Source organism: Camelina sativa, chromosome 5, assembly GCF_030686135.1.
Source record: "Camelina sativa cultivar CO46 ecotype springtype chromosome 5, ASM3068613v1".
Lineage (NCBI taxonomy): Eukaryota > Viridiplantae > Streptophyta > Magnoliopsida > Brassicales > Brassicaceae > Camelina > Camelina sativa.
This window is the reverse complement of record NC_141884.1, coordinates 21,731,380-21,875,165: the sequence shown is the minus strand read 5'-3', so window position 1 is coordinate 21,875,165 and position 143,786 is coordinate 21,731,380. Positions and strand designations below refer to the sequence as shown.

Genomic DNA, 143,786 nt, shown 5'->3' with positions numbered 1-143,786 from the left:
ATCAAATATATGGATAAAAGTATCTTATAAATTAGATAGTTACCTATTAAATTAGCATGATAAATAAAATTTATATCATTAAATTTATAAATATATCTTGTTAAATCATATCATATTGTGATAAATTTATTATTTATATGTGGATGTGGTGTTTATTTTTTTTATAATCAGATGCTAATTAATAATTTTTAAAATAAATATCTATTCATACAAATTTATTCATTATATCATATAGAACATAATGACCAGTTACGTTACGTATATAACAAATAATTTCCGGCGAAGTCTATCTCCATTACATACTGAAGTTGAAGCTTTCCTTTGGGCGATGCGCTGCATGATCGGGCATGACTTCAGAGAGGTGGCTTTTTATACTGACTGCTCAGACTTGGTGAAGATGGTGTCTTCTACTTCCGATTGGCCAGCGTTCTCGGCGTACCTTGACGACATCAAGACTGATAGGGAGGAATTCTCTTCCTTTTCTTTATCTTTAATTCCTAGAAATGCTAATGTAAGGGCGGATTCTTTGGCACGCCAAGCGCGTACATTTCCGCACCAAGTTTTGTTTGTAAACGATTTTCCTTCCAATTGGCTCGTTTGAGCTGATCTGTTGTTGACAAAAAAAAAAAAAAAAAAAACATTTAGTTTCATGTTTTTATTTTCAAAGAACATATCACGTATGAGCATTTACACCGTGTGGAAAAAAATGGAGCAAGTGCGCGTCGCAGTTTAGGCTTTATAAACATACACGACGTCGTTTGAACTCTTCATCTTCCATTTTTCCTGTAGCTTTTCCCGTATTTGTTTTTTGGTTTCTTCCCAAAAATAAAATCAAAAATGAGATTTCTTATATTAGTAACGATCTTAATAAGCTTCTTCTTCTTCACAGTGACTCCAATCTCAGCCAAATTCTATACCAACGTATCTTCAATCCCACCGTTACAATTCCTAAACGCAACGCAAAACGCGTGGGAAACGTTCTCAAAACTCGCCGGTTGTCATATCGGAGAAAAAATCGACGGTCTCTCCAAACTCAAACGATACTTCCACCGTTTCGGTTACATCTCCGCCGCCGCCGTCGAAAACTGCACTGACGATTTCGACGACGTGCTCCAATCAGCGATCGACACGTACCAGAAAAATTTCAATCTCAAAGTCACCGGAAAACTTGATTCCTCCACTCTCCGGCAGATCGTGAAACCACGATGCGGGAATCCGGATATGATCGACGGGTTTTCGGAAATGAACGGCGGAAGAAAGCTCCGTGCGACGGAGCGGTACTCGTTTTTTCCCGGGAAGCCGCGGTGGCCGAAACGGAAACGATATCTGACCTACGCGTTCGTTACGCAGAACAATCTGACGGAAGAGATCAAACGCGTGTTTGCACGCGCTTTCACTCGCTGGTCGGAGGTGACGCCGTTGAATTTCACGCGCTCCGAATCACTCCTCGGAGCTGATATAGTGATCGGGTTCTTCTCTGGTGAACATGGAGATGGTGAGCCGTTTGATGGAGCGATGGGGACGTTGGCTCACGCTTCGTCTCCTCCTACGGGGATGTTGCATTTAGACAGCGACGAGGATTGGTTAATCTCTGACGGTGGAATCAGCCGTCGGATTTCGTCGGTGACGTCGGTGGTGGATCTTGAATCGGTGGTGGTTCATGAGATCGGTCATTTGCTAGGGTTAGGTCACTCGTCGGTGGAAGACGCGATTATGTTCCCGGCGATTTCTGGTGGTCATCGAAAAGTGGAGTTAGCTAAGGATGATATTGAAGGGATACAGCATTTGTACGGTGGGAATCCGAACGGAGACGGTGGTGGTGGTGAGAAGAAGAGTAGCCGTGAGCGTCAAACTAGCGGTGGTGATAGCTTGCGTCGGTGGAGAGGGTGTGTGTTTAGCTTATCATTGGTTGCCACGTGTATTTTCTTTATTTGTTTTTAGACACTATGACATTATATGCTCCTTTTATTTTGGGGTCAATATTCTATTTTATTTTTCGTTGTTTTTCTAAAAGTAAATATTCTATATGATTGGTTTGTGTCCAACATTGGTTGTGTACTTTACCAAACTGGTTATCAACATTGGTTGTTGTACTTTACCAAACTGGTTATCTAAATATTCTAAATCGACAAAACTCGCTATATTTTGGAGTTTATCAACTATCAAATTTAGGACAAAACTGTAAATGCAGATTCTGGAATAACTCGCTGTGAGGAACAAGTCGTTGTGCCGAACAGAGCGTTGTGCCAATTAGGAAGCTGCATTAGATCACAGACGTTTGAGTTGCTGACATGGATGTGTAAGCTGACGTGGCAAGACGTGAGTGGATGTGATGATGTGTCAAGGAAGGCTGCTGACTTGGCATTGAAGATAGAGACAAGATTGTACTTGGAGATATGGAAAATATTCTCTGCGATAAATAAGGAAAGGATAAGCTTGAGCAACAAACAGTTTCCGTTTGCTTGGAGATATGAAGAATATTCTCCGCAAGAGTTAAGGAATGGATAAGGCTGAGAAACAAACAGTTTCCTTATCCCGTGATACTTGGAGATTTGCCTTCTAGGGTTTTTCAAGTCGTGTATATATATTCTAGGAGTAGTCCACGAGCCAATTTGAGCACTCTAGAATATTGATACAGTTGTAAACTTCGAAGCCACAAAGATAAGGCTTAGAAGGTGTGTTCCCAGTTCTCTGTGACGTTAATCAGGGAGGTGATTAAGTGCACAGAGAATTATTTTTATTTCTCTTAGATCTACACTAGTGAGAGTTTAGATAGAAAAGAGAGAGGGTGAGTTTTATTCTCTTAGCTAAAAAGAGAGAGGGTTAGATTCATTCTTAGTCGGGATCAATCCTATTGGGTAGAATAGGTTGAGTAAGGGCCGAGACAAAATTGTATCATTGTGAAGATAAATTTTGTTAATAAGATTGAATAGAAAAGCGTTGGCTTGGCGCGTTCCAAGTGTAAATCAGTGTGTTGTGTGTCTCTATACCCTTACAATTGGTATCCGAGCGGACGCCTGGTAAAAGAGCTGGATATCTTTTCAACAGGTGAGATCTTGAGACGAGGTATGGAGAATCCACAACAGTTCGTTGATGAGAACAATCCGTTGATGCTTGACGTTGAACATTATCATGATTGGAAAGCACAAATCAGACAGATGATTCAGAGTTGTGATATGGAAGCCTGGTTCGTTGTTGAAAATGGATGGTCACTTTCAACACTTACGAACATGAGAGGAGAAACTGTAGTAAAGCTATGTAAGCTGTGGACAGCTGAGGAGAAGTTAAAGGGAAAACAGAACGCTGAAGCGTTATCTACTATTTTCAGCTTCTTGCCAATGGATCTGTTCGCGATGGTACAAGAGTGTATGTCAGCGAACAAAGCTTGGGATATTTTGGAAATCTTCTCTGAGGAAACCAGAAGGGTGAAGAAGAAAAAATCTGATGTATCACCATCCTGTCATTTCAACAGTCAACTAAGCTCCCCGTGTCAGGAAGTTGTAGTGCTGAAGAAGGTATATATAAGAGTTTTGTCAAAGAATTTCTCAGAAGCTTATCACATGGATATCTTTCTCACAAATCTGATGGTAATGGTGCTTTAAGTTCTGATGAACAGATGGTTGATCAGTGTGTGAAATTAGTTCAGACAGATGAACTGCAGATGAGAAAGAACGATCAGAAGGCTGAGGAATCATTCACTCTGAAGATTGTAGAAACTCAGACGTCTGTTCAAGGTAATGAGGGAGTACTGATTAAGAAGCAGTTCAGAAGTCTGAAGGGTGTACAACGTCAGCATCAATCTTCATCATCCAGATCTGATGCAGAGAAAAAATCTCAGAGTTCTGAATATCAAGGTTATGGACACTTCCAATCAGAATGTTCTAGACTTAAAAGAAGAAGCATGTTGAAGTGTTACAACTATCAAGGCTGTGTTTATATGAAATCTTGTTTGACATGGAGTGATATTGATTCAGCCAAAGAAGATGATAAGAATCAGAAGTCTGTTTTGAAGCCTAAAAATGATGTGGCTGGCTTATCTGTTGAGAAATAAGTCATCGCTCTGTCTAAGGATCTGATTCTGCAGAAGAAGGAGAATTATAATCTGGTGACTAAGAAGAAAGAGCTGCTCTATCGAGTCTTCAATATTGAGAAATTGTTGTCTGAGGAGAAAGTTATTACGTCGCTGTTGAGACAACGTCTTGAGGTTCAACTAAAGATTAACAAGAGGCTGAGTAAAGGAGCAAAATATCTGGATAAGCGGCTGGTCACTCACAAGGCTACAATGATTGCAAACTGTGGTATGAAGAACAATGGAAGAAACTCAAGTGGTGACACAAGTGCAGTGAATGGGTCAATAGTGCTGCAAAACAGAGGTGGTGCTGTCAAACGAGCGTCTGACTTCAACCTGCAGAAGACTAAACAGATGATTGTTGTGAACAACCTGAGAGGGAAACTGCGTCGTTGTTGGTATTGTGGTGTGATTGGTCATATTAATGTTGATTGCTACAGATTTAAGAATCGTGTAAGTCAACTATTAAGCGAGAAGAAGTTCCACAATGTTGGAAGAAGAGGCAATCAAGTCTTCATTATTAAGAATGATATGTATTGTTATAGTGGATCTTCAAGTACCACAATAAACAATGGTTTACACCTCAAATCGATGAAAGAAAAGACAAGATCAAAAGTTGAGACAAGGATGTGGAGTGTCGGAGTTCTGAACAAGAGAACATGTCGATGTTATTATGCAAGTCAGAGCTTCCACAAAGCGAACTGTTTCAAGTGTCTGGATTGTACTATACCACTCACGCATCTGAAGGAAAGTCACAAAATGTTCGAAGATACAGGCGAGTAAACATCAAGAAGCGTGACATGAACTATTATGTTTTCCACACTGTTGATGGTCAACAGACTGTTGTATTGAAGAACTATGGTTGTTCAAGGTACATGACTGTGAATCATGGAAGGCTATACAACTTTGAAGAAGGCTCAGCTGACAAGGTCACTTTTGGGGATGAAGTTGTAGGTACAATCAGAGGCGAAGGTGCATCTCAAGGTAAAGACCAGCCCACTATGGAATCTGTCTACCTTGTCAATGATCTAAAAGTCAATCTGATTAGCATCAGTCAGTTGTGTGACAAGGGTTTAGATGTTACCTTCACCAAGGAAAGATGTCAGGTGGTTGATGAGCGCGACAATATTTGAGTCCAAGGACAGCGCTCTGATAATAGCTGTTATATATCGAAGTCTTCCAATCCACAAACAAAAGAGTTCAATCAGCAGTGTTCTATGATGTCTAGAGACATGATCTGAAAAGGTGTGTATTAACTAGCTGTTGTCAAGTGTAAGCTGTTGCACTCAAAAAATTATGAGAATCACTTCCATCAAGAAGCTGCTGGAAGGATTCAGGAGGGTAGAGTTGTTGTTACACAGAGTTGTTTGGATGCAGTTAGTGGCATTGCATGTCAGAGCTTTGCAAATGGAGTTAAGTTGAAACATGGGCAAAGCTACAGAGGTGGCTACTAGGTCTATAGATGTTATTGCAGATCAGTGCTTGACAGATGAATTCAGTGTGCTGAAGGAACATTGTTGTCTGTGGGTGACGATTGTGGAAAACAAAAGTTGGACAAGTTGGAAAAGTTGTGGAGCACAAGGCACGATTGGTCGTACAAAGCTCTAAGGAGAGTTCGCTAGACACAACACATTCACTTCAACACGAGATGATGAAGTATTTATATACTGATGCAAGTATGCCAAAAGTTTGATCAGTGCATATGAGTTACTGAGAAGTGGAGATGAAGCCACACAAGGGCGGATCCACATTATAGAGTGTGGGGTCAATTGACTCCCCATTAATTTTTTTTTTAAAAAATTTAGTTATACATGTATTAGTGTCAACCCTTACGGTTGCATTCTTATTCACCCACAAAAAAATAAAATAATAAATAAATAAATATTTGGTGGACTTTATCTTTAGTGGCCCATTAATATGCAAAACAATTAATCAATTCTAACTAAATAACACACAAACCCTAACCTAATAATACCTAGATTACGTGAGCAGTTTTATTTCTTGTTTTGCCTTGCTTCAACTTCTCTTCCTCATCGTCGACAACATCGTATCTTAATTCAACCAAGTAAGTCAAATTTTCAGATCAAACTATTGTTTTTTTGATATTGTTCTAAAAATATATTTCAGAAAAAATATATGTGGTTTTCACAAAAAAACATAAACTGTTAATTATTTATGTAGATTTCAATGTTTTTTTTTTGGGCTCTAAGACAAGTAAGCGAACATAGGTTCTAGTTACTTTTATGAAGGCCATTGCGTTTGATAGCTTATTAGCTTAATTAGTTTTGATTTACAGTTTTAAATTATTAAAAATTTATTCTTTGCAAAATTGTTTTGATTTCAGGAAAATGCATGAAACTATGAGAAAGTTTTTGAAAAGGAAAGATCCATCTCCATCTTGCAGTAATTTAGATGATCTGCCATGGGATCCTGCTGACCGAAAAAAATAAAAGATTATCATCCAAATCAAAGAGATGAGGTAATTCGTAAATATTTGGTTAGAGGTCCTTGCCAACCCCGAGGTTATAATTTTGAACAAAAAGACATAGGAGGTGTAATGTTGCTTGGTTTGATATGTTTCAAAACTGGTTAGAGTATAGTGTGGAGAAAGAAGCAGCTTTTTGTCTATGTTGTTATGTGTTCAGAGATAATGCTGGTAAGGGTGGAAAAGATGAAGCATGGAGCACTGTTGGTTTTACTTATTGGAATAAGTTTTATAGAGTTTCAGAGCATGCTGTATGTGGTGTTCATAAAAAAACAGTAATGAAGTGTGAAAACTTGATGAACCAAGGTCAATCTATCAAACATGCTTTTCAAAAGCAAGCTGATATTACGAAGAATGAGTATCGAGTTCGGTTGAATGCTTCAATTGATGTTTCTAGATACTTGTTGCGACAAGGGCTACCTTTTCGTGGTCATGATGAGTCAGAAAAGTCTATGAATAGAGGAAATTTTGTGGAGCTCTTGAAATTCACTGCTGAACAAAATAAAGATGTGAGTAAGGTTGTTTTAGAAAATGCTCTTGGAAATAATCAAATGATGTGTCCAACGATTCAGAAAGATATAGTGAACTGTTTTGCAGAAGAGCTAGTTAAATCTGTTATTGAAGAAATGGGTCATGATATTTTTGGCTTATTGGTGGATGAATCAGTGGATGTTTTAAATAAAGAACAAATGGCAGTGGTGTTTCGTTTTGTTGATAAAAGAGGGATGGTCAAAGAAAGATTCATGAGTAGTACGCATGTGAGTGATACAGCTTCATTATCTTTGAAAGCTGCTATTGATTCTTTGTTTGCAAAATATGGATTGAGCATAAAAAAGGTGAGAGGACAAGGTTACGATGGGGCTAGCAATATGAGAGGTGAGTTTAACGGGCTAAGGGCATTAATTTCTAAAGAAACCCCATCAGCTTATTATGTTCATTGTTTCGCTCACCAACTTCAGTTGGTTGTTGTGGGAGTAGCAAAGAAACATTTTGATGTTGGAGATTTTTTTGATATGATTTCTTTGTTGGTAAATGTTGTGGGAGCTTCATGCAAAAGAAAAGATATGATCCGAGAGAGTTATAGGAAAAAATTGAAGACGGAATCAATAATGGTGAAATTAGTACTGGAATAGGGTTGAATCAAGAGGTGTCTCTTAATAGACCAGGGAATACCCGTTGGAATTCGCATTATAATACTCTATTGCGTTTGATTGAGTTATTCTCATGTATTGTCGAAGTGCTTGAATACATTGAGATTGAAGGTGCAGAAGACTTGAAAAGACGTCAAGCATGTGGTCTCCTCAAGTACTTTCATAGCTTTGATTTTGCATTTTATTTGCAAATGATGATATATCTTTTAGGACTCACGGAGAACTTGTCCATGGCACTGCAAAGAAGAGATCAAGATATATTTAATGCTATGGATTTGGTAAACTCAACTAAAAGACAGCTTCAGAAGTTTAGAGATGATGGTTGGAATTCTCTCATGAATAGAGTTTCTTCTTTTTGTGAGGAACATGATATTGAAAAGGTTGACATAGAGAAAGAGTTTGTTGACTCAGGAAGACCAAGAAAAAAAACAGGAGTTTCAAATATGCATCACTACAAGGTCAATTGCCTATTTGCTGTTTTGGATTTGCAGCTTCAGGAGTTCAACGATCATTTTAATGAGGTGAACACTGAATTGCTTATTTGTGCTTCTTCTTTATCTCCCATTGATTCGTTCTCTCAGTTTGACCACTCAAAGTTGATGAGGTTATCTAAGTTCTATCCAGACGATTTTACTCATGGGGAGTACATATCTCTTGAACAAGAATTAGATATCTACATTAATAATGTTCGAAATGATGAAAGATTTACTCATTTGAAGTCTCTTGGAGAACTTGCTCGTATGTTGGTGGAAACTCGAAAAACATGTCACATCCTTTGGTGTATAGGCTGTTGAAGTTGGTTTTGATTTTGCATGTTGCTACTGCAATTGTTGAGAGATGTTTTTCAGCGATGAAGATTGTGAAGACTCATCGACGCAATCGGATTGGAGATCAATTTTTGAATGATTGTTTAGTTTGTTTCATCGAAAAAGATGTATTTTTATCTATTACAAATGAAACTGTGATGAAGAGATTTCAGGATATGAAAACTCGTAGAGTGGTTTTGTAAGATGTTTTTATATTTATCTTAAAAAAAAAAATTAGTTATGTTTTGACTCCAGTAAAAATAATCCTAGATCCGCCACTGAAGCCACATCCATGATTGTAAAGTATCACACATGCGAGCTGCTAAAAGGATTGTCAAGTATTTTAAAGGCACATCCAACATAGGGTTGGTGTTGACGAAAGGAGCTAGCAGAAACTTGAAGAGATCTCGCTCTCTAAATCATCGTGAAGGATCTGGTGGCTGTTGCCTTCTGAGAACAAATCTGATCTTCTGCTACGCTCAGAAGCTTGTCAAGGTACCTCGTTCAATTTTTAAATATGAGGTTAATGCCTTGGGAACCTGTTTTCATCACCTGATGAGAATCAAACAATTGAGAACAGCGTACGGTACATTCTTAGACCTTGCATCAATGTTGTGTGATAATCGTTTGTTTGTTAATATTGTTGTAGATCATGTGTCACATACTAAAATTACAATTATAGGATCCTGAATATTAGTTTATTCATAGATTAGTTGTGGAGAAACTGATAAGTAATAGTACATCAGAGTATTGATTTGCGAATTGCTGATTTGTTTACAAAACCATTGGACTTGGATCAACACATGATTCTGAGAAAAGTCATTGGTGTTTATGGGATCTAATATGTTCTGTGAGTTGTGTTGATCAGATACAGGGACATACATCAGAACAGGCCATGGAATTCCTAGAATGTATAAAAGAGCAAGACTCTGTCTAAACGAAGAGTCAGTGGAAAACAGCTGCCTGTCATGCCAATTCATATGGGGGATCTTGTAAAACGTTGTCGTGAAGGAGGAGGTCAAAGAGCTGAGGAGTGACATTATTATGCATTCCATTCTGAAAGAAGTACCAGTTGTTTGTAATTTAAAAAAAAAACAACAGAGTAATGTGGCTGGTACGTCTGCAACAGAGCCCTGAAGAATAATAACAAGGGAATGCACAAATATCTGCGGTTGAGAAGTCAAGTGATATCGCTGGTAGAAATCAGGAGATTCAGCTCATGATCATTCATATCATCAAACTGTGAAGATCATTCATGTCTGTTGGATCTAAGCTCTAAGGTAGTGTATCATGAAAAGTCAAAAAAAAAAATGACTTGATACAGTCCTGTCAATGCACTCTCCAAAGGAAATTCCAGCTGCCTACTTCACGTTGATGGTGAACCATGAGAATCAAAGGCATGCCAGAGCGAAAGACTAGCCACTGATCATAGAGCTGTTCTTTGAAGATTCACAAAAGGTTGTGGTAGTTTCTGGTGAAGTCCTGAACAGGTGGTTGGCACACATCACAGAACAGATCTCAAGGTATGAAAGCCTCTTACTTTAAGAAATAAAAAAATTAATATTAAAGTACTCTTGATGGTCTATTGCTTTTCTGGTTCCCTCATTTCCTGTGATTAACAATGTTTGGATGTCTGAGGTTGTGTATAGAAGGCTGAAAAGAAAACAATGTGTTATAGAATCAATGTTTTGTAGTTAAATTTATAAGATTGATTGTTGAAACACGAGGTTGATTGTAAATATTGGTGATGAGAAATGTTTGTATGTTTTCAACAAGTGTGCACATATGTGTGTGTGTTAAGTGTTTCAGGTTTAAGCTTACTTGTTTCAGCTCAAAGGAATAATCATGACTCTCTAAGAGGTAAACTCCAGAGAGCAGCAATGGATCAAGGGTCTAACATCTTGAGTGATGGATTGATCATGGAAGTAAGATCAAAGAGCTGTGTGTTCATCTAATTATTTGGGTGAAAATAAGTGTCCCATGAGTACTGAAGGGTTGGAAGTAGCAGTTACTGCAACCTGGTTCAAGTTGTGAAAGAGCCTCAGAAGATTGTTGTTGAGTCATCATGCGTCTGAGATGATTCGAAAGACTGATACTCAGTTTGTATCGATACAATGAGTATAGTGTCAGTTCCATGATACGAAGGAATGGAGCTACCTCTTCCAGAGGATGATGAGTGTTCCTAGACAGAAGATTGTGCTCGCAAGTTGTTATCATGTCAGTACAACATGTGGTCGTTCATTTGAGTTCCATCTTTGATCAAAGTATTTGATGCAAGGGACTATTACCAGAAGATGGTTTGTGCTATGAGGCAAGTGTCTATGTCCCACCAGCTGTTTGACGTGTGCATTATTGTCTGTATCACCAATATATATTCTCCAAATTCTGTTTCACCACGGGTCACTACGTCCAAAGCAAGGGTCTGTTTTATCTTCTACAAGTGAATCTAGAGAAGATGTCATCTTGCGGTTAAGGAAGATTATGTAGAAGTGTGTGGATGCTTCAGGTTCTTGAAGCCTACAGATGGATGACAAGAGATCAACTCATTCCTAATAATCTGCAGGGGCAGCAGATTGTAATGAGATTTTTGGTTTAGGTGTCTACAGGAACAACATAGATGTGATGCTCTGGTCATCATCGTACATGCATGTTTGGACAATGTTGTGTTAAAGAACAGACGACTGTGTTTGCTCTCAATGATGCTGAATGCAACTGTTGAGTTTCTCAGGAATGTGTTTGCGTTGAAGACTTGCTTAAGAGAAGGTGTATGAGATTCTTGCACTAATCTGTCAACTGCCAAGGGGTTTGATCAAGACAGTGAATGTTCCCTTCAAAGAACATGGATTTTATGAAGTCTCACTTATGACAGATTCAGAAAGTAGAACATGCCTTGCTCATCTGTTTATAAGGGCAACACAGTTCTATGTAGAATCGATCGAAGAAGCTGATTTGAATGCAAGGATGAAGGAGATCTACAGTGAAGGAGAGGTTTGAAATAATACACAAGAGACCGTTTTTTTCTGGTAAAGCTTGTGTATGGTCACCTCTTTACTGTGATTGAATCAAAGTGCTACTTGTTGTTCGAATTCTTGACTAACAGTGTCCTATTGCTCAACATCCAGTTGTGGTTGCAAGGAGGGTCAAAATGCCTACAAACATGAAGCTGTTCCAATAGGTGTCGAGACTAATCATCAGAGTGCTTAAGGATGCGAAGCACTATTAGCATGTAAGTGATTCCCATAACTTAGTATACTGTTGTGATATATATGTTTGTTTTTGAATTAGTTGATCACTCAAGCTGGGGGAGAATGATTCTGGTTCTGGTTTTTGTTTAACGCCTAATGATAAGGAGTTCTGTACTTATGGGGGAGAATTCGTCTAGCTACTTGGTTTAGGGGGAGAATCATTGTTTATGGGGAGACTTAATTGACTAAGTGGTTGATCTTAGGTTGTTAATGATTAAGAATATGCCAATTGAATAAGTCTGATTAGAGAGCTATTAAGACCTTGGTTTCCGCTGCAGCCCGTTGGGGTTTCTGCTTGTTAGGTTCTTAGTTCTGTGTGAACAAGCTGTTGATTGGTTTTGCCAGATAATGATTGTTGGTTTATCTAGTTGTTGCTTGTTCTGTTTTTGGCTTGTGTTTGTTGGAGTGTCTTTTCAGGTTGAACCAGAGAGATGCTTGAGTATCAAACTCAGTAAAAAAGGGGGAGATTGTAAATGCAGATTCTGGAACAACTCGCTGTGAGGAACAAGTCGTTGTGCCAATCAGGAAGCTGCATCAGATCACAGACGCTTGAGTTGCTGACATGGATGTGTGAGCTGACGTGGCAAGACGTGAGTGGATGTGATGATGTGTCAAGGAAGGCTGCTGACTTGGCATTGAAGATAGAGACAAGACTGTACTTGGAGATATGGAAAATATTCTCTGCGATAAATAAGGAAATGATAAGCTTGAGCAGCAAGCAGTTTCCGTTTGCTTGGAGATATGAAGAATATTCTCCGCAAGAGTTAGGGAAAGGATAAGGCTGAGAAACAAACAGTTTCCTTATCCCGTGATACTTGGAGATTTGCCTTCCAGGGTTTCTCAAGTCGTGTATATATATTCTAGGAGTAGGCCACGAGCTAATTTGAGCACTCTAGAATATTGATACAGTTGTAAACTTCGAAGCCACAAAGATAAGTCTTAGAAGGTGTGTTCCCAGTTCTCTGTGACGTTAATCAGGGAGGTGATTAAGTGCACAGAGAATTGTTTTTATTTCTCTTAGATCTACACTGGTGAGAGTTTAGATAGAAAAGAGAGAGGGTGAGTTTTATTCTCTTAGCTAAAAAGAGAGAGGGTTAGATTTATTCTTAGTCGGGAACAATCCTATTGGGTAGAATAGGTTGAGTAAGGGGCTAGACAAAATTGTATCATTGTGAAGATAAATTTTGTTAATAAGATTGAATAGAAAAACGTTGACTTGGCGTTCCAAGTGTAAATCAGTGTGTTGTGTGTCTCTATACCCTTACAAAAACTATCGAATTTGTTTTAAAGTCTTTCAAGTTCGCCGAAAATGAAAAAAAATAATGTTTTACAAGTACCACAAAGGCACAAATTGTTTATGATGTAACATTTTACATACGTAAGTTGGTTAGTCCAATTTTGTTTGAAAATGAAAAGTCCAGTTTTATTCCACGTACATCTTTCTAGTGTTTAATGGTGAATTCGAAAGTGGACTACAATCATCAACGATCGTGATTTTGAACATTAGTATATTATTGTGAATCAAATAAATGGCAAATTAGAAAATAGAACTTTATAATTGTTGCGGTCAATTCACTTAAGGATGTTCAAATTCAAATTTGAGTAATGGAATCAAATTCAAATTTGAGGATGTTCTAAAATTGTTTGTATAAAAAACTAATGCTGATCGTCGCCCAATGGCCAAGCTATACGGGTTTCTTGGAAAAAACTAGGTTCAAATCGGGATTTGGTGAAAATGGTTATAGAGGAAATATATTTGTTTTTCTTGTTCTCAACATTTTGTTTTTTTTTTGCAAAAAAACTTTTTATAGGTAAATCTGATTGGCATATTTTCAAAATTAAAGATTGTGTTTTAAGAGGAAACAAAAAACGAAATCATAAAAAAAACACGAAATCGTATATACATATAAAAAACTTCATAACAAGATACTAACCAATCACCATCGTTAGAAAAGAAACTAACCAACTTCTAAAACTAATCAATAACAAAAATCAAGTTCTTTCTTACCGTTTGTCGAGCAATGCCAAACCTATATAAGCAAATAAAGGCCAACGTACTTCTCATTGTCTCCTATATATACAACAAGTATTGATAAGCAAGAAAATTTTAATATCTCCTTATACCCTAAACAAAAAAGGTAAAATGACTTCTATTGTTTATGCGTTTAAGACTTTGTGTCTGCTGCCTCTCTTGTTCATCGCTGTTGCAAGTCGTCCGACCGTTAAACCAAAGGTTTTCAACGTCAAACGCCATGGTTCGATACCGGACGGAAAAACTGATAACACCGATGTATGTACACAACAATTTTTTTAATTTAAATTTTAATCACCAATTAGTTTTGAGATAATAATATATGAATATTAACACAATTACAAACATATATGACCAATATAATAACAAAAAGATAACTATCTATTTTTGTTATTTATATAGTTTAATAATTAATCTATGTTATTTTTAATGGATACAAAATTAGGCATTTATAAGAGTATGGAGCCGTGCATGTGGAAGGAGAAGTGGAAGTAGTAAGATCTACGTACCGAAAGGAAATTTCTACCTTGGTGGTGTAGAGTTTGTGGGTCCATGCAAAAATCCTATTGAATTTGTTATTGATGGAACTTTGTTGGCTCCTGAAAACCCTAGTGATATTAAGCAAGATACATGGATCAACTTTAGGTACATCAATGATCTATCTATCTCCGGTTTTGGTACACTTGACGGTCAAGGAAAAAAGTCTTGGCCACTCAATGACTGCCACAAAAACCCCAATTGTCCTAAATTAGCTATGGTAACATTGCTAAAACTTTTTCACTTATGGCCTCATATTCAAATATATGATTATTATTTACTTTTAAAGCATATTACATAGTGTGTGATATGATACTTATACAATGAAAAAGTGATTTAATGATTATTTATTATACACAATTTTATTAATGTTTGTACTCATTATATATATATATATATATATATATATATATATATATTAGAAAGTAACAAATCTTTTAATAAATTCAATTTTTTTTTTCATAGACAATGGGATTTGCATTTGTGAACAACTCAAATATCAAAGACATAACATCACTCAACAGCAAAATGGGACATCTCAACTTCTTCTCGGTCCATTACTTTAACATTACCGGTGTCACTATAACAGCTCCCGGTGATAGTCCAAACACTGACGGTATCAAGATGGGTTCATGTAGCAACATTCAAATCTTTAACACAAATATCGGTACTGGAGATGATTGTATCGCCATTCTCTCTGGAACCACTAATCTCAATATCTCAAATGTCAAATGTGGTCCCGGACATGGGATTAGTGTCGGAAGCTTAGGGAAGAACAAAGACGAGAAAGACGTGAAAGACTTAACGGTGAAAGATATCATTTTCAATGGTACAAGCGATGGTATTCGGATCAAGACTTGGGAATCTTCAGCTTCTAAGATCCTTGTTTCAAACTTTGTGTACGAAAATATTCAGATGATTGATGTTGAAAAACCGATCAACATCGATCAGAAGTATTGCCCTCACCCACCTTGTGAACATGAAAATAAGGTTAACTTTTTATGCAAAAAAAAAGGCTTCATTTTCTTTTCTTTCATTACAAGCAAAAACAAACAATACAACTTGTGCTTCTTTCTTTCAGGGTGAGTCTCATGTTCAAATCCAAGACGTTAAGTTAAAGAACATATATGGAACATCAAAAAATAAAGTGGCAGTGAATCTGCAATGTAGCAAGAGATTTCCCTGCAAAAATGTTGAGCTAATTGACATTAACCTCAAGAATAACGGACTTGAGGGTGGTCCTTCCACTGCAAAGTGTGAAAATATTAACGGTTCCGCAAGTGGTAAGATGGCTCTTCAACATTGTCTTAATTGATTCGACGGTCGATTAAAACAATGACGATGTGTTGTCTATGATATTTTCATTTATGTATAATTTCCTAATTAATTGGTGAATATGATTATGTTTTCTCTTATAACCTAAATTCCAAATCTAATCATAAATATGTACATGTTTTCTGATAACTTAATGCCAGGAAAAAGTTTATCCGGTGTTAGAAGACAAAAGATTCATACAAAAATATTTAGAAAACTTAAGAGAGTTTTGAGATCTAAAACAAAGCATAATTGTTTTCTAAGTAGGTTTAGTGTAGTTATAGGAAAAAAATTGAACCAGGTCAACCTGAGAACTAAAATTGAGCAATTGAATAAACATATGAAAATAAACTTACTTTTTATTCTAACTTTAACAAACACGGTCTATCTTTTGTTTCATAGTTTAGAGCATCTCCAGTTCATCTCTATTTTTTTCTCTATAAATAGAGACAAATATAGCAATCTATTTTAGAGGCAAATTTGCTCCAACCCACCTCTATTTTCACCTCTAAAATAGAGATTGCTATTTTTTCCTCTATTTAAAGCATCTCCAATGATTTTCTATTTTTACCTCTAAACTCTATTATAGAGTAATTTTTACTCTAATTCATCTCTATTTTCACCTCTATAATAGAGATTGTTATTTTTTTCTCTATATATAGGAGAACTCTATTTGTTCTATAAACAGAGTTGAGTTAATTTATTTGTAAAGTAGTCCTTTTAATCTTTAATTTCTTTTATTTATGACCAAAATAAATAAAATAAGTATTTTTAAGAACTAATAATAGAAATTTAAGTATAAATAATTATTCTAAAATATTGAGACTACCATTTGCAAAAGATACTTCTATGAAAGTGTTACAAAATTTAAAGTAAAATGTGTTAGTTTGCAATTTTTATAAATAAAATGTATTAATTGTAAAATAAAAATAATATATATTTGGAATATTCTTTTATAGATAAACCATTGGAGCACAACTTATCTCTATTATAGAGATCCTCTATTATAGAAGAAAAAATAGGGAAAACCATTGGAGATGGTCTTATAGAGGAAAAATAATAGAGTTGAGAATAGAGATGAGTTGGAGTAAAACTCACCTCTATTATAGAGTTTCTCTATTATAGAGCAAAAAATAAGGTAAACCATTGGAAATGGTCTTAAAGATAACATATGTTATTATTTCAAATAAAAGATAAGCTAGGTGCATGAGAAGGAAACAAAACATATTCAAAACAGAACTACAGAAGCTAGTATATGTTTTGATCAGTTTAGCAATTTAAAAAATCCCAAATTGGCCATATCTGCGGATCTGTCTTCTCCTATATTATAAGAAAATCACAAACATGTGTGTATTGATAGATGAAAGGAGTCGTAAAATTCAGGAGATGAAGAGACGGGCATTTGGGCTTTCGAGTTTTTTGGATTTTCAGGTTTAAATATATAGAACCGCTTCGGTTATTTATACTATCGGGTTGGGTTTGGATAATTCGGATATACCAGAACTCAAACAAAACATGAAAAAAACTAATTTTTTTTTATATAAAATTTAGAACACAGGTATATATATAAACTAGATAAGGACCTGCCCGATGTGCGGGTTTAAAGTTTTGTAAATAAAATAAAGTTAATAAAAATATATTAAATTTATTGTACATTATTTTTATAAATTTTTTTTTACTATAATACACTGATTTATATTCAAACACAAATCTTTTATGTATGCTACCATTAAAAGTGTATTTTTACACCTACATATATTGTATGTTACAAATTTTGTTTACCATCACCTAGAAAATGTCTATATGAACAAATTAAGTCAACTATTATATCTCTCTTTACTTTTACTTTTGCATAGTTTCTTTAATCACTAAAATTGTTGGCTCAAAAACCATTTTGAGTAAAAAATAAATTACATCACAATAGTGTATGACTAACCATAGAGAGAACTTCGGTTCTACACTCCTCCTTTATAGAGAGAAGCTTGCGTCCAACCTCCTCCACCATGGAGAGAACCTTCGCTCCGTCATCCTCCCTGGGGGAGATAACCTTTCGTCCAACCTCTCCAACATTCCTCCTTTGGGGAGATAACCTTGCGTCTGACCTCCTCCACCATAGAGAGAATCTCGGCTCTGCCCTCCTCCTGTGTGGAGAAAGCATGTTCATGTCTTTTAGCTATCTCAAAGTGGCTTGCTACAGCAACCAATGAAACTAAAGATCCTTTTCCAATGTCACAATATCTTTTGATAGTAACTAATGCTAAATTTTCCAATGTATTCATGAAAGTTTCTTTGACACACCATGATGTAGCTTCTGTTTTCAAGCTCCTATGAATCTATCAACAATTATTTATATTTTTCCAATCTATCTATATTTGTTGTAGGCTTGTGTTTGATTAGCCTATTTTATCCAACCATTAGGTTGATGACCTTCTCCTCTTTATCTCTTTTTGAGATTGAACAATGGTAACAATTATGTTTGCACAAAAATAAAGGTCTATGACCAACCAATCAAGGTTGAGAAATTAGAAGAAATTTAATTTGACATAATTAATGAAATAATAGAAAATTATAAGCACGGTAATATATGAATCTCAAATAGTTCAAAGATGAAAAAATAAATTAAATAAAACAATCTAAAACCACTACAATAAATTTTAAAATACAGTTAGAAAAAGAAGATGCATATATTACTTTTCCTTTTTTTTTGGTCAACATATTAATCTTACCTATTCCAAACTGAAAAAGTAGAAAGTAGGAGTAAATTTTGGTTTTAAAAAATAAGGAAAATTTATTTTTCCATTAAAAAGGTTTGACCAATAGAACAAAGTTGAAAGCAATATTTTTGAATAAATTATTTTATTAGATGAATAATATGAGACAATCTCTGTTTATATAGAAGTAAATATTTATATTTTTTAGAATTATAATTTTCTGTATATTTTCCTTAATCCCTTTTCTATTTTATGAGAAAATTTATTCCAATGAGCTCATTGTTTTTTTTTGAAATTTCTTGCTTTCCACTTTCTTGTAAGACGTACTATCGTTCGACGATAAGAACGCTTTTTGTTTAGTTGATATAGGGTTATATAATCTCTGTTGTTATCTTGCATTTGTGTATTCATTTTTTTTAGGGAGATTCTCAAAAATAGCACCAATTTAAGTTTTTCTTCCAAACTTAGCACACATTCTCTTATTTTCCAAACTTAGCACTAAATCTTCTATTTAACATTAAAATATTAAAATATTTCATTAAAATCTCTGTTTCTCTCGACAATGGTTCTTATGAAATTGAAATTTGTAAAATCATTTTCACGACAACAAACTCTAATCAGAGACGATGAAGCAGCTTCACTGGAATGGAAGATCAGATTACGATGAGGAACGCTCGAGCTTCAAGAGAAATTGATTGATTTGAAATCTGTACAAAAAGAAGATAGTGTGAAAAATAGGGAAGGAAGTTAGGGTGTGTGATTACAGTGACGAGGATGAACACGATAGGGTTCTAAAATGGGAAATCGTATTACCCAACGGAGATGATTTGACGCCATTGTCTCAATCTATCTAATCCGGGTCTTCTCTTTCTCGGCGCTACAGATTCGATTCACCACCGATGAAACTCGGTTGAGATGGATTGATGGTGTGCCTGTTTAGGCAGATGAATTGTGTCGATGGTTTGTGTGTCATGCTATGCTGCTTTGTATATTTTTTTTTGATGAGAAACGTTATGAACTATATATCCTGAAATTGTTAAAACATTTTTCCTATTTCACAGTGAACTGTTCTCTCTCAATGTGGCGGACCAGTTTATGATGGCAAATGGAAAGCTTGTTCGTGTACTCATCCTTTTAAAAAAAAAAATAGATTTCAAGTCTGTTTGTGCATCTTTCTTTCTTCCAAAGTGTTCTGTTGTTCAAAAGCTTTTCATTGTACATTCTAGCTGCAGATTTTTGCAGTTTTGCCCTTTTGTATATTTCCTGTGGATTGTTCACAGTCTTGGTCTCGTTGCTGCTACTCATTGGACTTTTTTATATACAATCTACACAAACTTTCATAAGTCCATAACTTAGTTTTCTCTCACACTGCTTCATAAATCCATATGCTTTTATAAGTTTGAGAACACCGGACTTGAAGGCACGTCTTAACACATTTATATAAGTTTCATAATGCTTATATAAGAAAGGCATATCTGGGTACAATAATACCACGACAATATGACATGACAAAACAAAAAGGTTTGTTTGTGTTTGTTGCGCATTCCATTGGAACTTCTATCTCTCCCTCTCTGTTTATGATTATTTGTTGATTTTAATATGATTGTTTATGTTTCTTTGCTGTTGATGTTCTTAAGCTGTTTTTGTTGTTTCTCGACGTGCTTTGTGGTTTTTCACTCTTGTAATCCTGTTAACACTGTCAATTGGAATGTCCTATGATTCTAGTGTTGCTTTGTGATTTATCTTGAGGTTCAACCTTTGATATGTGATCATCTTAGTTTTGTTGCCTTGAAATTCTAGTAATTGATTCATAGAGCTTTACATAAAGTTGAAACATTTATTTGTTTTTAAATCCCTAAAATTACTCTATTTCACCTGAACCAAACTCTTGACAACAAGAATTGCTATAGTTTCTTAATTGTGTTAATTCATGAAGGATTAAACGAAATTCAGGAAAGATTTCTTGCATTTTGGATGGCTTTCATAAAAAAATTTGATTTCAGGATGGCTTTCATAAAAAGTAGGGATATTGGTAAACACTACTAGGATATGCACAAATCCCCTTACTAATGGAGTCTTTTGATATATTGAGGGAAACTCCAAAAAGATAGTTAGAAACACATTTATTTAAATTTAAGAATAATTCAATAATAAATTATTCTAAGAAGGATTGAATGATGTTTAGGAAGGATCTGTTAAAATTCAAGATTTTTTCATAAAACAAAATAAAAGGATGAGCTATTTGGTATTTGCTAAGATTCGTACTCGAAACCTTTACGAATTGTCTAAAAACCTTTAATAAGCCTAGGTGCAAAGAAAATTATTCATAAAGGACATAGAACAGTTGTTAGCACTTTGTTTTAACTGTAACTGAACTTCATGAAAGATTATATGAAATTAAGGAAGGACTTAATGAAATTAAGGAAACATTTTTTGAATTTCATGATGACTTTCATAAAAAAGTTTAGATATCCTAACATAAGAATTTGTCCAAAAATGAAATTATCACCTCTTGCTAATGGACTAATCTTCTAATATTTGACACACTGAAACAAAACACACACAAAAAGAGATTTAGGAACACATTTATTCAAAATTAGGAAGAATAAATATTCAGGAACATCTCCTTGAAATTCAAGATGGTCTTCAGAAACACAGTGGTTGAAAGATTATATGAAGTCATGGAATCCACACGCCAACACAAGTTGTATCTTATGTGGTCATCCTTTAGAGACAAGAGAGCACATGTTCTTTCAATGCACGTATTCTCAGCTGGTTTGGGAGCGGCTTCTCAAAAAGCTACTTGCAAATAAGTTCACAAATCACTGGCAAGAGGTCCTTACTCTGACTGCAGGGAATGATCTGGACAAGAAAACAAAGTTTATAGTGAGGTACGTATTGCAGAATACAATTCATGCAATATGGAGAGAACGGAATGCGCGACGACACGGATAACACCCTTCACCGGCGGAGCAGCTGATCAAGATCATCGACAAGAACATACGGAACCATATGAGCACCATGAAAGGGGAAGAAGGCAGCATTCAAGTCTGGTTTGCTGCAAAATTTTATTAAAATCTGTTTGAATGGTTTAGAGCAAAGTACCACAATTTCTTTGTAAAACGTTTATTTTTCTTTTGAATATAATTTAACATTAAATTCAAAAAAAAAAAGAATATATGAAGCTTCTTGTTCCAATCATTAATTACAACAAAAGAACCAAACTGATACATTAAGGAAAAACATAGAAAAATTTTTAAAACTCATTTTTCTGAATTTAGGAAGGATTTCATAATGTTTAGGAAGAATTTCATAATATTTAGGAAGACTTTTTGAAATTTAGGAAGCCTTTCCTAAAATATCTAAAAATCTCAAAAACGGTGATGAATAGAACCAGAAGATCCTCCACCAATATACTCTGCATCATCAACATTATTAGCCCACTCTATAATCGACGAACTGCAAACCAAAAATGACTATTAAACATGAGTATCATCACCACCATTATTGCCTCAACAAATCCCCTCTTCTTCTCAATGTCTCAAGTATTTCTCACCATTCACTCAAAATTATTCCCTTCATGACAGCATGACAAAGAGCTGCTTGAGGAGTTCCCTGTAGGAAAATACTGAAGTCCAACGTTTCACTACCATCATGATTCAATTTTATAGCGACAAAGAGATCACAATCCAATTTTCAATCATTCAAATCCCACTTCTCACTCTTTTTACCTACTGATCTCAGATCCACAACTCTAAACCCATAGAACTGTTGAGTTTCACCTTTAATTCTAGCTTCCATGACATATAGTTTCTACTTTCAAAAGATCAAATTCAGATTAACTACAACAAAACCCAAATGATGTTTGGTAGATCAAAAGGTAGAAAACACACAAACTTTCAAGCTTATTCCTAATCAATCTCGATTCTTTCCTAAAAATCTAGAAACAAACTTACTGACAGATCCATGATTTCAAATAAACCCAAACACATATGCACATAGTCCAATACACAAATAAATCAAAGCCATTTCCCTTTAATTGGGAAATTAATGAGATGATGATTAAAAATGACTACAATTGAAAAACGATACATCAGCTTATCACAACCCTAGTTCTATAATTAACTAACCAATTGAAAAATGAGTGATTCTCAATTCTATCTCTATAGTGTAGTCAACGATATCTGTAAAGGTGGAGGGATGATTACGGAGAGTGCAAGAGAGATTTTATGAGAGATATGAGGCTACATAGGAGAAGCAAGTGAACGATGGCCGAATGGAGGACGCCACCATGGGAATGATCCTCACCATCTTCTTCCTCGATTCAGCTCAGTGGTGAGGTGGAATCTGCGTGTGTTTGTGAGACGGAGCGGATACGTTTCTTCCGTCGAGAAGGAGGTAACAAAAATATAAAAGATTTTAATTATTTTTATTATTTTATAATATATATTAATTCAGTAAATAATGCTACTTTTGGAATATTTTTAAGTGTGTGCTAATTTTGGAAAAAAAACTTAGATGTGTGCTATTTGAGGGTATTTCTCTTTTTTTTTATGCTAACTGTCCTGCAAATTAATAGAAATAATAATAACACCGTGAGAAATTTGTTAATCCCAAAAACCTTAGTTATTATGCATAACAAAACTTTGTTAACACTTCAAAGTCAAAGATTGCATAGTATGCATTATGAAATTGAGAAACAAAACAAAATTCAAAGAAACGACGACGAAAACACGTGGTGTGTATAATAAAAGTTGTCTAATCACAAATTTTGTTGTCTAAACACGTGGTACAAAACAAAATTCTAGGAATCTTTTTATATAGTTTCTTCGATTAGACAACAAACAAATTGCCTTCAAGAACAATGATGTGTCAAACAAAAGGTTAATAAAAAACAAAGAAGAAAATTTTACCAAGCAAAACAAAGCTAGCTAGCCGAAACTATTTTGTTTGGTGAAAAAATATGTCATCATCTCTTTGCTTATATAGAGGGGTGTATTTACAATCCTTTTCCTTTTAGGATTAACAAAGTTTTTTTAATATAATAAGATTACAATTATCTTATGCATCGTTTTACCAAGCTTGAAAACTGTGATATTTGATTGTTAAAATTGACATGTGTCACGATCTGATGAGTTACTAACTTTGATATGTGATTTCTGGTCGTTAAAATTGACACATGTCAAGATTTGATGAGTTACTATTTAATGGTTAAAACTGACACATGTCACGATCTGGTGAGTTTTTAACTTTGATCTGAAACTGACACGTGTCACGATCTGGAGCTTGAAAACTGTGATTTCTGATTGTTAAAATTGACACATGTCACGATCTGATGAGTTACTAACTTTGATATGTGATTTATGATCGTTAAAATTGACACGTGTCACGTTCTGATGAATTACTAACTTGGATATTTAATCGTTAAAACTGACACATGTCACGATCTGGTGAGTTTTTAACTTTGATCTCTGATCGTTAAAACTAACACGTGTCACGATCTGGTGAGTTACTAACTTTGAGAACCAAACTTTATATAATACTTCCTCTGTTTCACAAAGAGTGTCATTCTGACACTTTGCACAAAAATTAAGAAAACATTGAAATATACATATATGTCCTTATTTAATAAGTTAATTTAGTTATAAATCAAGGGTAAAACTAGAAAATCTAATGTAAAATATGCATTGGAAATATAAAATAATGCATTGGAATTGTAAAGTGACACTCTTTGTGAAACAAAGAAAAATCTCCAGAATGACACTCTTTGTGAAACAGAAAAAGTAAGATATTTAACGTTTCACATTAGGATAGAAAAACTAAGATGGCAAAATAATTTATGATGCACCTTTAAATGCTTAAAGTATTGGGTTCAAATTCCTTAAAATGAATTTTTACATTTAATTCAGATTAGTTAGGATCTTTTTTTGGGATTCAGATCCAGATAATATGCCCAGGGCTAGCTTGTGAAAGAATGTTTTGTTATACCCACAAGGGCCACAACCCAATATACAACATGTGAACCCGTACTTAATTATTTAAGTGATTTTTGTTTTTTTTGTATTCCCTAAAATAGAGGTTGCGTGTCCCGAAGAGATTCTTCATGAATTTCATAAAATCCGTGAGTGTGTGTATAAATTGATCCGATCACGTTAGTAAATGAAGATAAAAGTGATTTTAGACTCTAGAGTACGAATTATCTTTCTTTTTCACACTTAATCACAATAATCGATCTAGGGATTTGTCTTTGGTTGAAGAAACGTTTTTACAGCTATGGAGTTTTCATGCGTGTTGCATCCAGAGGTAGAGCATTTGTTTTTCTCACTAATCTTCTCCAAAGGCATTATACATGTTAATGAGGAATTCTCGTGTTTGATGATGTCGAAAAAAGAGGAATTTTCATATTAAGAAATCTGAAATATATTTTGATTATCCTGTAATGATAATTACTTAACTGCTTGCCAACCAACAATATTGTGTTCTGAGGCAATGCATTTTTTTTTCTCTTCTAAAACTATATTTTAGTGAATTAGTAAAATAAAATTTTTCATCTAAAAGACTACTTAATTTTTTTGGAATACATAGTAAAATGCTGAAAAAAATCGCCTTCTGATAATCAAATAGCTCATACGGATATTTTTCTATTCGAGAAAGTAAACTGAACTATAGTCTCATGAACAATGGTTTATTATTGCTCAAGGATACATCCATATCTTACGTATTCGTTTCTATGATATTTGAAGATCAGGATTCCCATATCTACTATGTGCAACAAGGATAGATATATATACTAACACATGTGTATGGATAGATCATTGACGTCTGAACAAAATCTATGGATCAATATGATCATCAGTACTGAACATTAGTATAATGGACATACCAATGCGGAAACAACACATAGTTCATACTGAAACGAAGTACGAAAATGAAAATTAATACACACAAAATTTATTTCTTATACAAAAATTCCAACTATCAACTATCAAAACAAACGAAACCAATTCATAACAGGCGTTATATATATATATATCAATATTGAAAGAAATAAAACTTTCATAGAACAAATGAAAATATCTTAAGAGAGATGTAGATCGGACCATAATGCTTCCATTCCCCAGAAGAGATGAGGATGAGATTTAGATTCAGAGTTTCAGACAATAACACTTCTCGATGTCACCTTTTCCGTCTCCCAAAAACACACATAAAACTCCAACAATCATTCATGGATGGATCATCCACTTAGGGATTGTTTTATTTTCCCCTCTTACTTTCTTGAATAAGAAGAACATGGCCAAGATCTTCATCGTGTGTTCGTATGTCTCAAGATCCCTTCAAACTTTTTGTTGTAGTTTGATGAGACTTGTTTGGTGGAAGTTTGGTGGTGCTGATGATGATGATGAGGAGAGAGAGAGAGAGAGAGAGAGAGAGAGAGAGAGAGAGAGAGAGAGAGAGAGAGAGAGAGAGAGAGAGAGAGAGAGGGGGGGGGGGATTATAACTGAGAAAAAGAAGAAGAGACATGATGATTACTGATAAGTACAACATTGAAAATAGGTAGAAAAAGAGAAGTAAATTGTCAAAAGAATCACAAGTATTTATTCTATATATATAGTCAATATACATGTGGGTTATACAAAATAATCACAAGTATTTTATTGAAGGTGTGTGTCAATGAAGCCCTAAGCGAAGGACCTGTGTAGTACCAAAAAAAGGAGACACACATAGCGCGTTCTTTGACTTGTTTTTTTTTTTTTTTTTTTGTTTTGTTTTGGGTTCATTTGTTGAATTTATATATATCCATGCATATTTGTCAAAAAAAAATATATCCATGCATATATACCTCCCTGATTGGGATTTTTCTCCCCTTCGAGATATGGCAATCGTACATACCAAAAAAGAGAAAGAAAAAAAACATATAGAGGTCACTCATGGGGTTTGGATTGTGAAACATTCTTTGTTTTTATTATCTGAAAAAGTTATAAGTTGGGCCAAAATGGCTAGAGCGAAAAAAACAAAATAAACCAGTAGGTGCCTTGTTTCTCAAATCACTTATTAGAAGCAATAATTTGTTTGAATATATTGTACCTTGTAACATGTAAATGGGTCCATAAAAACCAGATAAGATGTGTTTTTTTTATTAATAAAAAGTCAATGTTATGCATATTTAGATAGCCGATGCAAAACATGCATTATTAAGAAAAAAATCTTTCTTTAATTTGATATAAATTTCTATGATTCGACTTTACTCTGAATAGAACTCAACACCAATAAAGAAATTGTGACGAGTTGACAAAATATATAAAGAGTTGTGACATTGTTGCCATACGATAGCCGCGACAAACTCATATTCATAGGAAAAAAAATCACATATATACATTGTTACGAATCCATCTAGTCACAAATTTAACGTGCATGATGCTCAATAATTCATAATAATTATTATCCTATATAGTGTCAACGCCCCTGTGTCTCTGGGCTGTTTCCCTCTCGACTTTGGATCTTGGACATGATATTCGTTCGAGATAAAACACGTGCCAGCAGTCAATATAAGTCGTCAGAGAAAGATCAACATCGATCAAATACCCTTTTTTTGGCTTATCGTTCTTATCGTGAACTTTTCACTTTTAACTGGCTATTGGTACTTACACTTCACATATATCCAACCTAGATAGATTTACACGTACACACTCCACATGCACATAATAATTTAGTAATGTGTAATTTCTAAACCAAAGCAATATCTTTGTAGCTTCAAGCATGATATCCAACCCATTAGACAACAGTGATTACAAACTAATATATATTACTCAGAAAAATCGCTGGCTTCAATCCCTCCGTAAGTGTACTCAAAAGCTGTAGTTGAAACAAGTTTTAAACACAGACACAATAAGAAAATGCTAACACAATGGACCAATCAGTAAAGATTTCTAGTTCGCAGATTAACAAGAAGACTGTGTCTCTGAAGAGTTTATGCTCACATTGAGACACACGGGGGATATACAGTTATTAATGGGCTTTTCTCATATGTTTTGGGCCGTTACTAATTACAAGTGGGTCTTTTGAAATTTGATTTATATATATATATATATTTAAAAAAAAAAAAAAAAAAATTCAGTGAAAATTTTGAATTAGATAATAAAAACAAATTAAAGTAAAAAAAAATAACGAATTTAGTGAAGGAGTGTGGTCTCGTCTCCTTCTCTCTTGTCTTCTCCAGCTCAGAGTGCTTGTGGGGTTTTCCCTATGGAGCTGCCTCTATCTCTGTCTCGTCGTCTCCTAGGGTTTTGGATTAACAAACCACAATTCACGAGGCTTGAATCATTCTCCCCACTTGCTGGCGAAGATCCCCAGATTTTGCTCCTATATCCTGCTTCGGAATTTAAAAGCAACGATTTTTTTAAAAAACAAAATCTTTAACACTTCTTGGTTTGGTAAACAATGAGATCGAGATCGGAGAATAAAGACGATGTCGGAGAAGATGATCTCCGACGACGGAACCCTTATGAAGTCCTTGGCATACCTACCAATTCGACTGATCAAGAGATCAAAAGTGCTTATCGGAGAATGGCTCTCAGGTCTTTTTCCATTTCTTTGCAATAAAGTTTGAAACTTTTGTGAATTTAGGTTCAGAAGTGATTTAGAGGTTTGGATCACTACTTGGTGAATCCAAGCTGTGTTTGTTGTTTCCTTTGTTAGATGTTACTAGTACTGAAGTTTAGTTTTATTTCAAGGTACCATCCTGATAAGAATCCAAACGACCCGGTTGCAGCGGATATGTTTGAGGAGATTACATTTGCTTATGAGGTCTTGTCTGATCCGGAGAATCGGCGTCAGTATGATACAACTGGCTCTGAGGTGATGTTTCAATACAAGTTCTGAGTTTTTTGAACATCCTACTCTTTGATGGTTGATTGAAACCATTGTATGAAGCACTGGGGAGATGGTCCATGGTTTCGTTGTAGGGTAGATGTGTCTTGCTCTGCACTTTTGCAGTGTGTCTAGATAACCTTAAATCACCTAAAGTGATAGTTTCTAGTTCTTCTTTAGACGCCCCCTTTGTCCAAAATCGACTAAATTTTACTATATCTAGTTTTACTTACATTGGTTGACCTGTGATGTTTATGTAGGCTCCTGGTCCGGAAAATGAAGATCTTGAGCTCGATCTTTCAAGCTTAGGAGCTGTTAATACAATATTCGCCGCGCTGTTCAAGTGAGTTTCGTTGAAACAGGCTTTCTCTACTCTCTGTTTTTCCATTACTACCAAAAATCCCCTTAGCAACTTGATGCTTTTGTTGAACACAGTAAGCTTGGTGTGCAAATCAAGACAACTGTCTCAGCAAATTTATTGGAGGAAGCGCTGAATGGTACGGTTACTACTTTGCCTCTTACTGTTGGGCAAGTTGTTTCTAGGAAGGTATGATAATTTAGTTGTTCAACACTAGCATTTACTTTCTTTGTATTAATGTGGTTCTGTCATCTTCACTGACAAATTTGCTTCTCTAACAGGTTGAAAAACAATCGGCTCACTTTTATTCTATCACGTTAACAGAAGAAGAAGCCGAGGCCGGATTGATCTGTAAAGTGCAGTCATCTGCTAAGAACAAATTCAAGGTGCGTTGGCACAAAATTTTACCTTTCGTGCTCAAGAGTCTCGTAGTTGTTTTTCATATTCTGTATCATACCTTCTGATTCCTTTTGCTTCTCAGTTACTTTACTTTGATCAAGAAGAGAATGGAGGACTGAGCTTGGCCCTACAGGTATGAAGTTTTGTATTCCGGTTGAATCTTCATGCCTCTTTAATTTCTTCTGGTCTCTAAACTATGTATTATTTGCTTTCATTCTGCAAAAGGAAGACAGCAGGAAAACAGGAAAGCTCTCGACTGCAGGGTTATACTTTTTCGGCTTTCCTGTTTACCGTTTCGATCACAGGGTTAATTCAGTTAATTATCTTCTCTTCCCTCTTAAGTTAACACTTTTATATACATCTCTCAGTCACCAATGTACTCAGCTCAGTTGTCTACCTTTTGGTCACAGAGGGCACTCTCAAGGGATCCAGAGACCGGATTTTTCAAAAGGCTCGATGCATTCCAACCGTTTGAGATCACTGAACTGAAACCTGGATCTCATGTATTTGCTGTTTACGGTATGTTTTGTTTCATTCACTTACAGTTATAATTGAATTACTAGTCAACTCTGTTAGAAGTAAAGTAACCTCACTTGGTGTCATTTTACATTAGGTGACAATTTTTTCAAAAGTGTGAGTTACACTCTAGAAATATTCTCATCTGCTCCATTCGAAAATGAGAAAGAGAGTCTCCGGTCCACTGAAGCACAGATAGTCTCGAAAAGAACTGAGCTATTGAAGTTTGAATCTGAATATCACGAGGTCTTTGCACAGTTCACAGAGATGGCTAGTAAATGCACAGGGGAAGTACAAGAGGTGAGAGAGAGAGAGAGCTGCCAACATCACTCCAATGTCTTGATCACATAAAGAATTAACTGACATTTGTTTTGTTTGCAGATCGATGAGCTTCTCAAGAGGAGGAACGAGATATGTGCGGCGTACACAATCTTTCCACCTACAAAGCAAAGTTCAAGCAAAAACAGAAGCTGGAGCAAGGGAAAGAGCAAGAAAAAGAGCAGTCTTTTAATGGAACCTAGAGAAGAAGGAGAAGTCGCAGTTAGGGAAGAAGCTGGAGTGAAGAAGAAGAAATGGTACAATATTCAGCTGAGGCAAGACAAGAAAAAAACCTGAAGACACTCTTCTTGAGTTTGTTTCAGGCACATAGCTACATTCCAAAAACCATATTATATGTTTCAGTGATAGTGTTTACGCACAAAGCTACATTCCAAAAGTGGTAGATGGTTTCTTATCCTTTGTCAGGTTCATCTCTTCGCACGCTTCGCCGGGTTCATCTCTTCAGTACTGTCAACTGCTTCTTCTTCGGAAGTTTTGCTGAATTCAAATTCACATATGTTTTGCTGAAGCAGTTGGAGTAATTGAGTTGCGCATATAGAGTGTTATAAGGGGCAAGTAAGGCTCTCCATTGATTCACAATTTTTTGCTGAGTGAATCTGGTAGTGATGTGAGTCTTCTGCAGTTGTTTGGATAAAGTTGTGTACCCGCTGGAAACTTTTCAGGCAATATGGAATTCTCTCAACATTAGTGTAGCGTAGGTATAGATGCGTAACACTTTGTTCCATTTGTTACTGCCTTAAGCTTTCCATTGCGGATTCTGTTGAGAACACGAAGACGAGACCATAGCCTAATAGATGAAGGCACTTGTTCTACCTCTGATTGCGATAGAGAACTGTGAGATGTTCCTAGAGATATCTGGAAAGTTTCTCAAACTTTGGCATGCTGTCATATTGACCGATTCAAGAGACGCCAAGTTCATGGGAGTTGGAATGACTATTAATTAGAGGTTTGTAATTTGGAATATGCTGTCATATTTTGGTTTTCAAAACCATAATATGGAGAGCTTCTCCTAAAAGCATATCTACAAAAAAATTTCAAGAGCTTCTTCATTAGATGGAAAACACACATGAGTATGTATTGTTGATGCCACATCGTTACAAAACCTCTTGATCTTTCGTAGTCACAATAATCCTACTTCCATGACCAAAACAATATATATTTCCTTAGCCAAAGTATCTAATTGCTCAAGACTATCTACATCGTGAAGAATGATGAGAACTTTTTGGTTGCCTAACCATTCCGATTTGGTTCAAAATCTGTGAAATAAGCTGTCCTTGTAAACGCAGCTTTGAACCATGCTCATCACTAACAATATTCCTGTAATTTCCCTTAACATTTTCCATAAAATATCTTAGCGGGAAATCGCGAGAAATTTGGTTGTATACGATGCCCGCAGGACCATAGATCCCGCAGGTCATAGCTTCATCAGTTTCTAACTGTAACAAATATAGAATTTTCCTCAAATGAGCTTCAATCCCTAGACGGTGTAGCATTTAGTTTGTCTGAAACATCTCTAGCCATGTTCTCAAATCATATTTGCTTCACTATCCCAAACAAGAAAAAAAAAATCTAAAAGATTAAACCCTTTTCAAGTCATTGTAATACAACTCCATTAAAGCTCTCTTATAATAAATACAACTCCATTAACTCTACCACAACTCCATTAAAGCTCTCTTATGATAAATGTTAGAAGATTCTGATCTACTATGGTTTCAAGCTATGTAAACAAAGGGTTATTTATCTCTTCAAACGTTGGATCAGTAGAACTGTGTCGATCCAAAACGGTTAAAATTTGCCCAAACAACAACTCTAGGAAAATGGATCATAACTCTCAAGGCAACCCATTATCATTTATGGAATCGATATTAACCGATTTGTCTATGGAAAACATATATTTTCTTAGCATTTCCTTTTTTTTTGAAAAGAAAAGAAGAGAAATACCCTAGAATAGCACAATTATAGGTTTTTCTTCCAAAATTAGCACACACTCTCAAATTTTCCAAAACTAGCATTTTTTACATATTCAAATTATTATTTAATTTAAATAACAAAATTCATTTTTTCAAAATTAAACTCACGATATTAGAGTCATAGCTCCGACCAAGCTTGCGATGAAGATTCTGATCTGAGATCTTCATTTCTGATCTCATATCTTTTCAATTAAGAGCCAAAACAATCGACTAAAGCTTCAATTACTTGCCAAATCAAACGACGACTGAAGCTTCTCCAGCTCCATTAGATCCACGTTGAGATCTCATCTTCCGACCTCATCGTCAAACCTCCTCTTTTTTCCTCTGCCACCGCCACCGTCGTTTCAGCCCTACGAATTCCCACTGCCACAACCGCGAAAATGGACTCAGCGAAGGTGAGCTTTGTTGCTATAGTGGGACTGTACGGACCACCAAACCGTCTAATCTATGATTCTGGGATTCATAATTTATGTGTATTAAGCTCTCTGTTTTGTTAGATTGTTATATCTATATGTGTATTAAGCTCTCTGTTTTGTTGTAATTGTTATGGTTTAAAGTTTCAGAATTGAGTGGGATAAATTTAATTACGTTTTCAATCTTTGTGACCCTTACGATGGAGCACCGAGGAACTGATTATTGGAAGTGACGCTCTGTTCCATTGCAAAACACAATCACGATTATTGGAAGTGACGCTTCATGAAGGCTTTCATGAAATTCATATTGGCTTTCCTGAAATTCATATTGGTACATAATTCATATTCGTGAAGGCTTTCCTGAAAAGATTTGGATTTAGTGGAGATGGTGAAGCTTGCGGTGAAGATTTCAATCTGAGATCTTTTCAATTAAATGCCAAATCGATCTACTGAAGCTTCAATCAATTGCCAAATTGATCGACGGAAGCTTCTCCATCTCCACTAAATCCAAATCTGAGATCTCACCTTTCAACCTCATCTTCAAACCTCCTCCTCTTTCCTTCACCACCGTCGTTTCAGCCCCATGAATTCCCATCGCCAGAGCCACGGAAAACAGACTCAACAAAGGTGAGCTTTGTCGTTACAGTGAGAACGTACGACGAAACAGAGTCTGGTGACTTCGTATCTCTGATCTGTGATGAAAGAAAAAGATATGATGGTGATGGTTGATGGAAGAAAAAGATATGGTGAAGTTGTTTTGATGAGGAAGAGAAAAGATTGGAAGCTGCAGAAATGGGGAAAGAGAAGCATAAGAAACTGATGAATCAAGGCTTGAAAACATCTATAAGTATGTTATAGTGATGCTTCGCAAGGAGATGGAGATTACAAGGGTTGATTTGATTAAGACTACTCAAGCTCAACTTATTCAGTTTCTCAACTCTTTCTACATCTAATGATTATATTCTTCAAGAGTTTGCTACATTTTCATAGACATACAAATTACAAATCCAAAGTTGGCCATATAGATGTTGGTTTCAGATATTTGGGAAGACTTTCATAAAATCCAAGTTCGTCTTCCTTAACATTATGAATTCCTTCCTAAACTTAGAAAAATGTGTGTTTTAAATCTCTTTATTTATTTGTTGTCCTAATAAATCACATAGTAGTCCATTACTAAGGGTAATGTATCAAAGATTCACCAATATCCTAACCATCTCTCTATTTATATCTTTTATGAAAGTCATCATAAATATTAAAGAATCCTTCCTAAACATCATTTAATCCTACCTAAATAATTTTGTTTGCATCAGCTTGGTATTTAACCTATATTAATGTTTCTTGTTATACTTTTTGCAAATGAACATATTGGCTTACTGGTTACAGTCTCTTAGATAATTCATAAAGGCTTGGGGTTTGAATCTTGGCAAATGTTAAAAAGCTCACATTTTTATTTTATTTTATGAAAGCCATCCTGGATTTTAAAGGACCATTTCTAAACATCACTCAATCTTTCATGAATAAAATGTCATTTATGAAAGCCTAATATGAAAAAGATTACTCTATCCATGAAGAGTAAAAATTTCATTTTTGTGCATATTATGATGTTTACTAATGTCCACACTTTTTATGAAGGTCTTTTTGAATTTCATCATGAATTCCAAACATTTTATGAATATCATCCTGAAATTCAAGAAATCTTTCATGAAGTTTGTGGAATCCTTCCTGAACTTCGTGGAATCCTTTCTTGAATTTTCTGAAAACTAAAGAGAACATATAGCAAACTCAATCACAACTACCTCAACAACTATTAACTTGTCTAATAGAAATACAATCACAGTTTCAAAAATCAAACACCATTATACTTCTACCATTGTCTTTGGTTTGTCTTCTTCTACCTCTAAAACTCTAAATTATTATACTTCGACCATGTCTCTGTGTCACGTCCTCCGTCATCTTTGTACCATCATCACCACTTTGATACCAGCTAACAACATATCAAAGCACTTCACCAACACAATTTTATTAATTCCAGAAACCAAATAAACAAAAACAAAGAAATGACTAGAGTTCATGATTGAGAGACCCATATCACAAATCAACAATCTACTGAAAATCTGAAACTTTTGGGAATGAGAAAGGGAATTCAATCACAACATATGATTTAATCGAACAAATAAAGCTATGAGACCTAAGAATGAAATCCAAAATCGAGGACCATAATCCAGAATTGATAATAGAGCTTCATATATATTATCCAAAATTGAGATTACCTTGAGTTTAAAATAAGGGATTGAAGAAGCTTGCACCAAGCTGCTTGCCAAATATCCTCACCACACTCTTCCATCCCACGTTTTCAGGCTTAGAAATCGCTACCTTCCGCGTTGAGCGCTGTGTGGCGGTGGTATTAGTTCCTATTGCGGCAAAACTAGACCTTCTCATCACGGGAACCAAATCTTGGTTTTGGGATCGATCAAATGATAGCTTCACCGTGGCTCAGATCTCTTCTTGTGCCACCGACATCCCCCAACACCACCGTTCGCAAGCGATTTGCTTTGAGGGTAATCAAAGTTGGATGTATTCTTTTTGAATATAATCGACGTCCGTCTAGTCTCCGCCGTCGTGTTAATAGAAACCGTCGATACTCTGGTTCTCTCTCACTATGTTTTCTCTCACCGGTTAATTATAGTAGTAATATAAATTTGTGTTAATTTTGTCATTTTGAAGAGTGTGTGCTAAGTTTGGAACAAAAACTGCTATTTTGTCAATAATTAAATTATTATATATCAGTGATATATCTAAATTTGTTTTTTGGTATCATGGGAATCATGCTGATCTCGTCCATATGAATTTACTTTACCTTTTCCAATAACTGCCAATAAGAAGACACAATGGTGAGAGGAAATCCTCTCAAATCAAAGAAATAAAATTTATACTAAGAAAATATATACACTATATAGTAATGAAAAGTTTAAACTTTTAATTTTTGGTCCTAACAACACCTCCATTTTCATCTCACATTTAATGTCTCTTCTCTTCACATTTGAAGAATGTCAGGTGTAGTTTGACGAAAAAAAAAAAAAATGTCAAGTCAATTATCTCGCTGTAGCCTCTGAGTTAAAAAGAAGAAACTTATTTTTTATTTTCACAAACTGTTTTGACTTAGTGAAGATGGTGTCTTTGCCTTATCAGTGACCAGCTTTCAAATCTTATCTAGAGGAAATTCAACTAGACAGGGAAGAGTTTATATCATTCTCATTGGTCTCAAGCGGACAATTTGGCGCGACGTATTCGTTTTGAATCACGTTTGGTTACCTATGTAAACAATGTTCTTTCGCATTGACTCGTTTGAATCAATTTTGTGTGTTTGTTGTTGCCAAAAAAATCAGATAAAAATGAAAATTCGACTACCATCATCATTAGATATATATGCATTATGCAATAGGTAAATGTTTTTTTTCTTTCTTTGCAATAGGTAAATTCACGTGAAAACGATCACCATCACCATAAATATAACATGCAAAAGAATCCAATATTCAGTTTATAATGTTCATTGGATCAAATAAATTTTGAACAGTACACTGATATGATCCTCAAGATATTTCATTAAAGAATCTGTAAAGAAAACTGTTTTTTCTTTCAAGCCGTTGGGTGTATGTATGGAAAGTACAGAGTCGTTGCTGACGTAGTGTAATAGGTGCATTTGTACTACGTGTTTCCAAAATTCATGTTTTTCAATCCAAAACTAACTTAACAAATTATGAACTAATAAGATAATGTGAGATACATATATGCATATATATTATTTGGTTTTGAGATTATATAGTATAAGACATAGATTATTTTGAGTTTGTGACGATAATGCAAAATAACATTGCTCAATTCTTTTTCACTACCTCACCGGATCTAGTTAATGATTGAGACGGGAAGCATATAGGCCTGATCTCATCTTTGGAATGAGAGAGATCATATAAACAACCCATATCAAACTTATGCACAAAGTTTCTGCTCCTGATGTGAAATCTATAATCGAGGTTTCTTGATTTTCCAAGAAACCTTGGTCATTGATTTAGGGAAGCAAGCAAAACCTCTTTGAATAAGTTTGGTGGAAATATTTTATCATGTCTCTCTCATCTAACACAGGATGAAGCTTATGCGTCCATAAAACCCATCCATTGTTTAGAGAAAACGCTTGTCCTCACAATTTCATTAGTGGGCAATTTTGAGAAAACCATACACATTAGCTCATTGAGAAGTTTAATGATGTAATCAACATTCTCGACAATTACTTAATAAGATATTGTACCCTTTAGCATATAACATCTGATTATGTTGATGGGGATGGTAATTGTGTACCACAAATTTTTCTCGTGTATCACATGATGATGAATTTTGGGTTTTCATAGTTATTGTATCAATCAAAGAGAGAGAAATAGTTCTTTTATTCAAATAATTATTAGCGAGAGAGAAAATAAAGAGAGCTGCTGATATATACTATTTGATGGTGCCAAAAAAAAAAATGTATTTGATTGTGTCAAAACACAAAATGATGCTTTAACAAAAAAAAAAAAAAAAAAAAACACAAAATGATGCAAAAAAAGAAAAACATGAACAATATGTGGAACTGCGTACGGAAGGACTTACTGGGTCAGATCATTTGATTCGGCCCATCAATATGCAGTCTAATTCCATACTTATACAACCTTTCGTGCAGAAATGACTAATGAGGAAAATCAATTGAAAACCCTAAAGTTAGAGCCATGAACGGTGAAGAGCCACCACTGAAGAAAAATAAACTGCCAATCAAACCAACCTTGAATCTTTTTCTTTCAGAAGATTTGCTAGTGATCATCTTAGCCCGTGTCTCAAGATTTTATTATCCAACTCTCTGTTTAGTCTCCAAGCGCTTCCGCTCGCTCCTTACTTCATCGGAGCTTTACCGGACCCGATCACTATTAGGTTGCACCGAGAATTTTCTTTATGTGTGCTTACGGTTTTCTCGTACTGACCATGGTACATGCTACGTCCGAGACCTAATCGAATCCTAACCAATGACACCAGGAAGAAAAAGAATAAGTTAAGTATTAGTGGGTATGTTTTGGCAACAATCCCTATTCACCATTCTCCTCCTGTGCACAAATCGGCTCTTGTGGCGGTTGGTTCTAAAATCTACAACATTAGCGGATCCACTGACAGTTCACCCTCATCTAGTGTCTCAATCCTAGACTGCTTGTCTCACACGTGGCTCCAAGCTCCGAGTATGCAGGTTGAACGGGAGTACCCAACAGCTAAATTACTTGATGGGAAGGTATACGTAACAGGAGGCTGTTCTAAACACTATGATCCGTCAAACTGGATGGAGGTTTTGGATCTAAAAACCGAAACTTGGGAGCCTGTGTTGAGCCGTGTAGGTAGGTTGAGGTTATATGGCTGTCATGATCACACTAATAATGTAGTGATTGATGGAAAGCTATACATATTTGGGGATAAGGGTGTGGCTTACAACCCCAATGATGGTACATGGAATAGTTTAGGATCGGAGATGGATTTGGGTTTGCAATGGTCTTCTGCGTGTGTAATAGAGGACGTGCTTTACTATTATCATGAAGACGAGATCAAATGGTATGACACTAAGGCAAGATCATGGAGAACCTTGAATGGTATAAAAAAACTGCCAAAGTTTGCTTATTTTGCCAATGTTAGGTTGGCAGATTATGGTGGGAAAATGGCATTTTTCTGGGACAAGTTTGTGGCTTCTGGTGGTGGTGGTGGCTGGAAGAATAGGATGATTTGGTGTGCCATGATAGCACTTGAAAGGCGCAACAGTGAAGAGATTTGGGGGAAGATCGAGTGGTTTCATAGAGTGCTACCACATCCTGTTCCTGTGGAATATGCATTTGAGTATGTCGCTGCTGTCAACATTTGATGAATGGCATAAGAGCCACATTTTATTGGATGATTTTTTTGCAAAGACATCATTTCATTTATAATGTTTTGGTGGTTGCTTTTTTTTTTTTTTTTTTTTTTTTTTCTTTTCTTGTGGTCACTCTAGTTTGGTTTGATTAAAGAGTGTTTAGTCTTTTATGTTAAAAAAAGAAAAGACCCTCAAGTAAAGTTTGTGGCTTTAATTTTGTGATTATGTTGATATGGATGGTAACTGTGTAACATGAATTTTCCTCTTGTATCACATGATGATAAAGATTGGGTTTTCATAGTTATTGTATCAAATATATAAAAATGGTTCTTTTATTCAAAAACTAGAACGAGAGAGCAAAAAAAGAGACAAGGTGAGGGGAAAGATTTACAATGGAGATTTGTGTCTATGAAACACAAAATGATGTTAAAATTAGATGAATAATTGTTTAACTATTTACTTCTTGATGACTATCCACTTTTAATTCCTTCCCAAGTAACTGTAGTGTATCATAATTCTTATCATCTATATATATAAAGTTAGCTTTTCTCATTCCTGGTGCAGCCACCTCAGCTGCCACATCAGCCACATCTTCTTTAATTTTATGGCCTTACAGATTTTAATAAGCCCTTTAAACAATCATACAAATGACAAACTGATCAACTAAATTTTATCTAAAATCTGTAGGCCCAACAATATTTCATTCAAATTCTCTATACCCATCACTATTTTTAAATCCTATGAATTCAATTTTTTATTTTAAAAGAAATTTAAAATATTCATTTAGTGCATATTTTTTGTTAATTATAATTAATCGAAAGTTTAAAGAAAAAATAATTATGTAAAATGAATTAAATGTTAAAATAAGAAAACAATACTATAATTTTTCATTAGTGGTAATAATATAGTTAAAGATTTCTATTAAACTGATCATAATTTAAAACTTCAAATATCAAAACAAGGCAACCCAAGCAACACTTTCAAAGAATAAAGGAAACACAACTACAAATCAGTTAAAATAATTATTTGGCAGCACTTCACAAATCCATCACCAAAGACAAAGACGCAAAGAGATGAACACACATTTAATAAACTAAAAAGATTCAGATATATGAATGTCACAATCAGATAACCGTAACACAAAATTATATGAAAAAGACAATCAAAGAAACAAAAAAACAACCCGGACTTTATAAAATTACAGTAAGATAAACAAGAAAATTAATTTTCCCCAAAACACAACTCACATCGAATCAAAAAAATCACTCACATGACAAACAGAAAAAAATATTACAACAAATAACACAAAACAACCGCCTTACAGATTTTAATAAGCCCTTTAAACAATCATACAAATGACAAACTGATCAACTAAATTTCATCTAAAATCTGTAGGCCCAACACTATTTCATTCAAATTCTCTAGACCCATCACTATTTTTAAATCCTATGAATTCATTTTTTTTTATTTTAAACTAAATTTAAAATATTCATTTAGTGCATATTTTTTGTTAATTATAATTAATCGAAAGTTTAAATAAAAAATAATTATCTAAAATAAATTAAATGTTAAAATAAGAAAACAATACTATAATATTTCATTAGTGGTAATAATATAGTTAAAGATTTCTATTAAACTGATCATAATTTAAAATTTCAAATATCAAAACAAGGCAACCCAAGCAACACTTTCAAACAATCAAGGAAACACAACTAGAAATCAGTTAAAATAATTATTTGGCAGCACTTCACAAATCCATCACCAAAGACAAAGACGCAAAGAGATGAACACATATTTAATAAACTAAAAAGATTCAGATATATGAATGTCACAATCAGATAACCGTAACACAAAATTATATGAAAAAGACAACCGAAGAAACAAAAAAACAACCCGGACTTTATAAAATTACAGCAAGATAAACAAGAAAATTAATTTTCCCCAAAGCACAACCCACATCGAATAAAAAAAATCACTCACTGGACAAACGGGAAAAAAATTACAACAAATAACACAAAATAACTCACAACTTAATTAGGAAACCTAAAGAAGCTAACATATTTTCATATAAACAAATTTGCAACCCAATATACATTCACCTTTAACAAAATCAACAAGGGATAACCAAATATCCCCAATAGATACGAAGCGAGCAAGGAATCAACCAAATATGCAAACCCCAAAAAGAAAAATCAAAGGAAAACGATTACGATAGGAATGATTGAAAAAAACGATTACGAGCATCAAAGACATAAGTTCAATCCTCAAACAGACCTCTAGATCGGAAAATTGCTCTTCTCCTATATGTTCACGAGGACATCGGATTTTGAAAAAAAACAAATCAATTTCAACTCAATAACATACAAATAATGGTCCAATTAACCCACAAATTATAAGTCTTACAGAGAAATTGGGTCTGAATGAAACAAACAAAAATAACCTAGAAAAAATATTGACAATAAAATCCACAATAAATAACTTATTTATTTTTCTTAATAAAATCCACAATATTTTTCACTCCAAACACTAAAACATTGACAAAAAAATTACTCCAACAGTTTACAAAATACATATAAAAATATTAAATAACAATCCAACCACAAAATGGAAAATAATAATAAATTAATGACAACTAACAGCTACAACAAAACAACAACTTCAACTAAACAATGTTAACTTCTAATAATAACTTTTTTAAAAAGTATTATAAACACACAAGATGATCTCAATTTTTTCTTTAAAAACAGCAAACTAAATTATACTTACTCCAAAAAATATTTTTATTAAAATATCCAACAAAACAACATAAGCAACCAAAATTAAATACAAAAACAAACGTAAAGATGAATTTACAAAAACCAAAAAAAATATATACAACAAAACTCGGAATACACTTTCATCTAACTACCGCGTGTAGCGCGGGTCGATTGCTAGTATATATATATACTAGAAATAGGCTCGCGCGATGCGCGAGATATATTTAATTTTATTTTTATTAATTATGATTATCTTAAATTTAGAAATATATTTTTGAAATGTATTTTTTTTAATATGAATTTTTTTAAAAAAATGTTTAATACTTTTATAAATATGGTTTTTAATGTTTGGACGCAAACTAAATTTAAAAAAATATATCAATTTTTTTTTTATTGAAGTAATTTATTCCCTCAAAGTTTTGTTGTTTTGCATTTTATTGTTTTGTGATAAATTGTTAGGTTCTTAGAGCATGTCCAACCCCACTCTATTTTAAAATCAATACTCTATTATAGAGTAACATTTGCTCTACGCCTATAAAATATCTTATTCTAAAATAGAGTAAATGGTATGATTACTCTATATACAACTTTAATTTTTTTATACTAATTCCATTTTAGAGTATAAAATAGTTTGATCATCGAAAAAACTATGCTCTATTTTAGAATAAAAAATAGAATATATATTGGAGATAGTCTTAGCACACATAAGGTTTGTGTAGAGACCATATATTAGACATTTGAAACGAAAATTGAGTATTGAAAATTAGTTTACAAGTATTACTAGATAAATCTCATCTTTCCCTACATCTTTTTCAAAGCTGTAATATATGGATGCGATCAACAATTATATGATGATTCAGTAGGTCTCTATAATTAGAAAAGTATTATCGAAACTCAGTAACATTAAAGTAAATAAATAAAAATTATGTTTTAGTCTCAATCATCAAGAATAATAATTGATAAATATTTATCTTTCTGCGAGTGGTTTTACAACTTTATATATTCTTTAACTCAGTCTTAATATTTGATTTTCTTTTTAACTCCACAATATGTTGCTACGGTTTGATTTTCTCTAGTTAGCCTCTTAACAAATTTCTTGTGAAATAGAAACTCTATATGAATGCTTAAAATGTGTTATACTTCTATGATGATGGGTTATTTCTTTTAAATATAAAAAAAATGAACTCTCCAACATGTCAATTGGTGTAGATGGAAGGGAAGACAAAATCAGAAAAATTGATATCAACAATAGATACATTCCAATTATTTTTCTGACATAACTACATTTCTAATTGATTTTAACTTACATCTAAATGTTTTTTTTAATAATTAACTATATTTAAACTTATTATATCTATATGTTGACTTTTCCATCAGATTTTGATGATCTTAAAATAATATATGTGAGAAAAAAAATTAGCTGACTCAAATTCATCCAATCAATAAATTAAACTTCTAAAACATGAATTTTGTACTGTACGAATGAGATTATGAATCTAGACAATGTGTTTTAGAAGGTAACAAAAGAATCACCAATGATTATTTTAAATAATTGATAAGTGTACTCACGATTTATCATATGCTCCAGTGTTTACTCTCTAATCTTATAATCACCCTTAATATAAAAAAGTTGTAATAATGCCAATTAAAATATGGCTCATGTCATAAAAACTTATGAAATATCTTATACTGTATCTCACATTAAATTTTCCATCTTGACAACTCCTCCTGGTCTACTTCTACTTCCTCATCTTCCTCAGATTCACTGGATACATCGTCATCATCATAGACTGATTCCATACAGTCAGATCTTTTCCTCTTCCTCCCAGATTCTTTCACATTTCCAAACTCGTTTTTGAAGTTTTTTAGATTCTGAGATATCTCACGACATGTTAAAATTCTTCCCTTCCTCCCATGTTCAGCTTTTCCATCAAACCAAGTCTTCTTTTCCCTATAACTATGTGTTGGTGCCAAACCCTTTCTGTGACACATATACACATGCTTTCTGCTGAACTTCAACCACTTACTATATGTGTTTTTACCACAAATGGGACAGCCCATTTTCTCTTTTACTTTGCAACCAGCGAGGTTTCCATACGCAGGAAAATCCCTAATAGTCCAGAGAAGCATTGCTCTTAGAGGAAAAGTACTTCTACTGGAGGCGTCATAGTTTAACTCTCCCTCCTTCCATAGATGGTTTAAATCGTCAATAAGAGGCTCCAAGTAGACATCAATACTGTTGCCAGGTTGTTGTGGACCAGGAATCAGCAAGGTTAGCATTATGTTCTCCTTCTTCATACATAGGTGAGGAGGCAGATTATAGTTCACTAACAGATTAGGCCAGCAACTATACTTAGTATTCTGCATGTTGAACGGATTAAAGCCATCAGTGGATAGTCCAAGCCATAAGTTCCTCTCTTCGGCTGCAAATGAAGGATACTTGTTATTCATCTTATCCCGTGTTACAGAATCCACAGGATGCCGGAGTTTGCCATCACTGCTCTTGTTACTAAAATGCCACCTTAAATCCTTGGCCATTTCCTCAGACCTGAACATTCTCTTCAGCCTTGGGATTATTGGAAAGTACCGTAATACTTTTTGTGGGACACCTTTCTTTACTTCACTAGTGTGCGTATTTATCTTCCACCATGAAGCATTGCATTTGGGACAATTGTCTAGCTTCTTGTATTTCTTTCTAAATAGACAGCAGTCATTGACACATGCATGAATTTTTTTATACCCCATATCAAAGCTTTTTAGAATTTTTTTAACATTATAAAATGATGTGTGAAGCAAATTATCCTCAGACAACATCTTTGGCAATGTCTCCAGCAGTTCATTGAAACTCTTGTCGGACCAGCCATTATGTGTCTTAAGCCTGAACAAAGACACAATAGCCGATAGCTTGCTGTGGTTTGAACAACTTTGATATAATGGCATACTAGCATCTGCAAGCTTTGCAAGGAACTCATCTTCTCTCTTGTCCTCACCCTCTGCAATCTCAACTAAATCACCATCTACAATCTTATCTGAGTCATCACCCTTACCCTTACTCACCAACTATTTGTCAGAATATTCAGCTGCTTTATATAACTCAATAACTTCCTCATTCCACTGATTTAGTTTGCTGTCACCATCGACCACTAAGTTCACGTCTCCATGATGATACCAATCGTTTTGCAGCTTGTAAGCCTCATCCATCCCCCTAGTTATAAGATGATCAACCACGTCACTGCCTGATTTGCGTTCTACATTACAACAGTCTTTGCTGGGACATATCATCATATCAATGTCCCCTAACGCCGCAGTCACATCCCGTACAAATTTCCAAGCGCCTCTCTCATAACCAGGATCGGCTCTTCAATGAATAAGAAATGGGACAGAATAAAGAACTGGGGAAAGTATCCAAACCCCAGCTTAAACCTAACCTATATAAATTAATTCCTTACCTGCATAGATGCACCCATGCCTTGTCCAACATTATATGTTCTAAGCTTAATTAAAACCTTATCACAACATTTCAAACCAAAGCAACATTAAAAAAACAAACAATTACAGCCACAAAACAAAACAATTACAGTCACAAAATAATTACACTCGATCGCAAAACAATTACAGTCAATCACATACGCTAATATCATCTCTAGTGCACAACAAAACAATTACAGCCACAAACAATTACAGTCGCAAAACAAAAAAAAACCATAACAACAACAACAACAATCAAAGAATAACAATAAAATTTGGTCGAAAGGGACTAACCTGCACTGTTGAGTACAACAAAAGCGAGCTTCAGTTCCCCAATGGCAGCAACCACAAACACTTGACAAATAGCAAAACATCCAACAGATCATAAGCATATAAGAAGCTAAGAAATTAAATGGTGAAAATAAAAAAGAAATAAAACATGTGTAAAAAACAGAGTCAAACGGAGGAAATTCAATGAACAACATCAACAAGATTTAAATTATGTGAACAATTGAAACAAATATAAATTGAAATTGTTCACATACCTTTTGATAATATGTTACCATCCAAATCTTCTATTTGATGCAATTCTTGACACACATCATGTCATATAATCCAGGTTTTTATGGTTTATTTTTCTAAGAGGTACAGTGGCAGAATGATCTTATACCGAGTTCGTGAAACTTATATTATATACAACCGAGAGTAAACCTAAAAACTAGTTACCCACATTCAAAACGACACAATATAGAGCTAGTTGTATATTATAGACTAAATAAGCCCATGAGCCATCAATCTTTCACTTATTGCATTTTTCATTCGATGGATACTTGTTTTCTAAACAAGAAAAAATTATGATAAAAGCCTTCTTTAAGGAGATAAAAATTAAATACATGGTCTTTATTTAGTATTTATTATTTTATTATTGATAATTTGATATAAGGTATTAAATATAACAAATTAATAAATTTAAATATATTTACTAAGTAATTTAATTTGTCTAAAAATATTGAGAAATACCCTATAATAGCACAAATCTAAGTTTTTCTTCCAAATTTAGCACAAACTCCTTAAATTTCCAACATTAGCATTCGAGCACTTAAGAATATTGATATTATTATTGTCTATATAAAAGAAATATCAAATTAGCATTCACGATTTCTCTATAATTTACGTCGTCGTAATGACGACGATCGTCTCCGGTGAGTTCTAACAGTTTTCAGACGAGGAAGATGATCACTTCATGCACCAGTCCTCCATCAAATCTGAGAATTTCCGATGCTGATGAATCTGAGTTAGAGATTGAGATAACCAACAATGGCCGTTCCAAGGACATCAATGTATCTAGACCCGACGATGCTCCTTTCCACGACAAAAATGGTGGTGGTTCAATTGGTAATTGCACGCATGAACTCTGTCTGCGTCTTCGAACAAACTCTCGATCTAATCCAATTCGATTACCACTTGTCTCAATTTCAAACCAATTAGATCGCATCTTTCATCGGACCTCTCGTCACGAGGAAGAGGGGAAGAAGAAGAAGATTCATTTGCTCCAGGATAGTTGTCGCATCTGATTTATATCAGGGAAACACGTCTCTTGCCGGAAACCATATGAACCAACATAGAAAAAAACAGGAGAAACTTTTTTTAACAGATTCTCTTAGAGCCATGGATGTGCCTAGCTCTTGGGATGCTTTATGGAAACAGGTTCATCAATCTTTCAATTTAAATAACACGTTTATGGAGCTCGTAGTGTCTGAAATCTATCATAAAACTTGGGTTTTCAGGTTTTGCCTTTTGGATTTGATTCAAATTAGGAATTTATCTTTTAGATTGGATATAATTGAGATATGATCGCCTTCTTATACTTAAAACGAATCTGTCTTTGTATAGTTTTCATGTGAATCCCACATGATAGAAAGATTGAAGTTCAGCTCGACGAGCATATGCATTCTTATCGTAGACTTGTTTCCACAAAAGCTTTAAGAAAGTTAGATGGTACAGAGAGTGATCATGAAGTTAGATGCAAGCATGGGTGTCTTCAGCTGGATCAGAAATGGTCTCACATACTTTAACTTGACATCAAGAGCTCATTCATGATTTGACACAAGTACATCCTCCATCATTGCATTTTAATACACAGGTACCGTGAAGAAGGATATTCTGGTTCTCATCATCCCCATTTTTGAGATTTCTGAATTTTTAGTAAAACCTTCCTAAATTTCAAGGATGCTTTCCTAAACATTATGAAATCCTTCCTACATCTAATAAAATGAATTTTTGGATTTTTTTTTTGTCTTAATATATCACAGATTACTCTATTTATTGAGTAAATATCTGATTTTATTTTTGTGAACATGCTGAAGAAGAGTAATACATATATATAAGAGTAATAAGTTTGTGTCTTCTAAATATTTTATGAAGGTCATCCTGAAATTTAAGGTGTCATTCCTAAATATTATAAAATCTTTCCTAAATTTATATGAATGTGTTTTTGAAATTCTTTTTGGTGTTTTGCCTCAATATGTGAAAGATTTCTCCATTAGTGAGGGATAATAAGTTCATTTTTGTGTATATCTAGGTGTTTACCAATATCAGGCTTTTTATGAAGGTCATCCTGGAATTTATGAAATACTTCCTAAATTTCATAGAATCCTTCCTGAATTTTCAATGAATGATTGATGTTGGATGATGATTTTTAAAGTTACAAGAACATGAGAAAAGATTATGCGAGCTATCGACAAAACTTTGAATTGAGCCGAAAACAAGGAAATATACATACACTTGCTTTAATACTACTAAGGGTTATGATTTATCAAATCTATTTTGATAAAATCTTTGAATGAAAAGTTTGCTTTACGCACTAGTACAATACTCAAAGTCTTGGTTTCAAATCTTTGTGGGGGCGTGTATGGTATGTTTTCTTTGTTTTTTTTCCCTTTCTCATGAAAGCCTTCCTGAAATTCAAGACATCCTTCCTGAATGTTTGAGTGTTGTTGCAACTCCAGTTCTTCTGACCAAATCTGCATCTCTACAAAGTTACCACATGAACTACCAATGTTACCACAATAATAAGATCCAAGCACATAATGTTTGCATTAGATGCATTGATCTTGAGCACAATAAAGGTGTAAACCACAACTAGTGCAAATGTTTGCATTAGATGCATTGATCTTGAGCACAATAAAGGTGTAAACCACAACTAGTGCAATACTACTACTATTCTACTACCTTGTAATTAGAAGCTAACTTAAGCAAAATCAGAATTTCAAACTAGATCCAAATAATTTTGAGTTATTCCTACCAGTTAAGCCAATAAGAATTACAAAAACTTTCATCTCAAGTTTCTCTAAATTATCACAGAATGAACATAAAAACAGCTTCAATTATGACTATAGAAATACAAAAGTAGAGACACATAAAAAAGTAATATGCAAAGGGTGCTAATAAGTGTTTTGCTACAGGTTAAAATGGAGACAGACGACACAACAAACAAACTCAAAGCACCGATTCTTACCAAAATAGAATTTTGTTTCAATCTTTCTAAAATATTCATGAAATGAGTAACAAAAATGTACAATAAACAATTAAAACCTTATTCCCAACATACTCAAAGCCCGATTCTTACCAACACTCAATTTTGGAGAGATTAATATATCCCCAATTTTACAAAGGACACACAAAGAGAATTTTTCACAAATTAATCACACCCTTCAATCACAAAAAGCAAAATCCCCAACAACCACAACCGTGAGCATCAGAGATTAGCTTACCTTCATCTAGCTTTCAAATCTCGCTTTCTTCTTTGTCTTTTTTTCTTTATTTTTAATTGAATCTTACAAATCTCTATTTTCTCTGGCGAAACAATGATATACCAGTGACGAGACAACAGTAACGTGAATCCGATGAGACGATGAGAGAAACGACGAGGCGACGAAAGTTTCGGAAAAGCGAGATCGATTTTTGTTTTGAGAAAAGATGAAGAAGTGCCAAACGGTTGTGTTTTGAGGAAGGAAGAATTATTTCTCTATTTTAATTAATTTAGATAAATATATAAAAATGCTATTAGTGGAACTTTATAAATGTGGTGCTAGATTTGGAAGAAAAACATATTTTTGTGCTATTTTTGTCAATTGTCCAAAAATATTGATAACTTTTTTATATAATTTATGATTAAATGCAAAACAAAATAACAATATAAGTACTCAAATAAAATAAAATTAAAAATATTAAATTATATTAAAAATAATAATATTATATTGATGAGAAAATGAGTTTTTCACCAATGGACACACAATATTAAGAAGATTTTCTCAAAGTTCTCAACACAAAAAAATAATACTATATTGATGAGAATAATACATTGAGTCTCTCACCAATGCACATGCTCTAACATCACTAGCTTATGGTGCACAGTTTTACGGCTACCATCGCGTTTCTTTGACGAGATATACAAGTTGTGTGGTACCGGTGCGTTCCTATATATGGAATGGCAATCCTAACATCTCCACAGGTACAAGGGTTGTTTGGGATCAGGGGCGGAGCTAGTGTACAATCATGTGGGTCAAATGATCCTGGTGACTTTTTAAAATTAGTTGAATCTTTAGGAAAAATATTAAACTGATCCTTGTAAAATAACACAATTGATCCCTATAAAAGTTTTTAATAACATAATTGACCCTGATAAACTGATTCCCTAGCTCGGCCACTGTTTGGGATGATTTTTTCCCGCCCAAATCAGAGGGCGGCCTTGGTTTTGGAAGGTTAAGAGATGTCTTGAGAGTGTTTGCTTATCGTTTGATCTGGAGGATATTCACACAGTCAGGTTCCCATTGGGTTGAGCTTGGGTGCGACAGAACTTGGTAAAGCAGGGTTCCTTTTAGACTTGGGACCAGTTGGAGATGGGGTAATGATGATTTTATAACTATCCCTTAAGACACTAGAGTTTAATTGCTTGGTTTGGCCACGACATGCTTCAAACGGGACTGCGTATGCGCCAGAGGGGACAAGATCTGCCTTGAGTCTCGAGACCATCTGTTTTTTTGCGTGCCCCTATTCATTCACCATGTGGTCAAAAGTTGCAGGTTCTATCCTTCATCGATCCCAAGACCCTGATTGGTAAGTCTCTCTCGGTATTGATCACTAGATCATGACGCCACCTCGACGACATCCTAATCAGGTTGTTCTTTCAAGTAACTACTTATCTTTTGTGGCATGAACGAAATGCTAGAATACATCACAAAGGCTTCTCTACGGCTCCTCAATTGGTTAAACGCATTCGAAAGACCATCCGCAACAGAGTTAACTCCCTCTAATATTCCGCTAACCTCGCCTCATATAAAGACTTGATGCAACATTACGTTGGCTCGTTACTTCGCTTGGTCTGAGCTGTTCTTGTGGTTTGTTTTTACTCGTATCTCTGTAGATTTTCCGCTCTATTTCAGTTTTATTTTCTTGTAGTGTTCTGAATTCTTTGTACAAATATTTTATATCGATCAATAAATTTCACATTTCAACAACAAAAAAAAACATCTCATATCTTTTGTGTTCAATGCTTACATACCACAATCCTTGATCTCTCTTAATTATTTTCTTTTGTTCTTTATTTTTTTGTTAAAGAGATGCTCTACATACACACGACCACAATCTATTTTTTATATAAAAAACAAAACTAAACCATTTAGAATACAAAATAATCATTCCCTTTTGAAATTTGGTAAGAACCAATGAGCATGAGACAATGGCATGGATGAAGAAACAAATGCTTGTGGCTGTTGTTCAACCTTCTTTGTATCAAGATTGAATATGAAGATTCCATTCTTTTCATAGCCCCCAAAATACTTATTTTCAGTGAAGTAGATGGAGTTACGAGTGACTCCGTCTTGGTCCTTAGCAAGCACTGTAATACCCAACTCTAGAAGAATTGACTCATCACCCAACGAATTAATTTCCTCCCAATTATCCTCTGTCGATGGATCCATCTTGTAGATTTTAAAGGTCCATGTTTTGGACACAAGCGGACCAAAGCTCTTAACAATTAAGACATCTCCACGTAGAGTGACTACTATATTACACTTACAGTAATTTAACGCACATGGATTACAAGGACGGCTAATGTAACCTCCTTTAGTGGTTATGTATCCACGTACACTAGTTCTAAAAACTTTCAGCGGAACTTCTCCCAAAAAATCAAAAATATAGAGAAAAGAACAGTTGAGACAATAAAGCTTGTGATCTTTGTATACCATGTTAAAAAAGTCTTCGGTGCATGACTTTGGCAACTGGGGGATCTCTTTCCACGAGTTATTTCCTTTCTTGAAAGAAATCAGAGTGTCTACATCAACCATTCCGATAACTAGGTAGTCTTTGGTTTTTTCGTCAATCCATAATATCGGGTTGGAGAGTCCATCATTTGCTGATTTGAAAGCTGGTAGATTGATTCTCTCGCGGGTTAAAAGATCCAAAATATATACATTATGCTTTGGATAAGTACGAGTAAGAACTTCTTTCTCTTTGTAACGATGTTGCATCAAAAGCCAGCTTCTATAAGTCGTCAAACAAATACTCTTTGCAAAATTGTCACCGAGATGTTGAGTTCTATAGATCTTTTCTTTATCTTCAGAATTGATCAAGAGACAATAATTCTTGTCCATGGGGAATAGAACCATCCAAGGGATCTTATTGCTTGGCTTACATTGTCTCGAACCATATTGCCAAGATGAACAAACCGATTTAGCTCGGTCAAAATCCAAAAATCCAAGGCGTTCGAAAACCATTCGCATGAGATCAAGAGGAAGCTCGGACCAGCAATGACGAATTCTTCGAGTGACTGAAACGGCTGGAGGTTTTAGAGGAGGAGATTGGGCTAAGGCTAACGCTGGGGAGGCCATTTGCTGGAGTAGCTTATCGGCTAAGCTGCCAAGTTTGTGGGTTGAAGGTATAAGTTTATTGAGAAGGATGATTCTTATTGAATTATGAACATGAGTATTTATACAAGAAGAGTATAGACTAGAGTATTCCTATAAGAGTAAATACAAGAGATACGACTTTACATATGTTGGTAATTGATATCCGATCATCACTATTGTGATTGATATAGTCATCAATGTGATTGATTCTCTACACGCCCCCTCAAGATGGAGGGGCATCGCGTAACTCCAATCTCGTTTTGGAAAAGAATGAATGAAGTCCTTGGTAACGGCTTGGTTAAAACGTCAGCCAGCTGATCCTTGGTGGTGACATGAACGACCCTTAGTGCACCCGATTGAACTTGTTGTCGCACAAAATGGTAGTCCACAGCTATATGTTTCATACGGGAATGAAATACAGGATTGGCACAAAGATACGTTGCGCCAATGTTATCACAGTAGATGGTTGGCATCGAAGGTAAACAAATGCCCAGCTCCTGAAGTAAGGAACAAATCCACCGGAGCTCAGCAGACGTATTGGCAACGGACCTGTACTCGGCTTCTGTGGAGGATCTGGTGACTCCTTTCTGCTTCTTGGAAGACCACGACACCGGAGTGTGACCAAGGTAAGTGATGTATCCATTCGTCGAGACATAGTCCACCGAATCACCAGCCCAATCCGCATCCGAATAAGCATGTAAGGAAAGAGAGTTCTGGCGCTTTAGAAGAATACCATGAGTGGATGTCCCTTTGAGATATCGAAGCAAACGTTTTGCAGCTTGCCAATGGAGGTCTGTGGGAGAATGCATAAATTGTGAAAGCTTATTGACCACAAAGGAGATGTCGGGTCTGGTGAATGCAAGATATTGAAAGCTTCCAACCACCTTTCTATATTGCAGGGGATCGGTGAGCAGAGTACCAGAGTGGATAGTGAGCTTTGGTGAGGTGGCCATCGGTGTTTGTACTGGTTTGGCATCGAGCATATTAGTCCTTGCTAAAAGATCAAGAATGTATCGGCGCTGATTGAGATGCAGACCAGTGGGAACCCGTACAGCTTCAACACCCAAAAAATAGTGAAGATCCTCATGATCTTTAACAGAGAATCTGGTTGCCAACCCAGTAAGAGTGAGATGAAATAATGTAGAATCATTCCCTGTAACTAAAATATCATCAACGTACACCAGCATATAGACAACTGATGAACCTTTGCGCAAAATAAAGAGGGAAGTGTCAGCAATGGAGTTAATAAAACCAACCGCTAACAAGTAATTCTGAAGCTCCATATACCAAGCGCGGGGAGCTTGTTTAAGCCCATAGATCGCCTTACGGAGCTTGCATACATAATGTGGATTATCAGCATCTTCGAAACCAGGAGGTTGAGACATATATACCTCTTCTTGGAGAGTCCCTTGAAGAAAAGCGTTGTTGACATCCAATTGACGTATTGGCCATCCACACCCAACAGCAACATCAAGTACAATTCGAATTTTGGTTGACTTGATTACAGGGCTGAACGTTTCTTCATAATCGAGTCCATGTTGTTGATTATAGCCTTTGGCGACAAGGCGCGCTTTGTAACGACTGACCGACCCGTCCGGATTATACTTCTTGGTGAATACCCAGCGACATCCAACAATGGAGACCGTAGGCGGTGGTGGGGGAACAAGATCCCATGTGTGTTCTCGGAGTTGAGCGTTGATCTCGTCAGTAACAGCCTTCCTCCATCGGTCATCAGTGAGAGCTTGTTTTGCGGTCGGTGGCTCAAAATCCCGAGATGATGCAATCGTTGAGGTAAGAAGATACTTTTTATTTGGTTTGACCATGCCTTGCTTTGCACGAGTCTTCATCGGATGAAGATTGTCAAGGAGAGGTGGCGGTGACGGTGAGGACTCAGGCGACGGGGAACGTGTCGAACGGGTGGAACCAGTGGATTGAGAGGCGGATTAGCTATTTTCGGGATTTGATGTGTGGGTCGTGTTTGAGGTAGAGGAATCATTTATTGGGTTTGACGTATTTGTGGGTGGGGAATTTATTTGGTCGGAATTTGGTGTTGTATCACGAAGTGGGGATTCTGAGTGGGTCGAGTTTAAGTGAGGTGAATGCTGCTGGGCCGTGGGTTTTGGCCCATTTTTAGTAAGAGCAGTGGGCTCAATTGGAGAATTGGATGAAGAGGAAGAAGAACCAGAGGAGCGAGAACGTACCTGAGGGGAAGACGGCGACGAGGAATCCGGTGGTGTGAGTGAATCCCGGTGAGAATCCAAGCACGGAGTAGGGGCCGTTGTAGTCAGCGGCAAAACCAGAGAGTGAATTGGAGTTATATGAGGCATGTTTGTTGGTTCCGGTGATGATGGTGTGGAGGAACCCGATGAAGTAGACGCTGCAAAAGGAAGACAATCCTCAACAAAAGTCACATGTCGCGAAACATATAATCGGCCTGAGGAGAGATGCAAACAGTGATACGCACTCTGTGTTGTCGAGTAGCCGAGAAACACGCAAGGAAGAGATCGACTATCAAGTTTGTGGTTCGCATAAGGCCGAAGCCAGGGATAACAACGACATCCGAATACGCGAAGTTTCTCGTAATTAGGTTGGGTTCCAAAAAGCTTGAAGAAAGGAGAATTCATAGCAAGAACCGGTGTTGGCAGACGGTTGATGAGATAAACCGCAGTGGCAAAAGCGTAGGTCCAATAGCGGAGAGGAACAGCAGCAGCAGACATAAGAGTGAGGCCTGTCTCAACGATATGACGGTGTTTTCTTTCTGATAAACCATTGTGTTCCGGAGTGTGCGGCGGAGTGGTAAGATGTGAGATTCCATGGTGAGCAAGAAAATCCCTTAAGGCAAGAAATTCCCCTCCATTGTCTGAATAAAGTGTCCCAATACGAGTTTGAAACTTATTTTCGACCAAAGATGTGAAAGTAATGAAGGTGGATTTAACTTGAGATTTTAGTTTAAGTGGATAAATCCATGTATATCTGGTATAGTGATCGACGATAACAAGATAATATTTGAAGTTGTCAATGGAGAGAATGGGAGAACTCCACACATCAGTGAAAAGATATTCTAGAGGTCTTGTAGACACAATGGTTGAATTTGAAAAAGGAAGTTTATGTGTTTTATTGAGCAAGCAATCATGACAGCTTGTAGATGGGGAAGAACTAGAAGAAACAGAAAGAGAAAATTGAGAAACAACTTTATTCAGAATGGAAACCGAGGGATGTCCCAAACGAGAGTGCCACAAAGAGAGAGGTGCTTTTGATGACGAGATTGCAGACATTGCCACAGCTGCCTGAGAACCAGTCATAGGCCATTCATATAACTCATTCCTGGTTTTGCCTTGGAGCAACAGGACCCCCGTGCTGAGATCCTTCACCTGGAAATAGGCAGGGAAAAATGAGACCGAAACACGATTAGCATTACACAATCGATAAACGGAAATCAGATTCTTGTGAATGTTAGGAACACATAGCACTTTATGAATTTCTAAAGCACGACGATGAGAAGGGAGAAATGTGGAACCCGTATGAGTTATTGGGATACCGGAGCCATCCGCAATGACCACATCATCATCACCATGGTAGGGCTGATGTTGAGCGAGGTTCTGGAGATCAGAAGTGATGTGATGCGTTGCACCACTATCAAGGATCCAGTTGTTGGCATTGTAAGGAGCACCAACAGCCAGGTTAGCACGAGGCTGCCACGGTGTGAATGGACTGGTGGACATTGATGAGACCGCCCCCTGGAGTTGAGGACATCTACGAGCGCTATGACCTTGGGTACTACAAATCTGACAACGACCAAGGTATGGACGGGAACCACGAGGGTTGTGTTGAGACGAGTTGAGAGTACCAGAGCGCGGAGGCTGAGATGACGGAGTCCAGTTGTTGTTGGTGCTGTGACGGGCACGAGACTGAGAGCGGTTACCATTGTAAGATTGTCGCTGAACTGCATTGGCAGAGGCAGGAGCATGAGGGAAAGAGTTGGATGTCGCAGCAAGGAGCTTGGACTCATGATTAATGAGACGCTCATGAAGATAAGGAATGGTGGGTGGAGTATCACCGGTTTGTACTCCTCCGGAAGACCATCAAGGATCAATTCGATTTGATCCTCAAGTTCTTCGGGCTTACCAAGAATGGCGAGCTGATCAAAACGAGTGACTAGACCCTGAAGATAAACTTCAATCGTCTTGTCACCCTTTGTCCAATTGCGAATCTGTGTCTTCAACTGGCAGATGTGACCCCGACTAGGGCTGGCATACGTCGAGGCAAGTGTTGTCCACACCTCATGAGCAGTCACGGCGCGAGCAACAACAGATGTTGAGCAAGAGAGATGGCTCAAAGAAGAGCACTGAAAATCAACCTATCCTGACGCAACCAGATCTGGTAGGCCGGATTCTTGGAAACTGTATCATCCACAGTGTGCGTGGCAGCGGGAGCGGCGGTGGTGCCATCAAGGTGACCGGAAAGGCCATATCCATCAAGGAGGGCACGAACTTGAAGACTCCACATCAAATAGTTGGTGGGAGTGAGCTTGGACATATTACTCATGTTAATGTTATGGAATGTGTGAGAGCCAGAGACAACGGTGTCGGAGACCGTAGCAGCGGAAACATTAGGAGAGGAACTCATGATGAGTTGATGAAGAAGACGAAATTTTTTTTTTTTTTGTTTTGTGTTTGTGGATCTAAGCTCGTGATACCATATAAGATTATTGAGAAGGATGATTCTTATTGAATTATGAACATGAGTATTTATACAAGAAGAGTATAGACTAGGGTATTCCTATAAGAGTAAATACAAGAGATACGACTTTACATATGTTGGTAATTGATATCCGATCATCACTATTGTGATTGATATAGTCATCAATGTGATTGATTCTCTACAGAAGGAGGTATTATCTTTTTTATTTTATTTTTCACTCTGTTAGAGTTAGTTTATATAAAGAGGTGAAATAGGTTGTATTTGATGCTAATCATTTCTTTCTTTTGAAATAATATATATACTTAGAAACATATATATATGAAATGATTTTTAAAAGATAGATATAAGTTTTGTGTCTATTTGATAGGTGTGTGAGATTGCTTTCCTTTTCATGTTATTTAAAAATAATTAGATAAAACCCCGCGCTATCTCGCGCGGTATATCTTTTGGAAATTAATTTTATTTTAATATAAATGTAAATTGTAGATGTAAAAGTTCTTTAAGATTTGGTATTTTGCATTTACTAATATTTTGTTATAATTTTTTGGTCAACAACTTTAAAAAAATTACCTCAAAAGAGCCAATTTTGAGATACATTGTTTAGATATAAACTTAAGAGAAATTCTTTCAAATAACACTAAATCAAGTTTTATGGACAATTATAACACACACCACAAAATTTCAAAAATAGTACTAATTGACACACTTAATATTTTAATTACTTTTTATATTTTTTTTAGACTTGGGTTGATAATTTTATATTTAGGTTATAGTTTTTAGGGGGTAAAGTTTATTATTTAGAGTTTCAGATTTAACTTTTGAAAACTTAATTTTGGAATATGGTGCTTTTTTAAAACTTTAGAATGATATGTTAAATTTGTAAATAAAACATAGTTTTATGCTGTTTGTGAGTATTGTCCTTCTTAAATTAAGTAATTATATATTTATTTAAGAATATTTTTTTAATGAAAAAAAGAAATAGAAAAGGGATTTTTGCCAAAACTGCACTTTTTAAAAATAATTATTTCACAATGCCACATTATGAAAACCTATAAGAATGCCACAAAAATTCTTTATGGCATAGTGTTTGAAACAACCCGACCCGTTTTTTATTAATAATAAATACAATATATAATTAAGCATCTCATACTACCTAATTAAACCAATCCAAACCATAACTCCTTATTAAACCAATAACAACCATTATACACAACAGAAACATACCAACCAAACAAAACCAATACAAAAACATTCCTAAGCATTCTATCCATCAACTTAGCATAACTCTAGCCAAGGTTCCAATATAAACAATATAACAAAGTCCAACAACACACAACCGAGACCTTAGATCATCCTCCTCCTCATCGCCATGATTCCACGTCACATACCTGCACACCACAAACAACAATTGAGATGCGTAAGTATTATCACAAATACTTAGAAAGGCAATCCTTCCATCTACTGGGCTATACATACAAGCAACTGAGATTCTAATGTTTAACAAACACAACAAACCAGGAAACCACACAACATACAAGTTGGTGTCGACCGACACCAGAGTGGTGTCGATTGACACTGACCCATGGTGTCGACCGACACCAACCTGGTGTCGATCGACACCGACTCCGCAGACGCGTTCTGCTCGAAGCCGATCGTTGAATCTCCATTCCAATCCATCTCCAATCCATCCAGAACTCACCCAAAAGTCACATGAACCATTAGAGACCCTAAAGCAATCACAACCAACAAGAAAAACACCAAAACAACACCAAACCAGCAAAACATAAGAGATCTCAGGCTTAGATCAGCCATGGTCATACACTCACCACCTCTTTGCAGGAATATTCTGACCAAAAGATGAAGAATCCAACACCTTAGGAAGCTCCTCCTTCGTCCTTAGCTCTAGATCTCCACTCCACAGGAACATATCTCACCAAGAACAAACCAAAAACCTCTCAACTCACATGTTCTCTCCTTTCTCTCTTTTTCTTCTCTCAACGGCGACCAAAACACTCTAGAACCCTCACTTTGTCGCTTTTCCGCTTATATACCCGGTTTGGACAACCCAAATAAACCAAACCAAACTAAAATAGCGAATTAAAACAATTTGGTCGAACCAAAAAAGCTGATGTCGATCGACACTATCCTGGTGTCGATCGACACCCATCCCCAAAATCCTCAATTTTGGTTTGCGGATGTTAAAGTGTTGAATGACCGTTTTGCCCTCCATGACACATGAAACAATTCGATGGTGGGAAAGGGATGTGTCTCTTTCATTGCTTTGTCTGATATGATATTACAGAGATTTATTGTGGACAAAATTATGTTTGTGGAAAGGTACGGCGGGCGGCAGAATGATCTGATAACGAGTTCCTGAAACTTATATGTATATACAACCGAGAGTAAATCTTAAAACTAGCTATCCACATTCAAAACGACACAATATAGAGCTAGTTGTATATTTAAGAGTAAATAAGCCGATTAGCCTTAAAACTTTAACTTATTAAATACTTCATTTGATGGATACTTGTCTCCCAAACAAGAAAAAAATATGATAAAAGCCTTCTTTAAGAAGATCAAAATTGAATACATAGTCCTTATTATTTATTTTTTTGCTACATCAGTTTTCTACAATTAATATAGTATACATTTTATTTCTTAGAATGATATTATCTTTGCCAGCCCTTTTGTGATGTATCAAGAATCTTTTTAATATAGAACATATTTTTATGCAATTTGATATTATTAGTTTTTAATATAGAATCTTTGATTTCAATAACAAATATTAGATTTAATAAATTTCTTTAGATTTTGAGTTAAAGCTAAACTTCTGAATACTTTTCATTCATCTATATAAAGAAGATTTTTTCAACCATTGATCAACGTTGTTTTATGTTTTTGTATCATTGGAAGGTTCTTTTTAGTTAATGATTCTTTTATTATATTTTATTTTTTATAAAAAAAAATTTCCACAACTGATTGTTATCTTATTTCTTATATTGTATGGTTTTAGGATAGTTGGAAAACTATGGGTATTACTAAAGCAGTCTCCAAAAAAGTTTAAAACCAAAGTATACATATGATCTTTCTCCTATTTGGTTGAGCTTCTGAGATGGTAATGAGATGGGACAGAAACCACATTACCATATTTTAGTCGATCTGCTTCGAATAATTCATAATCATCGGCTAGGCCGAATCTGGGTTGTCTCTTCTGCTGATGTTTGATACATGTTATGGTTTTGATGATTTGGTTTAATGGTTCTGGTTTTAGTATCGGGTTTGAGAGTCTTTTCCTTTTAACATTAGATTAAGGTTTTGGTGATTTTCCTTTTCTAATTATGCTAAGTCGGCTTGTACGTGGGTCTTATATAAAGACCTCTTATGATCAATAAGAATTCAGCCTCCAACAATTAACCTAATTCTCTAGAAAGAGACTTGGTTAAAGGGAAGGTTTAGCTTTAATCTCTTGTTCTAGTTTCAATCACGGCTCCAATCACTAGATCAAAGTCGGCTCATAACAACTTGGTATCAGAGCAGGACGTTCCAATAACAGGGGAAGTCATGACAACATCCCAATTCGAGCAGATTAAGAAGATGTTTGAAGAGTTGAAAAGTGAATGGAAAGCAGACCTGAACATGAGTGTTGAGCCGATGTGCAATGCCATCGGCGAACTCAAGGAAGCTTCGACGTCCCAGCAAGCAGCCCTAGCAGCGACTACCGAAGCTGTACATGAGGAAAGAGAGCAAACTAAATTGATGGTGGAAGAGCTGCGAGAAGATCAACAAAAATTTAAGAAGGAAGTAACGGAGAAGCAAGGAGAACTTTCTGCCAAGATTAGTTCTATCTCTGCGGGGATAGGAGGAGATGCAGACTTGGGAGAAACGGAAACGGTGTTGGTATCTTAGATAAAAAAACAAAGGAGGAGAACATAGGGTAATTCAGGCAGAAGGTCCCTGGGTTAAAGGTTCAGTAGGCATGGACAGGGGACATCGACTAAATGATGGAGGGGGAGAGTGGCCTGTAAGGCAGATCGGGGTTGCTCCCTTGGATGAAAAATTGGGGTCTGAAACGGGAGATCCCCGAGGCTACAAAAAGGGCAGAGGTTGGAGGGGCTCTCCCGACGGGAAAGAAGGCGGAGGAAGAGGAACCGAGGGTTATGTGGTGACTCCGGTTAAAATGGAGTTTCCACCTTATGATGGAACAACTAATGCAATCGAATGGTTGCAGAAGTGTGAGGATTATTTTGAGGACCAAGGAATATTTGATGATTACGCAAGAGTACGACAAGCTACGTTTGTGTTAATAGGACAGGCCTACCATTGGAATGCAAATTTGTGAAGGTTGATCACACATAGATTGGGGTGGATAGAGTTTAAAAGAATTTGCAAAAGTAGATTTGGGAGGGCAGATGCTGTTAATCTTGTAGGTGAGCTTAGTAATTTGCGACATACAGGGACCGTGGATGAATATTGCAACCAATTTGAAGAATGTCTAGGAAGACAAACAAGGCTGACGGGTGACCAACAGTTATGGCAATTTTGTGCTGGCTTAACTGATAGTTTGCGGAAAGAAGTTTAGTATCTACGACCCGAGACGATATTTAAAGCCATGGAGTATGCGAGGGACAATGAATATAATATTGATGGGGACAAACGAGCTCGAACGTGTGACAACCCGTCCCGCGGAACCCACTAGCCCACCGCTAGCTGCTCCAACGGACCGTCTGTGGACTCCACTAGCCCACCGCTAGCCATCCCAACAGACTCCAAGCTGGCCCTGCAGGGCATCGATCCTAACCCATCACTGTAGATATCCAAATCCACCAGTAGGTTATTGGTGCACCAGGCGTTCCTCGAACCCTGGTCCCCACCCTTTAACAACCTTCCCACAGGACAAGCTGTCACCAATTGATCTACAGGACGGGTTGTCACACGTTCGAGCTCATTTATCCCGATCAATATTATATTCATTGATGGGGACAACTTGTCCTGTGGGAAGGTTGTTAAAGGGTGAGGACCAGGGTTCGAGGAACGCCTGGCGCACCAATAACCTACTGGTGGATTTGGATATCCACAGTGATGGATTAGGATCGATGCCCTGCAGGGCCAGCTTGGAGTCCGTTGGAACAGCTAGCGGGGGGCTAGCAGGGTCCATGGATGGTCCGTTAGGACAGCTAGCGGGGGGCTAGTGGGGTCCACGGGACGGGTTGTTACAGAACGTTTGGAGGACACTTGGCCCCAACGGCTCGACAGTCCATCTTGTTCACTAAGCCAGTAGTGGCTGGGAATCGAGATAGCCAAAGCGGACATGACAAGGAATCTCTGTTGCCTCAACAATCGGAACTGAAACAAGTTTCTCAACAACCATTTTTGAAGAAATTGACTAGCACAGAGATGTCGGAGCGACGAGCAAAAGGTCTCTGTTTTAACTGTGACGAATTCTTCACACGAGGGCATGTTTGCAAACCAGTTCTTTTTCAAATCACATTAGTTAATGACGGAGCTGATCAAGAGGATGAACCGTATGCAACAAAGGAATGGGTGGAATATGTGGACAGACGCGGAGCAGCTGCGAGGGGCACACCATGAGATGAAGCTTGAGGACAAGCTTCAAGGGGAAGAGGGGAGTAATGATACATGTTATGATTTTGATGATTTGGTTTAATAGTTTTGGTTTTAGTATCGGGTTTGAGAGTCTTTTCCTTTTAACATTAGATTAAGGTTTTGGTGATTTTCCTTTTCTAATTATGCTAAGTCGGCTTGTACGTGGGTCTTATATAAAGACCTCTTATGATCAATAAGAATTTAGCCTCCAACAATTAACCTAATTTTCTAGAAAAAGACTTGGGTTAAAGGGAAGGTTTAGCTTTAATCTCTTGTACTAGTTTCAATCATGGCTCCAATCACTAGATCAAAGTCAGCTCATAACAATGTTGTTGTGACTCCGCTGGTCAAAAGTTCTCGCAACATCTAACGTTCTCCATTCATCTGGTAAACTCTAGTGTTCAGCTAATCTGCTCTTTTGTGTATGCGTCCAATTTTGCTTCTGAATGAAGAGCTCTCTGGGCGGATTTATGTCAGATAGTACAACAAACTCATCTGCTTTAACCAATGCTTCTTTTGAAGCTGGTGGCATTTTCAGATCACACCCATTGTGTTATTCATCTCTCCTCCGAAAACACAGGTCACCGCAAGCCATTTTTAAACAAAAAAAGTGTATGGCTACTCACCACTCTTTTCTCCGAACATTAGCTTAGGTGTGGTCTGCCTCTCCACGCTTAAGTATCATCTCCGAGTTTTGAAACGCACAAAGTTTGGACTCCAAAATTTGGAGACTTACCACGACATGTGGCTGATGCTTATACTAAGAGTACATTCTGCTCTCTGCAAACTGCAGCGCTCTCTGATCCTTCTCAAGAGAGCATGTTACCTGTCTCAGATTCCTCTGAACATGCTAGCTGAACTAGAAGATCATTTTTTTTCAAGCAGAATTCTTCTTTGCACTAGTTAAGATGTGGGGACCAAAACACTGCATATTTTCATCGTGTTACTCACTTCTCAGTGGTGGTCAATGGTTTGAAGGGGTTTTTTGGGAGCACAAGGCTGTTCCCTTTCTCCATACTTGTTCGCTATGGTGCAAAATGTTTTATCTCCGCTTATGGACAAGGCGGTTGCAACAGGGGAGAATTGGCAGCCATCCACGACGTGAACCTGTCAATGTCTCCTATTTAAGTTTTGAAGATGATATTCTTGTTTTCCCATATGGCGTTCCAAGCTCTAATCGTGAAACCATGTTGGTTTTCCAAGAGTTTTCGCGGTTTTTGGGACTGCACATTAATGCTAGTAAATCTTCACTCTTTGCGGGTGCATGTCATCAATTTGAGACGGTTTATACGGCAGTTAGCGTAGGTATATCCAAGTGGAGACCCTCCCCATCTATGACAGCGCATGATTATAGTCCCCTCATTGGTGAGATTTGTAAAAGATTGTTGGCTTGGACAAGTAAGTACTTATCTTGCGCAGGTAGGCTGCCATTGCGTTGCTTTGACGAGATGGACAAGTTGTGGTGCGTTCTTGTGGAATGACATTGCGTTTTTTGTGGTGGTGGTGCATTACCATCTACCATTGCGTTTTTTGTATCAAGAGTATTTGCTTATCGTTTGATATGGAGGACATTCACATAGCTAGGTTCCATTTGGGTTGCTTTGGTGCACAAAACTTGGTGAAGCAGGGTTCCTTTTGGACTTGGGACCAGTTGGAGATGGGGTAATGATGATTTTATAACTATCCCTTAAGACACTAGAGTTCACTTGTTTGGGTTTGGCCAAAGCATTCCACGATGTGGGTTCATTACCTGGCTAGCGGTGCAAGACAGACTTCCAACGGGACTGCATATGAGCCACAGCTCTAGTCGGGACAAGATCAGCCTTGTGTGTTTATGTGGTGAAAACAGTTATTTGCGTGCCCCTATTCCTTCAACATGTGGTCAGAATTTGCAGGCTCTCTCCTTAATCGATTCCAAGACCTTGATTGGGAAATCTCTCTCTCTCTCGGTTGATCACTCGATCAGGACGCCACCTCGAGGTTCTGCTTTCATATAACTATTTATCTTTTGTGGCATGAACGAAATGCTAGAATACATCACAACGGCTTCTCTATGGCTCCTCAGTTGGCTAAACGCATTCTAAAGACCATCCGCAACAGAGTTACCTCCCTCTCCTATTCCCGCAAACCTCGCCTCCTATAAAGACTTGATGCAATTTTAGGTTGGCTCGCGACTGCATACACCCCCGATGGGGCGCTTGGCCTAAGCTGCTCTTGTGGTTTGTTTTTACTCATATCTTTGTAGATTTCGGCTATGTTTCAGTTTTATTTTCTTGTAGTGTTCTGAATTCTTTGTTCATATCTTTCTAGATCGATCAATAAATTACACATTTCATCAAAAAAAAAAAAAAAAAACATTTCATTTCTTTTGTGTTCAGTGCTTACATACAACAATCTTGATCTCTCTTATTTAATTTATTTTATCTTTTTTGAAGTGAAAGAGATGCTCTACATACAAATGATCACAATATTATTTTTATAAGAAAAAAACAATTAAACGATATAGAGAATACATGATCAATCATTCTCTTTTGAAATTTGGTAAGAACCATTGAGCATGAGACAATGGAATGGACAAAGAAACAAATGGTTGTGGTTGTTGTTCAACTTTCTTTGTATCAAGATTGAATATGAAGATTCCATTCTTTTCATATCCCCCAAAATACTTATTTTCAGTGAAGTAGATGGAGTTACGAGTGATTCCCTCTTGGCCCTTAGCAAGCACCGTAATACCCAACTCTAGAAGAATTGACTCATCACCCAGAGAATCAATTTCCTCCCAATTGTTCTCCGTCGATGGATCCATCTTGTAGATTTCAAAGGTCCATGTTTTGGGCCCACGCGGAACAAAGCTCTTTACAATTAAGACATCTCCACTTAGAGTGACTACCATATTACACTTACAGAAACTCATACATGGATTACAAGGACGGCTAATGTAACCTCCTTCAGTAGGTATGTATCCACGTACACTAGTTCTGAAAAATTTCAGAGGAACTTCTCCAGAAAAATCGAAAATATGGAGAAAAGAACAGTTGAGACAAAAAAGCATGTGATCTTTGTATACCATGTTAAAACAGTCGTCGGTACATGACTTTGGCAACTGGGGGATCTCTTTCCACGAGTTATTTCCTTTCTTGAACGAAATCAGAATGAATGAATTAGCCATTCCGATAACCAGGTAGTCTTTGGTTTTCTCGTCTATCCATAATATCGGGTTGGAGAGTCCATATTTATCTGACTTGAAAGCTGGTAGATTGATTCTCTCGTGCGTTAAAAGATCGATAATATATACATAATGCTTTGGATAAGTACGAGTAAGAACTTCTTTCTCTTTGTAACGATGTTGCATCAAAAGCCAGCTTCGATAAGTCGTCAAACAAATACTCTTTGCAAAATTGTCACCAAGATGTTGACTTTTGTAGATCTTTTCTTTATCTTCAGGATTCATCAAGAGACAATAATTCTTGTCCACGGGGAATAGAACCATCCAAGGGATCTTATTGTTTGGCTTACATTGTCTCGAACCATATTGCCAAGATGAACAAACCGATTTAGCTCGGTCAAAATCCAAAAATCCAAGGCGTTCGAAAACCATTCGCATGAGATCAAGAGGAAGCTCAGACCAGCAATGAGGAATTATTCGAGTGACTGAGACGGCTGGAGATTTTAGAGGAGGAGATTGGGCTAAGGCTAACGCTGGGGAGGCCATTTGCTGGAATAGCTTATCGGCGGCTAAGCTGGCAAGTTTGTGGGTTGAAGGAGGTATTATCTTTTTCACTCTCTTAGAGTAAGTTTATATAAAGAGGTGAAATAGGTTGCATTTGACCCTAATGAATTCTTTCTTTTGAAATAATATATGTACTAGGAAAAAATATATTGGATGATTTAAAAAAGAGAGATAAATTAGCTTTGTGTATATTTGATAGGTGTGTCAGATTGCTTTCTTTTTTTATGTTACTAGGTGATTCCCCCACGCAACGCGTGGGTTGTGGTGTAGTTGGCACTTTCTTGTTTTTTTTTTGGTTTTTTCGTTTTCTCTTTTGTATTTTTTCGTTTTAATTAGGCCTATACAGGCTTTGCCGTCACTTTTATTTATACACTATATGTTTATACCATTTCGTTCAGATGTGTATAATTGTGGCGTTTATTTTTTATGAATTATGAAGATGTTGTTTCTTGTTTTTGAGGATCCAATCTTATCATTGACTGATATTGTTTCCAATACATTTATTGTATTATAGATTTTCTAATTAACTGCTTATGTAAACCCTTCATACGTTGATGTTGCAATAATAAGTTATTTTTTTAAAATATCTTCCGTGTAAGTGATTATGTTTGTATGCCCATGTTTTGGTCTAATATCAATAAGATCGTTTCTGTTTTTCTTTAGTTGGCTTTGAAACCAATATTGAGTTAAGCAAATAATGGGTCGAATTATGGTGTTAATAAGTAATATAAATTCTTATGTATATATATTGTATATATGTGACTATAAATTTAGCTAACTAAAAAATTATGTAATATTTAAATACAATCTTGAACATATATATATATATATATATATATATTTATTTGTGGGAGGAATGTATGAAATTATTGGATAGAAGTTATTTTTGAGTTAAATGACCTTTAATGTCTTTAAAGTGAGTTATATATTAATAAATTTTTTTATGTGTCTTGATTTTTTTTAAAAGGAATACCAAGTGTTTCCTTCCAAATTTGAAGTGATATAGTATTTAGTTTTCTTATATGATTTTATGAACTTCAATGTAAAAGTTTTTCAAAGTAATAAGTACACTCACTGATTGAATTATAAAATTTGGAGAAATGTTTATTTCGTTTAGTCATCTGTTCTTTTAAATAAATTAAATAAGTATGTTGTTATTCCTACAAATAGGACAACATATATTATAGTTTAACCATGGAGTTAAGCAATGGAAATGGAACTTGTGATTGCAAGACAAAATGCTTATATGTTACACATTGATCGTTTAAAAATGAATAGGAACATCTAATTCTCAAATAAAGTTGATTGTTTTGTTAAAACCAACATATGTGAATTTAAATTTAACTATGCAAATTTAAAAAATAAATATGAATAGATTAGAAAGACAAGAAATATAAAAGAAATATTTTTTTTTATATAAATAAAATAAAAATTGAAAACAATGTTAAATATATATAATACTTTCTACATTAAAATATAGAATCAAACTCTTACAAGTTACAACACATATGAGATATAACAACATTTGATATTGGTAGGATAGGAGGAGAGAATGTTTACTATAAGATGGTAATCCAAATTAGATAATGGAGATGAATCTTTAAAAAATAGAACAATATAATATCTATATATATATATAATACTTTCTAAATTAAAATATTGAATCAAACTCTTACAACACATATGAGATATAACAACATTTGATATTGGTGGGAGAGGAAGAGAGAATGATTACTTATAAGATAATAATCCAAATTAGATAAAGGAGATAAATCTTTTAAAATAAGAACAATGTAAAATATATATCATGTAGTCTCTAAAATTAAAATTTAGCATTAACAATTTACATTGATATTTCATTTTTTTTAATAACCCATACAACAAAAATAAGAAATAAAAAATAACAAAAAAAAAAAGAAAAATGATTTGAGGTATTGTAGAAGATAATGAGAGAATGTGAAAATGAGATAGTAAAAAAATGTCAATATGAGAGAATGATAGATTGAGAGAATGCTTATTTATATGATAAAAATGATGGAAGTTACATTTAGAACTATGGAGTTACAATAGTAATTTATTGTGTTTGAATAAAATTGAGTGGTAGAATATGATTAATGCATAATTTATTTTATTTTCAGTTATAATTTTATTTTAATGTGTGAGTTAAATGTATTGTGTTTAAAGCAATTATAAAGCAAATAAAAAAATAAAATAAAAAATTAGAAAACATTAAATGAAAATCAACCAATAAGGAGAGACCAAAACCTTACTTTTATATATATGATATATCGCTTTAAACTTTGAAATGAGAAATATATTATAAACAATAATTTTACATGAGAAATATATTAATTTAGCCAACCAAAATATAAATATAAGTTTAGCCAACCAAAATAAATAAAAAATAATAAAATTTAACCAAAAATAATTTCTCTTGAAAGATAATAAATTAGTAGGAGGAATGAATTAATGTACAATTATTGGATAGGAGTTATATTTGAGTTAAATGGAGTTATATGTCTTTAATTATAAATAAATATTTTAATTTTTTATAACCTAAAATAAAAGGAATACCAAGTGGCTGAATCAAAATTCACATGATTTGGTTGTTTGTTGATATAAACTCAACACTTACACATAATATTTCAAAATATAAAATATTACTTTTTAAGTGACAAACTAAATTAGTTTTCTTATAAAATTATATGAATTCTTCAATCTCAATAATTTTTAAAATCCCAAGGATAACTTATATTTTTTTGGTTTTCACTCCTCAATTTAATTTATAGTGCTAGATTTCATACTAATGGTTTCATCTTTAGAGAATTTAGTGAAATGATATTTTTAAAATTATATTTTATTTTTATATTTAAGTTCCAGTTGAATATGTTTTGTTTTTTGGATCATTTTTTATTTTGTTAAAGACACAAAAAACCAATTGTTTAATTATGTTCTTTTTGTTTTCAAAAACCTCAAATCATAAAAAAATAATATGTATATTATATTGATTTCTGCAGATTTAACAATTGGATCACAAAACAAAATAGTCGTTATAAATGGATAAATGGATAATTATATTGATCTTTAAATATTATATTAATCTTTATAAATTATTAAAAATGATACATGAATATGTGAGATAACCAGAGACATAATAGATAAATACATATGGATCATTTCAACTTTATGATCTTATTGTGTGGTGAATATTGTAAGGAAGTATGAAAATAATGACTTATAAGATGTTAATATAAAATAGAAAATGGAGATAAACATTTTAAAAAATTAAAATAAGTATATAAGATATACATATCATACAAACTCTAAAACTAAGCTTTTACAATGATATTTGATTTGATTTTTTATAACCCATACAACAACAATAATAAAAAAAAAAAATACAAAACAAAACAAAACAAAAAAAGAGATTTGAGAGTAGTGGAAGAAGATGAGAGAATGAAAGAGTGATAGACTAAGAGAATAAGATAATGAGTATTTATAGGAAGAGAAATGATGAAAATTTACATTTAGAAAAATGAGAGTTACAATTCTAATTTATTATTTTGTTTTAATACAATTGATTAATACAACTTAGTGGAGAAATAAAGTTAATCATAATTTATAGGGAGAAACTATAAAGATTTCAGTTTTATATAATGTGAGTTAAATGTGAAAATTAATTGTTTTAAATTTGTGTTTTAATAGAAATTTTTTTTTGTTAAAATTGTATTGCCAATTGGACCAATAAAGAGAGACTGAAACTCTACTTTTATATATATGATTTTAAAATAACTAGATAAAACCCCGCGCTATGTCGCGGTATATTTTTTGGAAATTAATTTTATTTTAATATAAATATAATATGTAGTTTTAAAAGTTTTCTAAAACTTGGTATTTTGCATTTACTAAGATATTGGTAAATGTTTTTGGTCAACAATTTTAAAAAGATTTAATCAAAAGAGCCAACTTTGAGATACATTATATTGTTTATATATATATATATATATAACCTTAACATAAATTCCTTCGAAAAAAACTTAAACATGTTTATGAACATTTTTTTTAATTTATCAAATGTGAATTATATTAACTTTAGAATCAATGTTACAATGATACGAAGAAGATATCAACCAAATTGGCATGTTCAAAACATCTGAATAGAAACATGAATTAGTACACCTAAGACTAGCTAAAGCATGAGCTGCTTCGTTACATTGACGATGAACAAAAGAATAATGGACATTTTTGAATTTTTTGGCCCAGAGGTTCATATCCATGCATATATGTAACGCCCGCGTCCCGCGCTCCTAAAGGGGGGCAATTTGTTTTAAGGAAATTGATCGCTAGCTGAGCCTAAGTAGCTAAACTACTAGCTCAACTAGCTAGAATATGAGCTGTACGAGCTGAACGTGTTCGATGAACAAGTTAGCTCAGCTACGGACAGCTCTCGGCCAGCTGCGGACAGCTATCGGGCAGCTAACGTCAGCTCGACCAGCTGCCAGGAAGCTGCCACTAGCTCGACCAGCTGCCAGGAAGCTCAACCAGCTGGACAGTAGTGGACAGTGAACGAGTCAGCTGGGTGCTGGGAGCTCGGTCATGGGACGCGGTGACGAACGGGTATGGACGAACAATCGTGATCGAACAGGCACGACCGAATAGGCACGACTGGACAGGCGTGACCGAACAGGTGTCGTGACCGAATAGGCACGACCGGGCAGGTGTCGTGACCGAACAGGTGTCGTGACCGAATAGGCACGACCGAACAGGCGCGACCGAAGAGGCATGACCGAACCGACACGGACGATCGGTCATGGCCGAACAGGCACGGCCGGACAGGCACGGCCGAACGTGTGCGAGCGAACGTACACGATCGAAGGGTCTCGTCGGACAGGTACCTTTTGGGACCTAGACTTCGGCCAGAACCCTATAAATAGAGGGCGTTGCCTTCATTTCCAGGACACCACACCATCATCCTTCCATCGTCCATCAAAGCCTAAGAGGAAAAGGGGGTGCGGCTCGGCGAGTATTCTCGTCCGAACTGATGCGCACGCTACCTCTCTATCGACGGCACGATGAGACGAGCGACGGGTCGGCAATCGGGCCGAGCCGATCGTAGGATAAGCGGTGGTTCGTCCGGAGAGTCGAACTGACCGCAGGATGATCGACGGTTCGATCATAGTGTCGGACCGATCGAATGGTCATTGACGATCTGCGTCCACGGACGGATCGATCGAGGATTGACCGGTGATTCGATCGCTAGTCGGATCGGGCGATCTAAGGATCGACGATACGAGCCGTAGGTCGGATGGATCGGTCGGGTGGTCGACGAGTCAGTCGGAAGTATCGGCTCGGTCTGTGGATTGGCGATTCGATTATGGGGTCGGATCGTTGGATCGGACCAGGCTCTGATACCAAGACCGACAAGTCGACTGAGGTAATACGGTATGACCGATAGGTCAACGGACGGTATGTCCGGTAAGCTTCGGACACGTGTGGTACGGGAAGCCGATAGAGCAACCGTTCACCGTGAACTGAAGGGACTATAAGTCCCCATCCTTAATATGTGCAAAGCCAGTGGGGTTGGTTGGTTGTATGGCTATGCACCAAGGGATGGGTTAAGGTTAATATGATATTCCGCTGCGTATAAAGTTCCAAAGGCAAGGCCGCGAGCCAAAGCTAAGTGGACGGGTTAAAGGATATTCGGCCGGGAATAGGGCCGAGGGGAAGCCGTGACCGCGGACGCTGGGACGTCCGGGTTGGGGTCTTTCAAGTTGGTATCAGAGCATGCGCGATCCTGTGAGGACGTATGCGATTATGCTATGTGTTCGGACGAAATGGAAATCCCTGATAAGACCGACAACATGCTTGGGAATGGGAATGTGTTCGCCAAGATGAGCTCGTGAATCGAGCGATTGTTCAAAGCGTCGAACACATAGCATATCGACCAGAAGGTCGGGAATTGTGACCGCGTCTGGGAAGGACGGGTCGGGAAACATCAGCCAGAAGGTTGGAAAATATCGACCAGATGGTCGGGAATTGTGACCGCGTCCGGGAAGGACGGGTTGGGAAACATCGACCAGAAGGTTGGGAATTGTGACCGCGTCTAGGAAGGACGGGTCGGGAATTATGTCCGCGTCCAGGAAGGACCACGGACGGGAAACATCGACCAGAAGGTCGGGACACAACGACCAGAAGGTCGAGGAGTTTCTACACCCACCGAATTCGAGGACGAATTCATTTTAAGGGGGGTAGACTTGTAACGCCCGCGTCCCGCGCTCCTAAAGGGGGGCAATTTGTTTTAAGGAAATTGATCGCTAGCTGAGCCTAAGTAGCTAAACTACTAGCTCAACTAGCTAGAATATGAGCTGTACGAGCTGAACGTGTTCGATGAACAAGTTAGCTCAGCTACGGACAGCTCTCGGCCAGCTGCGGACAGCTATCGGGCAGCTAACGTCAGCTCGACCAGCTGCCAGGAAGCTGCCACTAGCTCGACCAGCTGCCAGGAAGCTCAACCAGCTGGACAGTAGTGGACAGTGAACGAGTCAGCTGGGTGCTGGGAGCTCGGTCATGGGACGCGGTGACGAACGGGTATGGACGAACAATCGTGATCGAACAGGCACGACCGAATAGGCACGACTGGACAGGCGTGACCGAACAGGTGTCGTGACCGAATAGGCACGACCGGGCAGGTGTCGTGACCGAACAGGTGTCGTGACCGAATAGGCACGACCGAACAGGCGCGACCGAAGAGGCATGACCGAACCGACACGGACGATCGGTCATGGCCGAACAGGCACGGCCGGACAGGCACGGCCGAACGTGTGCGAGCGAACGTACACGATCGAAGGGTCTCGTCGGACAGGTACCTTTTGGGACCTAGACTTCGGCCAGAACCCTATAAATAGAGGGCGTTGCCTTCATTTCCAGGACACCACACCATCATCCTTCCATCGTCCATCAAAGCCTAAGAGGAAAAGGGGGTGCGGCTCGGCGAGTATTCTTGTCCGAACAGATGCGCACGCTACCTCTCTATCGACGGCACGATGAGACGAGCGACGGGTCGGCAATCGGGCCGAGCCGATCGTAGGATAAGCGGTGGTTCGTCCGGAGAGTCGAACTGACCGCAGGATGATCGACGGTTCGATCATAGTGTCGGACCGATCGAATGGTCATTGACGATCTGCGTCCACGGACGGATCGATCGAGGATTGACCGGTGATTCGATCGCTAGTCGGATCGGGCGATCTAAGGATCGACGATACGAGCCGTAGGTCGGATGGATCGGTCGGGTGGTCGACGAGTCAGTCGGAAGTATCGGCTCGGTCTGTGGATTGGCGATTCGATTATGGGGTCGGATCGTTGGATCGGACCAGGCTCTGATACCAAGACCGGCAAGTCGACTGAGGTAATACGGTATGACCGATAGGTCAACGGACGGTATGTCCGGTAAGCTTCGGACACGTGTGATACGGGAAGCCGATAGAGCAACCGTTCACCGTGAACTGAAGGGACTATAAGTCCCCATCCTTAATATGTGCAAAGCCAGTGGGGTTGGTTGGTTGTATGGCTATGCACCAAGGGATGGGTTAAGGTTAATATGATATTCCGCTGCGTATAAAGGTCCAAAGGCAAGGCCGCGAGCCAAAGCTAAGTGGACGGGTTAAAGGATATTCGGCCGGGAATAGGGCCGAGGGGAAGCCGTGACCGCGGACGCTGGGACGTCCGGGTTGGGGTCTTTCAATATACTTCGAATTGTCACGTTTGTTGTTAATCCATTGATGGTGTTGATCAAAACTTCACAGTCTCCTTTCAGTATCATCATTGTAAATCCTCTTATCCAAACTTGTTGAATAGCTCCTAAAAGTGCTTTTGTTTCAGCTTCCAATGGTGAAGTCATCGTTTCTAATTGTGATGCTTCCCATACAAGAGCTAGGCATGTGTGATCACGTACTATCCATCCTCCTAAAGCAGAACCATTAATGGCACTATAACTAGCATAAAAATTACATTTGACTATTATAGAGAAAGAAGAGAAGGAGAACATAAGGAAGATGTTTAAGGAAGTGTAACATTCAACTAGGCTCGTGAATCTCCAAGCTTAACCTCCAATATATCTACATTTAAGCTTGAGGGAGAGTATTAGACTGGATGGAAGAAGTAACAAAGGAGAAGAATGATGTCAAAACTCCATCTAGGCTTCAAGTATCATAAATGGCCAAATTGATGTCCAATGAAGGCCCACGATGATTCTACTCTTAGTAAAGCTAAGTGCAAAAAAGAAGGAAGGATCGAGAAGGCCCAACAAAGCCATGAAGGAATGAGAGGGAAAGAGATGTTGAATATAATTGAATAAGTCAAAGGAAGGCAAGTGGATAAGAGATCACCCACATGTGAGCAAAGAGACGTTGGGACTGGTCCCTTTCACTCATTGGGCGCTCATGAAGCTCCTTCTCTCACCTCCTGTCACTTTCACTCTTTGTATTATGTTTAGCATTCAAATTCCCTTCCTTACCTATATATATAAAGGCTTTCTCACTACTTTGTAACACACATATATTGAATGCAAGTATTTTCTCTATCAAATTCATTCCTCTCTTCTCACTACATATGCTTAACTAATAATCATAATGTAGCTTAGTTAGAGAGTGATGTATTAGAGGCTGCCCCCTAATACTTGTTAAATACACTCTAAACTCTTCTTTATTTAGTAGTTAATCTCTAGTTTATCTAGTGGATTCCATCACAATTTGATGGCATATTCACCTTAGAAATGAGTTCTCTTTTGTGTGGGTAAAGGGGGATTCACTCGCCAAGTGATTGTTTACTCTCTCTTGTGAGCTTTGTCTCATAAAATCCAACATTGACGACAGTGGGCAGCGGTGGCTTCCAACTAGAAGTAACTGTTGTTTTTGGTGTGTAAAGCCAAAGGACGACAAGGTTTATTAGCACTCATCCACTCCATAACATCTGTTTTGGCTTGTCAACATATACTCAATGGACTCGCTCGAATGTTATTGAAAATTAAGTTATTTCTTGATTTCCATATTCGTCACATTAACCAAAATGGTTTCAATTGTTGTGTGTTGTTGTTAATATAGTGTCTTGTGAAAGATCCATAGAGCGAGATAACATATGCTCAATATCAATGTGTTGTTGCAATTATGGTACCAATGGTATATTAGCTAAACGCCATATATGGAGGCCATAAGGACACTCAAAGAAAACTAGAGCAATCATTTCATCTAAAAGATTGAAACGATAGTAAATTGAGTTAAGGTTCATCCCTCTAATATTCAGGCGGGTAGTTGTACTGATTGCGTTAGATACAACTCGCCACATAAAATGATTAATTTTTGGAAGTACTGGAAGTTTCTAAATTCTTTTTTTTAGCATTATGGAACCATGAGGTATAGGAGGAAGATCATTTTGATATTCGAGAGTATGCGTTGAAAACCAGTAGCCAGTCTTGACCGTGTATTCTTCATAATTATGATAATTTCAAAAGAGTTTGTCTTCGCTAATAAAAGATGAAATATATATTTATTGATGTTGGATTACATCTGCATTTGTGATGTGGGAAGCAAGTAATTAAGCATTGCAAAACCGATGGCAACCCCAGGTAGAGATATAATTAGCATTGGGAGTGTCTCAGCATCTGGGATAGCGTGAATTGGTCTTGGAGGATTGTCCTTAATAAAGTTATCTTTACCCAGTCAAATTGTCAATTCATCTCCCAATTCCCATAATGATCCTTGTTTTATTATTTCTAGTCCTACTAAGAGCGAAGACCATTCATATGATTGACACTGTTTGGATTTTGCATCCAAGAAGGATGTATCTTTAAAATATCTAACTTTTAGTAAACATCCTAGTAGTAAATTTGGGTTCCGTATGATTCTCCATGCTTGTTTGGCTAAAAAGGCATCACTGAATTTTGATAAATAGTGAAATCATAGCCCTCTTTCATTTTTGAGATTTTGTAGTCTCTTCCATGCGATCCACGGTATGATCTTTTGTTGAGTTGATTTATCCCACCTCAATCACATGATTAAAGTATCAATTTCATTAAGAACTCCTTGAGAAAGTTTAAAACAGGACATTGAGTATACTGGCATAGCCATTGCAACTGTGTTGATCATAATCTCTTTGTCGGCTGGGGATAGAAGCTTTTCACTCCATGAGGAAGTCTGTGTCTTGATTCTGTCAATAATATAATCAAACATCTCATTCTTCTTTCGACCAAATTACTCGGGAAAACGTCCTACATCCACCTCAGGAAGGCCTAGATACTTGTCGTTTCCACCATGGTTTGGAATTTCTAAAAGAGCTTTGAGTCGTTCATGTGTAGTTCCATAAACTCTAGAACCAAAGGTTATCATTGACTTGGTTGTATTTACTTTTGACCTGAATAATATTTGTAGGCTTCAAAAGCTTCCTTTAACGCCTTGCAGTTTTGTACATTAGCTTGGCAAAAAACAATGAATCATCTGCAAATTAGAGATTAAATTTTTCTTCGTTCGTTCAACAATATTTGCATGTGGTTAAGTAAGACAGGCCAAAAATAAGCATGAATGTGCATTCAAATTCAATATGAGGTTCTAGTACAAGGAAAGTCATGCTAATAAGCTAATATATCATTTTAAGATACTAGACCGGAAATAAAACTACCCAAAGCCACCATCCTCTCCCTTCCTTGCCTTCGTCATATGAGCTGGTTAGCCACTAGGTTTAGATCCTCAGACCTTTCCTTTCCCACATCCAAAAAGGAGGCGTAAGCAAACGAATTTGCTTCGTGGAGCGGTCATCCCGTCTCACTAGGCTCAGTTCAATCATCTCAATCCGACATAGGGTCTATTTCAATCAAGTCATGCACGTCAAATAAACTGTCCAAATCGCTTAGACCAACCATCAAATTATTGCAATAAAAACCATTAACCATGACAAGCAATCAAACAAGATCAAACAAACCGCGAGTCAAGAGATCGACCATAGAACCCAGCCACAGTCACGCACTCACCTTTGGTTTTTTTTACCCTTGGTGCTAATATTCGGCTATCTCTCGCCCTATTCATTTGGTCCTCAAATCCGATCCGTGACACGATCTCTCTCATGACTATGACTCTCAGATTCTCGACTATGGCTCTTAAGAAACTCGGTCTATGCTCGATGGATCTCTCTCTCTCTCTCTCTCTCTCTCTCTCTCTCTCTCTCTCTCTCTCTCTCTCTCTCTCTCTCTCTCTCTCTCTCTCTCTCTCTCTCTCTATCTTTCTCTCTCTCTCTCTAGCGGCAGCTTAAGGATTTCTAATGTGGTGCTCTCTCGAGAGCCTTAGGGTTGTCTCTCTTTATATAGGGTCGACTAAACCGCCTTGTACTTCTCCAAAATGATAAGCCTTATCACGCCCTAAATTCCCTTTTCATTCGCAACTATCCTTATCCTAACCGGATTGCCTTTTCCGCGAGTTTCCATTTTTCTCGAGTTTCCATTTTTCTCGAGTTTCCATATCCGTGAGTCAGCTTAATTCTGCACAATCCATCTCGAAGCTCTGACAAACGACTAATCTAGCAAGAATACTCTCCATGGCCCAAAGCAGAGCTTGTAGCTCTGAATGAAGAGCGGAAGGACTTCTTTGTAACATCCGCGAACCAAATTATGTGATTTTGGGGGGAGTGTCGATCGACACACCAATTTCCGGTTTGACCGGATTGCCTTAAATCATTAATTTGGTTCGGTTTGGTTTAAGTGAAAGCCCTAACCAAAATATTTAATGGGGGGAAGTCGACTTGAGGGTTTCAGTGGCCGCTCATTGTAGTTTCCAGAGAGATTTAGAGAGAAAAGAGAAGTTATTGAGAGTTTGGGAGACTGTTGGAGTTTTCTAGCTGTTCTTGAGAGATCTAAGACTAGGATCGTGTGGCAAGCTTGCTAGGAGTGTGCTCTATACTTTTCTTCTTGACATATTTGGCATGGTTCTAGAACCCTCTTCAAAGATGTTGTTAGAATTTTCTGTTAGAAGAGGTGAGTGCATGATCATGGCTGATCTAAGCCTGAGATTCCTTTGTTTTCATATTTTATGGTTTTATTTGGTTGTTTCCTTGCATGCTTTTGGTTGGATCGTGGTTCCCATGGCTTTTTATGGCTTTTAGGTGAGTTTTGGACGATTTGGAGACGGTGTAAGGCGATGAACAAAGCTTCGGTTTCGAACAGAACGTGTCTGCAGAGTAGATGTCAATCGACACCAGGTGGGTGTTGGTCGACACCAAGGAGTTGACAGTACAGAAACTTCACGAGTGTTGGTGCTAGGGTTTCCGGGTTGAGGAGGGGTGTCTTTCGACACCAGGAGGCGGTGTCGGTCAACACCAACCCTTTCAGCAGGCGGCTGTTACTTGTTTTCCTGGTTTATTTGTGTTTGTTTATTGTTTATTTGACATTGGATTCTCATTTGTTTCTGTATATAGCTCAGTAGATGGAAGGATTACCTCACTGAGTGTTAGTGACAATATTCTTGCATCTCAATTTGTGTTTGTGTTGCCGGTAAAGGCAAAGTGTGATCGTGGAATCAAGACGATGAAGAGGAGGATGTTCTAGAGACTCGGTTGATTTGATTTATGTTGATGTTAGGTTGCTAGAATGGAATGTATTGGTCTAGAACGATTGTTTAGGTTGCTGGTTCATTGTTCTATGACTTGGTTTTTGTTATAGATTTATTCGTTTTGGTTATTTAATTCATTGGTTTAATGTTTTATTATTTCTGATGTTTGGTTTGAATGTGGTTATATTGTTAGTGAGTATGGACCACTCGTTTATTATTATTTTTTTAAAAAATGGGTCGGGTCGTTTCATTCTTTGAAGACATTTTACTCCAATAGTAAAGTCTGATCCTCGTTGTTACGACACCACCAGCCCAAACCTGAATTGACGTCTGAAGCTTTCCAGCAGCCATTAATCTAACAATGAGATACCTTACCCTGAAAAGCCCTGGAATCCAAACCGATATTACCCAATGACTCCCCTGGTTGGAGTTGTGCCTCCTCCCATAATATTTTTTTACATAAAGCCTTATTAATAATATCGTTTGGCTCTAAATGTGTACCTTGAAAAAAAAATTATTCCTAGTTTTCCAGAGCGATCATAAGATCCAAGGTAACTGAAGATAGTTATCTTTATCTTCGGATTAAGAATCTTCCCTCCAGAAAATGAAATCCAAATTTGAATACATCGATTCATAAAGAAATTCCCTTGATAAAATCATAACCGTTGACAACTCCCAAGCTTGACGTGAACGAAAACACTAAAAGAAGGTATGATTAATTGTCTCTACCACAGAATCACATCTTTTACACATGATGTCACACAAAACACTTGGATGAGCTAAATTGTCAGGAACAGAACCAGATGCAATTTGTCAAACAAAAAAAGAAAAAAAAAAGTGCTTAACTTTTGGTGCTACGCAAAGCTTCCTTGCATGAGCTCTTAAGGCTGAGCAAGTTGGGCTATATTCTACCTCGTTAACCAATTCGTGTGCAAGCCCATATCCTTATATAATGTCAAACCAACCAATGTGGATTCCCGTCTTTTTTAACCAGAAACAATTTCACTAACTTGTGGTATAATTAAATATAAGCCTACTAACCGGCTAGGTTTGGTTCGGCTATACATATATATATATATATATACAAATCTATCTTTATGGTGTCAATGTTAAACAGTATAGACTATCTTGAAAAAAAGGCAAGAAAAAGAGCTTGGTATAGAAGAGATCGTTATCAGGTACAGTACAACCCACAAAACAACAAATAGTGTGATCCGCAGTACTATATACAACAACGCCTATGGAATTTTGAGAGAGAAGAAACAAAAAAAAAAAAGAGAACGTTTTAAAATCTCACAGCTTGAGGCTCCTCTGCTTCTCCAGCTTTCAGAAAAGCTGAAACATTAAAACACAGTTAGCTTCTCACTATCTTTCTCATTGTATTATTGCATCTATGGATTCTTAGTTTATTTACCTCTCTTCTTAACCTTGTTCCTAAACCCTCTTTTCCTGCTGAATGCAGTTTCCTGGACATTTCATATAACACAAGAATGAATGATCACAAGGTATGTATATGCCAATGTTCATGAGCTAATATTGTGCTTTGAGTATGCAAAGGATTCTACTGAATTGAGATAGTTTGAAAGAATTTATTTATACCACTGGCTGACCCATCTTCACTGCTTCACGGATTGCTTCTACTAAATCACGGTTAGCCTCGGTGTATAGACTGGTCACTGTTCCATATTGCCCAGCTCTAGCTGTTCGACCTATCCTGTGAAGGAAATCAACTGCAGAACTAGCAAAATCCGCCTGCAACCAACCCCAAAGAATTTTCATTCTGGTTTTAGAGAGCTGAATACACTTTGAAAAAGGGTGTTAGTTAGAATTCGAAAAGCAACCTGAATAACGTGTGAGACGTTAGGAACATCAACTCCACGGGCAGCGGCATCAGTGCAAACAAAGACACCGCCGGTTTCTCTGAAGTCAGCTAATATATTAGCACGTTCGTCAAGCTTATGGTTTTTGTGATAACGATAACACTGGATACTAGCTTTCTCCAATATATCAGCCACTGCTTCAACCGCTTCTACCGTGTTTGCAAACACCATCGTCCTCTCAGTGTTGTCGTTGTTTCTTACAGCCTCTATAAGAGCATCAACCTGTGAGTCTATTGTGACTTCAACCCATTTTTGCTTTAGTCTGCAACATAGGAAGAAAATAACTAAATCTTAGTTTGATTATCGTACAAACTACTACTAAGTAATTAATTAATCAAGAGAAGCAGATTGCAAATTTCTTATGAACATATTATGTGACGTAGTAAACTATTAAAAGGGGTGAGAGATGCACAGTACTACAACGAAGATAAAAGTGAGAGAACTTTTCACCTTGGACTGTTTCGGTGAAGAAAGTTTCCGCTAACCCAAACAGCATCTTGAAACATATGTTTCAAAATACCGCCAGCAGTCTTCTTCCCATTAACTGGCAGTGTGGCTGCAATGAAGATATACTGCTTGCTACGGCTATAGATCTTTCTCACTCTTCTCCAACCCTTTTTGACATCTGACCCAGCTTCACCTTCAACACTAAGCATTTGTGCTGTATCATCAAGATACTCCACTTCGTCTTCTTCTTCTTCTTCTTCTTCATCCTCTTCCTCAGAAATAGACCCGTCATCGAATTCAGCATCATCCTCATTTACTAGATCAATTTGGGGTACCACGGCATCAATCTCCATTGGTTTGCCAATATTGGATGTAGCCAAACGAGACACTTGTTTCTCATCAAAACGCAGCATATTAATCAGACGGATAATCTGATTCTGGAAGCTTCCACATAGAAGCATATCAGCTTCATCAAAGACCTGCAAGTGATTCAAACATTCAAAAGGAGATCTGCAATTCCAAAATTACACAGAACACAATACAATACGACTCAAACCAAAAAAGCCATACCACATATTTGACAGATCGAAGAAACTCCAGACGCCTATTTCTTTTCGGCTCAATATTATTCAGAAGAGCAGCAGGTGTTGAAACAATTATATCAGGCAGTCTATCTGGCCAACCCTGCAGCAAATACAACTTCCATATTCAGCTATACATAAACAGTTACAAAGGAACAACAGAGCTCACATCAATCAATACAAGAAATTGTTACGTGTTACCTGAGACCCGCAAACGGCTTCAACTCTGAGAAGTGGATTACCATCTTCACCAATAAGACCATTAACCATCCGAACAACTTGTTCACACAGCATCACATTTGGACACAGAATAAGAGAGAGGTTCTTAAGCGGAAACGGCCTTTCCTCTCCATTTGTATTCTCAGAAATAAGAACGGTGTTTGTTAACCGATCAATTATTGGAGCAAGATATCCATGTGTTTTACCACTACCAGTTTCTGCTGCAACAATAACATCTTTCCCTGACAATATCGACGGTATGCAAACAGCCTAGCAGATAAAAACATTTCAGAACCACAATCCTAAAAACTTTAGACAACACAGCAAAATTAACAATCAGCAAGTGATTCTCTTTTGGATTTCAACTAAATTTGAAAACTTTACCTGAGTAAGAGATGGTCTACCGAACCCAGAATCTTGAAGAGCTACAGAGACTTTATCTGATAACCCAAGAGACTTCCAAGAAACGGTTTGGTCAGCGAAGAACGTATCATTACCCTTTTTCTCTACTTCTGCTTCGGTGGTAGAAGCAAACCCACGAACCCATTTCCCATCAGATCGATTCGGAGAGCTCAAACGGAAAGATACAGATGAACCATACGCGAGGGCAAACGAGACTCTGAACTTTTGGGATAAGAGCTTCGACGGTGCTGAAGAAGAGACTCCGTATAAGTGAAGCACGGAGACAGAGCGTGAGAGAATCATCGGACTTCAAAATTCAAAACTTCATGAAAAGAAAAAGCAATTCGATTTTATCACGGCGGATAAGATTGGAGAAGAAACCTAATCCAAAAGGGTTTTAGGGTTTAAGCAAAATGAGATTCAGAGAGAAGAAACCTCTGTTTCAGTCTCTTAAGTTAGAAAACGACGACGTGTTGTGCAATTAGTTCATGGAGAAATGAAACGACAACGTTTTAAGCTCTGCTTTTCTTGTTTGTTTTTGACAATACGTTTTTAGGCTCTGTTTATAAAAAAGGTTTGATTCGTTTCTTTGTCCCACATCGACAACGTGAGGGATAAGTTTTTTTATTTATATATCGCTAGAGATCATTGATAGTCACCTGGATGATGACATATAGCTGTGTGACTTGAGTGTGACTGACGGCTGTGTCTCCTTCGGGATTCTCGGTCTACCGATACGCCACCCGGTCAGGTCTTCCTCTCCGGGGTGACTTGAGTCTGACTGACGACGGCTGTGTCTCCTTCAGGATTCTCTGCGCTAACACGGTTGTCTGACAGGTTAAGTTTTTTGTGTTGTCGATTGTTTTACTTTAGTCTAATTCTAGGGTTGGTTAAGACCTCTCAGAACAAAGCCATAACCCCGTGATCTTCCTGTATCTCCATCACACACAACTCTAGCCCCAACCACATCTCCACACTCTCTAAACGCTCCAGCTAATGAGAATTTTTGGGTTGAATATCTAAGCTGCAAGGTTTTCTTTGAGAATATGATGCATTACACTCTTTCCATTATATTGTGGATAATGAAGATGGATGTTGACTTGCAGGTTTCATGAGTTGTAAGTTTTTAATGACTTGCAGTCTTTTCTTATCAATGATTGACACTTTAATTTGAGTAGTTGCAGGTTTTCAGTTTGAGGCTTTGAGTCCATGTATCAACGTTCCAGTTTGGTTTCTGCAATGTTTCAGTAACAAGCAAAACAAATTTGTCTGGTGTAATTAAAAAAAAAAAAAATTCTTATGTTGCTTCTCCAATTTGAGAGTTTCATTATATAAATGACACCACTTTTTCTTGGGTGAAACGGGAATAAGAGGTGTTTCTAAACAATTGTAACCATAGTTCATCTTCTTATTTTTAAACAACTAATTTTATTTGATAAATTCAAAAATATTTCATTTGGTTATACATTAAAAAACAAACAAAAATGCACTAACCTACCATATTACTCTATGAAACAAAACAAATCTAAAAAAAAATATTTTATCCAATAGAGTTCAACCAAAAAAATAAGCACATTTTAAGTTGTAAACTATATCAAACATAAGAAGAAAAAATCATTGTTTTGTCGTGTAGAAACTAAATACAATACAATAACTAAAATTAAATAATGGAAAATTTATAAACCAAAAAAATTAAAAATTATTTTCCAAAATACAATAACTAAAATTTAGTTTGAAGTGAGGAGACTTTTTATAGTTTTCTAGTTGAAAATATATGACTGAAAAGTCACACTTCTAGAGATGTTATTTCGAGTGATTTCACATGCTACAAGAAATATATAAGTATTGATAGCAGAAAAGCATAGCAAAGTTTCTGTAAGTGTTATCTTTGATAAAATTTCAAAAATAAGATTATATGGTAGCACTTTTAAAACGCTAAACCTAAAAATATGTAAGCCGGAACCAAAAACAAGTCTTCCGCCAAACACTTAATTGATGAAAATCAATGGCGACTCTGACTCACACATGCTTTATATCAATTGATGAAAAACGAACCAGTAACATTTACATGATGTATGACGAGATTTCTCCAGTGGCTACAGATCGTTGGAAAGAACAACCAACAACATCGATCTCCGATTCTTCTTTTAGGGTTTTTCATAGCATCACGAGCTACTAATTAGTAATTTCACATCTTATGCTCTCGATTACATTATTCAGATTGTCAAATTTTTTCTCGAAAACCTTTAAAGGCTGGGGAGAAAACAGCGAATAAGTCAAGACGTAACCATCTTTGTCTTTTGGTCCTTGTTGATATGTAAAGTTGCAGATGAAATAGCGCTGGTCACGTATTTTAGCTTGTCATGGAGTAATGAAACGCCTACGTTTTAAGCTCTGTTTTGTTTTTCTTTTTTGACAATGCGTTTTTTACGTTTTTAGGCTCTGTTTATAAAAACGGTTTGATTCGTTTCTTTGTCCCACATCGACAACGTCAGGGATAAGTTTTGTTGTTTATATATCGTTAGAGATCATTGATGGTCACCTGGATGATGACATATAGCCGTGCGACTTCACTGTCATTGTCGGCTGTGTCTCCTTCGGGATTCTCGGTGCTGTAAACGATGACTCGCCAACCGGTTAGATCTTCCTCTCTGGGCTGGTCGGTCGGTTTTCTGGTGCCAGCCGGTGAGACTTTGAGTGCGAGGTTGCCTGACAGGCTAACTTTTTTGTCCCTTAAACTTATTGGATTAGAGTGTTTTCGTTTGTTTTACTTTTGTCTAATTCTAGGGTTGTTGAGACCTCTCAGAACATTCATGTGTCTGATTCTCGTCAAAGGCATCAGTTTGGTATAGCAATGGTTTTGTAAGGACGATTTACTTACTTGAATGGAGAGAGTTATGAGACTCAAGTTTGTAAGCTTACACTATGAAAACCTACCTTCAAAAAGGCATGTAAGGAGCAAATTCATTCAATGAAGCTAGTTTGGTTGGCACCACTAGTGGTTGGTAAAGGAGCTTTTGGGGTACAATTTTCGAGCCTCTTTGTGATTCTTATACATGTCTGCAGACAAGTCTATAGGAGATCTTCTTGACGTTTCTTGTTATCCAGAGAAGGAACAAAATCAATGCTTTGATTCATTCAAATGTTATATTTTCTGGCTAAGACAGATAAGTTAAATTTAAGATTTCTGGCTCTGAGATTTCCTCACAGATTGGATTAGTACTGACTAGACACTAGTTATAACCAACACCTTACAAGCATACAAATCAATTGAATTTGAGTTAATTAGTTCAGTTTAAACATTCTCTAATGTATAATAAAACTCAGAATGATTCCACAATGTTGTTGTATGATATCAAAATTTCTTGCCTTGAGCCAGGTTCACTCGAATCTCCCGACCCTCCAGCTCAAATCCGTCAAGCGATTCAAGTGCAGCATCCATTTCTGCTTTGGAAGAGTAGCATACAAAGCAATATCCCCGTGACCTTCCGGTTTCTCCATCATACACAACTCTAACACCAACCACATCTCCACACTCTCTAAAAGCTCCAGCTAATGATTTCATCATACAAAGCATAGGGACATGTTTCGAGATTCGTTTGTGGTGGGTTCAAGGAGTTGAAATCATTGAGGATTTTCTAACACTAGACTTGTCTACGAATGGGACTGATTTGTTGTTGGGCTCTCAAAACTGGGAGAGACCTGTGTCAATTGGCAAGATCATACCTTCTCCTTCTTCCACAATCAAGAATGGATCACCCTTTGTGAAAAGAGTGAAAAGCTGAAGCTACGTACTAGCATTGTGAAGATGAAAAACAAAGATGCGCAAAGAAGCAATATAGGATGGGATGCTTACTATCTTGCGGACAAGATAGCTATAACGGGGGGAAGTATGACTATGAGTGGAGATGGCGCAGAATTAATATCTTCAGGAGTCTCCAAAATTCAATAGTTTAAACGACATTGGAGAGAATCTTATACCTGCAGTGTTATCAACTCGAACAATTGATAGGACAGTGACTGAGAGAGTTGTTGTCGTGAAACATGCAGGTCAGGTCAGGTCACTGTTCTTAAGTTGCAATCTGTTAGAGATGTTTGTTTTGAAGGTGGATGTGTCATCAGAGAACCAATTTCCGTGTGCAGTGAGAGAAGAGCTTAAGGGGATTTTCTTCAGCATAACACGTTTTGCAAGTGGAGATGCACATGCTCAGATAAACAAGGCGATGACCAACTTCAAGGTGTTTCATTAGTTCACTAAGTAAGGAACGACGACGTGATGTGCAATTAGTTCATGGAGTAATGAAACGACAATGTTTTAAGCTCTGTTTTTCTTGTTTGTTTTTGACAACACGTTTTTAGGCTCTGTTTATAAAAAAGGTTTGATTCGTTTCTTTGTCCCACATCGACAACGTGAGGGATAAGTCTTGTTGTTTATATATCGCTAGAGATCATTGATGGTCACCTGGATGATGACATATAGCTGTGTGACTTGAGTTTGATTGACGGCTGTGTCTCCTTCGGGATTCTCTGTTCTGTAGGCGATACGCCACCGGGTTAGGTCTTCCTCTCCGGGGTGATTGAGTCTGACTGACGACGGCTGTGTCTCCTTCGGGATTCTCTGCGCTGTTGACATTTCACCACTCGGTTAACACGGTTGTCTGACAGGTTAACTTTTTTGTGTTGTCGATTGTTTTACTTTTGTCTAATTCTAGGGTTGGTTAAGACCTCTCATAACAAAGCCATAACCCTGTGATCTTCCTGTATCTCCATCATACACAACTCTAGCCCCAACCACATCTCCACACTCTCTAAACGCTCCAGCTAATGAGAATTTTAGGGTTGAATATCTAAGCTGCAAGGTTTTCTTTGAGAATATGAAGCATTACATTCTTTCCATTATATTGTGGATAACGAAGATGGATGTTGACTTGCAGGTTTCATGAGTTATAAGTTTTTAATGAGTTGCAGTCTTTCCTTATCAATGTTGCAGGTTTTCAGTTTGAGGCTTTGAGTCCATGTATCAACGTTCTAGTTTGGTTTCTGCAATGTTTCCGTAACAAGCAATGCAAATTTCAAAAAATTGTTATGTTGCTTCTCCTGTTTGAGTTTCATTATAACTAATGACACCACTTTTACTCGGGTGTAACGGGAATAACAGGTGTTTCTAAGGCAATTATAATTTAACTTCTTCAGTTTGGATCATTGGGGTGTATATCTGTTGACGGCTTGATGCAATTTAATATAGACAGAATACTGAATTTGATTGTTTTACTATGATGGTTCATGTTTGAGTGTGAATGTATTTGCAGAATTTTGTTAACCATAATCCAAAAATATTCAAATTTTTAAATTATAAATTTGTAACCATAGTTCATCTTCTTATTTTTAAACAACTAATTTTATTTGATAAATTCAAAAATATTTAATTTGTTTATACATCAAACAAACAAAAATGCACTAACCTACCATATAACTCTATACAGTAAAACCTCTATAAATTAATAAAGCCGAGACCATGAAATTTTATTAATTTATAAAAGTTTTAATTTATCGATAGTTATCGTAATTTAAAAAAATATTAATTTATAAGGAGATATCTTCATTTTCATAGTTTTACAAAACTTCTTTTTAAAAATAAATTTTTTTGTTATTATTCACATTTTTATATAATTTTCTTAATTTACAATATTGGCTATCGTAATATGATAGATATCATTAGTATACTAGATTAATTATTTAGGTGAAAATGATAAATGTTCAGAAGTTCAGAGTTTATAAGAAATTGTTGCTAATATCCTCCATTGTGATGATGAAATCGAAGAAATTATTATGGTACCTCTAGAACCTACACATAAGAAAGCAATTATCACATCTAACACTTTCCACAATTTTTGGATGCGATTTGAGAAAATAACACCAAAAATTTTTGATACAATGAGAAAGATTGGAGATGAGCTCCAACAAGAAAGCAAATTCAAGAATAGGCAAATAACAATAGAATCATATTTCACTAAAATTTTTTTGACATATATATAATTTATATCATTATTAATTTATGATACTAATGGGACCATATTTTTTAGATAGGATTTCCAAAATAAAATTATTATCTTATTGTTTTGTCGAATTGTGCTATTTTCTACATCGGTCTAACTCAGGAACGGAAAATTTTATTAATTTATAGCGAGTATTAATTTAAAGAGTACTAATTTATAGGTTTTATTGTATTAATCTATCAAACAAAACAAATCTAAAAAATATTTTATCCAATAAAGTTCAACCAAAAAAATAAGCACATTTTAATTTGTAAACTATATAAAACATAAGAAGAAGAAAAAAATCATTATTTTGTGGTGTAGCACACAGAATATCCCAAAATCTTATGAAAGTTTAAATGTAAATCTCACCAAATCACGATCATTTCTCTTTAAAAGAGAAAGAAAAAAAAAAGAATACTAACAAATCAACTAAAGTATCCTGAAATTTCACTCAAATCACTCCAAATCTAAATCCTACCAAATCCTCTAAAATTATTAATTCAATACATCCTCTTAGTTCAAAAAAATAAAATAATAAATACATCTTCTTAGTTTTTGGATAATGAAACGACGACGTTTTAAGCTCTGTTTTTTTTTTTTTGACAACGCGTTTTTACTTTTTAGGCTCTGTTTATAAAAAAGGTGTGATTCGTTTCTTTGTCCCACATCGACAACGTGAGGGATAAGTTTTGTTGTTTATATATCGCTAGAGATCATTGATGGTTACGACCTAAGATCTGTTCTATAGGCTCGTACCTCTGTGTCCTTGGTTTCCGAGAAGACAGGCCCTTGAACCTGGATGATGACGTATAACCATGCGACTTGAGTGTGATTGACGGCTGTGTCTCCTTCGGGATTCTCAGTGCTGTAGACGATTCACCACCCGGTTAGATCTTCCTCTCCATGGTGGTTACTGTTGTTCTGATGCCAGCCGGTGTGCGACTTTGAGTGTGATTGACGGCTGTGTCTCTTTCGGGATTTTCTGCGCTGTAGGCCATTCGGTACCCGGTTAGGTCTTCCTTTCCAGTGTTGGTCGCACGGTTGTCTGACAGGTTAACTTTTTTCCTCTAGTCTTGGTTAAGACCTCTCAGAACATTCATGCGTCTGATTCTCATCAAAGGCATCAGTTTGGTATAGCAATGGTTTTGTAAGGACGATTTGCTTACTTGAATGGAGAGAGTTATGAGACTCAAGTTTTTAAGCTTACACTATGAAGACCATCCTTGACAAGGGCCGAAACTGTCAAATGAACGTAATGAGCTAATTCATTCATTCAGTGAAGCTAGTTTGGTAAAAGAGCTCTCGGGGTACAATTTCCGAGTCTCTTTGTGCAGAGAAATCTCTAGTACAAGATCAATACATTGATTCCTCCTAATGTTTTATATTCTAGCTAAGACACATAAGTTAAAATTATGCATTGTGTGTCTCTCAGACTTCCTCACAGATTAGATTAGTACTGAATAGTTATAACTTATAACCAACACCTTACAAGCATAAAAATTTATTGAAATTGAGTTAATTTGGTTTAGTTTTAACATAACGCTAATGTATAAAACTCAAAATGATTCCACAATGTTGTTGTATGATATCAAAATTTCTTCCCTTGAGCCAGGTTCACTCGAATCTCGCGACCCTCCAGCTCAAATCCGTCAAGCGATTCGAGCGCAGCATCCATTTCTGCTTTGGAAGAGTAGCATACAAAGCCATAACCCCGTGATCTTCCTGTATCTCCATCATACACAACTCTAGCCCCGACCACTTCTCCACACTCTCTAAACGCTCCAGCTAATGACTCAGAAGTAACAGTCCACGACAAGTTACCAACAAACAGCTTATGCTCTGTCTCTGGATACAGAGGTTCTTTGTTAGGCTTTGGTTTGTCAGCAAAGTTCACCTTCAAAGCCCGACCAAGATACTCCTGAGAAAGACAACCCAACAAACATCAACCAAAATGTGTTTTTTGCCTTTGTGATGTGTTTTGTAAAAGCTTGCAAGAAAAAAACTTACAGTTCCATCGAGGTTATCGATGATGACGTTACAATCTTCGACATTGCTCATCGTTACAAAGGCGAATCCACGACTCTGTCCTGTGTCTCTGTTGTAAAGAACCTCAACAAGCTCTGGGTTAGCGAAATCTTGAATGATTTGAGCCAGAGTTGAACTGTCAACATTGTAAGGCAAGTTCCCAAAGTAGAGCTTAGTGTTAATGGCTACAGGAGGATCAAGATCACCAGTTGTGTCCTTCTCCCCCTCCTTCACTTCCTCTTCTAATTTGGCGGTGATGGTCTCTGGCAGGACTCTGAATCGCCGGGAGCTAGAGATGTATAGAGGTTTTGGAGATGAAAAGTTGAATCTGAGGAGTGTTTGGTTAGATGAGTAGTTGCAGCCATGGAGGAGATAGGGCTGATGATGGAGTTTGAAGCAAGGAAGTGGTACCGTTGATGCTGCCATTTTCCCTCTGGACAGAGAGAAACAGAGATTGGCCTAAGACAGAGTCTGTCCACAAAAAGATTCTGGATAAGGCCAAAATAGTGATTGGCCTATCATATCATAACATCCTTACAATTGATTGGTTCTGTAATCTACCTCTTGGTAATTGATTGGTTTAGTCTAGATTATCCGGTCTTTTGGTTTTGTAATTTTTGGAGAAAAAACAAATGAAAGTAGTAAAAAAGATTATTAATCAGATATTTTCATATCAGTTGGCAAAAAAAGAAATCAGATATTTTTTTTTTTTTTGTGTTCGCCAAAATAGATATTTTCTTACAATCTAAAATATCGGTTTATATTCTAAAATTGTTCGGTTTATAAAATATCGGTTCAAGATTTAGTTTGGTTTGGGTTTGATGCAAAATGCTCCTCCTTTTTGGCTGCTACATAAAAAAAAATTATGAAAGTTATGAAAAACCTATTTAATTCAGTTTGCTTTCAATTCAAAGGAATTTACAAATTTTGAAAAAGTCTAATTTAGCTGTATAAGAAAATAAGTCAGTAAATTCCAAAGAAATTTGGTTATTTTTTCTTAAATAACCTTTTCTCATAAATGCTTGAAAGGATGTGTACCTACCAATGATCAATCCAACTCAATGCAATTCTTACAACCCATTTATACCTCACATAGACACATACATCTAAATCAAATGTTTTTTTTAACTCATTTAACTAATGTTTTTTCTTCTTCTAAGAACTTGTGTAAACCATTAATGCCTAAGACATAATAAATTGTAAACACCAAAAACAAAACATATGTTTTCACAATCTTTTTTTCTTTTCAGATTGATTTCTTCATATGGAGAACTTATATATACATTGACGACAGGACAAAAAAAGGGACTAAGTTCTTAATCTCTGCAGAGTTCTTTTTACATCTTAATCTATAAAATTTTCATCTCCTATGTAATAATAACCAGAATGGAACATAAGAGAAGAGTTTATTTCGATAAAGTTTATATCTCTTTCTTTTTTCAGATTCCATCTTCTGATTTGATTGATCTCACACAGAGACTACGTTTCTTGTCCCTCACGTAAAGAACCAAACATCAACTCGTAGCTTCAGAGATGCTCTGCAATGATGGCCTCCATGTTTTTGATTTCGACGATGCTGAACTCGTTAACACTGAACGTTGCTTCTCATCTTTCGAATCCTATTATAAAAAATAAGATAAAAAACTCAAACCCATTAATTATTTTAATTGTTGCTAAAATTAAATAATTGATATTATCCAAAACCCATATCTAATTACTTTTAACTTCGATTAAATCTTGATTATATGCGAGTTAAAAGATGACGTACCAGATTCTGATTCTTGTTATCGGATTCTTCATCAATCTTCTTCTCTAGTGATGGCTTCTTCTTCTCTCTAGTCGTCGTTTCACTCTGATGCTTCTTTGTCTTTGCGTACTTCTTGGCTCTCAAAACCTTCATAACCTCTGGAAACATATGAAAGTATGAAACAAATCAGAAACTCATTACAAGAACACAAACAAACAAAAGCTAAAAAAGGAGAAAAACAATTTAAAAAAAAAAAACACAAACCTTGTGAAGTGATGAGACGATAAGCATGACCAAGTACAAGATTCTCAGTTGGTCGGAGAAGTTTCACGCGCGTGAACCTCACAACCCTTCTCTCAGCACTCTTATCATCTGTCTTCGCCGGTGTCGTCGTTGCCGGTATACTTGTCTCCGGCAAAGGGATGATAAGAGAAACGTAGTGACCAGGATACATACGCATGACTTCACTAACGGATATAGGACCGTAATATCTATCGATCTTGCCGTCAGGATGTTGTAGAACCAACGCTGCCGCATCAACCGCTTGACAATTCCCCATCTCTTCTTCCACACACAAAAACAAAAACAAAAACTCTGTTCTTCCAAAAAAAAATGGTATGATTAAGAGAGTACACAAAAAAAAAAAAAAAAACAGAGAGTAGAATGAGAGAGTTTTGTGAAGGAAAGAGGAAGAGAGAGCAAGAAAAGAGTCTTTTTCGGGACAGCGTGAAGGGGTTAGGTCCACCACACAGGCCTTGCTTATAAAAACATGTGAAACCTCAAAAAAAAAAATTATATCATTTGTGATTATTTAATTAGGTTACTTTTTCTGTTTACTATTTTAATTGGACTGTCATTTTGGGGGTTTAATTAATGATAAGAATAATAATGTTATTAAATATTTGTAACCATATTGTTGCAGATTTGACTGTGGTTGCCTGGGACATCTCTGACGTTTTATTTTTGGAGTTTAAAATTTAATGGAATAGAGTAATAGGATGGTCGGAAATTAAATAGTTGATATGAACGGGTGGGTGCCGGCACCGGAGATCAGGGACCGATGATTTTGACATTGTATTTTGTTCTTACTCTTTTAAAATTATTTAAGTTGTTGTATTTGATAATTTTACTTGCTTGTTTTTAGATCATGTGCAATATTTAGAATGCTGCAATAAAAATTAATTATCGAATGTTATAGCGTTTGACTTTTATTTAGGACTTGATTATATACTTGTGTCAAGAATAACTTACATTTCGGAAGTTTCTTTCAGTTCGTTTTTGTGGGTGTAATCTAACAAAAAAATCTGGAAAATCAGACACATAAATTGAACTTTTAAAAAATCATGCAGAGTGTTTTTTTTTTTTTTTTAGTTTATTACTAAAATATTTGTAACGTTTGAAGAATCAGAAAAAAATTAGTTTTAAACGACAATTGTCCAAATGATTTGAATAGCTGCCGTTTCGAACTAATGTTTTTCTCGTTTCGATGTTTAATATATGTAACGTTCAACTTTTTATGATAGTCCGTGATTTTCCGTAAAGTAAAATACTTTTGATATTTGATATATGTAACGTTTATCTTGTCCAACAATCTACATTGGGTATAAATATCTAACATATGAAAATTATAAATCAAGAATATTATAGCTTCAAACGACAATTGTTCAAATGATTTGAACATCAGTTGTTTCGAACTAGTTATCTCGTTTCGTAACGTTTTGACTTTTTCAAACAGTAAATCCCTCTAAACTAATATATTCGACAATTTTTTTTTACATAGAACATTTATTTTTGTCTAGTAACCTATAATTCCTATAAACATCAAACACTTGAACATTGATATCAAAGATAGCAAATAGTCCTTTGTGTCATTGAAGTTATAACAAGTCCATCGTTCACTGCCGACGAGTCCACCGTTCTATTAATAACATTTAGATACGAAATATTTGATACTATCACTGCAGTGAACAATAGTCCTCTTCTATTAATAACATTTGATACTATTATTTCCCTTAAGTCTAACACACTTGACATTGAAGTTATAACAATAGATACGAAATATTATACTACTAGTCATACTGAAATTAGTTATCTTCAACCACCGGAAGCTTAAGTATTATTCTGCATATTTTCAAACTTGGCCGAATATAACATTCAATGCACGTTGAACTTGGACCATGGACAAAGGGATATGGTATATAGATTTAGACGGAATATATAAGAAAAATCAGAGATAGCTGAAGATAACCTAACTAATAAATCCAAAAAAAAACAATTTTGGTACCACTCATGACGAATAATAAATACAAAAAATATCAATATTCTTTAGAAATTGTAGATATAATATAAGATAGATAACTGAAGAAAAATAAAATAGAATTGTGGATTGGGTGGACAAGGGACACTGCAACTTCTTATCTCCTTTTTTCTCACTTTCACGGACTTAAATGCTTTCTCTTGACATTTTATTTTTGTTTTTATTTACTTTTTGTATGATTCATAAGGTAAGCACTGGTTTGGTTCTTCTGAAGTCGATCCGGTTCATGTCCCAAATTAGTTTAAGGCTAAGAATGGGTCGTCTCGTTCTTATTTTAATTGGCAAAGTATACATGGATAGCAAATGTACCCATCCCTTCACCAAAGCACCGATATGGGGAACACTTCCCTCTGACATGGTCAAATTGTTACTACAATATCCGTTACTAGCAACATCCTTTTGCTATTTTCTGTTTAGACCCCTATAGTTAGTTCATTACTTATCTTTCTTTTGTGTATGATATATATGTTACATATTTTTAGGGGAGGGGGGGGAAGAAGAAATACCTATACTACACCACTTTAATGATGACTACGGATGGAAGAGATATGCTAGGACTTAGGCTTCAATTATAAGACAAAGTAAAGTGAGATTTCTAGATATGATTAGATATCAGTTTATTTTCAGTGGATGAATATTGAGAAATCTATAAAGTTCATATAGTTCTTCCGTCTCAATTGACTCAAATACATATAGGGGTTATGGTGCTTTTCTTAAAAGTAATTAAAATCTTTTTTTAATAAAACAGAAGTACACGACTTCAAATTGGTAGACCATATAATATTAATATAGGTTATAACTAAGATTAATTATTTGATAATTTATATGAATTAATTATTTGATATGTTATATAGATTTAGGATTATGATCCTCTTAGAAAGGATATTTTAAAGAATAAAATAAAATCTCAAAGAATATTTAACTAACCATATATAGACAAAAAAAATCTCATAAATTAATAGAATTTAATCACTCTTGTGTAGATTACAAATGATTTCCGATTATACTAAAAAATAAAATCTTACCTAACTTTATTAAAAAATTTTGACGGAGTTAAGGGTCAAAATTTGAATATTTAAATTTATTTCATATATTTCTTTTGTTGAATTGTATAGTATATAATACTATAATAAACTTTTAAAATAATTTAATTGGAATCTTTAAAAATAGTTTAATTTGATATTTTTAAGAATATCATAAATATATGATAGATCAAAAAGTTAAAAATTATAAACACTCTAATTTGATTTGTTATAGCACAGGTCAATAATATGTTACTATAATATGAAAAAAATTTCAAAAAATATGATTTTTTGCTAGAGCACGGGTTAAAATTTCAAAAATATAATTTTTTGGATTAAATTTAAGTTTGGAATAATGTTGTTTGGTAGGCTTTCTCGGTCACCATGATTTTGACAAACATACGTTACATATTTGGTCCTAAAATTAATATGCGTTATACTATAGGTTAAGTCATATAATTAACAATCGAAATACAATATCTAATTTTAAAAACTAAACAAATCAAATCAAATTAACAAACAAAAAATAATTCTTTTATCACACAATTAATCCGCGTTATACCGCGGGTCAAAATCTATATAAACTAGAATATATCTTACAGAATATATGTTATTTTCATAGTCATATTCAGTATATAATTACATGTTATAGTATTCTATCCAAAAAAACTTTAAATAATTACATATACGATGTTTTAAATAAAATTACCTAATATATAAAAGGAAATAATTTCAATCCGTACTAAAGGTAATATTCTAGTTTATAATTTAAATTAGAGGACACATAAATACAATTTGTATTTAATAAAGGTTTAAACCATAGAAACGAGGTGAAAACATAAATACAATTTGTATTTAATGTTCAGAAATGTAGTCATCTTTTTTTCCTTTCTAATAATTAAGTAATAACGAACGAGTGTTAACATAACCAATTAAATAACCAATAACCGCTTAAACAACCATCACTGATTCAAAATCCTAAATTTCAGCCACGCTAAGTAAGTGAATGTTAAAATGTATAATGCAGATATCATGCTATAGTTAACATGCAAGCTCTTTAATTTACACATTTATTCAAATATTGTTTTAATGATCACAGTTATTGTCAAACGATGTACAGTTAAGTATGGACCCATTTTGCTACATTTTCGAAGTTATTGGTCCATCTATAATCAAGAATTTGAAAATATTCGCATGACGTAATCCATTCATCTAATAAATAGAACAGAAGATTCGGATATCCTAAGGAAACATCCTTATGATAATAAAGTAACATAATCTTATTTTTAGATAAAACTAACCTGGCTCATGATGATCAGTGTCACAGTGTGCCCTTCACAATTTGTATATTAAAAATTGCAAAAATATATAAGTATATGTTACGTGTTTCAAAAAAAAAAAAAAAAAAAATATAAGTATATGTTACATACGGTTGTCCTTTCCTTCGTGGATACATCCCTACGTCCCTACCTAATATTTTCATCATTCACTGATTTTGTAAAAAAACTTTTTTTTTTGTGAAACAAATAATAATAGCTAAAGTTAAAATTCAGATTTGCATATATACGGAGACCTAATCACGTTGACGTTTGTACGGCGACCAACACGCAACAAAAAATTAAAGATTTTGGATAGCAAATTATGTCTTTTGGTTCTTCATCCACCCAACATCTCAAATTATAATAATCTTTTTAACTTTCGTTAAACACAAACAAAACCAGCTAATTCTTCCAGAGCATCTTGGACTTGTTGGTGAAAAATCTTGAGATGATTAAATACTATATAGAGAAATAAATTTAAAACAGATTAACTAATTTACATCCCGAGGATTTATCTTAAGTTTTTAGTTTAAGAATTTAATTGTTGACATGTGTGAACACATGTTCTGATACAACGGTCAGAGTGTGTGTTTGTGTATGTGCCATGTGAAGGTGTTGGAATGGTCTTTCGTCTCTTAACTTATTAAATGTCTTTGACGATTCGGAAACTTCATTTTCAAGTTTGTTCTCTACATCGATATAACTGCACATCCCAATCCATAACCATATAATAAATTTCCATATAACCAATATAACTTATTTAGTCACAACTACTAAACTTGTAATATTCTAAATCGGTCTATCATTTTAATCGTAATGGGCAAGTTAAAAGACCAAAAATATTGTTTGGTCTTCTTTGTTGTTTGTCTACACTGTCACAGTAAAACGTTAACAAATTTGGGTGCTTTAACTGGTTGATCCAATATCACCAGGGACTTTTAACAAATTTATAACAAAAATTACAACGTTTGGTATTATATTACTTAGAGTTAAGAGAAATATCGTTTTACAAAAAGTGCAATCATTCAAAGTCTCCAAAAATATCCAAATTTTAAAAATAAAAACAAAATTTAAGAATTTTTTTGATGTATATATATAAATTTTGGTTTATAAAAAAATGGGAACTTTACTCTAATAGCTTAGAAAAGTTAAAAAAAACTAGAATGGCATTTTTTTTTGGAATTTTTTAATGACATATGAACCCTTTGGAAGGTATGTTAGGAAAAAATAAATTACAAGTATGCCATTAAAAAGCGATGCCACGTATGTGTTTGTTCTACAACTGTTCAAAGTTTTTGGGGGGGGAAAATTCCCGCTCAAATAATCTATTTAACGATAGACATATTTTTTCTAATAGAGTTATATAAATTTTGGCAGACTTATTGGATAGAGTTTGAAAATTAAGTAGATTAAATTGGTAGAGATAGATTAGTGATGGCAGACATAAATATAGTTGACAGAGTTATGGTTATCGGTAGATATATTCTAATGATGATAGAATTATTAATTTTTGATAGAGATATTAGTACAATGGTGACAGATATAATAAGTTAATGTCCAGTGGCAGATTTGTTTAATAGATTTATATAGTCATTATGGCAGACATATAGACTGAGATAGATTTATATGACAGATATAGTTATACGTGATGGTAGATATTTCCATATGGATAGACCTAATTAAAAGCGATAGAGTTATGACTTAATGAAGTGGTAGACATATTTGTTACTGAAATAACAAAAGTTAAGTAGAGTTAAACATATAGACGTGATAGAGTTATTTGGTTTGACAGATTTATACTATTGCTGTTTTAGGTCAAAACAAAGCATTTTACGAAATATGCTGTGTTTTTATTTAATATTAGGTTTATATATAATTTTAATTGATAATAACATTGTAAGATAAGGTAGTGCAGTGGTTATAGGTTGTTTAAAAGTGTTTCAAATCTACGGTTCAAAGCTTAGCAATTGGCAAATATTTTTTTTAAAAACGTAATATGAAAAGGTAAATTCAAAATTTGCTCAAGTCACCTTCTTCCCAAAAACCCAAGTCAGAGTGGCTAATCTCCGCCTTCATCGTAGTCACTTCCAATCTACTGATGCCATTCTTCGACTGGTTGATTCCATCATCCGCAACAAGATCACAAGCCTTAGAGAATCAAACCCCTCTTTATCATCGTCGATGTTCGAGCTCTGGTTCTCGTACTATAAAGTTGATGGTTTACTCTAACCTCCGAATCATAAGAATATCACCTGATGTTGCAAAGAATCCAGTGATGGTTTGTTGCAACGAATCATGTTTTTATTCATGTGTTATCCAAGACATTTTGTATTATGCAAATTGGGACATGTGAACAATTAAAATGATTCGAAAATCTCCCAAAACCAGTTCAAACCTAAACATTAAAATTGGCATTTTAATCGAATCTATCATCAGAATAATATAAATATTACAAAAGATAAAAAAAAAAAACCAACAAACCAAACTAGAGATTTGTTCCTAGATTGATTGATTCACCCTTTGATTAATGGAGAACTTCTCTCATTCTGTTAATTTTCTTCTGCCGATCTCAGATCCATCCAAGAGATGCATCAAATTCTTCCGGTTCTAGAATGAAGCTCTTCAAATCTTCTCCAAAAATCATCAACTCTGGGAAGGTCCACCACCGATTACATGCATATTTGGTGTGATTCTTCTCTTTAATTTGCTCTTATAATATGAGCAAAATAATCCCCTAAGACACAACACAAACTGTAAGTCATCCAAACAAGATTGAGCATAGAATCAGAGCTCCACTAAAAGCACCGTATATTGCCATATACATCAAAGCATATTATGAGACATAAACGTCAATTACCTTTCATTGATATATAAAAGCCGAACATGGTCGCCACTTATGTTCGATTCAGAACTCTTCATTAATTTCCATGCCCATCACTATCACAAATACGAATGTGTTATGCTCTTTTTGATCAAATCCTAAATTGGTAATCTGGATCCAAAGTTCAAACAAAATACTAGATCTTTGAAATCAATAAACTTGTTTTGAATCAAATCATTTCTTTCCTACATGTTAGCTATCATTAACACTAAGGAACCAAAAATTACAATAAAACATTCTTACCAACAGATTGGATAGTGGCATGGCCTGGATGTGGAACAAGATACGAAGACGAGAGACTCCATTGACAACCCACACCTCGGCGGCTCCACAAACCCATAAACAAAGCCGATAGACTTTATTATTAAATACAAAATAAAACTAGAAGGGAAAAGAAACTCACTCTGGCTGCGGCAATGACGACGAGGGCTTGTAAATCGCCAGAATAAATCGGAAACCCTAAATCACGATTTGGGGGCGGAAAGAAAAATGAAAAGGATGAACTTAGGTTTTTTTTTTCTGGTGTTTTCTTATATAATTTCAGTTTTTTTTTCTCTGTTTTTAATTTTAAATGGTATGAATTGTAAATACATAAAAATAATAAGACTTTAAGTCTTTTTCAAATTTATATGTGTTGTTTGAGTAAAAGTTTGGTCACAAGTGTTGTTTGAGTAAACTTCGAACTTATAAGAGTTGTTTGAGTAAATTTCTCTAAAAAAATAGCACATCAAAGTTGTTATTAATAAAAGTTTTTGCACAAAACTTGCAAATAGTTTGAAAGATCATACATATGAGATTATCTAACCCAATAGTATGATTCCTTTATATAATATAAGACTAAATTGGAAGGGCCTGAAAATAATGATGATCTAATTTCATAAAGATAGCTAGGCATGCGACTATAACTTAGGGTACTGGTTGTAATTAGACCCCAAATATCATCATCACTGATTTCATTCATCCACTATCATTGTTTTATTAATTGGATATTATTGATAAAATAAGTAAAAAAATTGGTTTCTTTTGGGCTTTGAATACCAAGCCGGGGAAGAATAATCATTCGAGATGTAAACGTTCAGGTGAGGTGTAATCATCTTTCTTTGGCTATCGTATCGAAGGTGTTAATTTATCTTTAAATGATGACTCCGATGATATTTTTTGGCTAATGTTTAATTTGCTTTATGCTTGAAGCTTAAGCATGTTAACAAATATCAGGGTGGAAATAGTTGTTTTTTTTCCTCATATAATATAACATATAATATGTGGATTTGAACTCAAGTAGTGACACAAGGACAACCAAAACAAAAATCAAATTACATGTTAGTCAATAGAAAAGATAAAAAAAACTATTTTTCAATTCAAAATTACCCATTAGACTACATGTTAGTCATACAAGATGATACATAAAAATGGAACACTAACCCATCCACTCTAGATTAAACCATTCTGTCATTAGATTGCTATGGTTCATCGATCACGAGCATGATAGATAAAATAAAATATAATTATAAAATAAATAAACAATTTAAACTGTTCGATTATTATTTCAGAAAATCGAATGATATGATGTGGTCTCTGAACTGATGAACTCATAGTAATTGTAGTCACCAATAAAAAGACTATGGTTACTGCTATTAAGTTGATTTTTTTTTTCTTTTTTCTTTGAATTAATATTTATTGATTAAGAATGGAATGAGTCACCGTACAAATGTTTTGTTATCCATGAAGTGATGAAGGTGGATTACAACTAGCAGAATAATACGTCCATATGTTTCATAAAAGAAGTAAAGGTGTTCTTTTAAAGGAAAAAAAGTAAATTGTCCTATTGCGTTAAGTAATTTTTCGTATAGATAAAGGTAATCACTTATTAGGTGGACTATGAGTGAGGTGTTTAGGAGTGTCCAAAGTTAGGTTTAGAATGTCGTTTTGTAGCTTTGCATGCCACTAAATCATCCAAAGCTCTAATATAACATCCTTTAATCACTCTCTTTTGGCTTCCTCTACCAAACCATTGAACATTGAACTAAAGGATCTTTATTCTCCCTTCTCTATAGATAAAATATTAAATAATAATATCACATATTTATCTCCCACCTTAATTTAATTAAAGAAAAACATCCAAATATTGAATATATTATGATTCAAAGATGATGTTAAAGACTCTTTTCACGTTTAGGTTCCAATTGGTAATGGTGATAGTGATAGTAACAAGAAACGATATGATCGGTGGGGGTAAAAATAATACATGTAGTACAATTTGTATAAATGATAAAGGCAAATACAATACAAGTATCCAATTGCTGACAAAAGCGATGGAAGCAATGAGATAGATTTAAATCCATAAATCTTATAGCTTAGCATTACGTTCAAAAAAATTCGTATGTACGAAAGACTAGTTTCCCTATATATCATCAATTTTTTTTTTTTTTTTGACATCATCAATTCTAATTTCTTTCTCCAGAAATTATCACATACTTTTTATATAATTACAAAACATTTGTGTGAAATGTCAAATCGTTTCCGACAAAGAGAATCGGTACCAGAACACTACATCAGCAATCACCAACTATTGAGGATCCTGCAGAGTATGTCAACTTTTTCCTAAATGGTTTTAGTATTATATTTTACTAGAGATTGGACCCGCACGTACGTGCAGGGTTTTTTTATTTAAAATTTTATTTTTCAAGATTTTGGAGTTGATATATCAGAATTATGATTTATCTGATAAATCATTTTTCAAGATTTTGAAATTCATATATACTATTGAACTGTTAGATAAATATCTTTAAAAGTTAAGAATACCAACTTATATGGGTGAATTGTTTTTAATTGATATGAGCCTTAGTGTTATTGTTTTTGTTTGTATTGGTTTGATAGGAGGAATAAAAAAACAAAAAACAAAAACCGAAAAGAAATGTAAAGTCAAAATATATGATTAGCATTAGCTAATCCAGATTGATCATTTAAATTTATGTCATACTTATAAACTATCAAACTGGACAAAAAATGCTTAAATAAATTAAAACATTGTAAACTGGATAATCTAAATAGGGATCAACCCCGGCATGTTATACCAGTCCCACAAATTTAAAATAGTTTGACTCTAAAAATACCTGTTTCGCAAGATCTACAATAGTAAATAGTTCCACATACTCGAATTGAAAACAGAATTATAATAACAATTTTTGTTCAGACAATAACCCGTTCTTTGGTTAGTTATGATGAACTATTTTTTTTAACTGAATACTCGAACCAAGAGTCAAAATTAGGCTTGGGAATTCGGTTAACTATTTGTTTTTGGTTGGGTTGCATTAGATTTCGGTTAATTTGGATATATTTATATAATAAACATTCAGATATTTTAGAAATATTGGTTCGGTTTGGATATTTAATAGATAACTGTAACTAACCAAAATTACCCAAATATAACCAAAAAAATACAAAAAGTAATCATATTAAAACGGAAAATAGAAAAATTCAAATTGGTTTGATTTTGCAAAAGAGTATTGAATATTTACAAACTAACAATAGTTGGATATATTATTAATTATTTAAAGTATTTGATTTTTGTGAGTTTATAATTTATAGTCTTAGGTATTATGAAAATAAATATATATATATATATATACTTTGGCTCAAAATAAAATAATTTTTTTAAATATAATAACTTTTTATGAGACGTTCTAAAAATTTATATACTTTCATAGTTTCATACTATTACAATTTTGATTAATACAATATATTTTAAAAACTGAAAATTACGCGTTAAAAAAATATACTTTTAAAGCTTTATATTATTTCAGTTCTAATTAAAAATGTAAAATATTTTGCTTTACTAAAAAGAATCTAACACTTTTAATATACAATTAAAGTTGTTATGCCGTTTGAGACAATGAAAAAGACATACATGTTAACCCACTCTATAGCTCCTCACAATTATTTTCCCCAAATTTTAGGATTGATTTCAGAGGTTATAATATTCTGCATTTATGCCACTCTAATACTCTTTCTAATCTTTTGTGATGATGATGCACGTTTATAGTCGTAGAAATTTTGTTTCCACTTACATTTTCTAGCTGTCAATTATAATTGACTTTAAAATGGGATAATGTTGGAACCATTATAATCTTGCTCGGCAATGTTAAAAGTCATTTATTTCCTTAATAATTGTTACCATTGTTTTAGGGAAGGTTTTTTTTGTTTTTTTTAATTATGTAGGTAAATTGGTCTGTTTGGCAACATGGATATATATTATAGTTTTTGTTTTTTTTTATCCCTATGTGTACTCCTCAATTAACAGTATAGATACAAGTTCCAATCATACGAGAATATTATTGCACAATAGTTTCCTTCAAAGTACTACTGTAAAGATTTTTGTTTTTCCGTCAAAATTTGTGAAAATGGATATTTAAACCATAAACTTTTAAATTATGCATATTTAAACCATGAATTTTGTTGTACACCATTTAAAATATTAATTTTTATTGACTAATCTTTTAAAACATTAAGTTTCGTTGACCAAACCAAAAAAGACATGACGTTAATTTTGATAACTGAGAAACTAACAGACGTTACTCTGCCGTTAACATTTTCTATTAATGATAAAACGACGTCGTTTTGATTAAAATTTCAGTTTGGGAAACATCTAAACCATAAACTTTTAAAATGAGGAATTTAAACCATGAACTTTCAAATTTAGGGTCATTTAAACTGTAAACTTTGTTGTAGACCATTTAAAACATCAACTTTTATTGACTGAGATATTTTAGACATCAAGTTTCGTTGACTAAACCAAACTCGACATGACATTAATTATGCTAACAAAACAAGTGATATATGGTATTTTAACGTATTTCGTCTTTCGTTTAGTATTTAGTTTTAGTCGTTTTGTCGTTTCTTTTGTGTCTTTTTGATGTCACACTGGAGTTTGAAAGATTGATCACCTTATTTTAGTTTCATAGAATTAATCACTTTATTTAAGATTCTAGGTTTTTGATGTGTTATTTTACCGCATCTTTGTTGTACTTTTGTTTGTGACCCTTATGATGCTTTTAGTGCTTGTGATCTTGATCCTAGAATTCACCCTTGTGATCAATTGAAATAAGACATGTTAGCAAACTTAATAGTTTTACTTGATGTCTAAAAAGTCCCGGTCAATGAAATGTGATGTTTTAAATGACATACAACAAAGTTTATGGTTTAAATGGCTCTAGATTTGAAAGTTCATTGTTTAAATAACCTCAATTTAAAAGTTCATGGTTTAAATGACTTATTCTCTAACTAAATTATTAATCAAAACGACATTGTTTTGTCACTAACAGAGAGTGTTAACGGCAGAGTAACGTCTGTTAGTTGCTCAATTATCGGATTTAATTAATGTCATGTCTTTTTGGTTTGGTCATTGAAACTTAATGTTTAAAAGAGCTAGTCAATGAAAGTTAATGTTTTAAATGACCTACAACAAAATTCATGGTTTAAATGGTCATAATTTGAAAGTCCATGATTTATATAACATTTTTCCCTTTTATTATATGATCAAATATATACTTGGTTATATTATGTCTGTTAGGTTTCGTTTTCCCTAACCACGAGAATCAAATTATTTTTTGTTTTTATAGTTGTTATTTAACTAGATATTAGCGTGATCAAATTCAATTTTTCTGGTCTATCAACATGTTTTAGAGATATAATTAATCCAAAAAGTTAAGACAAGAAAATTTTAATTAGTTTTTAGTAATTTTGATCGCTAGTCGATAAAATCTGTCGCTTAACATATATTTCCTGAACCAACGACTACAAAACATTCATGATTTGATCAATGTCATTTGTCTCCGGTGTATCAATGACGCTAGTCGCTGTTGTGACAACAACAAAAACAAAAGAAAAAGAACGAGGCAAAATTAGTTTCATTGAATTAGGGATGCACAAACCACGAGGTATAGCAATTTTAATTTTAGATAACAAAAATATGTATTATGTGTTTATATCTTTAAATCAACTATCAAAAGGTTTTTACTGTTACAAAAAAAAAACTATCATGCAAAACTATAGTTAGTAATATTTTCGTTATTTAAATTGGTATTTAACGAAAAAAAAAGTATATTCTGTTGATGAAAAATGTGTCTCGGGGAAATCGTCACTGTTGCACATTGAAGCCAATATGTATTCCATTTATTTAGTAAAAGCTGACAATAATATTATTTAGTATTATCGTTATACATCATGCAAGCAAAACTATAATTATAAAGTTAACTAATCAACGACATATGTAAAAGTTTCCACAGAGTATCTCTCGTCAGAAGATTACATGTACCTTTGTTTCTGTTTGCTTTGTCTGTTAAACGAATTGAAAAATGTCCACCTTCTAAGAAAACTGTTAAAATGCGAAAAATACATATTCATTAGTGCGTCAGATCTCACTCGTGCAGAAATGAACGTCTATAAAATTGCTTTGAGAGACAGGAGTATAAGTTTTGGACGTCGAAAAGCGAAAAGGAAGTATTATTATCCATTAATTTGCATGGATAGGAAAAAGATAGAATTAATTAATCTGGCCTAGGCCTTTCATGTGCAATTGAAGAATGATAGATCGTACGTACTAGTCATACAAGTGAAACGGTGCTCGTATCAACACAAACACGCCTACATGTATCAAAATGTCAAAGAGATTAATGTTGGCTGAAACCCTCAACAAAAGTCCGGCCCAAGTCGTGTTTGAGTTGCTAAAGGAGAATTAGTCTTTGGTTCAGTACTTAGCCCGTTCCACCAAGAAATAATACCTAACCTTCAACTTCTAGTTTGATCAACGAAGACCTAGTTCGACCTCTTCAGTTCGAACAGCCTTATTCGCTCTCTTTAGCTCGGTCCTCTTCATTTAGCTAGAACAAGTCACTCGAGTTGTTTAGCTTGACACTTATTCATTTCAAAACGCTTAGTTCAGAACGTTTCTCCTGTAATCGCCGAACCTCGACTTGTAATAAATCTGTGTTCTTCCCTAAAATATATTAAGTATCTTGTTAGATCCTAATCCCATCATCAACAGATGACATCTCTGATTCAAACACTTGAGATTAACATATAATTATGAAAGTGTACACAAAATTTGACAAGGAAACTAAAAGAAAGGAAAGAAGGCTTCAAAGGAATGAGAGAGAAAAAAAAAAGAGAAAGAAGAGACAGAAGCAGAAGTCACTGGCCTTTGATGTCGCTCAAATTGCTTCAATTTCCTAAGTAAAATACAAATTTGTTGTACGCCATTTTCCTAACACTATAACATCATAATCACCCTCACCGGTAGACTCTTTAAGAAACATTAATCATATTAATCACGTGATTTTACTAGAAATACAATAACAACCTGCCCTACTTCCTCTGTTTCATTGTAAGTATTATTGTAGGATTTTTTAAGTGTTATATACAGCAAATTAATTAATTTTTATTGCATATTTTTGTTATTACACTATAAAATAACTTCCATGTTAAGTAGCTAATACTTTTACGCATACTAGGATAGTACCCGCGCTACGCCGCGGGATTGTTATATATTTTGTTTTTATTTTTATTTATTTTGGATAATTTTATAAGTGTTTGTAATTAAAAATAACAACCACCGACGATTGATTACGGCGGCTGGGTCTGTTCTCCGCGGTACAAAATAAGAAGAATTGTCCCTTGCAATTGATGAATCCACCTTATGATAAAAAAATACTTCTGTTTACAAATCTACAGGTTTTATATATTTCTTGATGCTTTGATTCTATTTGATTTATGTCTTTATCAGACTCCCTCCGTGTCATAATATATGATGTTTTAGAGGAGGTTTTTCTTTGTTTCAAAATATAAGATGTTTCCATTTTTTTAGGCAATTTTCAGATTATTTTTGTGTGTTTTATATTATTTATTTTATGCAGTCCTGTTTATGATTGGTTGAACTTATTTAAAGTGGTTATTTCTTAATCTACGTGCTTTCACTCAAAACATCTTATATTTTAAACCGAACGGAGTATTATATTCAGTTCGGAAAAATTATGAGAAAAAATTAACGATTTATGAATATTATAATGTTTTTGTTTTCCATTCTACTACAATAATTCGAGTTCAGCCGAATCAGTCTACATAGAAGAAATCACAGACCAGACGTCTCTTTTTCTCTCATTTTTATATTGACGAGATCAAAACTTCACTCATGACATCTTTCCATGATACCTCACTTCTCCTATTCCAGTTAAGGAGATTTTGTGTCCTAGACTCCTAGCCGTTTCTTTCTTTTGATAAGACGGAGTCAACCAAACACCAATGACGATATATGGATTCAACTAAAACGACAACAAAATAACTTTGGCTCGATCTCTTTACTCTCATGAACGAAAGATAACAACGTGTTTGCTTTTTTAGTGCCTGCGATTTCTGCTAAGGTTGTTGTGTGCTCATGATGCTCAGTTTGCTTCTTTTTTTGTTAACGTGGTGAAAGAAAGAAACAGAGAAATTAGTGGAATTGATATTTTTTTTCAATTATATTAAAAACTCTCTTTTATTCTATTAAAGGGTTGCAAAATATAATTGTTAGAATTTACGAGAAAGATTTAAAAGTCTTGAGAATGCTTGTAAATCTATCGTATCAAATAGGACGTCATTCCATTATTGGGAAATTATGTCTTCAAATCTATTCAATCAAATTCTATTAAATTCATTTATCCAATTATTTTAAGCCCATTTATTTTAAAAACTAAACCCAACAAAATAAGATCAAGTTTAAGAGAAAAAGTGACATGGAAAAAAGAGACTTATCATAGGTTAAGACATGTTGAGTTGTATTATTTGAAATGTTTTTATTGGCTAACAATTTTACTGAGATGTCAAGCTGAGAATAAACCTAAAATGCTGAGTTGTCAGATAGGGAGAGAAACACATTCTTCTTTTATGGTATTGATATATAACTTTGTGAAGATGGTTTGAAATGAAAGTATAGGGAACAATACTCTAAAGTGTCCAAATGCATGGTCTCATTTTCTAGTATTTTTTTTTCCTTTTTTTGTATTTGTATTTTAAGGCCCTAAAGTTTTAAGTAATAGTATAATAGAGTTCAATTTAAAAATGTTAAATATTTAGGCAATAACTTCAAAAAAAAATTCATTACAGCACATAGTCCAATAATGTTTTGAGCCGGATCTGCTTGAAATCTATGTTGCATGGAATTAAAAATGGTATTCATAAGCGACACGTGGAAGCTGTTTTTATAAAAAAAATATTGGAAATGGATACGTGTTAGAAGCATATAAAAAAGTATTCTTTTATATAATATTAAACATGAAATCATTTAAATATTTTCAGTAAATCACATAATTATATATGCTTTAGATAATCAACTAAAACTAATAAAATATTAATTAAATAGTTATTAACAGCTAGAGTAGCTCAGTTGGTTAGAGTGTATGACTGTTAACCACAAGGTCAGAGGTTCGACCTCTCTCTCTAGCATTTTTTTAGCAAAAAAATAATCAAATAGGTTATTTCGTGATGTCAAGAGAAAAGAGAAGCGTAAGCTTCTGATGAAACTTTCGTGCGACATAGCTTGAAACAGACACAATAGAGAATTTAACTAGTAACAACTAGATTTTAACTAATAATAGCATAACCGTAAGCTTCCAACAAGTTTCCAATGCTGATTTTTCGAAAGTGACACATAGGAGAGATTCCAAAAACTTATGAGAACTTCCAATTACGAATCTGATTCCGAAGTGGAAAATCCACTTCAGATGAAACTTTTGTGCGACCTAGCTTGAAACAGACACAATAGAGATTTTAACTAATAACAGCTAGACACAATAAAGATTTAAATATTTTCAGTAAATCACATAATTATATAAGCTTTAAATAAATCAACTAAAACTAATAAAATATATAGTAAATAGTTATTAACAGCTAGAGTAGCTCAGTTGGTTAGAGCGTGTGGCTGTTAACCACAAGGTCAGAGGTTCGACCCCTCTCTCTCGCGTATTTTAGCAAAAAATAATCAAATAGGTTCTTTTGTGATGTCAAGAGAAAAGAGCAGCGTAAGCTTCCAACGAGTTTCCAATGCTGATTTTTTGGAAGTGACATATAAGAGAGATTCCAAAAGCTTCTGAGAACTTCCAATTACAAATCTGATTCCGAAGTGGAAAGCCCACTTCAGATAAAACTTCCGTGTGACCTAGCTTGAAACAGACACAATAGAGATTTTAACTAATAACAGCTAGATTTTAACTAATAATAGCAGAAGCGTAAGCTTCCAACGAGTTTCCAATGCTGATTTTTCAGAAGTGACACATAAGAGAGATTTCAAAAGCTTCCGAGAACTTCCAATTACGAATCTGATTCCGAAGTGGAAAGCCCACTTCAGATGAAACTTTCGTGCGACCTAGCTTGAAACAGTCACAATAGAGATTTTAACTAATAACAGCTAGACACAATATAAGAGAGATTCCAAAAGCTTCCGAGAACTTCCAATTACGAATCTAATTCCGAAGTGGAAAGCCCACTTTAGATGAAACTTTCGTGCGACCTAGCTTGAAACATACACAATGGAGATTTTAAAGAGAAAGATTGACGACGAGAGTTGAAGTTTGAATCTTTCTAAGCCAATCTTTAATCTATAGTATCTAAAAGGTAAAATCATGGTTTCATGTTCTCAAACAAAGGAACCAAAGTTAGAAAAAGACTCTTGTTTGTTTTTTTTTTGATAACTCAGGAGTGATCCTAAAAGCTTCCTAGGCCCAAAGACTAATCTCCTGGACCGGAAGATGCCATGTTAAATTTCAAACCCTCGTGGCCAATGCTACTCGAACCTAGGTGGCGGGACTTTTCTCCCTTTACTATTGGACCAAAGCGACTTGGTTTATTAAATGGTTGACAAATCCACAATTGGGTATATATGAAAAGAGCATCCACTTACTCTGGTGTAGGGGCTGAGGAAATATACGGGATTCAGCCAAAAACCTTTTAGTAATTAGAAAAAAAAAAGAATCAACCGCGAAAATTGGAGAAGGACCAATAAAAATCTCAACTTCAAACCAGTGTATACAACTCTGTAACAGAGGAAGGGAAATGAGAAAGGCCATATCTACCATCATTCTGATTTCTGAGTGTAGGTGTGACAATTTTTTTAGGAAAAAGATTATTAAGGAGAAGATAATAGAGGGTTAACCCAATAGGAAGACAAGTTTTTTTACACTCTTAACTCGTAAGTATGTGGGTTCCGACAGCCCAATACACGAGTAAACTCTATAAACAACACTAAAAAAAAAAAAAAAAAAAAAAAATCAAGCTAGGAAAACATGTCAAATACACATCTAAATGAAACGGCAAGCTGTGCATATGTTCTCTACACCAAAGAGGAAAACACTACAGAGAAGAACATTATCAAAAGAAGTGAAAAGTGAACGGGACGCAGTTAAAAAAACAGAGTTGATAGATACAAAATGTGATATAAATAGTAGGAGTAGGAGTCAGGGTCAAAGCCAATGAACTCTTTTTGGCATCTTTTTTCAATTATCACACTGAGGGAAAATACTTGTTGAGATTGAAAGGCAAAGAGTAAAACTCTTCACTTCTAGTATCCGATTTGAACGACATGAAACGATCCCACCAAAACATGCCTCGGTCTTTCCTCGTGGCACTGTCTTTACATGACAACGTTACATCAAGAAAGAATGCCAAAATGCTAGCCACAAAGGTTTCAGAAGAGAATGGAACATTGATCATGTCATTGAACTGCAAAAAAACATGTTTCGGTTATAAACTTATCATAGAAAGAAGATATCGAAAAGATTAAGATTCTTGTTTTGTTTTTTACCCATCTTGCGTGTGTGTGAACTGGTCCATACTTGTTAACAGCTGTATACTCGTTGAAGTACTGTGGTATCGATAAGCCCATGAAGACCGAGAATCCGAGGATGAATATTGTCCTGAAGCTGTTGAGATTACAGAACTGAAGTAAGCTTAGACCACCAGCACCTGCAAATTTATTGGTTACTCATTTTACCGTTTTAAAAACATAGCGATTTTGAATAAAAGAAAAGGCGTTTCAAGAAACCTACCAACATATGCAAAGAACAAGCAATGAAAGGCTGCGACAATCGGAGCTGGAATCGATGCAAAGATGGCTCCAAATTTACCAAGAACAGAGAAGAAGATCATGAAACCAGCTGATATTTGAACTACCCTTCTGCTACCAACGCGTGTTAGCGCCAACAAACCGGCGTTTTCTCTGCAAGATCATCAAGCTAACCATTAGATTTTGCAATAAAGACCGTTGTTTTCAGTTCATAGAGAAACGGCTCTTACACTGATACAGATGCTCCAGTTCCTGCTCCAAATAATCCACAGAGAAGAACTCCAACACCCTATGTATATAAATACATGCTTAAGTATACACTTTTAAATGGAAAGTGGGATGAAATTTTTTGTCAATGTTACCTGCCAACCGATTCCACGGCTGAGAACAGAAGGTGGCGGTGGAGTTGCACTAGCAAATCTCGATACAACAATGTAAGTCCCTGTGGACTGTTTTCAATGAATCAAAAGAATAAGAACAAGAATACACGCAATGAACAAAGTGTTATGTGTTGTTGCAATATAAATAAATTGAAACCTCGACAAGTGAAACAAATGAAACAGCCATCATAGCGAAAGCTTCACCAGCATGAAATGTTGGAGGTCCCCATTGAAAAGGATAAGGTACTCTTATCCTGAAAATTATCAAGAACCATTCTAAATTTGTACTAAAAATTAGTTAGGCTAATAATGTCACTAGAGTATGCACAAAGATAAAAAGATAGAAAAATTCTCTAACCATGGAGCACCACCAATGAGACCAGAACGATCTGTTCTGCAACTTGTCTGAGTGTTGATTCCTGTGTTCTTATAGGCTCCACCAACAGTGAGTAGGTGCGCGTAAATCCAGACAATAACCACAGAGAAAATGACAGCAAAACGATGGAAGACTTGTCTTTCTCCTCTCATGAGATGAGGAATGTACTAGAAAAAGTATACATAAAGATGAATCAGTTTAAGATATCTTTTGAAATAACAAGAAGAGCTTGATCGCTCAGCTCTCTAACCTGTGAGAATATGAGTAGAAGTATGATCTCAGGCAGTCCAATCTCAATGCATTTGGCTAGCTGTCAGAGACAGAGCAGAACAAGTCAGTAGTCAAAGAAAATGTTATAGAGAGATCAAGTAGAGCAATACACACCAGAGGGAAACCGTGCTCATAGAGTCCAAAACCGGCTAGTGCTACCAGAGGAACTGCAGAGAGAGGACTCAAGAGCCTAAAGAAAGTGAAAACAATCATTAGAAATTAGCAGAAGAGAGTCAGTTGGTTTTATATGATTGAATGTTCTTAGCTAACCTAACTACATTGCGCCAAAGCCCGCTGAAGCCAACGACGATCTGAAGAATCGAAGCAACGATAAGAGCACCCTGGATTCCTCGCATGATTCTCTTAAATTTCTGCAATTTTTGTTTCTATTAAGGACAAAATCTGACACAAAATAGATAGAGTCTCATTTCTTTATTCACTAACCTCCTGAGGATCCAAAATGTCGCTGTACCGACTAGCTAAGACAATCGAAAGCGTGGTTGGTACATAAGAGTAAGAAGCTCCAATGACGGCGGGAAGACGAGTCCCAAGGAAACTTTGTAACAAAGTGTTAAGTCCGGAAACAAAAAGTAATGTTTGAACCATCTTTGCCTTCTCCTCCTACAACAGATGTAACACAAAGTACAAAGACAAAAACATATTTATCAAAAACAGAGCTTTTCAATAATGTTACATCTTTGAATTGACTTGTTTGAGAAGACAACTTACGTTTCCTCCACCCATTTGTGGAACTAAATATGTTGGGATGAGAACTGTTGTTCCAAGCATCACCAAGTAATGCTGAAAACCCAAAAGTACTGCCTCAGCTGATCAGAAAAAAGAAAAAGAAAAGAAGAAGTGATCTTTTAGTTGTTAAAATCAAAGATTACAACATTTGCATAATTAATGATATGAAAGTATGATATAGAAGAAAGTTACGCCAAGGAGGAGGACTAGTGATACAATAAGAGACAGAAGGAAGTTGATCTTTCACCGGATGTGGCTCAAGCTCATCTTGTTTTAGTTGCGGTGCGCCTCCTCCACCACCACCACCACCAGCCATTTCCTTTCACTTCTGATGAAATTTAACTCAGGAGAAGCAAAACAGAGAATTTTTGAAGGACTAAAGTGAGTGTTGTAGGAGACTAGGAAGAGAAAATGCAAACCAATGAAGGCACCGAAAGTGAAAAAGGGTTTAGGAAATGAGAGTGAGAAAGAAGAGGTAAGCTAGAAAAAGAGAAAGACATTTGTCGGGGAATTTATGTAAGAAACCGTCAATGTAAGCAAGAACGTCAAAAAGGTTGATTTTGCGCGTTTTAAGTTAATAAAAAAAAGACCTTTGAGAAGAAAGAACCACTTGGAGAACACGGAACCCTTTTAACCAAAAGCGTCAATGTGAAGAGGAAGAGGAAAAAAAAGCCATTTCAACTTGCGTTTAATTTTTTTTTTGTGAATATAATATATAAAACATCATAAATTAGTTATCAAACAAATAGGTAAATTATAATTAGTAATTACAAATACAAACAAAATTCTGACGTTAAAAAAAAAATAACTTGTTTGAGTTGGAGAATACCGCAAACTAAGATATATTTCTATTCGAACTCGTGAGCTCAACCCTAAAAATAGCTTAATCCGCTGTTAAGTAGATTCAATGGAGCGGATTACTCCATTTGACATATCTAGAGTCAAGTTATATACGCCAGTACCCCACTTTTACTCCAATTTTCGTTAGTGAAAAGATATTGCACCAACATGTATGCTCTACTATTTAATGCCTTGAAGAGAATAGTGGTCCTTAGTCCTAAGTTTGAGCATCACCAAATGGAGTTGTGGAGATAAGTTATCACTATCGACCCGACAAAAATTGAGGACCCAAGACAAAAACGTCTTGGCGTAATAAGAATTTGCTAGGGTAGTCGGATGGCGGAAGATAGATCATGATCTATTACGTTTTCCTAGTCTTATTTTAAGAATTTATATATTTCTAGGTTAATTACTGAATTAGTTGAGCAAAGAAAAATCTCAAGTCCAAATTAAAGAAATCACAAATTTCAAAACTGAGAGGAAAAAAAGGAAAAGAAATTAAACACTCATTCTACACACCTTTACATTTTTTAGCATTACGTAAAGTCGAAGCAATCCCTAGACGGCTAGACGCATCTCCCCTCTTCTACCTTCATTCATCGTCACACTCTTCTCTATAAGATTATAGAATATTGAATAATCTTTCTTAAATCTTAGTATTATAATTTGTAAATTGGAAGTTTGAAACCACATAAGTAAATGGAATGATGGGGTTGTCATTTTTCAAATGCTTTTTTTTTTTTTTTTTTTTTTGACAACAGCATACAGATTGACTCAAACAAGCCAATACGAAGGAACATTGTTTACATAGGTAACTAAGTGCGGAACTGTACGAACTCGTCGCGCCAAATTGTCCGCTTTACCATTCTGAGAGCGAGGGACGTAGACTAAAGAAAACGAGACAAACTCCTCTCTATCCGCCTGTATATCCTCCAAATAAGGCGTAAAAGCTGGCCACTCGGAAGGTGAAGACACCATCTTCACTAAGTCAGAGCAGTCGGTAAGAAAAACTACAGATTGATTGTCAGCCCCAATCATACAACGCATCGCCCATATAAGAGCTTCAACCTCAGCATGAAGAGGAGAGAGACTGCGGCGAAGGTTGGCAGCGCCCATAGTAGGAACAGAACCTAAAGGTGACGTGCAAAACCATCCTCGACCCGCATAACTATCTGTTGCTTTCCAAGAACCATCCACAAAACAAATATAGCTGGAGAAAGACCTAGGAACCCCTAACCTTCCAATCCCATTGGGGACAACCAAAGTATTATCCATGGAATTTGAAACTGTACCCTCTGTCTGAGCCATAGCCCATGCGCGTGCCTCATCCTCCGCTATCCGTAAAATAGCTAGGGGATTTGAATCCAGGTTACTAAAAATTTTGTCATTGCGTGCTTTCCAAATATACCACAGAATCCATGGATATATTTCCTGTGATGGAACATTGGTAAATCGCCAAAAGAGGGAATCCATGTTAGTGAAAATGGACTCCGATGGGAACACACCCAAGGCTGTCGGAAACTGGGACAAAGCCCAAACCTGTTTAGCCGGCGGGCATTCGAAAAGTGCATGATTAATTGTCTCCTCCTAAAAACCGCAAAGACCACACGTGGCATCATCACTAATACCGCGTTTCCGTAGATTAGCCGTCACGGCAACACAACCCGAAAGCACTTGCCACATAAAATGACGCAATTTCGGGGGACACCGGATTTTCCAAACAGAGGCCTGAAGAGGTACAATGCTTGGCCCAAATACTTGGATCGAAGGTATATCCGCCACATTGGACCGGAGGATATGATACCCGAATTTAACCGTATATTTACCAGACTTAGTAAAATGCCAACCCAACAAATCCGGTTTATCCGGTTGTCGCAACGGTATGGCAGAAATTATAGCAACATCTTCCGGTACAAAGGTAGCCGTAAGTTGTGCCATGTCCCAGGAGTTAGACCTCCTATCAATAAAGTTTGAAACTCGGAGCAAAGGGTCAGCAGGTGACCCCGTACTCAGTGCTGGTCTCAGGAGTTGAGCAGGGATCCATGGGTCTGTCCATACCGAGATGGAAGCACCAGATCCTACCTGTGTAATCAGTCCTTTATTAACCAGAGAGCGAGCAGATATTATACTCCGCCAACCATAAAATGGGGAATAAGACTTAATTGGATCCAAAGGATCAGAATGCCGATAATAGCGACCTTTAAATACCCGTGCAAAGAGACAATCCGGAACAGAAATCAGCCGCCAAAGCTGTTTCGCCAGCAGAGCCGTGTTAAAATCGTCCAAACACCTAAACCCCAAGCCTTCTTCATCTTTGCTGCAACACAGCCTATCCCAAGCTATCCAATGGAGGCCCCTTGATTGCCCCGAGGAACTCCACCAAAAATTCGAGATGGCACTGGTTAGCTTCCTAGTTATCGTCTTTGGAATACGGAAACACGACATCACAAAGGTTGGAACCGCCGTCGCTACTGACTTAATCATCACCTCCTTACCCCCTCTTGATAGCAACCGAGCAGGCCATCCACTAGCCCGTGCTAGCAACTTATCCTGGAAAAATGAAAAAATTTTCGTCTTAGAGCCACCCAAAATCTCCGGGATACCTAAATAGGAGCTCATCCCACCCAAATTTGTTATTCCCAAAACTCCTTTTAGTTCCTCCCTAAGATTAACATCCACTGTGTGTCCAAATTGGACAGACGATTTTTGAAAATTAATTTGTTGACCCGAAACCCGTTCATACTGCTGAAGGATCCTCAACACCACCTCACACTGCTCCTTTGTAGCCCGACAAAAGAACAAACTATCATCCGCAAATAAAAGGTGAGAGATAGGAGGACTAGCAGTCGAAACCCGTATACCGGTAAGAAGCTTAGCTTGCTCGGCTTTCCGAAAATGAGCAATAAGAACCTCTGTGCATAAAATAAAAAGATAAGGCGACAAAGGGTCACCCTGTCTCAGACCTCGATGAGGTACAATAGACCCATGAGGATGACCATTAATTAAGACCCTATACTGGACTGATGTCACACTCCACATAGTCCAAGATATCCATTTTTCACAGAAACCAAATTTCCGGAGTAAATTCTCAACAAAAGGCCATTCCACCCTATCGTAAGCTTTACTCATATCCGTCTTGATGGCCATAAATTTACCTTTGCACGAAGGGTTAGTTCGAAGCCCATGGAACATTTCCTGGGCAATCAAGATGTTATCCAAAATATGGCGACCTGCCACAAATGCTGACTGCGTTTCAGAAACTAATGATGGGAGAATAACGCGGAGCCTCTGACATAAAACCTTCGAAATAATTTTATACCCCACATTGCACAAACTGATAGGACGTAACTCTGACATCCTGGTCAGTGTATCCACCTTCGGAATAAGGCAAATATTTGTCTCATTTAACCGTTTATCAAACACTCCCTCCTGAAAAAAAGAATTAACTATAAGCACCAAATCTGCCTTAACCGTGGCCCAAGCTTTCTGATAAAATAATGCCGTCATACCATCTGGTCCCGGAGCTTTATCTTGATGCATCATAAATAACACCTGTTTAATCTCCGACTCAGAGACTTCCCTCGTTAAAGAATCATTTGTAGTCTGGTCAATCGAGGTACTAATCTCGGCAAGACTCTCCTCAAAATCTGATGGGTTCGACGAAGTGAAAAGCTCCTGAAAATACGATATTGCAGTATGTTCAATCACACTTTCCTCTGTCGACCAAGTACCATGCTGATCATGAAGACCGACAATCCGGTTCCTAACCCGGCGTTGCTTTGTCTGGGCATGAAAATAACTGGTGTTATGATCCCCAAATCGCATCCACCGACTTCTACTTTTCTGATACCAATAAACCTCTTCGTCCCGATAAGCCTCCCGTAGTCGCCAAGTAAGGTCCGCTATCTCATCTACCGATGTACCGTCATCCTCTTGCGCTAGTGCTATTTTAGATTTTAAATCCTCGATGGTCTCCCGTCCGTACGGCACCTGAGATTTTCGCCACTGAGAAATGGCCCGGCGACAAGTAGTGATTTTGTCCACAAGAGAGGTAGAAGACGAACTGCCACCCACATCCCAACCCTCCGTAATGGCTCCAAAGAAACCCTCCTTGTCAAGCCAACGCCAATCAAAGCAGAAACTACTTTTTCCCCGACGAATTTTATCCTTAAGTATTGCTATCACCGGCATATGATCCGATGCAATCCGTGGTAAATACTCCGAAAAAGAGTCCGTAAACAACGCATGCCACTTTTCATTTGCTAAGGCCCGGTCTAACCTACACCGGATAGGTTTCTTATCCCGCCAACCTCGCCAGGAGAGATTATCCCCCAACGATGGAAACTCAAGTAGTCCGCAATGTCGAATCATTGTATTAAAAGGAACAAAAGAAGAGGCATGCCGCAAGCGACCACCCCGCCTCTCATGGTTACCTTTAATTTCATTAAAATCACCTATTAGAAACCATGGTTGGTCCCTACCCAAATCAATACGAGTTAAACGTTCCCATACCAGATCTCGGTTCTTTGGAACCGGATCCCCATATATCAGCTGTCCTTTATAAGTAATTTCCACATCAAGTAATCTGTTTGACTCAAAAAGAAAAGAAACAGAATTATTATTATTATTATTATTGTAGAATAATGCCAAACCACCACTACATCCAATAGGTTCAACAGTTTTTAAAGCTGAATAACCAAAATGACCAATAAAAGGTTCCAAAAAAGAAAAAGGTTGTCTTGTTTCAGACAAAAACAGAAAATCTGGCCGATGCTTTCCCCAGAGGTCTCTGAGATACCCAATAGTAGCTTTGTTTCCCAGCCCCTGGCAATTCCAACTTAAAATCTTCATTTGATGACCTTCGGTATTGGTGGCTTAGCCCCACCAGCAACACCCTTCTCCATCTCCTGAGGCTTCAGGGCAATAGTCTCTCCAACCGAACCAGAACTCTTAATAGCAGGACGTTTGCGCGGGGTGCGCACATACACATTCAGCTTCCTGGAACCCATACCTTGTACACCCAATTGTCCTTTCCCCTTGCGTGATCTCTCGGTCACCATGGAAGGACCCGTATCACCCAACTGATTTGGCTCTCCTGCAGTAAGAGAGAGAGTTCCTGCAGGCGGGAGTTCCTCACTTGCAGAGTGCTCCTCCTCTGTACCAATATCACCATGATCCTCAGCCCCTTCCTCGGCTGCCACAGTAGCATCAACCTGCATAGCTACTGTCTCCTCCATGATGGGAACAGTATCGACTACCTCCTGAGCATTTCCTGTAACCATAGCAACCTCCACAACAGATTCCTGCACAGCAAGATCCTGTGTAGTAACCTCCTGCACAACCGCAGTAGTAACGTCGCCACTTGGTTGGGACTGAAACACGCCACTTAGTACCTCTGTGCTCGCACTATGCGACTCCATAGCAGATCCCTCTGAACCCAACAGAATACCAGAACCAGTTTTCTCCTTAACCGCATGTGAAGAAGGTAGCATCCCATCCACATCATCCGACTGAGCTTCTTCCTGGAACAGAGCCTTGCGAACCACTTTACCAGGACGAAGACCATCTACTAAGTTCACACCACCGACATTCTCCCCCGTAACCGCAGGTTGAGCCCTGGCTTCTCTTGCTGCTTCCCGACGATGCCTGTCTTCATTATATTGCACGTACGACTGATAGCAACGATGCTTTGTCACCGGCTCCCCAACAGGGAGCGTCGACCGCCCCTTCAACCCTTTGTCACCCTTCCCCTCAGAAGACCTCCTCCCATCAGCCTGAAACCCCTCACCACTTTGTTTACCTCGATACCCTCCTTTAGCACCACCCTCCGAACCAGAGCCCCGCTGCCTCTCCGATCGGACCGCCCCTTTATAGCTCTGGTGACGTGGATCTGCATCCTCCTTTGGCAGGACAATTGGCTCCACAGTAGGCTCCTCCGGTGGAGGACAATGATCCTCATCGTGGCACAAGCTAAAACACTTCTTACAGAAGCCAAACAACCTTTCATAACGGAGAGAAACAATGGTTTCCTCACCGTTATAAAACTCCACTTCTGTCTCAAATGATAGACACTTGAACCCATTGAGCGTCACCTGAACTCTCCCGCCATCGAGGTCCACATCTTGAACGGTCCCCAATGCCTCCCCAATGCTCCTAAACGTTGGAATAGCCCAGAACTGAAACGGCACGCCCATAACTCGAACCCAGAAAGTCAAAGACGACGGATAGGCCGGATCCACCATCGGACTCCAACGAACCATAGAGACCATCCAATGGTCAAAATGAAATGGTGCCATCTTCAAAACCTCAAGGATGTCTGATTTCTCATCAAAATCGAATTGGAACTTCCCCATCCCAAGGTCTGCGCCAACAACACGCCCCTCTAGATGCCATATGCGAGGAAACATGACAAGAAGCGCCTTCATATCCTGCCTCCTTGGGTTCATACATTTCCCGATCACCGTTTTGGAGTAACCCTCGATCAAGGCCGTATTGTCAAAATACGGAATCTTCACCTTTGGCTTCATCATTTTCGAACCCTGAACTAACGCCAGACTCTACGACATCACAACAAGACGAACAGCAACAACCAAGAACAAAAGACAAGAGTGGAGAAACCCAAGAAACCCAAGAAACCCAAAAGATAAACAAGAACTCAATGAGTGATGAGATTTCTGGTAGACAAGCGTCGAGCTTTTATACTCCTCTGTCAAACATCTCCAAAACCGAGTACCACTTGCATAATCCCAAAAAATCCGCCTCATCGTATCTCGGTGAAACTGTAATCTCCATTTAACAATCGCAATCGGGAGAGATACACCACCTGATAGCAGAATAAAAACCCAGATCGTGACCAGATCCCACCAATTAACACCGATTCTCTCAACCAAACCAATGGGAATCAAAATCCAGACCTTCCTCCTTCCTTTTCTGATACCGAAATCAACAATGAGCCGGAGAAACGTATCCCAAAACAGATTCGGAGCCCAATAAAACCGCAAGAACGGAAACCGCTTAATCACCCTCCAGATACAAAATCGGATTTGAGTAATAAAACCCAGATCCCATGATCGATATCCAGCCACATCACGACCGCAAGAAATCCCTAAACAACCGTAAAAAATCCAGAAAGAATCCAGATAAAGATCGCTCATAGTAAGGTTGGAAAACCCTAGAGCAGAAAAATCGCCATTCTTCTTTTTAGTGTCTTTTTAGTGTCTCATTTTTCAAATGCTTTTAATTTTAGTTTACAATTCTTCCTAAGTTCGTTGTTTTAATTACTTATTAACCCATCACCGCTTAAATTTTTTTTTTTTATAAATAAAAAATAAATATAGTATATTTTTGTTCAAAGCAGTTATTTTTTAGAAAAAAAAATCCAATAGCAATACGTTAATCCATCAATGATTTTTTCAGAAATATATTTGCATCATGTACGTTGATGATTACTACATGTACTACTCTAATGGTTTGTGTTAGTATTGTCTCTATTACTAACTGAATGTTAAAAACTTAAAACAAAACAAAAAAACCACTAAAGTTCATCATTTAAAATTATATACCCATAAAATTGTAAATCAACATATAAAATGAGGAAATTCTATAATAAATTCTAGGAAAAAAGACTAGTTTGACCCAAATTAAGAGGTTAATTGCTAAACTAATTCATAAAATTTGAGGGTTAATTGAGTTATTTTTATATCTAAAATACCATTTATTGCTTTGTTAAGAAAAAAGAAGAAGTCAATTTTACCCTTGATTAAAATTCCCAGCGATTTAAAAAAAAATTAAAAATTTTATACAAAGTCTGTCGGACTAGTTGTGACAGACTTTTGTGTGAATGGCAGACTTTTTATCCATGGGAGATTTTCTCTGGCAGACTTATTTTGACCGGCATATTTATTTGAAGAGTGTTATGACAGATTTATTTTTAACGGCAGATTTATTTTTCACGACAGACTTATTTATTAAGACACGACAAACTTTCATAATATTAGACAAATTTGTTATAATGTGTGACAGATTTATTTTTTACTGTTGCAACAGATTTATATTTTCGTTAAAAATCTGTTGTAATGTGACAGATTTTTAAACAAAAAAGTAATTACTAATTTGACGTCTAGTTCTAACATATTTGTTTCAGGTTGCGACAGACTTTTAATTTAACAAAAAATCTGTCGATTGATGATAGACTTATTAAAGTTTTTTTTTTTAAATTGCTAAAATGACATATTAAAACCGTTATGACAGTTTTGTTTTTGAGTATCAAAAATATGCTGTTTGATAACAGATTTATTAGATATAATTACAGTAACGACAAATTTGTTTAATGTTACGACATATTTGTATATTTCATATAATGGTGACAGATTTATATATTGGATATAAACAGTTTATAGGTTTTATACTTAGCCCAGATGTTACAGCTTTTCAGCAATTACTTGAACAAGAAGTAACATGCATAACTCCTCGAGTTTAACTCCTATTGAAGATCTTTCAGTTGCTATGGATTTTTGGCTTGTTGGAGATCACGCCGGTCTCTTCATCGTGCTGTAATGGTCTTAGCTCCAGCGTTGAAGAGCCCTAAAAGTTGGTTCCTCCGCACTACTTTTATCTCCAATTTCCTTTCACTTTCTTGCTCTTCTTCACTTCTATTCACTCTGGCTTTGTTCTTCCACCCCCCATCCAGGCTTGCCACAGCCATGGAGTGACTAAACGGAGCCATTGGTGGTCCACCACCTCCTCAACAACTCGTTCTCATTATCCTTCCCACGACTCGCTCTCTCTCTCCTCCCCACATCTAGTTCTCTTTTCCAATAACAACACACAGCCACAACACAACAACGCTGGCTATAGAACTCAGATTTTCTCGGATCTGTCTTGAATTGGCTCATCCACCTCCAAAGAAACTGGCCACAACCATAACGTGACTAATTAGACCCACCGTTGGTTTTCACCATCCCGCAACGATAACATCTTGTTCCTCTTCGTCTATCTTATTATTATTTGTTTCCCATATTTCACATTATAGATTTTCTGTTTTTTATTTAATTCTTTTCTATTTTTAATTAAAAAAATATTAAAATTAATATTTTAAGGATTTTTAGTGTTTTTACATAAAATTTGTGTCATTATAGTAAAGAAGTAGGGTAGAGTGTTAATCTAGCAATTAATTGTCAAATTGGTGTCAAACTGGTCTATTTTCACTAAAAATTCCAATGCACAAATTAAAAAACAAAATGGAGGAAAATTCTAAATTGTTACTACAATATTTTAGGGATACGTTATTTTAATAAATCGAACCTCGTCTTTCGAAAGTAAACTGAAGACTAGATCTTGTGGCTTATTTTGCCTTTTATGATCCACACTAAGCAAACAAGAAGAGAAAATAAGAGGCATGCAAAACAAGAAGAGAAAAATAATAATACCTTTTACAGAATTTGACACATTCCTCGCATTAAAATAAATGTTACAAGACTTCGATATATATTTGTTTTGGCTCACAATATTTCCTTTTTATTGTTTGCTTTAGTTCCTTCCATTTACTTACCCTTAACTATAATACAACTAAATATTATCTTGAAACCAACCGTTTTTAATTAAACTTGATCAAAATCACCATTTCCTAGCAAAAGAGGAGTTGTCTGTTCATCTGAATCCAATTGATGATTATCGTTTTTCTCCACGGTTTCCTTTTGATCTTCTCTTTGATTTTGACTCCACATTATCAATAGATATCCAGTTCCAGCTATCGCAGCTCCTAACACACTGTTCACAAGAAGTTTAACATGACATCGCAAACTTATCAAAATCAAATTGAATATTTATACGAAATTGAGCCAAATTCAATTTTGCTTAAAATTACAAATCAGAACCGTACCCGAAAAACTAAACCAAAACGTAAATTTCTATACCACAATTTTTTAAATAAATAGCTGATTATAAACTTTTTTTTTGAGTTGGAATGAAAATCATATAAAACAAGCCATATTTCATTCGGTTTATATAGCTTCTAGGATTATGTATACCTTCCATAGTGAAGACTATTGACAAAGAAGCTTGTGCCAAAAATGGAAGCCCAAAGGATCCCAAATGGCTTAAACAATGGCACATAATAAGGGCCCTTCATTTTTGAGCACTTCACTTGAACACTTGTTCTAATTATGCTCCCAAATATTCCCTATAAATCAAAAATCAAAAACATCATTTATACTGCCCTAGAGACTAAGGAAACATGTATGTAATAGTAAGTATAATATATGATCAACAATATGTGTACCGTGGCAATAATGAGGTATAGGTCCATGTTAAGTTTGAGTTTCCATTCACTTAGGTCTGGCTCCATGAACGCTGAGAATATTGCACATTGGAGTGTCCCAGCTAAACTATATGCAGACACCACTTTCATCACTTGAGGATATTTCTGGACTGTATCCAACTGATAAACGGAAACCGCAAAAAAAAATTATAAATGGAAACTTGTATATATCCTCGTAGAGTATTGACTTAAGTCGAGAGTCGACTCATCTACAAGTGATAAGCTTTTTCGAAAAAAAATACGTATTTTGAACGTGATTTTGATTACCTGTATGATATTCCAGATGGAGATCGAGAGTGTTGCACATGCAAGAAGAAGAGAGCCGAGAGCCCAATTGTCAGAGTTCTTGAAGAAAGTCAAGTAGTGTGAAACTGTAGTGAGGAAGTTGGAGTTTGGGGATGAAGAAGGAGAAGGTCTAATAAAAGGGCCTAAATAAATAACTTCGACAAAGGCTCCTGTGAAGCATATCAACGTGCCTATCACTCTTCCTTTTGTTATCTTACTCTCCCATCTTAACCCTCCTTCCCTATTTAGTTATATTCCAAATATTTTAAAATTATAGGAAAAAGTGTTAGTTATAATTCGGTTATTAAAGAATAATAGAAACAAAAGCTGAAATTTTAGAGAGGTTAATAGTTTACCCAAGAGCAAGAGAGAGCAAGAAGGAGAAAGCAGGTGACTGCAAGCCCATTGCACATACCACAATTGGAGAGCTATAACTTAGCCCCAAAAATGCCATATTTTGGAACAAAAACACCCTGTTCAAGACGATAATTAATTAAACAATCTAAACTCTAGTATAATTAAACTTATTACAAAAAAAATTAGTACAATATCAAAATATATGTAGTTTTGATTAGAATCGGGAGAGAAATAGGAATCAGTATATATCTTATAATTTATATCTTATATAAATAGATAAAGAAATGACATAGAGATTTTAAACTGACCCGGTAAAACCAAGAAGGAAGATACGAACAAGGGAAGGCTTCGTGAGGAACGGTTCATCGTCCCTGCATGTGAAATATAACATATATATCATCATATCTTAAATTTAGAAAGACATATATAGATCGAATCGTGTGTATGGGGATTATATAGACACATAGACACTTTAAGTACCTTTCATCTCTATGGAAGTAGAAAGAGTAAGGGAGGAGAAGGAGAGAGCCAAGAGCGTTGGTGTAGACGATAAATACAAAAGGGCTCATGCCACCCGTCAACGCGGTCTTAGCCAAGATGGTGAGTGCAATGGTACATGCCTCCATCAATGCCATAACAATAAATGGAACGATGGTTTCCCATCTTGTATCCATTGATCCCATTTATGTCGACGCCAAGTACCACCAAAATGTGTATCAATTTATATATAGGCTAAGAAGGGTCGAAATTTTGTTTATCTCTTTCTCTATCTCTCCCCCGGAGAAGATGAGAGACCAAGTCCACAGCACAACTGTGTTAGGGTTGTAAATTGTGATGAAAATAATAGCGTGTCTTCATTAATATTTATATATGTGTGTTTGCATGTGAGTGGAAGGCCAAATGAAGAAGAGGGTTTTCTCTAGACGTGGAGGGAGTCATTAGTTAACCTTTGGAGAGTCGATGAAGCTAATAAATAAATCGTTGCGCCTCAACTCTTGCGACATATATAAATCTGAATAGTTTTTTTTTGTTGGAAGAAATACGAACGTTAATTCTATTTTAAAATACACGTATATAACTGGGAAATGAATAAATCAAATTTCGTTATACAACATTCTCATCAACAATCCTTAATATGATTATTTTTCGTTTTTTTACATATCATATTTACGTCTACAGAAAAATATCATTTGATTTAACAAATAGTACAAAACATCATTTATAAAGTATTTGTAGAAAATATCACTTTATAATTTTTTTTTTTGCATTTATATATAGACTAAAATATAATTCTTTTCCTAATGTATATTAAAAAAGAATTAGTGGACAAAAATCCTAGTGCAACGATTACATTTTTCTGTTGTTGTTGGTATATAATACCATGTTTGTGGAAGAAATTAATGGCCTCTAGTATAATAAAGTAAAACTAAAAATACTTGAATTAACAATTTTATGCAACATCAACTCCAAATTGTAGATACTCCAAAAATTCACCTGTACAATAATAATAATAATAATAAATAATAACCAACAATTTGACCATGGAAATTCACCAAATGTTTAATGATAGTGGCCGTAGTAGTAGTAGCAGCAGTTTAAATGCCACAATTGATAGTGCATATCAATTTTGTGGTCAATTGTGATTTATTGCAAGAGATCCAAAGTTCGACTCTCTCACAAATTATTTATATTAACATTTTTTTAAGTATATTTTGGTTTATGCCCTTTAAGTTTTACTTATTTAATTTTTTTTTATAACATTAACCCCTAAAACAATTCCATAAATAACTTTGCAGATAAACTCAAATACAAAATTTTCTTAAATTGACCAACGTTTGTAACATTTATTGCCACAAAATCTTAACAACATTTATACATTCTGTTTTTCCAAAAACAACTCTACTCATTAAAGTTTTAACCCATTAAATCTCCAAAACTATTTTTATAGATGCTAGAATATCTCAAATTTAAATGATATACAACAGATTTTCCATAACAAAAGTTTACAATCTCCATAATTATATTAACATTAATAAATTTCTTAAACCGAAAATCTAATTATAAAATGTCACATTAAATATGTTGAAAACCCCCATATAATTTGGTTTATTTTTTATTTTTTGAGGAATTACCAAAAAAATGAAAATTCTATTAGTTATCATAAACTATATATATTGACATGGAAAAATTATAAACTATAAAAATATGCTAAATTTTGTAAAACAAATAACATAATTAAACTTGATAAAAAACTTATTTTGATTATTTTTTTTACGCAAAAACTTATTTTGATTTTGGTGAAACGGGTTGGCACTAATCCCATATAGGTAGTTAAGTGGAATTGTTTTTTTTTTAACACTTTTAGATGTGTACCAGGAGATAAATGTATTACTAGACTATACATATACCATACGGGTTAAAACCTTGAAAATACTACAAAAATATTATACTTTGAATACTTATATCAAATACCTGTAAAATTTTATATTTTTAAAATTGATAAAACAATAAAAAAATAACAAATAAATACAATATAAATTTTAAATTTTTAAAATTTAAAATATTGTCCCGCGGTGTACCGCGGGTTAAATCCTAGTGTGATTTAATATGTAAACCAATCTAAAAGAAAAAAAGGATTCAGAGATGATCGGAAATCAAATTAACAGAAACAGCTTAGGTATCAAAACATATTATTTGTGAATATGTGTTAAGATGAATGAGTCATAACATTCATCATTTTGAGAATATGTGTAAGGATCATAAACTAAAAATGTAAAGGAACCAAGATATATATACAAAATTGACTAATTTACCGAAGATTTCCAAATGATTTTATGTTGAAAATTGATATTTGATTTACATATAATGAGAGTCCATTAATCATCAATAGCTATTTGAAACTGATGACTAAAATATATAATTCATAATTTTCAAGAAGATGTTAGGATCTCAAGTCGAAAATATAAATGATCGTTTATATATAATTACCAATTCATTCATTGAAAAGTATGGGCTTGACTGTTGTGTATAGCAAAATAACTCGATAATTGTTAGCTAAACGATCTATGCTAAATAAAGTTTGTAAATAATTGTAAAACGCAGAAAATACCTCGCAATCTCTTATTTCTGTAATTTTCTTTGTAAACATTTTTTCTTTGGTTTAGGCAACAAATCTAGGAATTTTTTTTAATTAATGTTTGGTTAAAAAAAAACAGAAATATACTTTTACTAAATTAGATTAATAACATTTATCTTTCTCGTTATAATTACAATACGCTACTCAGTACTCATACATTGCAGAATCACTCTTTCAAAATATGAATACTTATAAATATTTTTAATGATAAAAAATAGCGGAATCACATTTTGAAAGATAAATAGTTATTGGCAGTGGCGGATCCAGAAAGAAAATTTACATGGGGCACATATGAACACTTACCTTAACAAATTTCTTTAGCAATATTAATACAAAACCAAAACATAAAAAATGATAATTGTAGATAAGAGGCATTGAACCTTCCTCTTTTGACATAATATATGGCACTTTTTACCAAATGTGCTAAAATATGTTTTATACAATAGATCAAACTGAAAAATTATAAAGAATGAGTGTCGGGCACTTGCTCCACCTCTATTGCACCTAGATCCGCCCCTGGTTATTGGTAAATCATTCATCGATCTCCTATGTTTGACTTGCAAGCCTTTGTGTTTCTGGTTTATAGAATAAAATAGTTTTGTAGTTTCTATAAAATCAATACTTTTTTTTTGCTTAGAAATTTGTATTCATATGTCTTGTATATAAATAATTTTCTATCTAATTAGCTAGTCTCAACTAATATTTTGTTGACAAAAAAAAAACTGATATACCCCAATAATTAGTTATTTATCGTATGAACTAGAGACACAAACAATATAAACTCTTTTTTTCAAAAAATAAAATATATATAAACTTCAAAAACAATTCTTCATTGGTAGAGAAAAGTTTTAAAGATAAAATTAGATAATAACCCGCGCTGGTAGCACGGAGAATTTTTTTTTATTTTGTTATTTGTTAATATTATGTTTATGTTGTATCATTCATTTACATGTTATATAATATAGTACTATATGGTGAATTTTGATTCATATTAAACTACTAATAGGTATGCCTGGAAACTACTACCGATACCCGTATTGGACCCATTTTTTGGTTTGTATCCGTCCCGAAAAAGGTACCCGCAGATTTAGGGTCAAGTGAAGGGTATAATAATTATATTATCATGAATAATGATCGAGTATCGGATATTAATTTAATTTTTGAGCATCTCGTTACCCGTCTCATTACCCGTTTTATTACCCGACTCATAAATACACGTTAATATTTTGTAAAATAATGTTATCAGCGTGAGGAAATATTTATGTAAATTTGGATTTGTTTGTTACAAAATAATAGTAGAAAATATATTAATTCTATATATTTTATAAAATCATATATCTAATTTACTTAAGGTCAGACTCTGATTTTGACCCGTAGTTGGTACTACTATTTTGGTTTGGTGCAATATCAAATTCGTTAATTATACATTCGGTAAAGCCAAAAAAATCCAACAAAACATGTATTGACCCGTGATTTGGTATTACAAATTGATGTGATCGTGTTTAGAGATCTTAATATACCAAATTTACAAATTGAAGTTATTGGTATAACATGTTGTATATTAATTTTATAGGTGAAAATTACAATTAGGTTATGTATATTATCAATATTATACACTTAGTATTGTTTATATAGTGAATATTATGTATAAACAATTATGTTTTAGCCAATTAAATAGTTTGTAATTATTTCCTAAGATTTATGAAACAATAAATAGAGTTTTATTATTTTGTAAACAAATCTAAACTTTTTTTGTTAGTTATTAAAATAATTAAAATATAATAGCATTTTCGTAATATGTCACATCAGAACTGGTTAAATTTTTAACAACATAGCTTAAATAAGTATATATATATATTTTAAAAATATAAACAATGTTGTATCCTAATTTTAATATATATTTGTTATTATTAAATGATTTAGATATGTAAATATTTAATCTTAGTTTTATAATTTTCTACATAGTTTGTTATTGTTTCCTAAGATTTATGAAACAATAAATAGAATATGTTTAATTATTTTATTACATAATTTTGAAATAATTTTATTATTATTTTATTAAATAATTTTGAAATTATTTAATTAATGATTTCTTGTAATCTAATAAATTAATAATTACTATTTTTTTGATAATCATTTTCAGGTTACAACAAATTAATATTAAAATTCTGTTATTATATTTTGTATTAAAATACAGTGATATTTTATGTAATATTTTATATGGAGTAGGGTTATTTGTTTAAAGGGTTGCTTAAATAAGTATATAGATTATATGAAAACCCTAATCTCAATAACGGTTTTCAATCCATTATCTTTATTAAAGAAACAAATCTGAGTAAAATAATGTTTGACTTTTGAATTTTTCCTGATTGATAAGAGTCGCATTTCCTTTGACGTAGCAGTTGGGGAAATGAAACGTCACCTTGACAATAATGTTGGAATTAAATGGTGATGACATTTGAAACATTCCCACGATGGTGAGTGTCGAAGCAAAAATATATTATCTATTAGCAGTCCTCACATATAAAATAAATTATATATAAATGAAAATAGTTTACATTTTGTGGACGAATAATTTTGTGAATACGTATATTATCTCAGTTACGATTTCTATAGTAATTACATAAAATTTTGAAGGTGGTAGACTGGTAGCGATGTCATTTTTTGTGTGGTTAAATACGTAAATGTTAAATTGTATCAAATTACACATCTTTAATTGATAAAAAACAGTTTAAAAAGTTTTCCGCAAATGAACCATATGTAGGTTGCCGAATTATTTCTAGAAAATCGAGGATAATCTCCCAATGTTAAAAGAAATAAACAATAACCTGTTTTTGTTACCGTCATCAAGTTAGTAAAATTTTCAAAAATAATATACCGAATTGAAATCTTTGTGACAAGTAGTTCAAATCTAGTCTATAATTCTTTTAATGAATATATGGGACTATAAGTATAAACACATTTAAAAATTATATTGTGTATTACTTTTGCTTTCTTATGATTGATTTATATATTTTTTAGATGAAAGGTTAAATTGTAAAAAATGACGATTGGAAAAGTGTTTTTTTTTTTTTTGCACAAACCATAATTTAAATTGTTTATCATTAAAAAAAATTAAATACTTTCTTTTAACATAAGCATATTTTTTTTTTTGGTTTAATGTTAAGAGTTACAGAAACATATTGCCATTGGTAATTTTACAAATGGGTCACGCATTTTACAAATTTTACTTTACGGTCCGATTTTGACTTTAAAAAAAAATAATATATGTTATTTAGTTACAGATTTCATATTCTAAACTTACTTAAATATTTTTTGATAATCTTTTATTCTCCCGCATTACCTGAATAATCATCAAAAACTTTAATATATTAGAGATTCAGTAAGGATGTGGACAACAAATAAATGGCTCCATAACTATGTTAGAGGATATAAATGACCCATTACAGAATGTTTCTTTTTAATACTATCATAGATTATTTTCTTGTTAATAATTTTTAAAAAGGTATTACAATGTATGAAGTCCAACTGGATTAGTCAGAAAGTATCTTAACAATGTATATATATAAAATGTGATGATGGGATCTTTATATTCTATTCTTATTTAAAATGCTTCTTCGGATCTTGAAAGGATAAAGGTTAATTTTACAAACATGTCCCTATAAAGTTAACTTTTTTATAAAGAAAAACAAATATTAGTTATGGCGGTGGCGATTGCGAACCCTAGTGACGCTAGGGATTTAGTTGTGCGGGATGAAGATGAGAATATGGAGGATGATCTTCGGCCGCCAGGAATTGCGCCAGATCGGGATCAGACATTAGCGAGAGGGTCAAGGTTGTAATGATGGAGGGGCAGTGTTGGATGATGAGTTCGTGACCTCGAGGGTGAGCTTGGAGTCCCCGAGTTGGGAAGAAGGTGAAGCGGTGATTACAGTGGGATAGGAAGTACTGGATGCGATGTGATATGATCGTGGCAAGCAAGGAGCCAGAGGCTGCAGAGCAACTGGAGGTGGTGGGAAGGATCACTCGTTCAAGAGCTAAGGAGATGGCCAAGGAAGCTCATGCACTCATAGTTGACGGGTCATTCAACTTACCAAGGATCCAAGTCTTCAACATATCCAACCTGAAGACTTCACCCGGTAATGATGAATAGGTAACTTAGGTGAGAAGTTTGTACTCTTTTTCCCATAGCTGAGTTTTGTCCCAATGGGTTTTTTCAGCATGGTTTTTAATGAGGCAAATGGATCACTATGTCGAGTTATCTAGAAGTCATTGCCAAAGGGGGAATAATGTACTTCTGTACTAGTTCAGCCGACTTCTGTACTACTACAGGTCGCCTAGACGTTTTGCTGTTTTTTCTTATTTCCTTAAAACGTCTTGTTGTTTTAGTTTTGCACTTCTTGTTGTTTGGAGTGTCGAGCCCTAGGGTGTTTAAAACCCAAAGCTACGCCTCTTTTGTTCTTTAGCGAAGAATGATGTTGTAACATGAATTGTTGATCTTTCTTCCTCAATTTGATTTCTTGAATGCGTTCTTGAATTCTGGGTTTCTAAACACTTTGTGACATAGAAACTCTTCACTTGTTTCGTTCCATACAACCACCTAAACATCTATCTCCATCAAACCATTGTTTTCTTCCTTCGATCTTCACACATCATCACCCAAAACCATCCGTTCATCATCACATTCCATCCACATCACCTGTCACTCGATTATCAGCCTTCAACAGAGTCCAATCCTAGGGGAAATCGTATCATGTGGTATCAGAGCCAACTCTGTGCCAAAGGCTGAGCGATTCTAAACCCTAATCTCGTTTGTGGTTTTAGATTTATTTCGTTTGTTTAGTTTTAGGGTTTGTCTTTTTTGTTGTTTGTTTGTGTCTAGATCGAGTTCTGTGAATTTAGGATTCAGTTTCTGTGTTTTTTTTTGAGTTTTGATTGTGTTAGGGTCGGTTTCTGTCGAAGTTTGCTCGTTATAGGGTTGGGTGTCGACCGATTCTCTTGTGGTGTCGCTCGACACTAGGTCTGTAATCGTGTATTTCTTGTTTAGATTCCGAGTCTTAGAGTTTATCTTATTTCTTTCACTTAAGGAACGTTTTACTGCGAGTTTTCTTCTTTAATTTGCAGGTACAATGGATCTTTCTCCAGAGGCTATGGAAGCTTTGAACCAAGCCATGTCCAAGCAAATAGCAGAAGCAAACAAGTTAATGTCTACTCAGTTTCAGCAACAGATGGAGCAGCTCAGTAACAAGTTTGAGAAACAGTTCAAAGACATAGCTCAAGCATCTAGTGCTTCAGAACAGAGTTCTACAGAACCGCCTAGTCCTAATGAGGCCCTTCGTTTAGCTAAAGGAAAGGCTCACTTAGGAACCTCTTCCAAGCATACACGGATCAGAACAGCTAAGTCACCTACTGGGGGAAGAGAGACTTGTTTCAATCAGAGGAGAAGCACTCAGGGTACAGAAAGAGAACAACGCAGAACCGGCAGAGATCATATACGCCCACAACGAGCTGAACAAGTAGCTGGGCATCGAATATACATTGAGTCAGATAGAGAGTATTCTGAAGAAGAAGAAGCTTCAGATCATAGTCAAGAAACAATGAGGAGAAATAGAAACAGAGATCATGGCAGGGATTATGATCCTTTGAGGCAGCAGCTGAAGCACCTTAAAATTCAGTATCCTTCTTTCCATGGAACCAATGATTCAGAAACTTATCTAGACTGGGAAAGGAAGATGGAGTCCAACTTTCAGGTTCAAGGTACTTTTGAGTTGAACAAGGTGAAGATAGCCATATCCGAATTCAATGGCTATGCTTTGTTGTGGTGGGAGCAGTTGGGGCTTACTAGACATCGACAGAGAGAGCCTGCTATCACTACATGGGAACAGTTAGTCACGCAGATGAGAAAGAAGTTTGTGCCTACACATTATCAGAGGGAGATTCTTAACAAGCTTAAGCGTCTCATTCAAGGCACTAAGTCTGTTAGAGACTATACTATCAGGAGCTGGAAACACTTATCATCAGGGCTGATCTAAGGGAAAGTGAAGACATGGTTATGTCGAGGTTTCTTGGGGGTTTAAACAGAGAGATTCAAGACAAGGTAGAGTTGCAGGACTATGAGGATGTGCAAGAAATGGTACATAAGGCAGAGCTGATTGAATCATAGATCAATAGAAAGGGAGTAAGGTCTATATTCACGCCTAACATGTCCAAGCCGAGGTAGTTCAGCAAACCCGCCTTCACCAAGGACAGCAAATCCGTGACAGCCACAGCCAAAGAGGAGGTTAAAATCGACTTCAAGCCCAAGATTAGTACCTCTACAAGTCATATTAGGTGTTTCAAATGCCAAGGAATGGGGCATTATTCCAGAGACTGTCCAAACAAGAAGATGTTTCTTCTTCAAGAAGGAGGAGATATTGTGCCAGTAGACAGTTCAGAGAGTGAATCAGAGTCTGAACTCTGTGAAGAAGGTGAACCAGCAGTCATGGGAGAGATGTTGGTAGCACGCAGAGCTTTAAGTGTTCAGGTTCATCCAGATGATAGAGGACAGCGTGAGAACCTATTTCACACACGGTGTATGGTTCAAGACAAGGTCTGCACCTTGATCGTTGATGGTGGAACTGTACTAATGCAGCTAGTGAAGAGATGGTACAGAAGCTTAATCTCAAGACTACTTCACATCCAAGACCTTATCAGCTACAGTGGTTGAACAACAAGGGTGCTTTGACAGTTTCGCAGCAAGTGATGGTATAACTAGCGATTGGGAAGTATGAGGATGAGCTGCTTTGTGATGTTATTCCAATGAAGTCAAGTCATATCCTTTTGGGAAGAACATGGCAGTTCGACAGAAGAGTGTTCCATGATGGTTACACCAACAAGCAAACGTTTGAGTTCAAAGGACGCAAGGTCACTCTTCTACCGCTTACACCCAGTGAAATCTACAAGGACCAGCTTCACATGAACCGCAAGGATACAGAGAAAGTGTCTCACAGCCTGTACATCAATCACAGCGAGTTCAACAAGCTATTTGATCCAGAGATGACCACATTCATGTTTGTGTACAAGGAAACACTCACCAGTACTAAGTCAGCAAGAGAGCTTCCACGCGAGATGATAGAGATTATAGAGGAGTATAAGGATGTGTTTCCAGAAGAGATACCTCCAGGCCTACCTCCAATTTGTGGGATAGAGCATCATATTGATTTGGTACCAGGTTCAGCTCTACCGAACAGACCAGCTTACAGAACTAATCCAGTAGAGACTAAAGAGCTTCAGAAGCAAGTAGAAGAGCTGATGAGTAAAGGACATATCCGAGAGAGTCTCAGTCCATGTGCAGTACCAGTTTTGCTTGTACCAAAGAAAGATGGATCATGGAGGATGTGTGTTGACTGCAGAGCTATTAACAACATCACAGTGAAATACAGACATCCAATTCCGAGACTAGATGACATGTTGGACGAGTTATGTGGTTCAACAGTTTTCTCAAAAATAGATTTGAAGAGTGGGTATCATTAGATCAGAATGAAGGAAGGAGATGAATGGAAAACAGCTTTCAAGACCAAGCAAGGGCTCTACGAATGGCTAGTCATGCCGTTTGGTCTCACCAATGCTCCTAGCACCTTCATGCGTTTAATGAATCATGCTCTCAGACCTTTCATAGGCATCTTCGTGGTTGTGTATTTCGACGACATACTCATGTACAGTAAAGGTCTAGAAGAACACTTGGAACACATCCGCCAAGTTCTGAATGTTCTTCGTTCTCAATCTCTCTTTGCTAATTTTTCCAAATGTTCATTCTGTACTACTGAGGTTGTTTTCCTAGGCTTTGTTGTCAGTGCAGAAGGAGTTAGAGTGGACGATGAGAAGGTCAAGGCTATCAAGGAGTGGCCAACACCCAAAAACGTGGCAGAAGTCAGGAGCTTTCATGGACTAGCAGGCTTCTACAGGCGATTTGTGCAAGACTTCAGTACTATTGCAGCGCCACTTACAGAAGTTGTCAAGAAGGATGTAGGATTCAGATGGGAGGAAGCACAAGAGCAGGCGTTTTCAACCTTAAAAGAGAAGCTTATCTCTGCCCCTATTCTTTTACTTCCTGATTTTATGAAAACTTTTGAGATTGAATGTGATGCCTCCGGAGTGGGTATAGGTGCTGTTTTGATGCAGGATAGGAAGCCAGTAGCTTACTTCAGTGAGAAGCTAGGAGGATCGACATTGAACTATCCTACATATGACAAGGAGCTGTACGCCTTAGTTCGGGCTCTTCAAACGTGGCAGCATTACCTGTGGCCCAAGGAGTTCGTTATTCACACTGATCACGAGTCCCTGAAGCATCTCAAAGGACAACAGAAGCTCAACAAGAGACATGCTAGATGGATGGAGTTCATTGAGACTTTTCCCTACACGGTTAAGTACAAGAAAGGTAAGGATAATGTAGTCGCAGATGCATTATCCAGGAGGTACACTCTCATTTCTACTTTGTCTTCTAAGTTAGAAGGTTTTGCTGAAATAGTAGGACTTTATGAGACTGACATTGATTTTGTTGAGAGCTATGGCAAATGCCATAAGTTTGCTTTTGAAAACTATTATAGGCAGGATGGATATCTGTTCTTTAAGGATAGATTGTGTATACCAAGAGGATCCATGAGAGAGCTGCTGATCAGAGAAGCTCACAAGGTGGACTAGCTGGACATTTCGGAGTGTCAAAGACTCTACTTGGACTGCAAGAACACTTCTATTGGCCTCAAATGAAGAAAGACGTTGAAAAGGTTTGTTCTAGGTGCCATATTTGCAAAATGGCGAAGGGTAAGGTACAGCCTCATGGCTTGTACACTCCTCTACCAATTCCTTCTCAACCTTGGACTCATATTTCTATGGATTTTGTTCTTAGCTTACCTCGAACCAGAAATGGTAGAGATTCTATTTTTGTTGTGGTTGACAGGTTTAGCAAGATGGCTCACTTCATTGCAAGTCACAAGACGGATGATGCTGTTATTGTAGCTAACTTGTTTTTCAGGGAAGTAGTACGCCTACATGGAATGCCTCAAGTAATTGTCTCTGACCGAGATACCAAGTTTCTAGGACACTTCTGGAGGACGTTATGGGCTAAACTAGGAACCAAGCTTTCATTCTCAACCACATGTCACCCGCAAACAGATGGACAAACCGAAGTGGTGAACAGGACGCTATCTACACTCCTCAGGACCTTAGTGAGAAGCAATCTCAAATCATGGGAAGAATGTCTCCCACATGTGGAGTTCGCATACAATCACGCTAAGCATTCTGCTACCCTATTTTCTCCTTTTGAAATTGTCTATGGTTTTAATCCACAATCATCTCTAGACTTGATTCCTTTACCTTTAAGTGTGAAGTGTAGCTTTGATGGCAAAGAAAAGGCTGAACAGGTGAGGAGGATACATGCTAAAGCTAAGGAGAACATAGAGAAAAGGACCAAGCAATATGAGAAGCATGCGAAGAAGGGAAGAAAGGAGCTCATCTTTGAAGAAGGAGACTTAGTGTCGATTCACTTACGCAAGGAAAGGTTCCCAGAAGAGAGGAAGAGCAAGCTTCTACCACGAGCTGATGGTCCATTTGAAGTCATCAAGAGGATCAATGACAACGCATATCAGATTGATCTTCAGGGTAAGTACACCATATCATCAACATTCAATGTTTCTGACTTGCTCCCTTATTATGCAGATTCCGATTTGAGGACAAATCCTTTTGAAGAGGGGGAGGATGATATGATCGTGGCAAGCAAGGAGCCAGAGGCTGCAGAGCAACCGGAGGTGGTGGGAAGGATCACTCGTTCAAGAGCTAAAGAGATGGCCAAGGAAGCTCATGCACTCATAGTTGACGGGTCATTCAACTTACCAAGGATCCAAGTCTTCAACATATCCAACCTGAAGACTTCACCCGGTAATGATGAATAGGTAACTTAGGTGAGAAGTTTGTACTCTTTTTCCCATAGCTGAGTTTTGTCCCAATGGGTTTTCTCAGCATGGTTTTTAATGAGGCAAATGGATCACTACGTCGAGTTATCTAGAAGTCATTGCCAAAGGGGGAATAATGTACTTCTGTACTAGTTCAGCCGACTTCTGTACTACTACAGGTCGCCTAGACGTTTTGCTTTTTTTTCTTATTTCCTTAAAACGTCTTGTTGTTTTAGTTTTGCACTTCTTGTTGTTTGGAGTGTCGAGCCCTAGGGTGTTTAAAACCCAAAGCTACGCCTCTTTTGTTCTTTAGCGAAGAATGATGTTGTAACATGAATTGTTGATCTTTCTTCCTCAATTTGATTTCTTGAATGCGTTCTTGAATTCAGGGTTTCTAAACACTTTGTGACATAGAAACTCTTCACTTGTTTCGTTCCATACAACCACCTAAACATCTATCTCCATCAAACCATTGTTTTCTTCCTTCAATCTTCACACATCATCACCCAAAACCATCCGTTCATCATCACATTCCATCCACATCACCTGTCACTCGGTTATCAGCCTTCAACAGAGTCCAATCCTAGGGGAAATCGTATCACGATGAATGGTTTGTACCGCTAGTGTATGATTGTGAGGGTGTTGGGTCGACACATAACGATCGCAGTTTGAGTCAGAAGTTGCGAGGATTGTGGAAACCAAAAGGAGAAATGACATTTCTTGACTTGCCAAGACAATTCTTTATGATTCGATTCAACTTGGAGGAGGATTGTCTTGAGGCGGTGTAATGACCCTCACCATGGGATAAATTTCAAAATGAAAACCCATGACCAAAGGACTTGGAAAGGACTTGGGAAGAAAGCCAGAAACCAGAGCAGAAGATTTGCCGAAGAAGTATCCGAGGAATTGTGGACAGACCAAAAGATGACCGCGACGTACCGAGGCGTACCGCAGAGTCGAGACGTACCATAGAGTCGTCCGAGATAAGCCACAATTTGAGGCCGTGCCACGACGCGAACCGTCGACAAACCGCAGAATTGCCGACCGAGCCGACAAGCTCCAAAAATTAAAAAGTTTTTGTCTCCTTAATTGGCCAATCAAAATTCATGCAAAAAGTGAAAAGCATAACCATTATGTTTTCACAAAATTGGCCAATCGAATTGCATGCAAAGAGGAGTGGGAGTCAAGGAAGAAGAAGTGGTTATTATTTAGCCAAGGAGACAAGTTGAAGAAGTGGTTATTATTTAGCCAAGGAGACAAGAGAAGAAGTGGTGATTATTTTGGCCAAGTATCACAAGTCTTCACCAAATATTTTCAAGAAGAGAAGAGGACATTCTTGAAACAAGTCTTGTGTGTTTTCACCAAGCAATATTTTGTGGCATCAAAGTGAACACTCGCTCAACATGCATTGGCGAGTGCCACCGCCTAAAGCCTTCTATATAAGCTCGCCCAACCTTCTTATTTTCTCACACCATCAAAGAGAAAAGAAAAGAAGAGGAAGAAGAGAAGGGCGAGGAAGGAGAGGAAGGAGAGGAAGAAGAGAAGAAGCGAGGAGGAGCAAGCCAAGACTATCGACCATCAAGAGTTTGCATCGAGAAGGAAATCGATTGCAACCAAGGAAAGATCCAAGGTGCTGCCAAGTGAAGAACGTCGCCAGGCATCTGATCGCCGGTTATCAGTGAGTTCAGGCGCATTCTACCGAGCTAGATGGATCCCAATGACCTCCATCTAGTAAACGGTTTGCTTGGAGTTTTAGTTGCATTCTTTACTTGATTTATCTTTGTGATCTTTCTTGTTTAAATGCATGTCTTGTGAGGTTACTCTCATTTCTAGAATCGAAATGATCTAGTAATAGAAATGGTAACTTGATAAAGAAGTTACACTGGCTGCTAGTTCGAAATGTTCTAGTGGCAAAGGAGGTAACTTAGTAAGGATACTTGTAAAATTATTAGCTTAAAAACCATAAAAACTCAAGTATCAATTTGATGAAGTCTTAATGCGTTTAGTCCGCGAGAAATTCCGGCTAGCGTAGTAAGACTAGGGTATGGCTGTCCTCAGACTAGATCCATACAGCATGCAGCCGCGACATGTAACCCATGTTCGTGAGTTGTAGGGTCTGGGACGAAGAGCTCGGAGGTTACTGGGCTCGCTATCCTGGCCAACGCTGTCTACACGACGGTGTAGCTCGAGGTGATGTTCCGGTTGCATGCCTTTGTGGTTGCAATGCGGGTGTTCACAGAATTTTGAGGAGGGGAAGCATAACGGGAAATTAAAACTTGTTTAAAACACTTTTGCTTTTATTCAAGTTTATTGCATGTTATTTGTAGTTGATTGATTGCTGCTTGATTTTATTGCTTAGCTCACTAACTTGCGCATGCTATCTCCATTGATTGATTGTTGCTTGATTGATTGATTGTTTCATTGCTTGCTTGCTTATTGATTTGGGGTTTTGGGGTTGGGGATTTATTATGATTTTACAGGAATCCTGAGCTCACTAAGTAATCTTTATGATTACTTACGGAACTGTGTTTGCCTTGCAGGAAACCCTAGAGAGAACTAGAGGACGTGGTGGACGTTAGTAACCCGGAGTAGTTTTTGTGTATATTTGTAAAACAAAGTATGTTATTTTGTAATCGACCTTTGTCTCTAAGCCTTGAACTCGAACTCTTTAAAACTTTTGGTTTCTTTTTGTAATAAACCTTTTTACTTATTTAATATATTCGGATTTTCCATTCGTACGAGTCATAACCGATATAGACTTTGTCCGAGTCGGCGCAACGCCTGGGATGTCTCAAGGGTTGTAAAGCCTAAAAGATGTCCCATGCGGTATGAAGCGCCGCAGTCGGACTGGCTAAGGGTCCTGATGTGTTCTTGAACCTTGGCCGGATCGTTGGTGGACGTTTCCAAAGTAGCGTCCCAAGGCGGCCCGTGGCCTGTCCGGCCATAGGACGGTTCGGGGGCGTTACATGAGGTGAATGGTGGACCTTGGCGAGTGTTTGGGAGTATGCTAATGGTACATGCTTGGTCTCCAGAATTCGATCCATTGCGTGATGAGATCAACACGGCGCCGGTGTGGGTGACAATCTCGCATCTGCCACTGAATTTCTATCACCGGGCAATCTTGTCAAGGATATATGAGGGGTTGGGAAAGCCAATTAAGGTGGATTTAACGATGTTGCGTATGGAAAGAGCATGTTTTGCTTGGGTGTGTGTAGAAATCGATTTGAGGGAGCCATTGAAGGGTACCGTCATGGTGATAAGAAGAGGTACTATGTCTCTTACGAAGGCTTTAATACCATTTGTTCCTCCTGTGGCGTCTTTGGTCATTTGAGTAGTGTATGCCCTAAGCGAGCCTCATATCTAAGTATCCAAAGGATAGATTCAGGGATTGAGGAGAGCCCTCTGAGGTAGCAGTCAACCACTGACGGGTTCACAGAGGTGAGAGGGTCGGGGGGAAAAGGGGCTTTTCAGAGCGCATCGGTTGTGTTTGTAGTAGGGGGTTCAGGATCAAAGACTGAAATGAAGGCAGTAGAAAAGGTGTGTGAGAGGGTCAATACGATGGTGTTGTCCAACAGTTTTAGTGGTTTGGATCAGGATATGAGGAGTGAAGGGATAACTGGAGACGAGAATAAAGAGAATGAGAATACTCTGAATGTCCTGGGACAAGGACTTGGAGTAAATGGGAGTAAGGATAAAAAGAGTGATGGTAAGGGACTCTACGGGAGGACATGTAGCGGTGGTACTGAGGTTGATAAGAAGGTGGTGTTAGCAGACCAGGAAAGAATGCGGGGTTGAGGGGGAAGGGGTCGAAGAGTAACACGTCGACTAAAGGTCTATTTTTGGGGCCTACACGGGGGGACACATGGGTTAGCCCTGGGACCAAATATCCGGATCCGGTTTCGGATCCAAAAAACTGGATATCCGGTCAGACGGATTCAGATGTGGATAGTGAAATTACAAATTCGGGTGGATCCGGATACGGATTCAGATATTAGAATAGTTTTGGGCCGGATATCTGGATCCGGTCCATATATATATTTTTAAAAAGTTTTTCCCGAATAAAGAAAATAGATCTATATGATTATCTCTTGCAAGCCCATAATTTTAAAAGCCCACAAGAAAAACTAGGGTTTAACCCTTCACCGTCTTGCATCGTGCGTGTGTGTTTTTTTAATCTTTTGGATCTCTGATTTTCTCCTTCTTGGTAGTATTTCTAAGCAAATTTCGTCACACCAGGATGAGTTTCAAGTCCGTTGGTAGCGGCTGATCGCTCTGTTGTGGGAATCTGATAGAAAAAGGTGATAGTTGTTGAATCTTCCATGATGGAAAAAAGGAAGAACTGGCGGGGTAATGAGAAAGAGGATGGTGGAACAGTGAGGAAGAGGACAAAGATGATTTTGGTGATGAAAGTATAGATAGAAGGGAAAAGATCTCGAAGAAACAACGGATTCGGATATCCAGCGGATATTCAGATTTTTTACGGATATTCAAAACCCAGATATCCAGGGTCGGCGGATACGGATCCGAATACCAAATTAATGAATCTGCCGGATCCGGATACCTAAAAAAAACCCGGATATTCGGATCCATCTCAGGCCTAACATGGGTTATACCTACTGGTAAGCGATTGCGAGTGGAGAATGGCAATATGGATATGCAAGGAGGTGATTTTACGAGTGAGAGTTTGGTGAGTACGAAGTCAGGGCACCAGCCACAAGGGGACACATAACTAGTTGAAGGGGTTCTAGTGAGTAGTGGGAGCTCTATGGAAATTGGTGGACATGAGAGTGTCCAAGAGTAATTGGGGACCAATAATGGGTCGCCCCGTGTAACAGCCGTAAACCGGAATTCCGGTTTGGGATGTGCATTGATCGATGCTAGTGATGTGTCGATCGATGCAATGTCGGTTTTCGCGAAGGGAGTTTAAGTTAAACGCTGCGTTTTGGGTAAGGAAACCCTTCAGTTGAGTTTAAAAGAGAGTTTTGTCTTCATTAGGCTAGTTTAGCCGTATTTGAGAGAGAAGTTCTTAAGCGTTCCTGAGAGTTTGGGGAGATTTATGGCTGTTCTTGGAGAGATCTGTAGCTGGAATCCTTGTAGGAGCTTGCTAGGAGTATAGATCTGCTTGTTTAAGGTTCATAATCTTCTTGGCAAAGGTGAGTGCATGACCATGTCTTATCCAAGCTTGAGGTTTCTCTGATTTGCTTGTTTTCATGTATTATTTGGCTTGTTAGAACGTTATTGAGTAGTTTGAGGCTTTGTGAGGCTTTCTTGTGGCTTGGGATCGAGTTTTGATGGTTTAGGAATGGAGATCCGGCGAGAAGCTTTGGGGAAAAATGATGCTTGGCATGTGCGTCGATCGATGCACCATGTGTGTCGGTCGATGCAATGCGAGGACAACACGATTTGACCAAGAAGCACCGTTCGTTGCCATGTGGAGGTGTCGATATATGCAATTAGGGATTTCTTGAAATATCAAGCATGCATCGGTCGATGCAGAGTTAGTGTCGGTCGATGCAGGTGAACCTTGTATCGGTCGACACAAGCTTGTGTCGGTCGATGCAACCCTAGTTGGTGTTGGTCAATGCATGGGTTGGCGTCGGTCGATGCGGTTCTTCTAGTTTGTTGTTTGTTTATTGATTGTTGCTTGATAGTTGATATATTATGGTTTTTACGATTTTTAACCATGATATAAGTGTGTTTTTTGAGTATTTTGATTTGTTACTAGGTTGTTTTTGAGTCTTTACATGTTATCTAGGAATTTGGCATGGATGGAGCAATATGGAGCAATTTGGATCATTTTGGAGCATTTATTTGAAGGAAATCAACTTGGAGTCGGATCAGAGTGATGGTGTCGACACCACATGAGCATCGATCGACACCCGTGTTTAGCCGACGAGAGAACAAGAATTGGAAGTTTTACAAATTTGCCCAAAGTCTTCTCTAATTGCAACATAAGCCCCTGGACGTGTTTTATGATGTATGTATAGTATTTTTAGGTTTTTACAAACCATTAAGTTTTATTCTAGCAAGTTTTATTTTTCTGCAACCCTGTGAGATTTTGACAGCTTTGGAGAGAGAGATCCGCTTTGTAGAGAAGAATTCTTGAACTCCTTCTTACTCTTTTTAATTTCAATTGCTTATTATTCAGAAAGATGTTCTGTTCTTCATTGATTATGTTTGAGTAGTTTGATTGTTAGGTTTAGAGTTTTTCACAGGGATTTTATGAATTATTAGATCTATTTATTTAGGATTATTTATCTATCTAGATCTTCATCTTAGGTTATTCTTCATATTAATTCTTGATT

General features: G+C 36.0%; 10 protein-coding genes, 6 long non-coding RNA genes, 1 other non-coding gene and 6 pseudogenes across 20 annotated transcripts; 11 read left to right on the top strand and 12 right to left on the bottom strand.

The window, feature by feature from the left end:
* The first annotated feature begins 635 nt into the window (after positions 1–635).
* On the top strand, positions 636–2,045 carry LOC104787155 (metalloendoproteinase 5-MMP pseudogene; annotated as a pseudogene). Its single transcript, XR_015557312.1, has one exon. The product of XR_015557312.1 is annotated as a metalloendoproteinase 5-MMP pseudogene (transcript).
* A 3,449-nt stretch (positions 2,046–5,494) lies between these two features.
* Positions 5,495–8,714, top strand: LOC109132871 (uncharacterized; annotated as a pseudogene).
* A 5,111-nt stretch (positions 8,715–13,825) lies between these two features.
* On the top strand, positions 13,826–15,831 carry LOC104789358 (exopolygalacturonase-like). Its single transcript, XM_019245532.2, has 4 exons — positions 13,826–14,046; positions 14,234–14,545; positions 14,791–15,315; positions 15,407–15,831. The coding sequence occupies exons 1-4, from the start codon at positions 13,900–13,902 to the stop codon at positions 15,638–15,640; spliced, it is 1,218 nt and encodes a 405-aa protein (XP_019101077.1). The 5' UTR covers positions 13,826–13,899; the 3' UTR covers positions 15,641–15,831.
* On the bottom strand, positions 14,742–16,130 carry LOC147944155 (uncharacterized). The gene is made up of 2 exons (XR_015558492.1): positions 15,996–16,130; positions 14,742–15,295 (listed from the first exon to the last, which is right to left on the bottom strand). It is a non-coding gene; the product is annotated as an uncharacterized LOC147944155 (long non-coding RNA).
* A 2,808-nt stretch (positions 16,131–18,938) lies between these two features.
* On the top strand, positions 18,939–19,697 carry LOC147944154 (uncharacterized). Its single transcript, XR_015598113.1, has 2 exons — positions 18,939–19,310; positions 19,412–19,697. It is a non-coding gene; the product is annotated as an uncharacterized LOC147944154 (long non-coding RNA).
* A 7,801-nt stretch (positions 19,698–27,498) lies between these two features.
* LOC104787154 (chaperone protein dnaJ 39) lies at positions 27,499–30,978 on the top strand. 2 transcript variants are annotated; one of them, XM_019245313.2, is made up of 10 exons: positions 27,499–27,925; positions 28,082–28,205; positions 28,478–28,560; positions 28,653–28,764; positions 28,857–28,961; positions 29,057–29,107; positions 29,200–29,289; positions 29,385–29,493; positions 29,588–29,790; positions 29,872–30,978. In XM_019245313.2, the coding sequence occupies exons 1-10, from the start codon at positions 27,789–27,791 to the stop codon at positions 30,103–30,105; spliced, it is 1,248 nt and encodes a 415-aa protein (XP_019100858.2). In that variant the 5' UTR covers positions 27,499–27,788; the 3' UTR covers positions 30,106–30,978. The 2 variants fall into 2 exon arrangements, 1 of the variants encoding a protein (XP_019100858.2); XR_015557311.1 differs by having other exon boundaries at positions 27,514–27,925; positions 29,204–29,289.
* Positions 30,979–36,969: 5,991 nt separating this feature from the next.
* On the top strand, positions 36,970–38,155 carry LOC104789357 (putative F-box/kelch-repeat protein At1g19930; annotated as a pseudogene).
* A 7,334-nt stretch (positions 38,156–45,489) lies between these two features.
* Positions 45,490–46,634, top strand: LOC109132965 (uncharacterized). 2 transcript variants are annotated; one of them, XR_015557318.1, is made up of 3 exons: positions 45,490–45,742; positions 45,836–46,054; positions 46,241–46,634. It is a non-coding gene; the product is annotated as an uncharacterized LOC109132965 (long non-coding RNA). The 2 variants fall into 2 exon arrangements; XR_015557317.1 differs by having other exon boundaries at positions 45,504–45,742; positions 46,135–46,634.
* A 448-nt stretch (positions 46,635–47,082) lies between these two features.
* On the bottom strand, positions 47,083–48,385 carry LOC104787153 (uncharacterized). Its single transcript, XR_767798.3, has 2 exons — positions 48,121–48,385; positions 47,083–47,378 (listed from the first exon to the last, which is right to left on the bottom strand). It is a non-coding gene; the product is annotated as an uncharacterized LOC104787153 (long non-coding RNA).
* A 1,658-nt stretch (positions 48,386–50,043) lies between these two features.
* Positions 50,044–51,237, bottom strand: LOC104789356 (F-box protein At1g69090-like). Its single transcript, XM_010515071.1, has one exon. It carries the CDS (start codon positions 51,235–51,237, stop codon positions 50,044–50,046), a length of 1,194 nt encoding a protein of 397 aa, XP_010513373.1.
* Positions 51,238–56,946: 5,709 nt separating this feature from the next.
* Positions 56,947–58,581, bottom strand: LOC147944153 (uncharacterized). The gene is made up of 2 exons (XR_015598049.1): positions 57,783–58,581; positions 56,947–57,344 (listed from the first exon to the last, which is right to left on the bottom strand). It is a non-coding gene; the product is annotated as an uncharacterized LOC147944153 (long non-coding RNA).
* Positions 58,582–59,517: 936 nt separating this feature from the next.
* LOC147944152 (uncharacterized) lies at positions 59,518–60,700 on the top strand (annotated as a pseudogene).
* A 1,768-nt stretch (positions 60,701–62,468) lies between these two features.
* On the top strand, positions 62,469–63,041 carry LOC147944151 (uncharacterized). The gene has a single exon (XM_087512478.1). It carries the CDS (start codon positions 62,469–62,471, stop codon positions 63,039–63,041), a length of 573 nt encoding a protein of 190 aa, XP_087368604.1.
* Positions 63,042–64,081: 1,040 nt separating this feature from the next.
* On the bottom strand, positions 64,082–65,289 carry LOC104789355 (F-box protein At1g69090 pseudogene; annotated as a pseudogene).
* A 13,724-nt stretch (positions 65,290–79,013) lies between these two features.
* Positions 79,014–81,940, bottom strand: LOC104787152 (DEAD-box ATP-dependent RNA helicase 22). The gene is made up of 8 exons (XM_010512680.3): positions 81,389–81,940; positions 80,987–81,274; positions 80,775–80,888; positions 80,208–80,683; positions 79,719–80,019; positions 79,477–79,629; positions 79,292–79,343; positions 79,014–79,212 (listed from the first exon to the last, which is right to left on the bottom strand). The coding sequence occupies exons 1-8, from the start codon at positions 81,707–81,709 to the stop codon at positions 79,163–79,165; spliced, it is 1,755 nt and encodes a 584-aa protein (XP_010510982.2). The 5' UTR covers positions 81,710–81,940; the 3' UTR covers positions 79,014–79,162.
* A 6,989-nt stretch (positions 81,941–88,929) lies between these two features.
* Positions 88,930–90,269, bottom strand: LOC104787151 (28 kDa ribonucleoprotein, chloroplastic). The gene is made up of 2 exons (XM_010512679.3): positions 89,452–90,269; positions 88,930–89,362 (listed from the first exon to the last, which is right to left on the bottom strand). Exons 1-2 carry the CDS (start codon positions 89,893–89,895, stop codon positions 89,033–89,035), a joined length of 774 nt encoding a protein of 257 aa, XP_010510981.1. The 5' UTR covers positions 89,896–90,269; the 3' UTR covers positions 88,930–89,032.
* A 422-nt stretch (positions 90,270–90,691) lies between these two features.
* LOC104787150 (uncharacterized) lies at positions 90,692–92,203 on the bottom strand. Its single transcript, XM_010512678.2, has 3 exons — positions 91,481–92,203; positions 91,238–91,374; positions 90,692–91,088 (listed from the first exon to the last, which is right to left on the bottom strand). Exons 1-3 carry the CDS (start codon positions 91,773–91,775, stop codon positions 90,984–90,986), a joined length of 537 nt encoding a protein of 178 aa, XP_010510980.1. The 5' UTR covers positions 91,776–92,203; the 3' UTR covers positions 90,692–90,983.
* Positions 92,204–98,398: 6,195 nt separating this feature from the next.
* LOC147944150 (uncharacterized) lies at positions 98,399–99,230 on the bottom strand. Its single transcript, XR_015556704.1, has 3 exons — positions 98,999–99,230; positions 98,732–98,811; positions 98,399–98,608 (listed from the first exon to the last, which is right to left on the bottom strand). It is a non-coding gene; the product is annotated as an uncharacterized LOC147944150 (long non-coding RNA).
* Positions 99,231–108,675: 9,445 nt separating this feature from the next.
* On the top strand, positions 108,676–108,749 carry TRNAN-GUU (transfer RNA asparagine (anticodon GUU)). The gene has a single exon. It is a non-coding gene; the product is annotated as a tRNA-Asn (tRNA).
* Positions 108,750–110,058: 1,309 nt separating this feature from the next.
* LOC104787149 (nucleobase-ascorbate transporter 7) lies at positions 110,059–113,166 on the bottom strand. Its single transcript, XM_010512677.3, has 13 exons — positions 112,812–113,166; positions 112,602–112,699; positions 112,317–112,493; positions 112,143–112,243; positions 111,987–112,062; positions 111,853–111,912; positions 111,585–111,769; positions 111,384–111,480; positions 111,209–111,295; positions 111,077–111,135; positions 110,830–110,999; positions 110,586–110,746; positions 110,059–110,503 (listed from the first exon to the last, which is right to left on the bottom strand). Exons 1-13 carry the CDS (start codon positions 112,933–112,935, stop codon positions 110,285–110,287), a joined length of 1,614 nt encoding a protein of 537 aa, XP_010510979.2. The 5' UTR covers positions 112,936–113,166; the 3' UTR covers positions 110,059–110,284.
* Positions 113,167–114,233: 1,067 nt separating this feature from the next.
* LOC147944149 (uncharacterized) lies at positions 114,234–114,767 on the bottom strand. Its single transcript, XM_087512477.1, has one exon. It carries the CDS (start codon positions 114,765–114,767, stop codon positions 114,234–114,236), a length of 534 nt encoding a protein of 177 aa, XP_087368603.1.
* Positions 114,768–122,848: 8,081 nt separating this feature from the next.
* On the bottom strand, positions 122,849–125,235 carry LOC104787148 (WAT1-related protein At1g60050). The gene is made up of 7 exons (XM_010512676.2): positions 124,900–125,235; positions 124,728–124,790; positions 124,419–124,535; positions 124,045–124,303; positions 123,739–123,897; positions 123,488–123,639; positions 122,849–123,227 (listed from the first exon to the last, which is right to left on the bottom strand). The coding sequence occupies exons 1-7, from the start codon at positions 125,100–125,102 to the stop codon at positions 123,059–123,061; spliced, it is 1,122 nt and encodes a 373-aa protein (XP_010510978.1). The 5' UTR covers positions 125,103–125,235; the 3' UTR covers positions 122,849–123,058.
* A 6,021-nt stretch (positions 125,236–131,256) lies between these two features.
* Positions 131,257–140,892, top strand: LOC147944148 (uncharacterized; annotated as a pseudogene).
* The last annotated feature ends 2,894 nt before the right edge of the window (positions 140,893–143,786 follow it).

Coding starts and splice junctions, on each gene's coding strand:
- LOC104789358 (XM_019245532.2), top strand. CDS start 13,900: ATGACTTCTATTGTTTATGCGTTTAAGACTTTGTGTCTGCTGCCTCTC. Junction 14,047..14,233: donor GAAAAACTGATAACACCGAT/GTATGTACACAA, acceptor ATACAAAATTAG/GCATTTATAAGAGTATGGAG. Junction 14,546..14,790: donor ATTGTCCTAAATTAGCTATG/GTAACATTGCTA, acceptor TTTTTTTCATAG/ACAATGGGATTTGCATTTGT.
- LOC104787154 (XM_019245313.2), top strand. CDS start 27,789: ATGAGATCGAGATCGGAGAATAAAGACGATGTCGGAGAAGATGATCTC. Junction 29,494..29,587: donor TCATGTATTTGCTGTTTACG/GTATGTTTTGTT, acceptor ATTTTACATTAG/GTGACAATTTTTTCAAAAGT. Junction 29,791..29,871: donor GCACAGGGGAAGTACAAGAG/GTGAGAGAGAGA, acceptor TTTTGTTTGCAG/ATCGATGAGCTTCTCAAGAG.
- LOC104789356 (XM_010515071.1), bottom strand. CDS start 51,237: ATGGCCTCCCCAGCGTTAGCCTTAGCCCAATCTCCTCCTCTAAAACCT.
- LOC147944151 (XM_087512478.1), top strand. CDS start 62,469: ATGTGGGGACCAAAACACTGCATATTTTCATCGTGTTACTCACTTCTC.
- LOC104787152 (XM_010512680.3), bottom strand. CDS start 81,709: ATGATTCTCTCACGCTCTGTCTCCGTGCTTCACTTATACGGAGTCTCT. Junction 79,630..79,718: donor ACGTCTCACACGTTATTCAG/GTTGCTTTTCGA, acceptor GGTTGGTTGCAG/GCGGATTTTGCTAGTTCTGC. Junction 79,344..79,476: donor TGAAGATGGGTCAGCCAGTG/GTATAAATAAAT, acceptor TGAAATGTCCAG/GAAACTGCATTCAGCAGGAA.
- LOC104787151 (XM_010512679.3), bottom strand. CDS start 89,895: ATGGCAGCATCAACGGTACCACTTCCTTGCTTCAAACTCCATCATCAG. Junction 89,363..89,451: donor TCGATAACCTCGATGGAACT/GTAAGTTTTTTT, acceptor TGTCTTTCTCAG/GAGTATCTTGGTCGGGCTTT.
- LOC104787150 (XM_010512678.2), bottom strand. CDS start 91,775: ATGGGGAATTGTCAAGCGGTTGATGCGGCAGCGTTGGTTCTACAACAT. Junction 91,375..91,480: donor TCGTCTCATCACTTCACAAG/GTTTGTGTTTTT, acceptor ATATGTTTCCAG/AGGTTATGAAGGTTTTGAGA. Junction 91,089..91,237: donor ATAACAAGAATCAGAATCTG/GTACGTCATCTT, acceptor TTTTTATAATAG/GATTCGAAAGATGAGAAGCA.
- LOC104787149 (XM_010512677.3), bottom strand. CDS start 112,935: ATGGCTGGTGGTGGTGGTGGTGGAGGAGGCGCACCGCAACTAAAACAA. Junction 112,244..112,316: donor ACATTTTGGATCCTCAGGAG/GTTAGTGAATAA, acceptor CAAAAATTGCAG/AAATTTAAGAGAATCATGCG. Junction 111,000..111,076: donor ACTGGAGCATCTGTATCAGT/GTAAGAGCCGTT, acceptor ATGATCTTGCAG/AGAAAACGCCGGTTTGTTGG.
- LOC147944149 (XM_087512477.1), bottom strand. CDS start 114,767: ATGGCTCAGACAGAGGGTACAGTTTCAAATTCCATGGATAATACTTTG.
- LOC104787148 (XM_010512676.2), bottom strand. CDS start 125,102: ATGGGATCAATGGATACAAGATGGGAAACCATCGTTCCATTTATTGTT. Junction 124,791..124,899: donor TACTTCCATAGAGATGAAAG/GTACTTAAAGTG, acceptor TTTCACATGCAG/GGACGATGAACCGTTCCTCA. Junction 124,304..124,418: donor TTGCTCTCTCTTGCTCTTGG/GTAAACTATTAA, acceptor ATAACTAAATAG/GGAAGGAGGGTTAAGATGGG.